The sequence below is a fragment of the Microcaecilia unicolor genome, chromosome 3 (assembly GCF_901765095.1).
Source record: "Microcaecilia unicolor chromosome 3, aMicUni1.1, whole genome shotgun sequence".
NCBI lineage: Eukaryota > Metazoa > Chordata > Amphibia > Gymnophiona > Siphonopidae > Microcaecilia > Microcaecilia unicolor.
In genome coordinates, this window is record NC_044033.1 from 385,034,829 (window position 1) to 385,179,007 (window position 144,179).

General features: G+C 43.6%; 1 protein-coding gene across 1 annotated transcript; it reads left to right on the plus strand.

The window, feature by feature from the left end:
- The first annotated feature begins 17,776 nt into the window (after positions 1 to 17,776).
- Positions 17,777 to 84,377, plus strand: SCARA3 (scavenger receptor class A member 3). The gene is made up of 6 exons (XM_030198669.1): positions 17,777 to 18,256; positions 53,628 to 53,684; positions 54,739 to 54,858; positions 58,949 to 59,047; positions 66,507 to 67,541; positions 82,536 to 84,377. Exons 1-6 carry the CDS (start codon positions 18,250 to 18,252, stop codon positions 82,964 to 82,966), a joined length of 1,749 nt encoding a protein of 582 aa, XP_030054529.1. The 5' UTR covers positions 17,777 to 18,249; the 3' UTR covers positions 82,967 to 84,377.
- The last annotated feature ends 59,802 nt before the right edge of the window (positions 84,378 to 144,179 follow it).

Sequence of the window (144,179 nt, forward strand, 5' to 3'; positions counted from 1 at the left end):
ACATTTTCCCACCTATTTGCAGGCTCAATGTGGCTTACACAGTACCGTCAAAGGCGCTTGCCCAGTCGGTTGATAACAAATACAAGGTTGTATAGTGATCGAATGAGGTATATGTGGAGGATCGGAAGGGATGAAGATTGCATGATGTCCAGTGCGATCATTAGTAATGTTATGTTCCTGGGTGAAGAGGTTTACATTGGGTCGTTGGGGTAGGCCTTTTTGAAAGGTTGGGTTTTAGTGATTTCCTGAAGTTCAGGTGATCATGGATTGTTTTCACCGCTTTTGGGAGGCCATTCCATAGTTGTGCGCTTATGTAGGAGAAGCCGGCCGCGTGAGTTGTTTTGTATTTCAGTCCCTTGCAATTTGGGTAGTGAACATTTAGGTATGATCTTGATGATAAGACTCTTGTTTCTTACTGGTAGATCTATAAGGTCTATCATGTATCCTGGGACTACGCCGTATATAATTTTGTGGACTAGAGTGCAGATTTTGAAGATGATCCATTCTTTGATTGGGAGCCAGTGCAGCTTTTCTCGAAGGGGTTTGGCACTTTTGAATCGTGTTTTGCTGAATATCTATCTGGCTGCTGTATTTTGGGCGGTCTGGAGTTTTTTTGTGAGTTGTTCTTTGCATCCCGCGTAGATTCCGTTGCAATAATCTGCATGACTTAGGACCATTGATTTTATTAGGTTTCGAAAGGTTTCTCTTGGGAAGAAAGGTTTTAGTCATTTGAGCTTCCACATTGAGTAGAACATTTTCTTTATTACAGAGTTTACTTGGCTCTCAAGAGTAATATCTGTGTCAGTTCTAATAGAGGAGGTAGACTGGAAAACCATGTCCAGGGTCACTGTGATTACTGGGGGCTGTATAGAAAGGAGTTATAAGCTCCTTGGGGTTAAATTCAATCTTGCCTTTTTATGCCACTTTGGGCAAAACACATTTTTTTCTTGGTCTATAAGTTTACTGAGTTGTCCTAATCTTTTTCAGGGTTTCTTAACCTAGGGTCCATGGATTGGATTCAGGGGTCCATGAACCAGACATAAACAATTATTTTGAGTTCACAGCTTTATACGTAGTTATTTAAAACCATTAACAACCAGAAATAACAGCCGTACAACAAATCTCAATACAACACCAGATGGTGTAATCCTCCTCTCCTCTCCCACCCCACATCCAACCCCACAAGCATGTACGTACACTGCAATAAAGACACAAGCCAGAGAGCAACATGCTAATCTTGAAGTCCCATATACCGCTGTAGTGGTGCCCAAGCAAAACAAAATTTCTTAAAGCGCCCAGCGTGCTCTGGTGCTATCACTTCATACTTATATATCAAACCAATCGAACTCCACCAGAGAGTCACATTCAAGAATGACAAATTCTTCCATCCTTTCAAAACATCCTGGAAAAACTTTGCATTGATTAAAGAAAACTACCCACTCTGCCATTATGATTATGGATTTCTGACTTTGTTTTCATCAGGTAATGCTGACTTTTAATGTAAAGAAATCAAAGTTGGTATATGACCAGTAGTTGCAGTGCAGCTAAAGCAGCAACAGAAAAGAAAATGGGAGTGGGACCTATTAGCAATCACCAGCTCGCTAAGAAGCCCTTTTACTAAGTGTTTTAAGCCTATAAAGTGTATTGGGTATTTCCTGAACTGTATTTCTCTAGTTGGCCAGCAGGTGGTGCATGTGTATGTTTTGAAGCTGCTGCAGAACCAAAGCAGTTTTCTTTGTTTAAGCCTTTTAGAAAGGCAGTCTGCAGTACAGTTTCAAACTTGTTGTTCTGGGCTCTGATTGGCCCAGGAGCTCAATTTCATTTGGAGTGAACCGGTTTTTAATATACACAGTGGCATTCCTAGGGGGGCTGACACCCGGGGCGGATCGCTGATGCGCCCCACCCCCCGGGTGCAGCGCCCCCCCCCCCCCCGGTGCAGTGCGACCCCCCCCCGGCGAAAGGACACCCCCCCACGGGTGCAAGCCGCTGGGGGGTGCCGCGCGCCGGTCAGCTTCGTTCGTTTCCATGCTCCCTCTGCCCCTGAACAGGTTCTTGTTCCTGGGCAGAGGGAGCATGGAAACGAACGAAGCTGACCGGCGCGCAGCACCCCCCCAGCGGCGTGCACCCGGGGCAGACTGCCCCCACCGCCCCCCCCCCCCTTGGTACTCCACTGAATATACACGCACAAACTGTGCACTAAAAAAATATTTTTAATTTTTCTGCAGAGGAGGCATTTCTGGGGTGGAGAGTCGGCATTTCTATGTTAATCAGTTAGCATATCTACATCACTGCTTGCTAAGTTAGCCTGTGGGCCTTGCTGCCTACAAAATAGGTGGCATTAAGGGCTCACGTGCTAATCTTTTTTAATAGCTGCATGCTAATGGCAACATTAGCACATGGCCATTAACTGAAAGAATGAAAAACGTGTCATTTTTTGGCTGAGATAAAAATGGCCTTAGTGCTCAGGAAAGACTCATGTAAGGGTGCACTAAAGCCACCTTTTACTACAGCTTGGTAAAAGAGCCCCTAAGACCGCCAACATCCTCACACTTGCAATGGTTAACTTGGAGGGGCATAATCGAACGAAAACGTCTATCTCCATGGGCGTTTATCTCCGAGAACGAGTCCGTGAAGGGGCGGACCGAACCGTATTTTGGGAAAAAATAGACGTCCATGTTTTATTCGACAATTTGTGAGCTGGGTGTTTTTGTTTTTCAGCGATAATGAAAAATGAAAGCGCCCAGCTCAAAAACGAATAAATCCAAGGCATTTGTTCGTGGGAGGGGCCAGGAGTCGTAGTGCACTGGTCCCCCTCACATGCCAGGACACCAACCGGGCACCCTAGGGGGCACTTTTACAAAAAAAACCAAAAAGGTAAAAGAGCTCCCAGGTGCATAGCACCCTTCCGTTGGGTGTTGAGCCCCCCAAATCCCCCTCAAAACCCACCACCCACAAGTCTACACCATTACTATAGCCCTAAGGGGTGAAGGGGGGCACCTACATGTGGGTACAGTGGGTTTGGGGGGCGGTGTGGAGGGCTCCCATTTACCAGCACAAGTGTAACAGGTGGGGGGGATGGGCCTGGGTCTACCTGCCTGACGTCCACTGCACCCCCTAATAACTGCTCCAGTGACCTGCATACTGCTGCCAGGGAGGTGGGTATGACATTTGAGGGTGAACATAAAAAGTTGTGAAACGGCATATTTTTGTGGTGGGAGGGGGTTTGTGACCACTGAGGGAGTCAGGGGAGGTCATCCCTGACTCTCTCCAGTGGTCATCTGGTCATTTAGGGCACTTTTTGGGGCCCTATTCGTGGAAAAACAGGGTCCACGAAAAGTGCCCTAAATTCTCGCTAAAAACGCACATTTTTTTCCCATTATCGGCGAAAGGCGCCTATCTCTGATCGGCTGATAACCACGCCCCAGTTCCGCCTTCACCACGCCTTTGACACGCCCCCATCAACTTTGTCCGCATCCACGACGGAGTGCAGTTGAAAACGTCCAAATTCGGCTTTCAATTATACCGCTTTATTCGTTTTTGTGAGATAAACGTCTATCTCCCGATTTGGGTCGCAATATAGGCGTTTTTCTTTTTCAATTATAAGCTGGTTGGTAACAGGAAGACCATACTGAGGAGAGGGAGGGTAGGGGTGGAGGAAGGGCTACTGCAGAGTCTGTGTGAGCTCATACCTGCTAACAGGATACTATCAAAACAGGACATTTAGGGAATCCCAAAGGTGAAAGAAAGCCAGGGGTGTCTAACTGGAGAGCAGAGAAAAGGTTGCAAATTATCCCTGTCAACTTCTAAGCAGCTTGTAGATGCAAGGAGGAATCACAGTTCGAAGTGTTTGTATTCAAACACTGGAAGTCTAAAAAATAAGATGGGAGAGTTAGAGTTTATAGCACTAAATGGAAAGGTAGATATAGAGGGGCATAATCGAACAGAAACGCCTATCTCCATGGGCGTTTATCTCCGAGAACGGGTCCGTGAAGGGGCGGACCCAAGCGTATTTTCGAAAAAATTAGACGTCCATGTTTTATTCGCCAAGTTGTGAGCTGGGCGTTTTTGCTTTTCAGCGATAATGGACAATGAAATCGCCCAGCTCACAAACGAATAAATCCAAGGCATTTGTTCGTGGGAGGGGCCAGGAGTCGTAGTGCACTGGTCCCCCTAACATGCCAGGACACCAACCAGGCACCCTAGGGGGCACTTTTACAAAAACAGAACAAAAGGTAAAAGAGCTCCCAGGTGCATAGCACCCTTCCCTTGTGTGTAGAGCCCCCAAAATCCCCCTCAAAACCCACTGCCCACAAGTCTACACCATTACTATAGCCCTAAGGAGTGAAGGGGGGCACCTACATGTGGGTACAGTGGGTTCGGGGGGGGGGTTGGACGACTAAGCATTAAGCAGCACAATTGTAACATGTAGGGGGGGGATGGGCCTGGGTCCACCTGCCTGAAGTCCACTGCACCCCCTAACAACTGCTCCAGGGACCTGCATACTGCTGCCAGGGAGGTGGGTATGACATTTGAGGGTCAAAATAAAAAGTTGTGAAACATCATTTTTTGTGGTGGGAGGGGGTTTATGACCACTGGGGGAGTCAGGGGAGGTCATCCCCGATTCCCTCCAGTGGTCATCTGGTCATTTAGGGCACTTTTTGGGGCCTTATTCGTGAAAAAACAGGGTCCAGGAAAAGTGTCCTAAATTCTAGCTAAAAACGCATACTTTTTTTCCATTATCGCTGAAATGCGCCCATCTCTGTTCGGCAGATAACCACGCCCCAGTTCCGCCTTCGCCACACCTCTGACACGCCCCCATAAACTTTGTCCGCATCCGCGACGGAGTGCAGTTGAAAACGCCCAAAAATCGGCTTTCGATTATACCGCTTTATTCGTTTTTGTGAGATAAACGTCCATCTCCCGATTTAGGTCGGAACTTGGGCGTTTTTCTCGTTCGATTATAAGCTGGATAGGCATCTCAGACATCTCGTGGAAGGAAGACAACCAATGAGACACTGTGTTAACAGGGTACAAATTATATTGCAATGATAGGGTGGATAAAACTGGAGGGAGGTTACAGGGAATTGAGTCAAACATATAGTGATGTGGAATCCTTATGAATAGAAATTCCATGTGTGAAGAGAAAGAGTATACTAGTAGGGCTCTGCTACTGTCCGCCAGGCCAGAACAAAAGACAGATGAAGAAATGTTAACAGAAATTAGGAAAGCTGGCAAATTGGGCAACAGTATAATAATGGGTGGCTTCAATTACCACAAATACAAAGAATATATAGAATTCAATTATATATACCAAACACTAACTTCTACAATAATGTTCTGTATCAGCAGGGCCGCCGAGAGGGGGAGCGGGGGGGGGGGGGGGCAAAATTCCCCGGGCCCGGGCCACCAAGTAGGGCCCGGCTCCGGAGTCTCTCACCCGCACAGAAGGCGCTTCGCCTGCTGCTTTAGAGATTTTTAAAAAAATTTAAATGAAGGGGGTTGGATGGCAGGCAGAAGGGAGCAGAGGGTAGGTAGGTGGAGACTGGGAACTGCGGCGCGAGCAGCCTGAGAGCAGGAGAGGGAGGTGACAAAAGTAGCGATTGAGAGGTGGGGGGGACGATCCTTGGGAGGCGGGATGGCGGCGATCCTGTGTGTATGTGTGTGGGGGGGGGGGGGGTGCGGCCTTGCCCCGGGCCTGGCTCAGTCTCTCGGCGGCCCTGTGTATCAGAAGAATTGTCAGAGAAATATTCATTACAAAGTAAAAAAAGTGGAGAAAAAATACCTCAGTAAAAAAGGAGGCACACCAATCTTACAATCCTCCAACTTAAGGTAGGGGGTGGGGAAGGGCCACTAGACCACCAGGTAGAGGGGGATCGACCCGCAGCCCACTGGGCCACCAGGGACAGCTGAAGGTTGTTGGGGGGGTGTTGGGGGGGCTGGAGACCCACCAGATCTCCAGCCCCCCCCTTAAACCTGTGTCGGGGGGGGGAGTCGGGTTACTGGGGGCGGGGGGGGGGGCAGGTTCCTGTAGGGGGCTGCTGCATTGGGCAGAATGGGGACCTGCTAGCATGCAAATGCATGCTGGACAGGGTCACTATTCCTCCCCAATGATCTGCAAACCCTAACAACAGCTCTGAGCTGGCATAGGGTTTGCCACGGCCAGTGAGCCAATCTTTGGAACGCTGGTTGCTGATCATTGGGGATAAATAGGTTTAGCCCTGTTTTGTATGCATTTGCATGCTAGTTGTGTTCAGAGCCCGTGAGCGTGTTGTTTCACGCGCTTGGGGGCTCTGATCATGGGGCGGTAACAAACGCAAGCGCTAGTATAGCACTAACAGCCTCTAGCGCCTGAGTTTGCTTCTGATCATCGGCCCACAAGTGTCTCGGCTAATTGTGCATTTCTTTCAACAAGGTGAACTGAAGGTCTATCCATCTACTGGTACTCCAGGAGCACCTACAAACTGAAGGAGAAACTTTGCCATTTGAGGATACAGAGTTCCCGAGGATCCACTAACATCCCAACAGAACCTGTTTGCCAGAACTGCTGTTGAGTCTCATAGCAGCTAACCTCACAACAGAAAGAGATTACTAACAAGAACTGTATTGATTCTCAGACTTTTCCTGAGTTTAGAGTTAAGGGTGTCAAGCATCAGAGACTTTTTACTTAAGTTGCATAGTATTGCCTTTTGCCTTGTATATGTCTCTGCCACAGTGTGTTTATTTGCCTGAAGTGACTTCATGTTGGTTCAGAACACCAACTCTGGAATTTGTTTGTCTCATTGAGCAAGTGAACAGTGTGGAAAATGGAAAAGGTGAAAGTGTGTTAAGCTGCTTATTTGATCTTCTGGAGGATTCTAGTCCCAGCCCTGGTCTTAACAACTAAATTTGCTTATGTGTGCAAGGTCTGAGCATGCATCTTCAGAATTACAGTCAGACAAAAGTAAAAAGGAAATTAAAATTCTTTATTAACAAAAATGCTGAAGCCTGATACTTCACAGGCATAATAAATGAGAAATAAAGTCTCTGGAAAATCTGATGCAGTCTTATATGGGCCTGTTGCTGACAGGTCCCTAAATCATAGTCTGTGCAGCCTTACCGCAGAGTTGCATAAACACTGGTCTACATCCAAGCAGGTTCAAGCACAGCTTTCGTACAATATGCAAGTTAAAGCTTGACCTACCTTAGCCAGGTTCTGGTACATACGCTGTGAAGCTGCTGCAGGATGGCTTCTTCCTTCCTGGGAACTTCCTAACCGTACTATGGCCTCCGGCATATATACTTCCTGGACCATGCCCATCTGTCCTGGCTTCACCTCTCCCATGTCATTTCTACCTTGGTTGGGACTATGGGTTTTAAGGTGGCTCTGACACTATGAGGGAGTGATGTTAAAGGAGAGGGGCAGTATCCTATAGACTCCCTTACAAGGGGTTCCTCTGCTTCTGGGTACATATTATGCAACTGCCTAAGTGAAACACCAACCCTGCATTTTACTTGTCTTTCAAACCAGTTTAAAGCAGTGTGGGGAGCATGCTGTAGGAAGAGACACAATGAAGGCAATTCTATAACAGTATTCATCTAGAAGATGCCTATGTGGTGCCTATTTTACAAAGGAAAATAAATACTTACTTTCCTTTATAGAGTACTAGTATTACAGATGAAATATGCATCACAGCTTCTGCCGTGACTTGCGCCCCAGCTCACCTTCCGACGCTGTGGGGGCGTCAGGCTAGGTCTTCTATTGCTCCTGCCTTGCTCCTTGGGTCCGAGGCATTCCAAGTTCCTGCTAAGCTCCAGTCCTGCCTTGTCTCTGAGTTCCTGCCAAGCTCCAGCCCAGCCTTGTCTCCAAGTTCCTGCCAAGCTCTAGCCCTGCCTTGCCTCCAAGTTCCTGCTAGGCTCCAGCCCTGTCTTGCCTAGTCCTTGCTTCTCTCTGTCCCTAGAGCATTATCCCAGTCTTGTCTGTCTTGCTTGTTGCCTTGCCCTGTCCTGTCTGGATCCAGTTCTTGCCTCGTCCTTGTCTTGCCTAACTGGACCCAGTTTTACCCCAGTTCCTTGCCTTGCCTTGTCTGGGTTTCAGTTCTAGCACTGCTGCCTTGAATTCCTTTGCCCTGTCTGGATCCACTGTCCTGTCTTGCCTTTGTCGTGCCTGTCTGGACCCAGTTGTAGCCCAGTTCCATGTCTTCTTTTGTCCTTTCTCGGTTCCAGTTCTTGCCCCGCGGCCTTGTCATGTCTTGTGTTGCTTCTTATTGTATCCGGATCCAGTTCTTGCCCTGCCTTGCTTTGTCTGAACCCAGTTCTAGCCTTGTTTCCTTGTCTTGCCTTGTTCCTGTCTGTGTTCAGTACTAGCCCTGTTGCCTTGCTTACCTTGCTTCATCTGGATCTGGTTCCTGCCTTGTCTATCCTTGCCTTGTCCTGCCTTACTCAGTCTTACCCTGTCCTGTCTCATCTTGTCTTGCCTTGTCCTGCCCAGTCCTGTCTGCCCTTGTTCTAGTCTTGCCTCATTTTCTGCCTGGTGCCAGCCCAGGGGACTTGTCTGCCGCAGCTCTGGCTGCGGTCCAAGGGCTCACCATCCTGTGATCATGACAATATGTGTCTATAATTTAGGAGTGTACTTTCCAATATAGCATGGAAAAATTCTTTAGAGGTCTTTAAATATGTCAAAACATATGTTTTGATATAATTTAGGAGCGAGCATTTATGCCAGTCATAGAGTTGATGTAAGTGCTCATGCCGAAATAGCTGAAAGATGTGTGTAAATTATACCATTTTAAATTTATGTGTGTAACTGTGCACCCCACCCACCTTCTATCCAAATGCCACCCATGTGTGTGCCTACCTTTCTTTTATGAGCTATTGCATTTAAGTGCCTGTTTATAGAATATAGTGCTTTGATAGAATTATGGTATTTATGTGCGTATATCAGCTAGTGCCAGTGGCATCTGTAGACAGATATATCTGGGTAATTCTATAAAGTGGACACTAACATTTATGCACCAAAAATGTGTGCAAAAGAATTAGAATAATTGCATATATGTGTGTGTATGTATGAACATAGGATTACATTCTGTAAATGGGTGCCAAAAATAATGAGCGCTTTAACTTGATGCTGTTTATAGTGCCAGGATCCCCGCCCAACTTTGGAGTGAGGATTTACACAATGTATGTCACTAACCAGCTGCAGCTTGTGATTTCTCTCTATAAAAAAAGGCTCATATCTGAGGTAAAGGTGGTAGTGTTGACATTCCATCTGAACTGCAGCCCTGCATTGCGTCTGACTGACCATCTGAGGAACACTCTGCCATCTCCTGGACATCTACATCAGGTTGTATACTCGCCATGCATAGATGATTTATAAGTGCTGTGGGTATAGAGTAGCAGACTGAATTATGTCTGTCTAGGATAATGTGCGTTTACTCTGAGCTATTTCTATGATAAGACCTTTATTGTCTTCATTCCTGCAATTTTTGTATTCCTGCAATTGCTGCTATTGTAAATAAATAAGCATTCTATTTTTATATTACCCTTGGTGTGCAGTTAGTTCTGTTTATGAGATTGGATCTATAGATAAAAGGGAGCACATTTTGCTTCTGACATTATATTGTCTAATGCCAGAACATGATCTATATAAAGTGTCACATTCCTTGTAACACTCCAAAAGAATGCTATCTGTGTACTCCCTACACTTAGCAAGATGTGTGGGCAAATCTAAATTGTTGTCAATTAATGCCAATAATTGTTTTCACCCAGTTATTGTTGCTAATTGGCTCATTACCCAATTAAATTACACATGCAAATTGGGCATGTGCCCAAATTTGTTCATACAATTATGAGTGACATATATAGAACCCAGGGGATACTGTATAAATGCCAAAACTCTGCCCAGCTCCATCTTTTTATGAATCATGGAAAAAAATCATGGAAAAACAATAATATAGTAAAAAAATAAGGCATCTTCATGCATTTGGAGCTGTCCTGGGATCATTACTCTGCAAGGGAAATAGTAGTTAAAAACCAATTTACAAGCAAGGACTGGGTTACTAGGAGAGGTCACAGTGCTCCCTGTAAGATGGTGTTAACATGGGCGCGAAGAATGCTTTCTAAGTTATAGGTTTCAGTATGTGCTTTCTGTTTATTTCTTTCTTTATATTTTTACTGCTTTTGGATGCTGTTTTAATTAACAGTAGGCAAAAATAGTTTTCTTGGAATGTGACCTGATCAAGAACTGACTTGAGAAATTTATGGAATGGAACATGGAATTGTGCTCACATGCATTCAATATGTTTTGTTTAGCTGTTGCTGGCATGCAGGATGTATCACACTCCATGTAATATGTCTGTCTTACAACTTTGCGACTGTCAAAAAATTACATATTAAAAAAAGCAGACTCAAACCAGTTCAACTTGACAGAGTCAAATATTCACATATGGTGCCTCCTTGAAGGTGTCACTGGGTCCAAGGCTAGCCTGTTAGTTCCCCTCCAGCAGGCTCCATTGATCCCTGAATTCCTGTTCCCTGGTGCCTCCATCTGAGGAGAAAGGGTGTTAGTGGGTGGGATTTCCCTCCCTTCCCCCTAGGAAAACCCCAAAACAAGTTTGACTGTAAATAAGGTTGGCTGGCAATATTTACAAATTTTATTACCTTTATATGTTTATTGCAAGTACCAAAAGTGCACTTAATCAATTGAAGTATTAAATTCTTTACATAAGCACATAAGTATTGCCATACTGGGACAGACCAATGGTCCATCAAGCCCAGTATCCTGTTTCCAACAGTGGCCAATCCAGGTTACAAATACCTGGCAAAATACCCCAAAAGTACAAATACCTGGCAAAATACCCCAAAAGTACAAAACATTTTATGCTGCTTATCCCAGAAATAAGCTATGGCTTTTCCCCAAGGCCATTTTAATAATGGTCTATGGACTTTTCCTTTAGGAAGTCATCCAAACATTTTTTAAACCCCACTAAGCTAACTGCCTTTACCACATTCTCTGGCAACGAATTCCAGAGTATAATTACACATTGAGTGATGGTGTCTTTGAGGCATAATCACTCAAACAATAGCAAGAGTGTTTCATTCATTCATATAAGCATCAGATAACCATTCAACAGTTTGAGGTCTCTATCCCAGCACAATATTACCAGTTAGCTACAGACCCCTTGTATCTCCTCCATGTTCCTCCTCATTCACTCCTTTCTACCATAGTACAGGAGTACAACTAGATGCTGGAAGTCCCAGGAGGATCTGTGGTGCTTGGCCTGGCCTGTCTCTCCTGCTCTACTTTCTGGTCTTAGAGATCCACCTCTCTGGCTATCTCCACCTCTCCTGGGGCTGTGGCTTTGCTGTCTTTCAAATACTGGACCTTCCATCTGCCTTGAAGGGCCACTGCTTTCCTGCAGGACCTCTGTCTTGCATGGAGAAGTTGCTATTCTGCCACCTCTCAGCTGCTGGACCTACCTCCTACCTAGAGGAGTTGCCACTCTGCCACCTCTGTGCTACTAGACCTCCCTCCCACCTTTTTGAAGGAAATCACTCAAGGCGGTGTACAGCAAGAATAAGTCCAACATAAGCAATAGACAATTACAGCAGCAAAAATATTCAAACAACAATACAAAGTATGGTGTGGAGGGGCATAATCGAAAGGGACGTCCAAGTTTTGATGAGTACATCCTCGCAAAACGTCCCCATACAGGGGCGGGGAAACTCGTATTTTTGAAACAAGATGGACGTCCATCTTTCATTTTGATAATACGGTCAGGGACGCCCAAATCCTGAAATTTGGTCGCACTTAGAGATGGTCATCCTTAGACTTGGTTGTTTCTGATTTTTGGCAATAATGGAAACCAAGGACGTTCATCTCAGAAACGATTCTCTCCAGTGGTAATCTGGTCATTTCGGGCACCTTTTTGTGCCTTGGTCATAAGAAAACATGACCAGGTAAAGTCATCCAAGTGTTCATCAGGGATGTCCTTGTTTCTTTCGATTATTGGTCGAGGACGTCCTAGTATTAGGCACGCCCATGTCCCGCCTTCCCTATGCCTCCGATACACCTCCTTGAACTTTGGCTGTCCCTGCGATGGAAAGCAGTTGAGGACGTCCAAAATCATCTTTTGATTATGTCGATTTGGACGACCCTGTGAGAAGGACGTCCATCTTCCGATTTATGTCGAAAGATGGGCGTCCTTCTCTTTCGAAAATGAGCCCAATAGTATACTACATTACAATAGTATACTACATTACAATGTCAACACAATACACATAAAACATTTTAATAGACAGCATAGGGTATAAGCAAAGATGGAACATATAGATAGATAAAATAGATTAACAGGAGTACAAAAATAAGCGACTAGTTTAAAGAAGGTTGCAAATGAGGTCAGAAAGGTGCTTGAATGTTATCTTAGCTAGGGTAGGAGTGGATAAACACGTCCTGCTATATAGTATGTGCAGCTGGTGTCATTTATTTCTTCTGTTAAAGGCCTGGTAGAAGAGCCAAGCTTTCACCTGCTTCCTGAAGTAGAGGTAGTTTTGTGTTGTGAAGCCTTTCAGGGAGTGCATTCTAGAGCGTGAGGGCTAATCCGGAGAAGGCTCACTTGTGGGTATCACATTGTATGATGTCTTTTGGAGAGGGTATGGTTAGAGATACTCCTTGGGAAGACCTTAGTGACCTTGAAGGGGTGTAGAGGGAGATCCTGTTCTTCAAGTACTCTGGGTCATTTCCTTTAATGGGCTTAAAGATCAAACAGAGTGTTTTAAATTTGGCTCTGTATTGTACTGGTAGCCAGTGAAGTTTATGCAAAAATGGTGTGATGTGGTCACGTCGCTTACAACCTTCTATTAGTCTTACTGCAGCATTCTGAATTAATTGGAGCTGGTGCAATCCCTTTGTAATCAGATCATTGTAGACTGCATTACAATAATCCAGTCTTGATGTTATCATGGCATACCCAACTGAGATAAGGCTTGCCTTCTCAATTTAAAGAGACAGGCAACATATTTGTCACAAGTGATAGAAGCTGCTCTTGAAGGTTGCTTGGATTTGAGGGATTGAGCTGTATTCCAAGGTTCCTGACTTGTGATTTGAGGGGGAGTTCATATTTCCCAAAAGAGATTTTGATGTCACCTACGTTAGGAACCCATAGAAGATCTCTCCCCCTGCCAGCCAGCATCCTATTTTGTCTCTTTGTTTCTTCCCCTGCCAGCTAGCATCCCCTACCTTGTCTCTCTCCCCTCCACCATCCAGTATCCTCTCTGTCTCTTTCCTTTAACCCTCCATCCATCGTGATAGACCATAAGCTTGTACAATGATCTGAAGTAGAGTCATATAACAATAATTATAAATTTGCTTCAGTTTTCATAGGGGCCCTTTTACTAAGGCGCGGGAGGGTAACACGCGGGTAGTGTGTGCCAAAGCGGCACTACTACCAGACTGGCACATACGCCCAAAGGTAATTCTGAGTTTGGCGCATGCTGAATCCCATGGTAGAAAACAATTTTCTACTTTGTACTGTGGGGGGCATTCTCAGTCATAATCAGCAGTTAGCGCATGCTGCATGGTTACCGTGCAGGTAGTGCATGAGCCCTTACCACTAGGTCAATGGGTGCTGGGACAGTGCTATGCGTCGATGGGGCCTTGCTTCCTCTTGGATTGCTGATACAAGTTGTTGGTTCCTGCCTGCATCCCTGTCCAGTTCACAGGATTTGATCACCTGCCTTAATGTGTCAGCGAGTGAAGACCTGATTCTGGACTTTTTTTACATTCAGCGTTCTCTTCTTCTTCATTTTGCTTTCTTTTTCCCTGCCAGCTTGTTTATTTGCTTAACTATTGTATTTACATACCCTTCTCTTCCCTTCTGCCCTCTCAGTCATTGTAATTGTTTTCATTAGGTCATTGTAAGCCGCTTTGGGGCTGCTTTACGTGGCAAAAGGCGGAATATAACTTATCTAAAATAAGTAAATAAATAAATATAATATAATATAATATAATCTATAAAACCACTTTGGTTGTACCACAGAAAGGTGGCATACCAAATGCATTACCTTTACCTTTCCTTATCTATGCATTGAGTAAAAAAATATATTCTCTTGTTTGTTTTAAATGTACTGCTATATAACTTCATGGAGTGTCCTCTAGTATTTGTACATTTTGAAAGAATGAATAATTGATTTGTGTTTACCCATTCCACTCCACTCAGGATTGTATAGACCTCTATTATATCCTCCCCTCATCTGTCTCTTCTCCAGGCTGCAGAGCCCTAACCTCTTTAGCCTTTTTTCATATGAGAGTTGATCCATCCCTTCAATCATTTTGGTCATCACCTCATCAATCGACATTATTTAGAACAGATAAATTAGCATGAGGATCAAGGTAAGCTGGTTTATATTGAGGGGCATAATTGAACGAAAACGTCTATCTCCATGGGCGTTTATCTCTGAGAATGGGTCCATGAAGGGGCGGACCGAACCGTATTTTTGAAAAAAATAGACGTCCATGTTTTATTCGACAATTTGTGAGCTGGGCGTTTTTGTTTTTCAGCGATAATGGAAAATGAAAGCGCCCAGCTCAAAAACGAATAAATCCAAGGCATTTGTTCGTGGGAGGGGCCAGGATTCGTAGTGCACTGTCCCCCCTCACATGCCAGGACATCAACCGGGCACCCTAGGGGGCACTTTTACAAAAACAAAAAAAAAGGTAAAACAGCTCCCAGGTGCATAGCACCCTTCCCTTGTGTGTTGAGCCCCCCAAATCCCCCTCAAAACCCACTGCCCACAAGTCTACACCATTACTATAGCCCTAAGGGGTGAAGGGGGGCACCTACATGTGGGTACAGTGGGTTTGGGGGGTTGGACGACTAATAAGCATTAAGCAGCACAATTGTAAAAGGTAGGGGAGGGATGGGCCTGGGTCCACCTGCCTGAAGTCCACTGCACCCCCTAATAACTGCTCCAGTGACCTGCATACTGCTGCCAGGGAGGTGGGTATGACATTTGAGGGTGAAAATAAACAGTTGTGAAATGGCATATTTTGTGGTGGGAGGGGGTTTGTGACCACTGGGGGAGTCAGGGGAGGTCATCCCCGATTCCCTCCAGTGGTAATCTGGTCATTTAGGGCACTTTTGGGGGCCTTATTCGTGGAAAAACAGGGTCCAGGAAAAGTGCCCTAAATTCTCGCTAAAAACGCATATTTTTTTTCCATTATCGGCGAAAGGCGCCCATCTCTGATCGGCTGATAACCACACCCCAGTTCCGCCTTCACCACGCCTTCTACACGCCCCCGTCAACTTTGTACGCTTCCGCAATGGAGTGCAGTTGAAAACGTCCAAGTTCGGCTTTCGATTATACCGCGTTATTCGTTTTTGGTAGATAAACGCCTATCTCCCGATTTAGGTCGCAATATAGGCGTTTTTGTCTTTCGATTATAAGCTGGATTGTGTACCTGGATTTTCAGAACGCATTTGACAAAGTACCTCATGAACAACTATTGAGGAAATAAAGTCTTGTGATAGGAGGCAGTCTCCTACTGTGGATTAAGAGCTGGTTAAAAGAAAAGTCAAAACTAAGTTTCTATGGATTGACCCTCTGCTAAATGTTATTCCTATTTCAAGTGTTTTAATTGACAACACTATTGTTAAATTTGATTCCTTTTTGAAAATCCTAGGGGTTACATTTGTTCCTTTAACGTCTTTGGATCTTCATATTAATTCTCTAGTTCACAGTCAGGATTACTTTCGAAAGAGAAGGGCGCCTTCTCCTTCTCCTAGGGTCGTCCAAATCGGCATAATCGAAAGCCAATTTTGGGTGTCCTCAACTGCTTTCTGTCACGGGGATGACCAAAGTTCATGGGGGCATGTCGGAAGTGTAGCGAAGGCGGGACTGGGGCATGCTTAACATATGGGTGTCCTCGACCGATAATGGAAAAAAGAAGGGCGTCCCTGATGAGCACTTGGCCGACTTTACTTGGTCCATTTTTTGTTATGACCAAGCCTCAAAAAGTGCTCGAACTGACCAGATGACCAACGGAGAGAATCGGGGATGACCTTCCCTTACTCCCCCAGTGGTCACCAACCCCCTCCCACCCTAAAAAAAATCTTTTTAAATATTTTTTGCCAGCCTCAAATGTCATACCCAGCTCCATGACAGCAGTATGCAGGTCCATGGAGCAGTTTTAGTGGGTGCAGTGCACTTCAGGCAGGCGGACCCTGGACCATCCCCCCCCCCCCACCTGTTACACTTGTGGTGGTAAATGTGATCCCTTCAAAACCCACCAGAAACCCACTGTACCCACATGTAGGTGCCCACCTTCACCCCTTAGGGCTATGGTAGTGGTGTACAGTTGTGAGGAGTGGGTTTTGGGGGGCTCAGCACCCAAGGTAAGGGAGCTATGCACCTAGGAGCAATTTGTGAAGTCCATTGCAGTGCCCCCTAGGGTGCCCGGTTGGTGTCCTGGCATGTGAGGGGGACCAGTACACTACGAATGCTGGCTCCTCCCATGACCAAATGACTTGGATTTGGTCGTTTATGAGATGGGCGTCCTCGGTTTCCATTATTGCCGAAAATCGGGGACGACCATCTCTAAGGTTGAACTAAATTTCGCGATTTGGGATATTTGTCCAGCTTGTTTTGATAATACGGGTTTCCCCGCCCCTTCGCCGGGACGTACTGCGAGGACGTCCTCAGGAAAACTTGGGCGCCCCTTTCGATTATGCCCCTCAGTATCATCTGGAAACTATGGGGTCCTTTTACTAAGCCTCAGCAAAAAGTAGCCTGCAGTAGTACGCATCTTTTAGGCGCGTGCAGGGCCATTTTTTACCACGGATGCGAAAAAGGACTTTTTTTAATGGGCTGAGAAATGGGCGTGTGCCGAAATTAAAACTAACGCACACCTATTTACGGCCTGAGTCCTTACCACCACCCATTGACCAAGCGGTAAGGGCTCACATGATACCCGCATGGTAACCATGCAGCATGCACTAGTTGCTGATTACGACCGGGAATGCCCCCCCCCCCCCATGGTAGAAAATAGAAATTTATTTTCTACTGTGGGATTCGGCACGCGCCAAACTCAGAATTACTAATATGCGCATCTGCTAGCCCAGCGTGTTAACTCTTCTGTGCCTTAGTAAAAGGACCCCTATGAAAACTGGGCAAACTTTGTGCTAGTTAGTGCAGATTAACACTAATTATAGCTAATTATTACTTATTAAAGCCAATTAGCAGTTAATTTAACAATTAAGTTACAGGTGTTCTATAACTTGCACATGTAACGTTTTGTCATAAAATTGTCAAATTGTGTGCATTGGTGTATAGAATTAGGGGGAATGTGCATTGTTTTGCATCCAACACAAAGTAAGAGTAAAAATTAATGGCACTTTAATTAAGGGGCCCCTTAGCTTATTCTGCTTCTTCTCTCGGTATATTTGTTGTCCCTCTTTACTATGAAAAAAATAAAGCAAATCAGTCTGCACGCATAACTTCGAAGACTAGCCCTTGAAATATGCTCTCTGATTCAAAAAGATCACTTGATATACATTAGAGAATTCACACTCTTTGATTTACTAGGGAACCGTGTTGACTGTGCTGTGAAGGGAGATCTGAGCATCTCCCCTTCCCCCCAAAAAAGATCTACAGTCAGCACAAGCCCACACATATGTTAGCGATTAATGTCGGCCAATGTAGGGTAGGGGGGGGGGGCTCTTCCATCTCTCAGCACATATTTCCCTGTGTCATATTTCCCTTAGCTCGCAGGGAAAAGTGGCCAGAGTGTTTTGTATCCTGATCCTTGAACAGAGACGGTGTCTGAAGGAAAAGCCAGTGAGGACATAGGTTGTGCCAGTGCCCCTCCCCCCTTCTGTTTTCAAATATTTTCAAATATCAAGGAAGTTTACTTCGGCTCTAGACTGAAAGGAAGGAGTTTTGAGACTGAGTTGGATGGTCAGTGTTTGGAAGGAGAGAAAGTGAAATAACGGTGAGCTATGTCTGAGAGCTGGGAGAGGACACCTCTGGAACTCACAGGGGGAAGAGTACCCGGTTCTCTATAATCACTCAGCTCCCACCCTCCTTCTTCCATTTATTTTGCATTTGCAATATGCTCACATGTGATAACCGTAGGATACCCACAAGCATTGCTTTACTGGAAGGAAAAAATACATAATCAAAATCCTGCATTTAAATAGAAGTTATTTATTTGGATTAAGAAAACATCACAATTTGGAGACAAGGAAATTGCAAACCTCCCTCTAAGTGTGCGGGACAATGAAAGGTAAGTTTATTGTTATTTTAAAATATTTTTTTTAATGATACTGCTTTTATGATGCTATTACTTTTTACAGCGAGTGGAAGATGGGACTGTCACAGATTGCTAAAGGAACAAAAGTCTTTTGTAAATGTGTTTGGAATGCTTGTCATCTCGTGATAGGGGCCAAGTAAAATTGCATGGCTCCTGGGAGGTGCAGAATAATGATCATCACCTAGGGGGAGAGCCTATCCAGGTCGTGAACCCAAAGGTGGGGTTTTGTGACTCCCAAAGTTTGGGAAGCTCTGGTTTGGGAGCTGGGAGTATAAGATGATAAAACCCAGGCTGGTTAGCAGCAGTTTCTGTCTCATCTCAAATGGAATAACTGAAGTATAGATTGGACTCAAGGGAGGCAGCAGGGCAAGGGCAGGGAGAGCTTTTTGGAACAAATGCTGCTTTGCCTTTAGCAGCCACAGTAGAATCTTCAGATCTTTTTAGCAATACAAAGTCTGGCAGCATAACAGGATGCTCACAGCAGTACAGTCTGAAGCCTGGATCCCATCTCTACTCTTATCACTATCAACTCCTTCCACCAAGGGCTTTAAAGTCAGTTCTGGTTCATTTGGCACAGAGCTTGTGTGAGCTTAGGTATGCTGTAATCCAAGAATGAACAAACAGTCATTTTTTAAACCGATCAACCACTCAAACAAATCTCCTGAACACTGACCTCACCTACTGCATGCAACGTGCCTTCCCTCTGCACATTTCTTGCCATGTTTACGCTCTGTGCTAGTCGAATTAGGAATTTAGGGCACTGCAAAAGTAGACTCAGGTTGGGGTCCGTCTCCTTCCCATATCCCCAGCAGGTCATTTCCAGAACTTTGGAATCTTATGTTCTGTTATTATGAGGGCAATTCTACAATAGGGCACCGGGCAGGACCATATTTTATAAAGGAATGAAGGCCCTTACTTTCCTTTATTGAATACTAGCCATTAAGCCCGTAATAACGGGCTAGTTTTTTGTTTTCCTATGCCCCCCCCCCCCCGTCCACCAACCCTGCTTTCTCCCCTGCCCTCCCCCAGCATCTGTTTCCCTCAGTTCTGCCCCCTCCTTCCCTCCCTGCTCCCTCCTCCTCTGATTTCCACGCCCATGTCCAAGCCCTCCTCCCTATTGGGCTGTACTGCTGGTGGAGGTGGGGCTTGGACTTCTACACTCTCAGCGTTCCGACTCTACTGTGCATTTGCAGGTGAGTCGGTCACTTGTCATTTATGTTTGACTAGCATAACCAGGTCTATACATGCTTAAAAATTAGATGCCAACCCTTGTGTCACTCATAGAGCTGGTATACGTGTTAGAGCCTAAATGCCACAAATATGCACTTAACTTAGGGGCCCTTTTACTAAGCTGCGGTAAGAAGTGGCCTGCGCTAGTGTGGGCTTGTGAAATTGGTGCATGCTGGGCCATTTTATACCGTGGCAGGTAAAAATACCTTTTTTAAATGGGGCAGTAAATGGCTGTGTTCTAATATTAAAAGTAGCATGTGGCTATTTACTGCCTGCAGGGCCGGCGTAACCCGGTAAGCATGGCAGGGGGGCGCCAACTTCTGGAGGGCGCCACAAGCCATGCTTACCGCCGCTGCCGGGAGACTCACAATTCCTGCAGGCAGCTCATGGTCCTCATTTACCCGCCCTCAGCTTCCCACAACAGCCCTCCTTTCCTTCCTGCCACCCTGCATTTAAAACTTTTATTTTACCTCAAGTTGCAGCGACGGCAGTGAAAGTAGCAGGCTCGCCTCCAGCCTTCCCTTCCCTCTCAGTATTCCGCCATCCTCTGACGTAATTTCCTGTTTCCGCAAGGGCTGAAACTGAGAGGGAAGGGAAAGCTGGAGGCGAGCCTGCTGCTTTCACTGCTGCCACTGTGACTTGAGCTAAAATAAAAGTTTTAAATGCAGGGCGGCAGGAAGGAAAGGAGGGTTGTTGTGGGAGGAGGGCAGGCAGATGAGGGCTGGGGTTGGAACTGGAACTCGGGGGCTGAAAAGGGGGGCAGGTGGGGGCTGGGGACAGTTACTGGACATGGATGGGATGGGACGGGAGGACAGGAGAATCGCTGGACATGGATGGGAGGGAAGGGCAGAGGAGAATTGCTGGACATGGATAGGAAGGGAGGGTAGGGGAGAGAGGAGAAATTGCTGGAGATGGAGGGGAGGGCAGGGGAGAGGAGAATTGCTGGATATGGATGGAGGAGAAGGCAGGCAAGAGAGGAGAGTTGCTGGACATGGATGGATGAAGGGGAGGGCAGGAGAAATGCTGGACATGGATGGAGGAGAGGGAAGACAGGAAGGAGATACATATGGATGGAGGGGAGGGGAGAGAGCAGAAATGCTGGACATGGATGGAGTGTAGGGCAGGGAAGAGAGGAGAAATGATGGACAGAGATGGAGGGAAGGAAAGACAGAGAAAGGAGATGCACATGGATGGAGGGAAAGAGGAGAAATGCTGGACATGGATGGAGGAGAGAGAAGACAGAGGAGGAGATGCACATGGATGGAGGGGAGAGAGGAGAAATTTGGACATGGAGGGGAAGGAAGAATGAGGAAGGAGATGTACATGGATGGAGGAGGGGGAAGAAAGAGGAAGGAGATGCATACTGAACAGAGATTAGGGAAAAGGAAAAGAAAAAATACACATGGATGGAGAAAATAGGCAAAAGCTGGGTCCACTCTATACCTCCTCCAGTCAAGTCCGTGGAGGACCCAGCTTTTACCTATGGATGTAGGGCACGAAATGAAGAAGAAAGGAGGAAAGTAAAGAAATAAATGGAATAGAAGCCCTGGAAATGGAGTTAAGAGAGCAGATAGAGAGCAGCAGAATCAGAGACTGGGACCAACATGATCAGAAAAACAAAATCACCAGACAACAAAGGTAGAAAAATCATTTTATTTTAATTTTAGTGTTTGGAATATGTCCAATCTGAGAATTTACATCTGCTGTCTTATTTTGCAATGTATAGCAATGTATTTCTTTCTGTTTTTCTGGTATTGTGCTGCATGCAGAGTCTAGCTTCTTAGGATTTCAAGTTAAAATTTGAAGAGGAGCTTTCTCTGTTCTGCATGTGTGACTGCAAGGCCAAGTGTCTGAATAAGGATCTGTTTGTTAGGTTCTGAGATTTTGAAAACATATTGTTTCAGGTTTGGCAAGACTGTTCTCCTAATTCCTGGTCTGTATGCTAATTTGGTTTGTGTCATTTTCGGTATACTGGAGCTGTAACAGTTTACAGAAATCATTTATAATGAAAAAAAACCAAGTTATTTTTCTTCTCCTATACTGGTGTAAACAGTGATGCCTGTTTATATGCGCCATGGCCGGTAAAAGGGGTATGGCTACTGTAGGGTGTGCTACTGTAGGGGCGGAGCCATAGTGACCCTATCCCTGGATGGGTAGGAGGCGCCGACTAATAGGCTGCAGGAGGGCGCCAGAAACCCTAGCACCATCCCTGACTGCCTGAGCCCTTAATGCCACCTATTTACTTGGTGGTAAGGGCTCGTGCACTACTCATACGGTAATCAGGCAGTTTACGGCAATGTAGCCGCGCTACTGATTACTGCCGGGAGCGCCCCCTGTAGTAGAAAATAGAAATTTATTTTCTACAGTGGGAAACAGCATGTGTAAACTTCAGAATTACCTCAAGGTACCCACACTACCCTGGTGGTAGTGTTGATTTAGCGTACACTACATGCGTGGTAGCCCTACCACGGCTTAGTAAAAGGGCCTCTTATAGCAGTGCTTCCCAAGTCCGGTCCTGGACTACCCCATTGCCAGTCAGGTTTTCAGGATATCCACAATGAACATGCATGAAAGAGATCTGCATATAAGGGAGGCAGTGTATGCAAATCAATTTCATGCATATTCATTGTGGATATCCTGAAAACCTGACTGGCAAGGCGTACTCCAGGACCGGACTTGACTTGGGGAAACACTGCCTTAGAGCATTCTATAAGCTCTGTGCCAAATCTGAGTCCCATCCAAGCTGTGCCCATACTACAACCCCCTTGTAAATACATGATATGTAAGTTATGCAAGGACTTACAGAATAGCACTTAGGTAGAATTCTGGCAGTTATGTACACATATTTATTTATTTGGATTTTGCTTACGTGTTTTACAGTAGTAGCTTTTGGTGAGTTACATTCAGGTACTCTGGGTATTTCCCTGTCCCTGGAAGGCTCACAATCTAACCCCCCCCCCCCCCCCCACCCCCCGTTTACTAAGCTGCCCATTCAAAGTGTACGGGCTGTGTTGGCATTAGAGCAGGCAGCTGCTAGCACAGCTTAGTAAACACGGGGGATAACTTTCTACCTAAGGCAATGGAGGGTTAAGTGATTTCCCAAGAGCACAAGGGAGCAGCAGTGGGATTTGAACTTGGCACCTCTGGATGTCAAGACCAGTGCTCTAACCACAAGGTCACTCCTCCATTATGCACTTAAATGCCATTATTCAAAATATTTATGGAGTGGAGGAGTGGCCTAGTGGTTAGAGCACCAGTCTTGCAATCCAGAGGTGGCCAGTTCAAATCCCACTGCTGCTCCTTGTGACCTTGGGCAAGTCACTTAACCCTCCATTGCCTCAGGTACAAACTTAGACTATGAGCCCTCCTGGGACAGAGAAATATCCAGAGTACCTGAATGTAACTCACCTTGAGCTACTACTGAAAAAGGTGTGAGCAAAAATCTAATTAAATAAAATATACGGGCCCATTTACTAAAGGGCATTAAGCCCGTAGGGCTAAATTCAGTAAATGGTGCTCAAAGATGAGTACCCATTATAGAATAGCATTGCGTGCCAATTTGGGCATCCAAATATGGGGGACTTATGCCTGCTGAAACCAGGTGTAATTCCAGACACCCAATTTGGGTGCACATTCCTGATGTTCATAACACTGCTTGCAAATTTTAGGAATGCTCCTGACTCATCCATGTACCTTCCATGGCCTCACACCCCTTTGGGTTGTGCGCTAGGGGATTTGGGTGCACATTGTTATAGAATAGCATGTTGCAAGAAGTGCACAAAAATTTAAATTGGTGCCAGTTAGTGGAAACTAGCACCCAATTATTGGCACTGTTTGGCTTGTTAGATAATTTAGTTGGGCGCACATCTTGCACTAGCATCCAATTTTGGATGCCATATATAGAATCCGGGGGGGGGGGGGGGGGGGGTCAGTGCACAGGTAGTGCAGGCTAATAGGCTTCCGCAGAACTCTTTATAGCATTTTGTGGTATTTTGCCTGTTTGTGGACTCCTTTTACCAAGCTGCGGCAAAAGGGGGCCGGCTCTGGCGACAGCACGTGTTTTTCATGCACACTGAGGTCCCATTTTTTAGAAGCTGGTCAAAGGGAAGGTCTCACTTTCCTGCAGGAAAGCACTTGCCACGCGGCCATTTTCGGGGGGGGGGGGGGGCAGCCCTTACAGTCACCCATTGAGATGGCGTTAAGGGCTCCCATGCTAACCCGGCAGTAACCGGGCAGCTCGCGGCACTGCCCGATTACCGCCAGGTACAGTCTGGGGCTACAACAGCTCTACAAAATTAAATACATTTTTGTAGCATCAGAGATGATGGCACGTTAGGGGTGGGCAGTACCACCGGGCTGCCTTGGTAACCTGGTGCTACTTCCATTATAGTGAGAAATAAGCCTGCGTTGGTCTTGCTGCCACTTAGCAAAAGGAGCCCTGTGTGTGCCAACCTGTGAGTTACTTATTTTATGAAAAAGAGAAAAAGCACACGTGACCCCCCCCCCCTAACAACAAAATACAAAACGCTAACAAAAAGAGAAGAAGGGGGTATTTCTATTTTTGTTACGTTTGTACCCCATGCTTTCCCACTCATGGCAGGCTCAATGTGGCTTACATATTGTAAACAGGTACTTATTTGTACCTGGGGCAATGGAGGGTTATGTGACTTGCCCAGAGTCACAAGGAGCTGCCTGTGCCTGAAGTAGGAATCAAACTCAATTCCTCAGGACCAGAGTCCACCACCCTAACCACTGGGCCACTCCTCCACTAATGTTGTTTCAAAGCAAGTAGTTTTATTTATAGGTAATGGTTAAAAAATGGCTCAATGCAAACCTGCGTTTTGGTGCCACATGTGCCTGCCTCAGGAGTCAGTTATGTAATTTCTACAAAACAACATAAACAAGAATTCAATTAAAATAAAAAAAACATAAAATGTGTATATAAAAACAATCAAATATCATAGTTAAATAACTATATTTATTAAAAATAAAAAATGAATATTAAAATGTAAAAGTAGACATACAGGGCTAGATGCTATATATGGCAACTGAAAATTACACACAGAAAAAGAATATGCCTAGGCATATTCTCTAAAGTATGCCTATATTTTATAGAAAAGGCATGAATTTCTATACGGTATATAAAATACGCCAAGCACCTTTCCACACGACCAAATCCTGACACTTAAATTAGGCACAGAGCGGGTGTATTCTATAACATCGTATATAGGTTTTAGAAAAGCCCATTCCCGCCCATGGCCATGCCCCCTTCTCAACTATGTGGCTTAGAATTTAAGTACACAAATAATTATAAAATATGCTTAGCAAGTTGTGCACATAAATCTTAATTAATCCAATCAGTGCTGGTAATTGCTTAATATCCAACTGACAGCGCTGATTAGCTAGTTAACTAATTAAGGGCCCCTCTTACAGAGCGGCCGTAAGCTCAATGTGGGCTTACCACTCACTAAACAGGAAGTATTGCCAGGCTACCGCAGCAGCCCGGCGGTACTTTCCACCCCCAGCGTGCCATCATATCTGGCACTACAAAAATATATTTATTTTTGTAATGCCAGGGTGTACCTGGTGGTAATTTGGCAGTGCCGTGAGCTGCCCATTTACTGCCGGGTTAGCATGGGAGCCCTTACTGCCACCTCAATGGTTGGTGGTAAGTGCTCTCCCCCCCCCCCCCCCGAAATGGCCACGCAGCAAGTGTTTTACTTGCTGCACGGTCATTTCCTGTAGAAAAGGGTGTTCCTGGGGGGGCTGGCACCCGGGGCAGATCGCCGATGCGCCCTGCCCCCCGGGTGCAGCGCCCCCCCTGATGCAGCGCGGACCTCCCCGGCGAAAGGACACCCCCGTGAAGGAACCCCCCCACCGGGTGCACGCCGCTGGGGGGGTGCCGCGCGCGCCTGTCCTCCGTTGTTCCATGCTTCTTCTCTGCCACGGAAGTAACCTGTTCCGGGGCAGAGAAGAAGCATGGAACAACGGAGGACAGGCACGCGCGGCATCCCTCCAGCGGCGTGCACCCGGGGCGGACCGCCCCCACCGGCCCCCCTAGGAACGCCACTGGGCGTGCATCAAAAACACGTGCTGACACCAGCGCAGGCCCCCTTTTTCTTCAGCTTGTTAAAAGGGCCCTAAGTTATACGTATTGTTATTTATTTATTTTTATTTATTTATGCATTTTTGTATCCCACTATTATCCAAAAACACATTTCAGTTCAAAGCGTCTTACAATTTACATTTGTTGGAGTTATAATAGTGTTGTGCGGTGTGGAGAGGGCATTCTAATAGTTCGTGTGGTTAAGCATAGCGTTTTGGAGAGATAGATTTGAAAAGGAAATCGTGGCTTTTTGTTCAGTTGTAGAGTTTTGGTGATCTTTATTTGTGTAGTTTTTTGAAGAGGTAGTTTTGAAAGGAAGGTGATAATATCTTTGAGATTAATTGTAGAATTTTTTGAAGAGGTAGGTTTTCATTTCTTTTCTGAATTGAAGGAGATTTCTGATGCTTCTTATGGTTTTAGTTATCGAGTTCTACCATTTTGAACCCTGGAAGCTTAGAATATGCTTCAATTTCTGCACGGAGATTAAGGCAAGGACAGCGGCTGTGCAAGGTATTAGCATTATAATATATAAATAATAAACGTTGTGACAAAAACATAAACATGCATCAATGTGAAAACAATTATAAAATATGCAGTTATTAATCTAAACATTTTTTAGTTATGAATGTATATTTTATAATTGTTTTCAAACTGATGCATATATATCTATGTTTTTGTCACATTTATTATTTATATATTATAATGCTAATACCTTGCACAGCCATTGTATGTCTACTTTTATATTTTAATATTCAATTTTTCTGCAATACATTCATTTGGACATGCCGGGGTGGGGAGTAAATGGCATACAAAAGTTAGCACTCGATTATATCTGCCATCATTTTCTCTATTTCTTTTTCTGCCTTCACCTACTATGTTACCATGTTACTATGCATTAAGTAGACAAGCAGGATGACAGTATTATCCACAGAAGCAAGTTTAGGGGGAAAGATAAGAAGCTTGGTCATGGCCACGTTCAGTTTCAGATGGTGGTAGGACGTCCGGGCAGCAATGCTGGACAAGCATGCTGGCACTTGGGTCTGGATTCTTGGTGAAATGTCTGATGTAGAGAGGTAGATCTCAGACTCTTCATGTAAATGGGAGGAGATCAGAACACCTAGAGAACAAGTAAAGAGAGAGAAGAAGCCCTAAGACAGAGCCTCGAGGTACACTAAGGATCCACCAGAGCATATACTAAAAGTATGAGGGAGCACTAAGAGGAAAACCAAGACAGAACAGAGTCCCGAAATCCAGTCAAGGACAGTGTATCAAGGAGTAGGTGATGATTCATAGTGTCAAAGCAGCAGATAGGTCAAGAAGGTTGAGGACTGAGTAAAGGCTTTTGGATTTGGCCAGGAAAAGGGCACTGGAGACCTTGACAAGGGCTGTTTTGGCAGAATGTAGAGATCAAAAGCCAGATTGAAATGGATCAAAAATAGCTTGAGAGAAATAAAATCAAGACAGCGGTGTTGAATTCATTATAAGGTGTTCAAACAGTCTGAGAATGGGTCACGTTTGTGCTGGTCCCAGCTGTGGGTACTTTCTGTCATATGCTGTTTACATGTTTAAATTTAAAGCAGTTCAAGGGTTCGGTTTGGGAGAGGATTACGAATGTATTAAATATTCAGCTTGAGCTCACTTACAAAACTTATATTAAGGTCAGCTGTTTTAACTTTTTTTTTGCATAAGGATTAGGCTAAGCTGTTTGATTTGTATATGACAATAGCGATTCAATTTATTCTGTCTGAATGGAAAGATAATACTGCATTGTCAAGGAATGCCTGGTGGAATGTTGTTTGTGTTGTGCGGAAGTATGAAGAAATTGCAGCTATTAAGAAACCATATATTCAAAAGTTTAAGACAGATTTGGGCTCTAGTGGAAGCTTTATGTCAATTTGTTAATGTGGGTTGGTGGGGGGTATTTCTGTTTGGGGGTTAAAAAAAACATTAAAAAGGTTAATTAACTAACTACTACTACTACTACTACTATTTAGCATTTCTACAGCGCTACAAGGCGTACGCAGCGCTGCACAAACATAGAAGAAAGACAATCCCTGCTCAAAGAGCTTACAATCTAATAGACAAAAAATAAAGTAAGCAAATCAAATCAATTAATGTGTACAGGACAGAGGAGAGGAGGGTAGGTGGAAGCGAGTGGTTACAAGTGGTTACGAGTCAAAAGCAATGTTAAAGAGGTGGGCTTTCAGTCTAGATTTAAAGGTGGCCAAGGATGGGGCAAGACGTAGGGGCTCAGGAAGTTTATTCCAGGCGTAGGGTGCAGCGAGACAGAAGGCGCGAAGTCTGGAGTTGGCAGTAGTGGAGAAGGGAACAGATAAGAAGGATTTACCCATGGAGCGGAGTGCACGGGAAGGGGTGTAGGGAAGGACGAGTGTGGAGAGATACTGGGGAGCAGCAGAGTGAGCACATTTATAGGTTAGTAGAAGAAGTTTGAACAGGATGCGAAAATGGATAGGGAGCCAGTGAAGCGACTTGAGGAGAGAGGTAGTATGAGTAAAGCGACCCTGGCGGAAGACGAGACGGGCAGCAGAGTTTGAACCAATTGGAGAGGGGAGAGGTGACTAAGTGGGAGGCCAGCAAGAAGCAGATTGCAGTAGTCTAAACGAGAGGTGACAAGGGTGTGGATGAGGGTTTTGGTAGAGTGCTCGGAAAGAAAGGGGTGGATTTTACGGATGTTGTAAAGAAAGAAACGACAGGCCTTGGCGATCTGCTGGATATGAGCAGAGAAGGAGAGAGAAGAGTCAAAGATGACCCCAAGGTTTCGAGCTGAGGAGACAGGGAGAATGAGAGAGCCATCAACAGAAATAGAAAATGGGGGGAGTGGGGAGGTGGGTTTGGGGGGAAAAATGAGAAGCTCGGTTTTGGTCATGTTTAATTTCAGGTGGCGTTGAGACATCCAGACAGCAATGTCAGACAAGCACGCTGAAACTTTGTTTTGGATGCAAGGTGAGATATCAGGGGTAGAAAGGTAGATTTGGGAGTCATCAGCTTAGAGATGGTAGGAAAAGCCATGGGATGAGATTAATGAACCAATGGAAGAAGTGTAGATAGAAAAGAGGAGGGGACCAAGAACAGAATCCTGAGGTACGCCGACAGGCAGAGGGATAGAAGTAGAAGAGGATCCACCAGAGTGAACACTAAAGGTGCGGAGGGAGATGTAGGAAGAGAACCAGGAAAGGACAGAGCCCTGGAATCCAAGTGAGGACAGTGTCAAAAGCAGCGGAAAGATCAAGAAGAATGAGGATGGAATATTGACCTCTGGATTTAGCCAGTAATAGGTCATTGGAGACTTTAGTAAGCGCAGTTTCGGTTGAGTGGGCGAAAACCAGATTGTAGTGGGTCAAGAATAGCATGTGAGGAGAGAAAATCAAGGCAGCGGTGGTGAACAGCACGCTCAAGTAATTTGGAGAGAAAAGGGAGATGGGTCAGTAATTAGAGGGACAAGTAGGGTCCAGTGAAGGCTTCTTAAGGAGAGGTGTGACCACAGCATGTTTAAAGGCAGTAGGGACAGTTGCAGTGGAAAGTGAGAGGTTGAGAATGTGACAGATAAAAGGAATAAGAGCAGGTGAGATGGCATTAAGAAGGTGGGTGGGAATGGGATCAGAGGAACAGGTGGTACATTTTGAGGAAGAAAGGAGAAGTGTAGTTTCCTCTATAGTAACTTCAGGAAAGGAGGAAAAGGAATGAGGGGAAGGAGAAAGAGGGGAACGGACTAGTGGAGGAAGAGGTGGCGAGGTAGAGAATTCAAGGTTTATCTTTTGAACCTTGTCGTGAAAGAATTCAGCAAGGGTCTGAGGAGATAATGAAGGGGGAGTTGGGGGAGGGGGCACCTTGAGGAGAGAGTTCAATGTGGTGAAGAGAAGTCGAGGGTTAGAGCCAAGAGAGTGGGTCAGTTGGATATAATAATCCTGTTTGGCGCGTAAAAGAGCAGATTGGAAGGAGGTCAGCATGAACTTAAAGTGTAAGAAATCAGCAAGGGCCCGAGATTTCTGCCAGAGGCGTTCGGCGGAGCGGGTACAGGAATGTAGGTAGCGGATATTAGAAGTCAGCCAAGGTTGGGGTTTTGTACGCCTTATAGGGCTGGTCATCAAAGGTGCAAGTGTGTCTAAGGCAGAGGATAGAGTATTGTTGTAAGAAGAAACAGCCTCGTTGACAGACGTGGATGGTGCCACAGTAGAGAGGAGGTTTGAGACATGGGAGGATAGAGATGAAGGGTCAATATCGTGAAGATTCCTAGTTAAATTAGATAAGATAGGATGGGACTGGGGGGAGGAGATTTAAGTGTGAAAGTTATAAGATGGTGATCAGAGAGGGGAAGATCAGAGGCAAGGAAACTAGAGGGTGAACAGTTGGAGGAGAAGATGAGATCAAGACAGTGACCATTTTGATGAGTGGGGGAGGTGGAGCATAGTTGGAGATTAAAGGAGGATGTTAAAGCGAGTAACTTGGAAATATAAGAGTTGGAAGGATCATTAGCAGGAATATTAAAGTCACCAAGGATGAGCGAGGGGGAGGAAGGATCATGGAAGAAGGCAAGCCAGGCATCAAAGTCACTGAGAAAGGATGAAAGGGACTTATCAGGGGGACGATAAATGACCGCTATTCGAAGAGGCAGAGGAGAGAAAAAGGCAGATAGAGTGGACTTCAAAGGAAGAAAAACAGTGAGATTGAGGTGGAAGAAGGGGTTGAAATCTGGAGGAGGGAGAGAGAAGTAATCCAACACCGCCCCCGCGACCAGCAGGGCGAGGAGTATGTGAGAAAAGGTAACCGCCATGGCAGAGGGCTGCGACTGAAACAGAGTCATCAGGGCAGAGCCAGGTTTCTGTTATGGTGAGCAGATGGAGGTGACGCGAGATAAAGAGGTCCTGGATATAGGGGAGTTTGTTACATATAGAGCGGGCACTCCATAGGGCGCAAGAGAAGGGCAGAGAAGAGGAGGGGAGTAGAGGAATAGAGATGAGGTTAGAGAGGTCGCGGTGAGATCTGTAGAGTTGAGATAATAGTTGGTGAGGAGGGCCAGGATTGGGATTGATGTCACCGGCTGAGAGTAAGAGAAGGAGTAAAAGAGAGCGGAGGAGAGTAGGAGAGGTGTGGCCACGAAGGCGTCGAAGGTGAGAAGTATTTAGGTTGAATGGGGAAGGCAAAATGGAGGGAAGAAAGAGACGGAGATTAAAAGCCAAGAGGGAGGAAGAGGGTAGGAGAGAAGGTGAGGTGATGAAGTCGATGGATGGGCAGTGAGTTCCTGTAGCGGAGAGAGGTAGGGGGTGAGGGAAAAGATTAGGAAGGGACAAGGCTAGGAAGAGAATGTGAATAGGGGCCATAAATGACTGAGGTACTTTAGCAGTGGCCTAGTGGTTAGGGTGGTGGACTTTGGTCCTGGGGAACTGAGGAACTGAGTTCGATTCCCACTTCAGGCACAGGCAGCTCCTTGTGACTCTGGGCAAGTCACTTAACCCTCCATTGCTCCATGTAAGCCGCATTGAGCCTGCCATGAGTGGGAAAGTGCGGGGTACAAATGTAACAAAAAAAAAACTGGGAAGAAGATTAGATGTAAAGAGAAAAATGCCGGCACCTAGAGCGGAGGCCCTGAGTGGATCGGAGTGGACCTGGGTGTCACCCCTGGAGAAGGCTGTAAGGATATGCAGATGTGCTGCAAGTCCTCCACAGCACCTGAAAGGCAGCCAGTGGTAGAGCTGGGCACCTCTCAGCTGAGGAAAGGCTTACCAGGGGTTAGGCCGAAGCCAGCATTCCTCCCCCTGAGGGTCGCCTGATTCTAGCCAAAAAGCACCTGGAAACAGGGGCGTATCTGCGTGGGGCCTCAGGGGCCTGGGCCCCCGCAGATTTCGCCCTGGACCCCACTACCGCTGCCAACCCTCCCCCTCCGTTGTTGTCGCCTACCTTCGCTGGTGGGGGACCCCAACCCCTGCCAGCCGAGGTCCGCGTCCTCCTGCCGCTGCCGGCTGCCGTTAAAAGAATTCCGTCAGCTGGCGGGGGACCCCCAACCCCCGCCAGCCAAGCCGAGGTCCTTTCATTTCTTCTTCCAGTAAAGCTGGCGCCGAAAGTTTCTTCTGAGTCTGACGTCGCTGCACGTACAACGTGCAGGACTTCAGACTCAGAAACGGAATGAAGCTCATTCTGTTTCTGAGTCTGACGTCCTGCACGTTGTACGTGCAGCGATGTCAGACTAGAAGAAACTTTCGGCGCCAGCTTTACTGGAAGAAGAAATGAAAGGACCTCGGCTTGGCTGGCGGGGGTTGGGGGTCCCCCGCCAGCTGACGGAATTCTTTTAACGGCAGCCGGCAGGAGGACGTGGACCTCGGCTGGCGGGGGTTGGGGTCCCCCGCCAGCGAAGGTAGGCGACAACAACGGAGGGGGGAGATTGGCAATGGCAGCGGCTGGGGGGAGGGGATCGGCAATGGCGGTGGCGGCAGCGGCGGCGGGGGCCATAATGTGCCCCCCCACTCTGGCCCTGGCCCCCCCCTACCGCCGCAGTTCAGATACGCCCCTGCCTGGAAACTCTGTGCACTTGGAGCGAGGGCCCTGGGAAGATCGGGATGGACCTGGAGTCACCCCGGATACAGCTGTGAGGAAGTGCAGAAGGGCTGCAAGTCCTCCACAGCACCTGGTGGGAGCACTGCGTACCAGGGGCGTATCTGCGTGGGGCCACAGGGGCCTGGGCCCCCGCAGATTTCGCCCTGGCCCCCCTCCCCGCCGTCAACCCTCCCCCGCTGCTTACTTTTGCTGGCGGGGTCCGACCCGCAATCTCCATATTTCGGCTTCCTCCGTGGCCATGTGCTTCCAGGAAGTAACGCTGCAGTGCTGATTCGTTGAATCCAGTTCGGCGTCTGACGTCCCAGCACGTCAGACGCCGAACTAGATTCAACGAATCAGCGCTGCAGCGTTACTTCCTGGAAGCACATGGCCACGGAGGAAGCCGAAATATGGAGATTGCGGGTCGGACCCCGCCAGCAAAAGTAAGCAGCGGGGGAGGGTTGACGGCGGGGAGGGGGTGGAGAGAGGCGGCGGCGGCGGCGGGGGGGGGGGAGGCAAAAATGTGCCCCCCCTCTCTGGCTCTGGCCCCCCCTACCGCCGGATTCCAGATACGCCCCTGCTGCGTACCTAGAGCGGAGGCCCTGAGTGGATCGGAGTGGACCTGGGTGTCACCCCGGAGAAGGCTGTAAGGATATGCAGATGAGCTGCAAGTCCTCCACAGCACCTGAAAGGCAGCCGGTGGTAGAGCTGGGCACCTCTCAGCTGAGGAAAGGCTTACCAGGGGTTAGTTTGAAGCCAGCATACCTCCCCCTGAGGGTCGCCTGATCCAAAAAAAAAAGATAGTAGCATTGAAGAGCACATTCAAGTTCAAAAGGGAGATGAGACGATAGTTGGAAGAATGGGTAGGATCCAGTGAAGGTTTTGTGAGGAGTGGTGTAATCACAGTGTTGTTGAAGGCATCAGGTACAGTTGCAGTGGAAAGTGATATGCTGAGGATATGACAAATGGAAGGGATGACAATAGGAGACGTGGAGGGGCCTTTTCAACATGACATTTAAGTCCGACTTTGGACATTTTGCTCAAAACATCCAAAACTCAAGTGAGGAATATAGCCATTTTCAAAATGGCAAAATGGAATGCGCAATGTCAGGGGAAAAGCAGCTGCAGGGCAGGCAATACAGCTTAGAACAACCCTGGAGGAAGGTTTCTGTTAGCGGGGCTTGGGGACCCCTGCCTGCCAAGGTATGTGGAGTTGTTGCGGGAGGGGGCAGGGAGGTGAGGCAAAATGTGCTTCCCACTTTGGGCTCCAGCCACCCCCCCCCCCCCCCCCCCCCACACACACACAATTTTTATAGTCTGGCTACGCAGGGGGGGGGGGAGGTTCTTGGGAGGAGGCGGCAATGGCGGTCCTTGAGGGGTGGCAGCGGCGGTGGCCCTGCCCTGGCTCAGTCTCTCGGCGGTCCTGGTAACCTGCAGTACTGAGCTACCAGAGATTAGTTACGTGTTTCCTGAGCTAAATTAAGCTGCAGTAAAATGCCTTATTTTACTGCAGTTTAGTAACTTCCCCTTTTAATCTAGCTCAATGACTTTCTAGATTGTCCTCATGCTAATCTTTATGTAGTTTATCCATAATCCTCCGGATTCTATATAATGCACTTAGATTTAGGTGCCGAAATCGGTGTGGATTCTATAACACCACACATAACAAGCCAATCAGCACTAATCAGCAATAATGAGCACTAGCACATAAGCACATAAGCACCGACACACTGGGAAAAGACCAAAGGTCCATCAAGCCCACCACTCTGTCTCCGACAGCGGCCAATCCAGGCCCCAAGAACCTAGCAAAAACCCAAAATTTAATCATGATCAATGGACTTTTCCTTCAAGAATCTGTCCAGACCCCCTTTAAACTCAGCAAGGCCAGCTGCCGTCACTACCTTATCTGGCAATGAGTTCCAGAGTCTAACTACACGCTGAGTAAAGAAAAACTTTCTCCGATTTGTTTTAAACCTACCACATTCTAGTTTCATCTTGTGTCCCCTGGTTCTATTATTGTTAGCAAGTGTAAACAAATGCTTCACATCTGTCCGCTCTACCCCACTCATTATTTTGTAGACCTCTATGATATTGCCCCTCAGCCGCCTTTTCTCCAGGCTAAAGAGTCCTAGCCGTCTTAATCTCTCCTCATAGGGTAGTCGTCCCATCCCTTTTATCATTTTTGTCACCCTTTCGATAAAAGGGATGAGACAACTACCCTATGAGGAGAGGTTAAGACAGCTAGGACTCACTAATTGGCACTGATTAGAATTTAGGCGCACAACTCGCTAAGCCTGTAATGATGGGCGCCAAACTTCTAATGTGTGTAGGCAAAAGGGGCGTGGTCATGGGTGGGGAAATGGGCGTTTCTTGAGTGTTCTGAAATTTAGGTACCTAGTTATATAATATGGCCCAGTGCGTCTAAATCCACGCGCCAGGATTTACACCATGTTTTAGTTGGTGTAAATGGATGCATGCAGATTTAGGAGCTGAAATATCAACTAAGTGTATTCTATAATCGGTGCCTAAATCTAGGTGCCAATTATAGAATATGCTTAGTCAGCACTGATTTCAGCGCCGATTTTTTAGGCGCCATATATAGAATCTCCTTGAAAAGGGCTGTACTGTAACAGTGCGTTTAGAGTTACCTGCCACTTGTGCATATAAATATACAGGAAAGTCGGCACCTATGTGTCAATGTGGCTGCAAATTAACTGAGCTCTATTCTGTAAGGGTGTGTGTAAAGTGGTGTACTCACGGATTCTACACAAAAGCATGTGCAAATTGATGCTTAGCGTCCGCGTTTATTTGCACTGTTTTAGAACAAGGTCAACGGCATGTGCAAATTAATATATTGACTGTTAATTGGACTTAGTAGCCAATTATTGGCTATAATTACAGTTTTTGGGTGTCAATTAGCACCAGTTTGCATTTGCGTTGCGCAGATGCCCTTAGTCGCTATTCTATAACCTGGGCACATCTTCAAAGGGGCATGGATGTGGGAGAGATGTAGACTTGCCCAGAATATGTGCACATAGGTCACAGAATACCTTAATTTGCGTGGGCATTTGCCACATTTATGCGTCCGCATGTACACTAGCCTTTGAGCTGGCATAAGTAGGCACAGAGAAATGCTATTCTTTTTTTGTTTTTTATTTTTATTTTATTTATTTACACATCTCCAAATTATTTATTTTTTTATTTATTGCATTTGTATCCCACATTTTCCCACCTCTTTGCAGGCTCAATGTGGCTTATAATATATTGTGAATAGTGGAAACATATAAGAAAGTATACATTTAGTATAATAGAAAATAAGTTGTTACTATATATGACAAAACAATGTCACTCCAAAAATGCACTTTTCATTATAGAATAACCACCCACTTTCCTGGTACCGAAATGTGGGTACCCTATATAGAATCTACCCCATAGCATGAAAATGCAAGGGTTGTTCACATGGTTGGAGCCCAGGAGGGGCATAGATGGGGCTGCCACTTGCAGAATATAGTAAGTTATGTGGAGGAGTAGCCTAATGGTTAGTGTAGCAGGTTGTGGACCCAAGGAACTGGGTTCAATTCCTGCTGCTGCCTGATGGTTAGCAGTGGGTTGAGATCCTGGGGAACTAGGGCAGTCACTTAACCCTCCATTGCCCCAGGCACAACAGCAGTACGATGTACTGCTTACATTATGAGCCCACTAGGGACAGTCTCAGTACCTGTAGAAATGAAACTGCTTAGGTCTAAGCGATGAAGGAATGAATTTTATGCACCCTTGTTCTCTTTGAGCTAAGCGGGAGTCCTCCAACTACATTGCTTCCAGTGGGGGTGGGGGTGGGGGTGGTCAGAGGCAGCCCAACCATTAGGCCACCTGAAGCGGGGGCCTCAGGCAGCACTCTTCAGGGAGCAGCATCTCGTCCTTCCTTCCTCCACCCGGTTTACAGCGTTTACCGGTTTTGTCACATTCCAAATCCGGCAGCAGCGGCGGAAGCGATTCCCATACGTTGGCCTGCCGCTGGCACCCACCTCTTCCCTTTACTGTGGCCACCTCTCTGATGTAACTTCCTGTTTCATCAGATGCTCAGGCAGCCGCACTAAAGGAAAGAGGCGGGTGCTGGCAGCAGGGCAGCATATAGGAATCGCTGCACTGCTGGGTTCGGAACGTGAATGAAACAGATAAATGTCTCAAACGGGCTGAAGGTAGGAAGGGGGGCAGCATCTCGGCCCAGGAGGGGGAGGCATCTTGGCATGGTGTGGGGAGCGGCATCTCGGCCCGGGGGGGGGGGGGGGGACGGCATCTTAACTCTGCCTCAGGCAGCATCTTGCCTTGGGCCGGCACTGGGGCTGGTGCTTCAATATTGTGTCTTCCATCACTAGGGACAGGCAGGTTCTCTGTAGTCTATTCAGATCTTGCCTATCCCTCACTATTGAAAATGTGATAGTGAAACAGCGCCCTCAACTGGCAGGACTATAGGAGGAGGACTCCTGCTCAGCTTAGAGGGACCAGTGATGTAGGAGCTCACAGTTATGGCTGGTGTAACTTCAGGTGGGACTCAGATTTGTGCACATGCCTGAGATGTGCGTACAAACTAATTACTTAATGAGGTCAATGACATCAATAATTGGGTACTAACAACCAATTATTGATGTTAATTGGCACTCATTAATATTTACGCATGCATCTGGCTGGATGTTATCCTATAAAGCAGTGTGCCTAACTCCCATAGCGTGTATTTTAAAAGGGGGTGTGGCCATGGGAGGAGCAATGGCACGTCAGGGGCGATCCAAAAATTTGTGCACATAGTTATAGAATACTAGGTCACTGCACCTTACTTGAGCACCAGCATTTACACCTGGTTTCAGTAGGTGTAAGTCTGATGCCCGGATGGGCCGATGATCAGAAACAAATGCAGGTGCTAGAGGCTCTTAGCGACATACTAGCGCCTGCGTTTGCTACCGCCCCATGATCAGAGCCCCAGAGCGCGTGAAACAACACACCCGCAGGCTCTGAATGCAACTAGCATGCAAATGCATGCAAAACAGGGCTATACATATTAATTCCCAATGATCAGCGACCAGCGCAACAAAGATTGACTCGCTGGCCGCAGCAATCCCTATGCCAGCTCAGAGCTGGCATTAGGGTTTGCGGACCATTGGGGAGGAATGGTGAGCCCTGTCCAGCATGCATTTACATGCTAGCAGGTCCCCCTTCCCCCCAATTCAGCAGCCTCCACAGGAACCCCGAGCCAAGCCGACCTGACCCGACTGACACCCCCCCAAGCAATAGGGGGGGCTGGAGGTCAGGCAGACCTTCGGTCCTCCCGACCGCCCCTGACACAAGTTCAGGGGAGGATGGAGATCCAAGGGTTCTCCAGCCCCCCTAACCCCCCCCCCCCTTAGCATTCCTGAACCTGTGTTGGGGGATCGGGGGGACCAGATGTCCACCAGACCTCTAGCCCCCATTTCACCTGCCTCGAGGCGGGGGTAGTTGGGGTCTGCGTGCTTAAATTTGCATGCAATTATCTCTGATCATAGGTCCAATAATACCCCGTGTTGTTCCAGCGCTATTTTTAGAGCACTGTTTGGAACCACGGGGGACTTTTGATCATCTGCCCATAAGTTAGGCACAAGATCAACACTTGAGAGCTATCCTGTAAAGGGGCATGCACTTAGCACCGATTTTATTTTTTCTGGCGCCTAATTTTGAGCGCCTTTATAGAATTTGACTCAGAATGACAGAAAGTCACTAGATCCATCTGCTTTCTGTAGAAACTCTCCCCCTACTGTGCACTCTCAGAGGTGGTGCCAGAAGGAAAGGAGGGGGAGGACTTGCAGTGGTATAATGGCTGTTTTCCCTGTCCTGAAACTGTCCTGTGTGCTGTCAGTGAAGGGTAACAAGAAGGGGGTGAATACCATAGATATATGTGATCAGGAGGGTGTAAATAAATAAATGCCTAGAAGGAATAAACGCTGGGAGAGTGAGGAGGCCAGAGAGGGGAGCTAGCAAACTGACAAGGGTGAGGAAAGGAGAACAATGCAGTCCTGCGTAATTATTCCAGTCATCCAACCAGCTGAGCACTTTTCATGATGTCTCAAGGGTGGTTTCATGATGGCTTAATAAATTGTGGTAGGTGGATTTTATTCCCTCATAGTTAGCAGCCTTAATTAGATAGGATCCATGTTTTTACAGGCCAGAGAACCTTTTTGCTTCCAAACTGAAACATTGCTAGAGACATTTTAGAATCGCATGTTAGCTGGGCAGTGGAAGAGAAGTTTTCTATAATGCTTAGTGTATCATCCTAGCAGAGGTCACAGCCCTGAGGTAGACAGTCATTTTCTTCCCCCCCATCCCCCCCAATGCCTCATGCGTGATCTCTGCAATGTGTCACATCTTGCTGGTTATGATGGATAGTACTCTTGCATCTCATGTGTGGTAGCATGCAGCTGTAGATTCCCTCCAAGATGAGTTTAGCTGAAGGGTTTAGCCACAAAAGGAGAAGGTAGGAAAAAGGAAAGACAATGACACAGACAAGAAAGAACTTTGTTTTAAAATCTTTCCATCATGGCCACAGGACAGAAGAAATTGTGTTCAAAATAGCCAGGATGGCTGTAGAAGTTAAGAGCATAGAAATAGTGGTACATTCAATCAGTGACAGTGGGAAATCCTGCTGAAACCCCTTCATTCATGACAGATGTTTTCCATTTTCACACCTCACTGTCTCAGCTGCAGAGCCCCATGGCAGAAGCTACTACTACTACTTATCATTTCTATAGCGCTACTAGACGTACGTAGCGCAGTACACTTGAACATGAAGAGACAGTGCTTGCTAGAAAGAACTTACAATCTAATCAGAAATAGTTCTAGATAGTATCAGGGGTCCTGAAGCTCTGTCCTAGTGACATCATTGAAACTTACTATGTGGCACCCTTGTGCTGCAGGGGTGCTGGGCAATTGTCCTGTTTGCCCCTCTGACCTGATAGATCTAATTAACTGCCTTTCGCTTCTTTGATCTGCAAACATTGACTTTTAATATCATACCCTATATCACTCAAAATAATCTATTTTTACGTTTTTTAAAATTTATTAACATGATTAAAGAATCTATTTTTAAAGTTTTTTATTGTTATATTATTAACATGATTAACAGACTAACACGAAAAAAGTGTATGAACTCATGAATAACTTACTAACCACCAAAAATCTACTAGCATCAAACGAAACACCACCAACTGCATACAAGCTCGCAAAACACTTTGAACTCAAAATAACTAATCTACGCTCATATCTAACCAAAACACATACATTTATCATGGACATTCTACATGACTGCAAGTACGAAACCAAAAATGACCATACTGAAGCAGACAAAACATGGACATCATTCATGGTACCTACCAACAAATCAGTTAAAACAGTGCTAACAAAATATGTACATGCTAACTGCCTACTGGACAAGTGCCCAACTACCTGATGAATAACCCACTGGACTGGTTCATCAACTGCCTCACCGAACACATGAACTACATGTTTCTAAATGGTCAATTCTCCATGGACAAGGGCAACATCATATTGACCCCAATTCCCAAAAACACAACGAACAAGAACAATGAACTTTCAAATTATAGACCAGAGGCTTCAATACCACTATTGACCAAAACAATGGAGGGCCTATTAGCTCAACAATTAATGGAATATCTAACAAACTTCTCAGTCCTCCACAAATCACAATCGGGCTTCAGACCACTACACAGCACTGAAACAGTCTTAACTACTCTGATAACAAAATTCAGAAGGCTGATGAGCCAAGGCCAGAGAATACTACTACTACAATTTGACATGTTGACTGCCTTCAATATGGTCAACCATGCAACACTAATGGCACTACTTCACAACATGGGAATCAAGGGGGCAGTTACAACCTAGGTCAACGGATTCTTAAGAACCAGGTCATACCTAGTAAAGATGGTCAACTAACTCTCAGCCTCCTGGATCTCAGAATTATTGGCACTAATTAGATTTAATTGGGACCAACGCATGTAAAGTTAGGCATGGGATCCATGCCTAAAATTTACTCATGTTCAAAAATGGGGCACAGAAATGGGAGGGTCATGGGTGTTTTGGGGGCAGAATGGGGTGTGACTTGAAGTTACACACATAATTACAGAATAATGGTGCTCTGCGTGTAAAGCTAGGTGTGGGCATTTGGACCACTTTTTCATTGCTGCAAATGGCCTTGCCTAAATTTACGTGTGACTCTCGCTTAAGCATATAAACTGCACCAAAGTTTAGGCATGGCTTATCGAATACTGCTTAAGAGGGGGAGTTTTCAGCGCAATTTATAGGATTTTCCCCCATGTCTCTTGGAGAAGTTTTTTATATTTTGAGAAAAGTTTACCAATCTCAAATTAGCACTTCTAAGAGAGTTCTCCACATTCTCCACATTCTCCACATCCTACATAATGGTTGCTTGTACAGTTTGAACTTGGAATAGAGATTGGTTTATGGTTTATTTAATTTTTGCTGTACTGCCTTTGCAGTCACATACAAAGCAGTTTACATTATTAAAAAATAGGTTCACAAAAAGGCACAGGGTTCTAGGAAACAGAACCCCATTGCCCAAGATAGGAAATGGAAGAACAAAGTTTAGGAAAAGGAGCGATCAAAAACAGCCGAGAGACCAATCTTCAGGGACAGTGCCAAAACTGCTCCTCCCAGTGCACGGCTGGTAATCTACAGTAAGCACTAGGGCTAAAAACCAGGGGCAGATTGACAATGATCTGGGCCCCTGGACAATAAGGATCATAGGGCCCTGTAGGAGTATTTACCTGTGATCTCACCTTTGCTGGTCCTGGCCTATACATGCCTGAACCATTCTATTATAACTATATGGATATTTCTGCCTGTGGCCTGCATACATCTATATTCATCAGAAACCAGCTTTTCTACAAAAGGAAAATTACTGCTGAGCATACCATGATGATTTCATTCAAGGTCATATTATTTGTTGCAAACTAGCCCAGTTATCTCCTGTGAAGAATGGAGGAGAGAGACACAGGAGTATGGGATCCGACAGGGAGGTTTGCATGCCATCGATAACAGTTTCATTGCTATAACAAAGGCCTCTCTTCATAGGGTTGCCATATGGCTCCAGAAAAAGGAGGACGGATTGAGCCAGCCGGGTTTTACTTCCATTGCTGTCAATGGAAGTAATTGAGCCAGCCGGGTTTTACTTCCATTGCTTTCAAAGCAATGGAAGTAAAACCCGGCTGGCTCAATCTGTCCTCCTTTTTCTGGAGCCATATGGTAACCCTATCTCTTCATGACCATGAAGCTGGCTGGACATTATTACACCATCTGTGATTTGTCCACAGGTATCATCTGACCCTTGGATGCCAAGGTTAGATGGAAGAAGACCAGAAGACTTGCTAGAGGTTAGAGGGCTCTGAGAGAGAGAGAGAGAGAGAGAGAGAGCGAGCAAGAGACTGATTTCCTACAGCCCCCTCCTTCCCTAGGTCCTTTTACCTCCCTCTCCCTCTGCCTTTAAGCTGCAAGTGCCCAGCTCAGATATTTCTCCCTTTTCTCTTTTCAATTTTTTAACCCCCGCCTCCTCTCAATCCCTCTCAAACATTCCCTTGCACCCACCCATAATCTGGCAGCTCCCCCAATTTACCTTTCAACTTGTTCCTTTTGCACAGTAGCAGCAGCGTTTCAGAGAAAGTTTCCTGTGCCAGCCCCAGAGTCTGATGTCTGCCATACCCCTGTGGAAACAGGAAGTTACATCACAGGTGGGGTGTGGCAGAGAGGAGACTCCAGGGCCAGCACAAGCAAATTTCTCTGAAATGCTGCTGCTGTGTGAAAGAAACAAATTGAAAATTAAACCGGGGGGAGCTGCCACAGCACCTGTGGCTCCCCCCATTCAGACGTCATGGGTGGGAGGGAAGTAGGTAAAAGAGGTACCAACACAAAAAAAACAAAACCCCTGGACACATGGGAGGGAAGTACTGGGCCCTCCACAGCCCTGGGCCCTCGGGCACTGTCTGGTTACCTATATGGTCAATTTGAACCTGCTAAACACCAATTCAAACTGTGCCATAATTGTAAGTTTTTCAACCACAGGTTTAATCTCACTAAAAAGAATCTTTTACTGATTTACCATAGGCTGTATTTGTTCTACAGAACCAAAGCGAGTTATTCATTTGCAGGCCTAGCTGTTTATTTTCACTCACTAGCCAAATTTTGTCTGTAGTATAAGGTGCTGGCATTGCAGAGATTTTAAAATTATGCACTTTTTTGAAGGTGTCCCCCTAGGGCAGAAGAGATGGGTTCATTATTTTTTAAAAGTACCTAAGTAAAAAGTAAATGTACTTGCTTCAAAAGTAGTGAAGTAAAAGTAGAAAGTCTTATCCAAAATGAATACTCAAGTAAAAGTAATAAAGTACAGCTCTTAAGACTACTTTTTTACTACAAAGTTAAAAGTATTCTTAACAAGTTGGACCACAGAATCTAGTATATTTACAAGCAAACTTCCAAGGGGTCACACAAGGTCCTTCCTAGAAAAAAAACATCCTGAACATTGCAGTGGGCAGAAGAATATTAATATACCTATTGGAAAACAAAACAAGCTGGTTCAGTACAGATCAGTCCTACACAGACACTTGATGCCAAAACAATACCCAACCTTTTTCACACTCAATCACAGATAGACCCGCGTGAAGTATAGAATAAGTAACCACAAACGTAAAACAGAAATATGTAGACAAAGAGAAGCCATACTCCCCATCCAACCAGTCTTGCCTAATTTCTCTCTCTCTCTCTCCCCTTCTATCCACTGTGGCCCTGCAGCACAATCTTGCTTGCTCCCTTCCTCCTGTGCAACTCTGCTGGGTCCGCGCTAATAGACTACCATGAGAGACATGTGGGACCTGACTCTCTGCAGCATCGTTAGTGCTTCCTTTGCCAGTCCCAGAAGTTTAAATCAGAGGTGGCAGGCCTAGCAGAGGAAGCACTAGCAGCGCTGCAGAGAGCTGGGTCCCATGCGTCTCCCATGGTAGTTTATTATCGCAAGCCCGGTAGAGGTGCAACGGGAGGAAGGGAGCAAGACTGTGCTGCAGGGCCATGGTCAATGAGAGAGGAGAGGGAGCGGGCTTGCATCTGATTGGGCCCGAACTTCCAATCTCAGCTCAGCTGTTTTTAAGATCGGAAGTTTGGGCCCAATCAGCTGTAAGCCATGTCTGACATGCTTGGAAAGCCTCTAGAGGGGGAGAAGCAGAGGGACAAAAAATACTTTTTTTTTAAACTACTTTCCAAATTTGTACTTTGTTACTATGTACAAAAGTACAGCTTAAATGTAACTCATTACAAGTAAAACTACTTCCAATTGTACTTAAGTACTGTAACGAAGTATAAGTACTTTGTTATTGCCCATCTCTGTAGGGCAGGGGTGGGCAACCTTTATACACAGAGGAATCACATGAATGTCTGTACTACACGTGGCAGGCCGCACATGGAACATTAACAAATGTACCATATAATTCACTGCCAACAAAGCTCAATGTGATGACTGAATGAACATAAATTATTACCATATGGTCTGTTACCTTATACTTCTGTCTTTCCAAACAGTTGCTAATACTGTTAAGTAAGTCTTGTCCTGTTGTTGTATCCTTCAACAGTTCCACTGACAACAAAACTCTGTTTAAGGATATTTGTGGGGGCCATTTTCTGCGTATGCTTGCCATGGTCTTGCAGACCACATAAAATTCAATGGTGGTCACGGGTTGCCCACCCCTGCCCTAGGGGCTAATGTTAGAACAGGGTGCCTATATGAGAAGTGTAAAAACTTAAGGTGTCTATTTTAAAACCTATTTTATAAAGGCAATATAGCTGTCTATGTGCCTTCTTATAGGCACCCAGAAGTAGTTCCTGAAGAGCGCAAATGCTGATGCTCACTTTCATACCTACTCCGAAGAAAGTGAGTGCTCTATGCATGCAGGCATGTCTTTTATAAATTATGCACACACATAACTCCATCCCTGATCTGCTCCTACTGGGCTGATTCTATATATGGTGCCTAAGAAACTGGCTAAAAGAAAGCGCTATTCTGTAAGCAGCGTTTAAAGTTAGGCGTGGTTGATAGAATAGCCCTTATGCCCAGGAGTCTCATTTGCACCAACTGAAATATAGTGCAAATGTATGCACCTAAATTAGGGGTCTATCCCCCATGTTCTATAACAACATGCATACATGCTAGGAATGCCCCGTTCCACCCATGACCCACCCATTTGCACGCCCCTTTTTTATACTCATTTGTAAAATTTAGGCATGGATCCCATGCCTAAATTTATTCGCATGAGTTCCAATTAAATCTAATTAGTGCCAATACTTGCTTGTTAAAAAGCCAATTAGTGGCACTAATTGGCTCATTATTCAATGAAATTGTGCACACAAATTTGCATGTGCATTTTGTGGTGAGTTTTGTAGAATTAGGGGGACTGTGTCTAGATTTTGCATGTATAATATAAAATATAAAAATATAAAAAGGATGGTCACATTCAAAGTGTCTTAAACAATAATAACACTCACAGCATCACAGTGCTGCACGTCTTCAAAGTTCTGCATTCAAAATAGCTAACAGCGATTGAAGACGCTCAGTGCTGTGATGCTGCGAGTGTTATTATTGTTAAAGACACTTTGAAAGAAATCAAGGTCAGGTATACACATAAAGTAGTACATATGAGTTTAAATTGTTGGGTAGACTAGATGGACCGTGAAGGTCTTTTTCTGCTGTCATCTACTATGTTACTCGTATGAATGTGACCATCTTTTTTATATTTGATTTCTGGCTCTAAAGAACCCCTGATGAAGGCTCTGTATGTCAAAACATGACCCATGTTGGGTTGGTGTGTCAGCACATCTTGTTTGAAGAATAAACTTTGGTCTTCTTGGACATGATGGTTGGCTTATTCTACTCTTTTTGCAGCTTCACGAAGAACCATGACCGAGTTGCAGTTATACTGGACTATATTCAGAAAGGACAGGATAGAAAGGGAAGAGGAGTGGCACTGAGATATGTGAACAGTGCAAATTTATGTAATGAAGGCTTGCACTCCTTCATTAGCTCAGTGTTCCTGCCCGTGGAATATGTTCACACTAGTAAAAAAGGCCCGTTTCTGCCTGTGATGAAACGGGCCCTAGCGGGCACGGGACTCCCTTCCCCTCCCCTTACGCTAGTATCCCTGGTGGTGTAGAGGTACCTGTTCGCTCGGGGCAGGAAAGAAAGAGCCCCCTCTTTCCTGGCCGTAGCGCTGCTGCTAGCTGCCCTGCTGCATCCTGTGCGAGTCCAGCTCTCAGCGTTTCGAAATGGCCTCCGAGAGTTGAAGTCTCGCGAGGCTGCTTCAACTCTCGGTGGCCATTTTGAAATGCCGTGAGCCCGACTCACAGAGGATGCATCAGGGCAGCTAGCAGCAGCGCTCCGGGCAGGAAAGCGGGGGCTCTTTCTTTCCTGCCCCGAGCGAACAGGTACCTCTAGACCACCAGGGATAGTAGCGTAAGGGGAGGGGAGGTGACAGGGGGGAGGGAAGGTGATGGGGGGGAAGAGGGGGTGACCGGGGGCAGGGCAATGGCGCGAAAGGGGCGGGGTAATGGGCAAGTCCTCGGCGGCTGCGATTCGTTGGAAGGGGAGGACTCCCCGTTCGTTCATTTGCGTGGTTGTGTACATGTTCCGCCCTCGACTTCATCACGTGTGACGCGAGGGTGGGGCATGGAGACATGATGAGTGTTCTGGCTTCACCACCTTGAACTTACGAACCGGTATCTGAGTGCCTGCAGTGACGTCAGTGTCCTCAGAACGTTGAGGGTGCGTTTTATTATAGTAGATATGGCATAATTCACGGAGATAAAATTCTTTTGACAATAATAGGAATCTACAGAAGTCCTCCCAACAGCTGATGATTCAGGGTGCTCTTTCTATCTGTCTGTCTGACCGTGCCTCTGCTTTCAAATCATCAGTCCAGTGTGACTGATGATTCCAGGTGTTCTCATTTGCTCTCAGGTTTAAACATTTTAAACCATGTAGATCCTTTACAGAATGATTTTAAACATCAAAACATGAAAAGGGGTTTATAAAGATTTTGTTTGCTTAACTTCATTTGAATCCTCTGAAACTACTGATTTACTAGAAATGCTGCTTTAATGGTCCTGACAAAAACCACAGACCCCGCTCAAGAGTTATGGTAAATTCAGGAGACTCACCAGCATGCTATTATATTGCAACAGATGATAATTAGCAGATTTTTTTCCCACATAGTTTTGCACTGTGAAAGCCATACATCAGCAAATCCCAGAGCTTTTCATAAATTACAGTTAAAACTGACAATTAGATTGTAGTTCCAAAAATATCCTATTTTTGTCATTTTCCTAGGGAGGCTTCATCTTGTGACTTAGCTTGAAGCCTTCTGAGTTCAAATTCCTTGCTAAATAACCAGTGCCTTGGACCTCCAAGTTTCCAGGTTTTATTTATATACTAGTTAAAAAGGCCCATTTCTGACACAAATGAAACGGGCACTAGCAAGGTTTTCCTCGGAGTGTGTATGTTTGAGAGAGTGTATGTGAGAGAGAGATAGAGAGAGAGAGAGAGAGAGAGAGTGAATGTGCGAGTGTGTGTGTGTGATAGAGAGAGAGTGAGTCTGGGTGCAAGTGTGTCTGTGAGAAAGAGAGTGTGTGTGTGAGAATGAGAGTGTGTGCAAGTGCGTATGTGAGACACAGTGAGTGTGAGAGAGATTGTGTTTCACACAGATACAGTGTGTGTGAGAGAGAGAGTGTGTGTGAGACACAGACTCTCTGTGAGACCGAGTGTATGAGACCAAGAGAGTGTGTGAGTGACTGTGTGACACATAGAGAGTGAATGTGATACAGTGTGAGACATAGAGTGTGTGAGAGACAGTGTGTGAGAGTGAGAGAGAGAAAGACACTGAATGTGTGTGAGAGTGTGTGTGTGTGTCTGTGTGTGTGTGTGACAGATACCTCCCCCCCTCTCTGGTGTCAGGCCCCCCTCCCTCTCTCCCTCCCTCTCTCTCTCTCCCCCTCCCTCTCTCTCTGGTGTCAGGCCCCTCTCCCTCTCTCTCTCTCTCTCTCTCTCTCTCTCTCTGGTGCCGTGGAGACTGGAGAGTGAATTGCGAAGGTGTACTTGGCTCCGCGCGCGTGCGTTGTTGTGGTGTCTTGCGTGGCGAGAGAATGAGCACTGGACCCGTGGAGAGTGGTGCTGACGGCGGGAAGAGTATGCCTCAGTGCCGCGTTGATCAGCTGATCAGCGCCGTGGAGAGCGAGTTGCAGGTGGGCAGCAAAAAAGGAGACCCCATGGAGAGGCAGCTGAGCGTTACTGTGCAGGACGCTGAGCTCTGGCTGTGCTTCAAAGAACTGACCAATCCTATTTAATAGAAAGCACCTCCAACATTCTGAAGCCGAGAAACCTCGTGTGGTTGGTCACTTCTGCTTGTGACGAACCCGGAAGTACAGATGGATACAGAGAGCACGGATGCTTCAGGCTTCACTTTCTCGGCTTCAGAATGTTGGAGGTGCTTTTTATTATATAGGATGCTATCCTGCCATACAGACAAGCCATCTAGGAGGTTTACAATCTATAAAAAAGGGGTAGAAAAAGGGAATTCACATGAGACAGATAGCAATAGGGAGGAGGAAGCAGAACTCCTTTAATGATAGGAAAGGGGGGAAGGAACGTACAAATCAACTATGCATTTTCTATATCCTGCGCCTAAATCTAGGTGCCGCTTATAGAATACGCTTAGTTGGCACTGTTTTCTGTGCACTCTTTAGCTGCCATATATAGAATCTCCCCCCATAGGCGCACTTCTGTAAAAGGTGTTCAAATTTGTGTGCACAATTTAATTGAGTAATGAGCCAATTAGTTCCAATAATTGGTCACAAACAATCAATTATTGGTGTTAATTGGCAACAATTTGGGTTACACTCACATCTTTCTAAGCGCCATTCTATAAAGATGCGCGTATAAATTTTATAGTGTGCAACTGGAATGGGGATGTGGCCACAGGAGGGCCAGGGACATTCACCAAAGATTTACGCAGTATTAGAGAATACGGCAAATCCGCACCTAATTTACGCCAGGTTTCAGTTAGTGTAAAATCTCGCACCCAGAATTGAGTGTGGATCCCAGTGCAAACGCTATTCGATAAATGGCGCCCAACTTGGAGCACTGTTCATAGAATAGCGCTCAGCGCTCATTTTTTTCTGCACCCAAATTTGGGCACCATTTACTGAATTTTGTCCTTAACATTTAAGCACTGGCACTTACAGCAGCCATAGAACTGGTGTTAGTATATTTATTTATTTTTATTTATTTGTTACATTTGTATAAGTGTAAAAGGGCTTAAGAGCGGCAGATATCTATAAATTATACATGCAATTTCGGGTCCTGCTCATGGCTTGCTCATGCTCTGTACGTTTATTTATTTATTTTTAATTAAGTTTCCATAATTATACAATATAAAATAAAGAGAACAAATGAAATATTCCATGTCATAATTATAAAAATAGATGAAAATACAATTAACTATAGTCCACATCTAGAAAGCTGTAGGAAGCAGAAAAACGAGATAGAAAAACAAAAACAAAAGGAAATAATCATCAAAGCCATCAAACAGAGCAGGCACATAGATCAATAAATTAATTGTACAACAATAAATCTCAAACAGCCATTATGAAAGACTAACTCCCCTGTTTATAAAGTGAATGGGCTGTGTCGGCATTACTGCACCGGCAGCCGCTAGCATGGCTGTGTAAACAAGGGGATAAGAAACTTACTCAGAAAGAACTGGTTTATCTAAAAGAAGAATTCTAAATGTGAAAGATCCATAATGAATTTTTCCCATAATGAATTAGACATTTACAAGGAAATTTATGAAAAAAAGTTGCCTCCATAGCTAAAGCTTTTGGCTTCAGCTGGAGGAATTGCTTTTTATGAAACTGAGCCTGTCTGGCTACATCTGGGAACATATAAACCAACTGGCCATAGAAAGGCACAGATTTCTTAGAGAAATAAATTTTAAATATAGAGGTCTTCTCAATTTCAGAACAAAATTTAACCAAAAGAGTAGCCCTCAGGACTACAGATGAGCTGATGTGGTCCCTCTTCAGAAAAATGGGGACAGGGAAGAAGTGCGAAACTATAGGTAGTAAGCCTCATGTCGGTGGTAGGAAAAATAACGGAGTCACTGCTGAAGGAAAGGATAGTTGACTTTCTAGAAGTCAATGAGTTACGGGATCCGAGGTGACATGGGTTTTCCAAAGGAACATCCTGCCAAAAGAATCTGATTGACTTCTTTGACTGGGTGAACAAAGAACTGGATAAAGGACATGCGCTAGATGTAATCTACTTGGATTTCAGTAAAGCCTTTGATACAGTCCCTCACAGAAGACTCATGAATAAGCTGAAAGGATTTAATTTAGGACCCAAACTGGTGAAATTGATTGGAAACTGGTTGACCGACAGGCGACAGAGGGTGGTGGTGGAATCCGAGCAGAGGAAAAGAAAGTGAGAAGTGGAGTGCCTCAGGGGTCGATGCTGGGGCCGATTCTATTTAATATATTTGTGAGAGACATTGCTGGAGGGTTAGAAGGAAATGTTTTCCTTTTTGCAGATGACATGAAGATAGCCAATAAAGTGCATACCCTGGAGGGTGTAGAAACCATGAGAAGGGAGGAAGTGGCCTAGTGGTTAGGGTGGTGAACTTTGGTCCTGGGGAACTGAGGAACGGAGTTCGATTCCCAGCACAGGCAGCTCTTTGTGACTCTGGGCAAGTCACTTAACCCTCCATTGCCCCATGTAAGCCACATTGAGCCTGCCATGAGTGGGAAAGTGTGGGGTACAAATGTAACAAAAATAAAAATCTCCAAGCGTTGGAAGAATGGTCAAGAGTCTGGCAGTTAAAATTTAATGCAAAGAAGTGCAGAGTGATGCACTTGGGGTGCAAAAATCCAAAAGAAATGTACCAGACAGGAGGGGAGAGATTGGTAAGCTTGACTCAGGAGAGGGAACTTGGGGTGATGGTGTCCGAGGATCTCAAGGCGACGAAACAATGCAACAAGGTGGTGGCCGTGGCCAAAAGGATGCTAAGCTGCATAGAGAGGAGTATAACCAGTAGAAGAAAGGAGGTGTTGATGGCCCTGTACAAGTCATTGGTTTAGGCCCCACTTGGAGTATTGTGTTCAGTTTTGGAGGCCATATCTTGCTAAAGATGTAAGAAGCAGTTCAAAGAAAAGCGACAAAAATGGTGTGTGGTTTGCATAGCAAGACGTATGAGGACAGACTTGATGACCTGAACATGTATACCCTGGAAGAAAAGTGAATCGGGGTGATATAATACAGACATTCAAATATTTGAAAGGTATTATTCCACAAACCTTTTCCAGAAAAGGGAAGGTGATAGAACTAGAGGACATGAATTGAGGTTGAAGGGAGGCCGACTCAGGAATAATGTCAGGAAGTATTTTTTCACCGAGTGTGTGGTGGATACTTGGATTGCCCTCCCGTGGCAGGTGGTGGAGATGAAAACCCTAACGGAATTTAAAAATGCATGGGATAAGCCTATGCTTTCTGTGAAATAATACTTCCTTAGGAGTAACCTAAGGAAGTATTATTTCACAGAAAGGATGGTGGAGGCATGAAATGGCCTCCCGGTGGAGGTGGTGGAGTCGAGGACTGTTCCAGAATTTAAAAGACATGGGACAAGTATGTGGGATCGCTTAGGAACAGGAAGAATTAGGGGTTACAGTGGATGTGCAGACTGGATGGGTCATATGGCCTTTATCTGCTGTCATGTTTCTATGTTTCTATCTATGTTTCTATAAACACATAGGAATCTTGTTTAGAAGGAATCGATCCAAAGAATCTTAGCGGAGACTAGGTGGCAACACTGGCAATTGGGAAGCAAAGCCAATACTGGGTGGACCTTTACGGTCTGTGCTCTGATTGTGTCTGGATAGATTTGGATGGGCTGGAATGGAGCTTTTCAAGGGCTTTGAAAACAACTTCAAAGGTTTTAGAACAAGGACAGTGCCAGGCAGACTTCTACAGTCTGTGCCCTGAAAATAACATGAACAAATCAAGATCAGGTATACATATGTCATATCACCTCATATCTTATGTAATGAGTTTATCTTCTCAGGCAGACTGGATGGACCGTATAGGTCTTTGTCTGCCGTCTACTGTGTTACTATGTTGTTATCAAAACCTGTGAAGATTCCAGAAACTGAGGCAGATCTAAACTATCTACTGGAGTAGAAATAACCTGACCTATTTTACCTTCCTCCCTAACCTGAACTCCTTTCTATATAATATATACTCTGAACCAGTGTGAAAGTGCATGCATTGCTCAATTCCGTGTAGTTCGCTGGCGAGCATGTGCATGGGTTGAATTTGGGCAGAACTTAGGTGGAGCACAGAAGAATGCACATAGATGATAAAATACTGTAATTTCTGTGAGTTCTTGCAGTCATCTAGGTGCAGGCATTTATACCAGCTCTAATCACACCTTAAATTAAAGTATCTTTTTGGCCACTAGTATTTATAAGGAAAAGTAGGTACCTACTTTTCCTGCTAAAATAGGCTTAACATAGGCACCTTAAATAGCACTTTTAGCCCTATTATAAAATTACTCGCCACGTATCTGATAGAATCTGACTGGCAACCAGACAAATAATAATCTGAAATCTAGTGGATTGCATTTTGAGTGGTTAGATTTAGGAGAATTATCAGCTGAAAACTGTTCTGGGTACATTGGGCTTAAAAAGCCATCTATCTTATATATGTGGAGGGGCATTTTTGATAAAATGTCTAAGTCCAGTTTTGGATATTTTGCTAAAAATGACTAAAAATTGAGTGTTGAACATAGCCATTTTTGAACCTAAAAGATGCCTATCTTTTTGGTTCGAAAATTGCCTTTTTCAGTTTTTCTACATGTTTTATGCTCAACACATTTTTCTTTTGGGACCATTTTGAAAAAAAAAAAAGTCCAGGAGAAAAACCACTCCAAAAGCAGCCATTGAGATGTCTGCGGGCCATCATTCTTAGTAGACTGGCCACATATGCATCCCAGCGATGGGGCTGTCTAGGGGGCACTGTAGTGATCTTCATTTAAAAAGACCCAGGTACACATCTCACCATAACCCCATTATATTGTATGATGAGCCAAACAGGAACAGAGAAAAACCTACGGTACCTAACTATATACCACTACAATAGCCCTCACGCCTTCAGGTATCTCCTATATGTAGGTACAGTAGGTATTTAGTGGTTTTTGTAGGGCTCACACTGTCCATCACAAGTGTACCAGTTAGAGTGGGATATGGGCCTGTGTCCCCTTCTCTATAGTTCACTACATGACCATTAGGCTACTCCAGGGCCTGCTTGCTGCTATAATAGGAATGACCATAATATTTGTGAAGCTGTCATAGAGCCTGGTATGTGCTGTCACTGTCACATTTTAAATGGGGGGGGGGGTCTTTGACCACTTGGGGAGGAAGGGGGGGTTATGCCTTAATCCCTCCAGTAGTCAATTAGGGCACCTTTTGGTCACTTATTCTTGATTGAAACAGGTCTAGCCAAAAATGTCTTAATTTTGGCCCTAGATGTTTTCATTTTGTTTCATTATTGCAGAACAAGTCTATCTTTTGGTGCCACCCAAAACACACTCCCAACACACACCCTTGAAATTTGGATGAACCGTAGAGAAAAAAAAGTCTAAAACTGGAGTGTCGAAACTTGCAACTTGAACGTTTTCGAGAGAAAAACGTCCATCTTCCACTTTATGACATTTTTTGGACATTTTTCTGTTTCGAAAACCAGCCTCTTAAATGTCTTTTTCAGATTTGATCCAATACCCTTATCGAATAGCAAAGGCTCCTTCAATGTTGCAGTTGACCACCAAAGAGCTAGAGAAGGTGGCAGCTCATTTGCTTCCTTCTGTTCTGTGGCTGACAGTTGGATCTGAGGATTTGAAAGAGCCCTTCTGTCAGACTGTTCGTCTTACACAATGCACTACAAGTCTGAACAGATATAAGGGCACTTTTACTAAGATGTGTTAGGTTGTAATGAAGTGTACTGCAGGATGCGCTCAGTAACTGCCAAATGTGCGCATGCTAACCCCACACTAAAAAATATTTAATTTTTTTTTTTAGAGAGTATGTCAGGTGGCAGTAATTCCACATATGGTAGTTTGACAAAATGACCAAGTGCTAATGCCAACATTAGTGCATGGCCGTTAATAGAAAAAATAGGAAAAAGCTATTTTTATGGCTGCATTAAAATGGTCTTAGTGTGTGAGAAAAACCTGCATAAGGGCATGCTAAGGCCATGTTTTACCACAGCTTATTAAAAAGACCCCATAGAGAAGATTGTGCATAAAGGTAAATGTTTTTGTATTTCAGAAGAAGAGCTTATTGGAGAGGAGGAAGATATGCCATCCTTCAGAAACTGGCAAAACAGTAAGTCCACATATGTGATTTTATAGACATTTGTGCTCATTGGAGCCGACTCTGTGGGTGCTGTGGGTGCTTGAGCACCCCCAATATTGAGAAAAATCCTTGTATGTGTCCAGGGAGGGGTTATTTCCATTGGGCTTAGCACCCCCAATAATTTTGAAAAGTTGGCTCCTATGCTTGTGCTGATAGTAGAAGTTGTTTGAGAGGAAGGAGAGAGAGAGGAGTTGAGAATGTTAAAGCAATGAAAGTGTATGACAGAGGGCTAGACTTTGTTGAGGTGCATTCCTTCTCGTACAGGAACTTCAGATTGTACAGCTTGTGTTGGAATTTGGTTCCAATTTCAAAATAGCTGCGCAGACCTCCAACAGGAGGTCCTGGCAACCATTTTGACTAGAACCGGCCATGCCTAGGAACAAGTGGGGATGCTCCTGTGCCTACTACCGACCACCAACAAGATAGACCCAGCAGGGAGCCACTGCTGGGGGGGGGGGGAGGGGGTGTTCAGAAGGGTGGCAGCTGGGGATGGGCTTAGGAGGGGGCTTTTCTGGTCAGGTGGGGGTAGGGAATGGGGGCTGTTGGGGGAGGGCAGTTTTGGTTTTTGCTGAAGCAGAGCAGCCACTTTTGGTCACAGATTTTTTTTCTGCAGAAACCGAAGATTCTTGTTTTGCTGGAGTTCTATCTATCTATCTATCTATCTATCTATCTATCTATCTATCTATCTATCTATCTATCTATCTATCTATCTATCTATCTATCTATCTATCTATCTATCTATCTATCTATCTAAAACAGGTACAGAAGAGCAAGGACCTTGCTTTAGCAGCTCATATAACAGATGGCACACTCAGAATCATCGGCTGGGGTCACTAGTGGGAAGCTCCCACTTTGTGCAAACCATTGCAATGATATAAAATTTTGATAAACCTCCTTGTGTCCAGCACGCAGCCTTGGTTTCTCTGTTTTAAAGTTTGTTCCTTCGCCTGCACTCTCCAGTATGCACAGACCTGTGTGCTTCATGTTTTTATCATTTTTCAAGAACAATGTCCCTTCTTTTCAGGCAGGATGAAAACAAACTGCAGAAGATGCCAGAAGAATCTATCACTGCAGACGTCAGTGAAGGCCTTATATATTGTCTTCGTGTTAATGATAATCACTATTGTAGCAGTTGCCTCGATAGGTGAGTCAGTGCTAGGTCAAAAAGGGGACTAGGACACTGATTGAATCTGTGGCCTCTTAAATTAATAAATAGACATGTGGAAAACAATTTTATAAACCATTTTTGGGTTTAGGTGTGTAAATAGCTGTATAAAATTAGATATATCACACAGAAATCTCCCCTTGCCATTATAGACTTAAACCACTGTTAGACTGGAGTGGAGGAGTGACCTAGTGGGTAGAGTGGTGGACTTTGGTCCTGGGGAACTGGGTTCAATTCCCACTGCAGGCACAGGCAGCTCCTTATGACTCTGGGCAAGTCACTTGACTTAACCCTTCATTGCCCCAGGTACAAATAAGTACCTTTATATAATATGTAAGCCACATTGAACCTGCTATGAGTGGGAAAGCACGGGGTACAAATGTAAGAAAAAAAATAAGACCTTAGTGAAAACACAAAATTCCTTCTGGAAAAACACCATCAGTGGTCCTGAAAAAGCTCTACAGAACTGTGTGGGGTAATAGATTTCCTTGTCTTTGAGACCTGAAGGCTGATTACCTGCTATGAGATATTGCAAGTTGATTCTATACTGCAACACTGGAAGTAAAGAAGCTGAACTGAAAACAACTTCTTCCCCTTGAAAATAAGTAACTGGAGTTTTTTTGTGTGTTTTTAGACTAATTTATATGTTTGAATATTTAGATTACATTAATGTCGTGGAGTTTTCTTAGGACCAGTGATGGTGTTGTCCCTTGGATTTTCCAGAAAGGATTTTGTGTTTTCACTTAGGTCCTTTTTCTGCACTTAACAGTAATATTGAAGGGGGCGAACAGTGACTTTAGTCTACAGTGACGGGGAGGATTTCTGTACGACATATATGATTTTCTTTCCTTACTTTGTGATTTTGGTCTTGAATTGGCTATAAAAATAGGTCATGCTTAAAAATACGTATGGTACAAGCTGGCACATACCTTTCTATTGGGCATGCACAGGGGGTGGAGCTTGGAGGAGCATGGGCAGAGTCATAATGGAGGAGATTCTATACATGGCGCCTAAAAAATCAGTGCTGAAATCAATGCCAACTAAGCATATTCTATAATTGGCGCCTAGATTTAGTCGCTGATTATAGAATATGCTTAGTTCATATTTCAGCACCTAAGTCTACGCACATCCATTTACACCAACGAAAACTGGGTGTAAATCCATGCGCGTAGATTTAGGCGCACTAGGCCAGATTCTATAACTAGCAGGGGAGTATCTGGACTTCAGCGGTAGGGGGGGCCAGAGCCGAGGTGAGGGGGCACATTTTAGCCCCCCCGGCGCCGCCGACACCCCCCGCCATTGCCGATATCCCCTGCCGCCGTCAGCACCACCTCCAACAAGTTTGACCCCCCCCCCCTTTCGACCCGCCTGCCATCCGTCGCCATCTGTACCTTTGCTGGCGGGGGACCCAATCCCCCGCCAGCCAAAGTCTTCTTCCTGCGTTTGGTTTCCTCTGAGTCTGACGTCCTGCTGCATGTACAACGTGCAGGACATCAGACTCACAGAAACAGAACGAAGCCCTGCAGATCGCAAGGCTTCGTTCTGTTTCTGTGAGTCTGACGTGCTGCACGTTATACGTGCAGCAGGACGTCAGACTCAGAAGAAACCAAACACAGGAAGAAGACTTCGGCTGGCGGGAGTTGGGGTCCCCCGCCAGCAAAGGTACAGATGGCGACGGCGGGTTGGTGGGGGGGGGGGGTTGAGAGGGGAGTCAGTAGGGAGGTCCAGGGCCAAATTTACGGGGGCCCAGGCCCCCGTGGCCCCATAGCAGCTACGCCCCTGATAACTAGGCACATAAAGTTTGGAATGCCCAAGACATGCCCATTTCCCCGGCCATAACCACGCCCTTTTTTGCCTGCACATGTAAGTTTGTCGCACTTAGTTGCAGAATAAGCTTAGCGAGTTGTGCGTGTGAATTCTAAGCAGTGCCAATTAGTGCTCATTATTGCTTGTTAAGTGCCAATTAGTGCTCATTAGCTAAGCTTGTTAAGTTACGTGCATTGTTATAGAATCTGCGCCGATTTCAGTACAGATCTCTAGGTGCGCTATATAGAATCTGAGGGAATGTGTGTATTTCATAAAATATGCATGTATGCTAATATTTACACCTGCTCTTGAGCAGGCATGGCTATGCCTTGAATGTAGATGCTATAACTGCTAGATTTTGCAAGTATTTTATAAAGCCATAGGTGCCTACTATCCAGCTCATTTTCGAAAGTGATCGCCGGCCATCTTCCGACACAAATCAGAAGATGTCCGGCGATCTCCTGAACCCAGCCAAATCGGTATAATCAAAAGTCGATTTTGGCCGGGTTCAACTGCTTTCCGCCGCGGAGCCGGCGAAATATCAAGGGGGCGTGTCGGTAGGGTAGTGAAGGCGGGACGGGGGAGGGACAGGGGCGTGCTCACAAGATGACCGGCTTTGCCCAATAATGAAAAAAAAAAGCCAGGTTTGTAGAGCATTTCGCCGGCTGTACTTGGTCCCTTTTTTTCACGACCAAGCTTCAAAAAAGAGCCCCAACTCACCAAATGACCACCGGAGGGAATCGGGGATGACCTCCCCTTACTCACCTAGTGGTCACCAACCCCCTCCCACCCAAAAATAAAAATAAAAAACATTTTTTCGCCAGCCTCTATGCCAGCCTGAAATGTCATACCCAGCTCCATGACAGCAGTGTGCAGGTCCCTGGAGCAGTTTTTAGTGGGTGCAGTGCACTTCAGACAGGTGAACCCAGGCCCATCCCCCCCTACCTGTTACACTTGTGCTGGTAAATGGGAGCCCTCCAAAACCCCCCAAAACCCACTGTACCCACATGTAGGGCTATGGTAATGGTGTACAGTTGTGGGGAGTGGGTTTGGGGGGGGGATTTGGGGGGCTCAGCACCCAAGTTAAGGGAGCTATGCACCTGGGAGCTATTTTTATTTTTAATTTTTAGAAGTGCCCCCTAGGGTGCCCGGTTGGTGTCCTGGCATGTTAGGGGGACCAGTGCACTACAAATGCTGGCTCCTCCCATGACCAAATGCCTTGGATTTGGCCGGGTTTGAGATCGCCGGCATTGTTTTCCATTATGGCCGAAAACCGATGCCGGCCATCTCAAACCCGGTGAACTCTGACATTTGCCTGGGCCCAACCGTATTAGCGAAAAAAAGATGGCCGACCATCTTTTTCGAAAATACGGTTGGCTCCGCCCACACATGGCGCCGGCCCCGAAGATGGCCGGCCAGCTATTTGGCCGGCGCCATTTGATTATGCCCCTCCACGTAACTTTGTAAATCTAAGTGCTTTGAAAATGTGCTTCATTTATAAATAATGCCAAAGTAGGCACCTTCTGCTAACTTAGAGGTCCTTTTACTAAGCTGTGGTAAGAAGTGGTCCTAGCATGCCCGTACATGAGTTTTTCTTGTGTGCTAAGGCCGTTTGTACTGCAGATGGAAAACGTCCAATTTTCCATTTTCCAAATTAATGGCCATGCATGAATGTTGCCATTAACCCTTGGCCATTACCAAAAATTAGCATGTGAGCTCTTACCTTCTCCTATTTTGTAGGCGGTAAGGGTTCACTGGCTAATCCTACGCTAATCAGTTAGGGCTCTGTTTACTAAGCCACGCTAGAGGTGCGCTAGTGCTTTTAGCGTGCGCTAACCATTAGCGCGTGCTGTGCAGGCGCCCACAATATTCCTATGGGTGCCTACCCAGTTAGCACGCGCTAATTTTGTGCACATGCTAAAAACGCTAGCGCACCTTAGTAAACAGAGCCCTTAGTGTGGTAATGTGACTGCGCGAACTGATTCACACTGTCATGCCCACTCTCCACTCCCCAGACATGCCTCCTGTGAGAAAAATAATGAAAAAAATTGTAGTGTGTGGTTTGCGAGCACATTGGGATTTTACGGCAGAATGCCTCAACACACCCCACGATAAACCCTTTACATTTTCAGAAGCGCATGCTAGCACTTACCAAAGCTTAATAAAAGGAGCCCTTAATTTAGGTGCCCTTTTATTAAATTACCTCCAAAATGTGCTATATAATTTTCACCCCTTCTCATTCACCCCTATTATGTTTTTACAGTTTTTAAAAAGATTGATTCCATAACTAATGATGTCAGTAAAACTCAGTCTCATTACGAGAAGAAGATCACTTCAGTTCAGGAAAATGTCCAAGAACTTGGTAAGTGTTACTGTTGGAATTCTGTCTTCCAGCAGGCACTGGAGTGATGGTGGATAGACTGTGATGAATGCTGTTTGCTTCTGGGAGATCATCTATTAGAATGGAGCCATCTTCTGTAATCAGCCACTTGGGTGTTACACGTAAAGGCTGGTTTATTCACATAGAGCAAAGGTCCCCAAGCTTTTTGGAATGAGGACCTAATTGGGCTTTTTGGATACTGAAAGGGTCAATGATTTTACTTATCAAAGTGGAGGGAGGGTGGTCACCTTCTTCCCTCCCTCCAAAAGAACCTCTTACTACATCTTGTCCTGCAGCCTGATAGAGCAGATGTTGCTAAGGTTTTGGACCCATAGCTTGAGGACCACTGGTATAAAATGTAGCAGGTAAGGAGCAATTGGTGTTTGTTTCTGCCCAGCCTACCCCTCCCCACTTAATCACTAGGGTCGCTAAGATAGGCACTTGGTGGGGGCCAACTGGGGCATGGGAAAGCTTCATGCAGGGGAAGCATGTGGGGATTTCAGGAGGCTTCTCTTGCAGGGACCCAGGAGGGGGCTTCTCCTGGGTGGGGTGGGGTGGGGAGGTCTGGGAGGGGGCCAGGCTCTTGTTGGGGAGGTCAGGAGGGGAATAAGATCTTGTTGTGGGATCATGAAGGGCCCAGTGCTCTTGTGTGAAGAGCAGGGATCAGATGTGGCAGAGGTGAGAATGCATAGATTCATTTATGCAGCAGGTCCTGGTCAATATTCAGCCATGCTATGCATAAGTGTCTTATCCGGTCATACCCGGCCATTCAGTGCCAGTGCCCAGACATGGCCTGGCATTGAACACCCAGGTCTAATTTAGCTGGTGACAGTGCTTTAAAAAATGCTGAGTGCTGCCAGCTGAATATTGACCAGTTTGTGTGTTAGTGAATCAGCCACAAATGAGGGAATGCTGAGCACTAAGATGAACACCTTGTAACTGCTGAAAATCCACTCCATTATTTAAGCATCTTGCATTCCACACATATCGTGGGACTTTGGCCCCCAACCAATTATCTTTTGAAAATTTTCTTCACTTCATTGATACTTCATCTCCCTGCTGGCCTTATTCATGTGAAACTAGCTCCCTCTTTCCATCTGCTCTGTGCTCTCCTTACCAATCACCAATGCTCTCATTATACAACTGCCTATTTTCCAAAGCAACTCAATTTCCCTTTCCTTGCGTGCTCTCTTCCTGGTTTCTCTCTAGTTTCAAGTGCCTGAATGTTTTTGTACCAAACCTCAATACCAAGAAAAGCATTAGACTCTATCTTTAACACTCCTTCTCCATCAAAACATTTCCAGAGCAGTGGAGATATTACAGAGCTGCTGTATGGATTTAGGATAAACGGGCAAAGTCAAATAAAGCTAATTATTTTTTTCCAGAGCTAACAACTAAACAAGTTGAGATTCAACTGACTTTTGCAAAGACTTCTAATACAATGCTGCCTATCAAACATATAAATGGCAAGTGACCGACTCACCTGCAAATGCGCAGTAGAGACTTCCCTCTCTGTCCCGCCCCCACGTCAAGACGTGATGACGGAACAGAGAGGGAAACTCTGCGCTGAGGAGGAGTCAGTGCAGTCACTGCCACACGGACGTCGACGCTGCCGCTAATGCTACCGCTCCCCCCCCCGGAGGTCGCCGCTGCCGCTCCCCCCCTGCAGGTCGCCGCTGCCGCCCCCCCCCCCAAGGTCGCAGCCAACCCCCTCCACCAGGCCAGGCCCTCTCTTCTACATTTAACTTACAGCGCCGAAACCGCAGGCAGATCAGCTCCTGTCGGCCTTCCTTCCCAGCCTGTGTCCCCCGCCCTCGCTGACGTTACATCACACAAGGGCGGGACACAGGCAGAGAAGGAAGGCCGACGGAGCTGATCTGCCTGCGGTTTCGGCGCTGTAAGTTAAATGTAGAACAGAGGGCCTGGGTGGAGGGGGCCGGTGGCGACCTCGGGGGGGGGGAGCGGTAGCGGCGACCTCGGGGGGAGGGGCGATAGCAGCGACCTCGGGGGGGGGGAGGGGAAGGCAGGAGAAATGCTCAGAAGGAGAAGGGGGGCCTTGGAGCTGCGAGGGAGGGGAGGGACGGAGGGGGGCCTTGGAGCTGGCTTGGACGGGGGGTCTTGGAGCTGGGAGGGGGGGCCTTGGAGCTGGGAGGGGAGGCCATGGAGCTGGGAGGGGAGGGAATGGGGCCTTGAAGCTAGGAGGGAGGGAGAGACAGGGGGCCTTGAAGCTGGCAGGGAAGGAGGGAGGATGCTGGACATGGGAGGTCAGAAGTAGGGGGGCCTTGCAGCTGGCTGGGAGGGCCGGAGGGGGGGCCCATTGAACTGGGAGGGAGGGCCCGGGTGGAGGGGGCCGGTGGCGACCTCGGGGGGGGGGGGAGGGGCGATAGCAGCGACCTCGGGGGGGGAGGGGAAGGCAGGAGAAATGCTCAGAAGGAGGAGGGGGCCTTGGAGCTGCGCGGGAGGGGAGGGACAGAGGGGGGCCTTGGAGCTGGCTTGGACGGGGGGGCCTTGGAGCTGGGAGGGGAGGGAATGGGGCCTTGGAGCTAGGAGGGAGGGAGAGACTGGGGGCCTTGAAGCTGGCAGGGAAGGAGGGAGGATGCTGGACATGGGAGGTCAGAAGTAGGGGGCCTTGGAGCTGGGAGGGATGTACAGAGGGGGTCTTGCAGCTGGCTGGGAGGAACGGAGGGGGGGCCCTTGGAGCTGGGAGGGAATCGGGCCTTGGAGCTGGGTGGAGGGGGCCGGTGGGGACCTCGGGGGGGAGGGGCGATAGCAGCGACCTCGGGGGGAGGGGAAGGCAGGAGAAATGCTCAGAAGGAGGAGGGGGGCCTTGGAGCTGCGAGGGAGGGGAGGGACAGAGGGGGGCCTTGGAGCTGGCTTGGACGGGGGGCCTTGGAGCTGGGAGGGGAGGGAATGGGGACTTGGAGCTAGGAGGGAGGGAGAGACTGGGGGCCTTGAAGCTGGCAGGGAAGGAGGGAGGATGCTGGACATGGGAGGTCAGAAGTAGGGGGGCCTTGGAGCTGGGAGGGATGTACAGAGGGGGGGCCTTGCAGCTGGCTGGGAGGGACGGAGGGGGGGGCCCTTGGAGCTGGGAGGGAATCGGGCCTTGGAGCTGGGAGGGAGGGAAGGAGGAAGGGCGGGGAGCTGAGGGGAGGGAGGGAGGGAGGGAGTTATACATCAAAATAGAGCATACCAATACTTGCCCGTTTTAACGGGCTTAACGGCTAGTAATACTATAAAAGAAAACAGCGGAAACAGACCAACAGCATAGAAAAGCACTGAAAATTGGTTGGTTGATAGGATGCAGAAAATAGTGATATATGGAGCAGGATCCAAAGCATAAACTGTATAAAGTGGAACATAAAGGGATCTGTATTAAAACCTCCCTGCTGTTTCCTATATTTACAGGAAAATGAAAGGTAGCAGCAAATTGTAAATGAGACACTGAGGGGCCCTTTTACTAAGCCGTGTAAGCACTTTAGACTTATGAAGTTCAATAGATTACTATGGAACTTTGTAAATCTAAGTGCTTTGAAAATGAGCCCCAATGTGTGCCAAAATGGAGTTACTGCATGGCTACTGCGTGGCTCTTGTGATAATTTCATTTTTGCCATGCGTCTGATATTGACTACTCCCCAGAAAAAGTCAATTTTTTGGACACCACGGTCTCAATCAGTGATGGCTGTATACAAACATCTATATACAAGAAACCCACAGACAGATGTAGCTACCTCCACAACTCCAGCTTCCATCCTTCACATACAAAAAGATCCATCATTTACAGCCAAGCCACAAGATACCACCGTATCTGCTCTGACCCAGGGGACAGAGACAGACACCTCAAAACCCTGACTGAATCCTTCAAACAGAAGGGCTACAACCCCAAAATAATCTCCAAGAATATTGCCTCCTCCCTCAAAACACCCAGGGAGAATCTGCTACAGTACAAAAAGAAAAAATCCACAGACAGAATCCCGCTTGTAGTGACATACAATCCAGAGCTGGAAAAACTGAGGAAAATCATAAGAGATCTACAACCTATACTCCAGGAGGATGAATTACTGAAAGAGATATTCCCATCCCCACCAGTACTGGCCTTCTGACAGCCACCCAATTTAAAACACAAGCTAATTAGAAGTAAACTTCCTTCACAGACTGAAAAGGAACAGAAGGGCACACTTCCCTGTAATTTATCCAGTTGCAAACTATGCCAAAATATTTCACAGGACCCCAAAGTCATCCACAAAGGAAAGATATTCAACATAAAGGGATCTTTCACTTGCTCATCTTCCAATGTGGTATATATCATTCAGTGTAAAAAATGTAACGAAGGAGAAACAGGCCAGATGCTTAAGACAAGATTCAATTTACATAGACATCATATGAACAATACTGGTGCCAGCAGGGTTCCCACGCCTGTTGGTCAACATTTTACAGGACCAGGACACTGTACCAGTGATTTCACAGTGAGAATCTTCAAAGGTAACTTTAAAACCATACAAGAACGTAAGACCTTTGAAGTCAGAATGATTGAATATTTTAACACCCAACAGAAAGGACTTAACAAGGATCTGGGGTTCCTAGCCCATTATAAACCATAAAGCTGTATGTCTCTGTTGATCACCCTCCCCTCACCTATCCACACCCACCCTGTTAGAATATCAATGATATGCTTTGATGTCCCCATGCATACTTCCTACCCACCCCCCTCCTCCCACCCTGTCAGACTGTCACAGTAATGCTTGAATGTTTTCACTTATAAACACTGTCAGCTAGCACATTTGCTTATTTCCGATCTGAGGAAGAAGGGCAACCTTCGAAAGCTAATCAAGAAATGTATTAAGTTATGTCCAATAAAAAAGGTATCTTATTTTCTTTTCCATGTTTTATTTTGTTTGATTTCTATTGATAATCTGTTAGAGTAGTAATTAGTTCTAAATTGTAAATCCTTGTATTCATTTGGAGGGGCTGGTTATAGGGACTCGCTGTATTTGTGCAGAGATGTTTTTACCTAGTAAAGGGCCACCAAAACAGACATTATATTATAAGTACAATTTTAAAAATCATTAATTAGGTTGAGACCTGGGAGCATTTAACATCTTTTTTTTTCCCTGTGCCTACATCAAGAGAAAAAGATGGCATGTGGGAACTTGCCACTTTTGTTTTGTGGAATGCAGTGGTCTATTATAAAAATGCACTTGTCTTTTTTTATTGCTACTATTTCACAGAGAGGTATTGAATAATGAGGGAAGGGCTTATTTCATGTAGAAATTCTGTCCAGAGTCAGTCTAAATGTGCTAATGCTGTCCAGTTCAGCACACTATTAGCCACCAAGTTCATACAATGTTAATTATGTTCAATGAAATATAAATCTGTTGGCTCAGGCTGCTTGCTATTTGAATATTCCATTACTGTTTCATTATTGCTATCAAGTATTACATATTAAGGGCATCTGCTTTAAACTTTGTTTTAATTCATTTATCCAGTCCTTACAGGCACATGGTTTTGCTTTTTAAACCCAAAGATGAATCCTAAGGGTGGTTGAACAATTAGGTATAAACTGTGTTGTTTCTGACTTTAGTTGTTTTAGACTGGTTTGGGTTCTACTGATCTGACCATCTGCTGTCTAGAATTTTGGAAGATGGAAATGAGAAAATAAAAATTAAGTTTTGCATGTACTCTGTAGAAGTTGTTGTTTACTTTTGCAATGTGTGTATTGATGCCTGTTCTGGTGTGTGCATGTCTATATTTATGGCTACCATTTCTGAGCATGCAGCATCATTATAGGACAGACTTTTAAATGTACAGTTGGGTATATATGCTAATCTCAACTTGTTAAATGTTTCAGACATATTCATCTACTTGCTCCCCATGATATAATTGTATTATTCTGTCTTACTGTATTTTCAGTTGTAAGCCACATTGAACCAGAGTTTGTTTGGGATAATGTGGGATATAAATGTAAAAAAAAATCCTTTATCCTTCACCTTTTATTTTTTTATTTTATTGTATTTTTTAATTATTTATTGATTGATTTCAATTTAAATATCAAGCAACGCTTGTACAGAAAAGTAGTTAAATGGAAGAGTAACAAAGAAAAACATCATTCTTAAAGATCTTAAACTTACTATTAACATATTTGAGTCCACTATTTGATTCAAGATTACAAAAATGGAGTTATAATAAAGTAATTACCCATAATGGGATATAAGCTAAAGGTGATAGAAATAAACCTGTGTAGTTAGAAGAGATTATACATTTCTAAGGCTTTTAATTCCCTCCTTCAGTTCTCTTGGTCACTAAAAACTCAGTGAGCAGTATAGGTTAAAAAAAAACATATTTTGCTGAATGGAATCTAACTATACATTTACATGGATAATGAAGAAAAAATGTAGCTCCCATCTGCAACACTCCTGGCCTACTTAATAAAAATTGACGTCTTCTCTTTTGAGTCTCTTTTGTCAGATCTGGAAAGAGCCTTATTTTTAAACCAAGTACATAAGTAATGCCACACTGGGAAAAGACCAAGGGTCCATCGAGCCCAGCATCCTGTCCACGACAGCGGCCAATCCAGGCCAAGGGCACCTGGCAAACTTCCCAAACGTACAAACATTCTATACATATTATTCCTGGAATTGTGGATTTTTCCCAAGTCCATTTAGTAGCGGTTTATAGACTTGTCCTTTAGGAAACAGTCTAACCCCTTTTTAAACTCTGTCAAGCTAACCGCCTTCACCACGTTCTCCGGCAACAAATTCCAGAGTTTAATTACGCGTTGGGTGAAGAAACATTTTCTCAGATTTGTTTTAAATTTACTACACTGGTGCTTTGAAAAATAGCTTGTGGTAGTGTAGAAACGGGATTTGAGTGCACCCTGATTCATTAGCGCACCTGTAAAAAAGGCCTTTTTTTGCCAAAAATGGACATATGGCAAAATCAAAATTGCCGTGTGTCCATTTTGGGTCTGAGACCTCACCACCATCCATTGACCTAGCGGTAAAGAAACCAGTCGGTAATGACCTACGCATGTCAAATGCCACTTGGCGTGCGTCCGTTACGCGCACCTGAAAAACAAAATATTTTTCAAACGCGCGTATCAGACACATGCGAAAAATGAAATTACCGCAAGAGCCACATGGTAGTCGGGCAGTGACTCCATTTTGGCATGCGTTGGGCGAGCGTAGATGCTTTTTGGCTTAGTAAGAGGACCCCATAATTGCTTAAGTCTAAAAAAAGACTTCCAAACTAATTTTGTATCTGAACTTATTTTTAAATGCCGAATAAATGTTGCCAATTATTGCTTACAGCAAAGATACTAGGAGAATGAAAAGCAGAAATTACAGTTATAATTATGCCGTATAAACTATTTTAAATATTTTAAGCTAGCTACAATTTTCGGCTATAGCCGCTATAACTAATGACTGAAATTATTTTTCTTCTTTAGATCAGAAATCATTGGGAAATTTCTCTTTCTGCTACGAGGCTAGCCACCTGGGACAGGAAATCATGAAACTCCAGGATGAGCTGGAAAAGATTCAGCAGATGCTTTTCATTTCACTGGACCAAAGTTCCCAAACCCACCACATGCTTGCATCCACAGTGAGCAAAATCAACAGTGAGATTGATAGCACCACATTTTCCATCAGACAGGTCAATCAGACACTGGATTACTTTCTAATGCAGGTAAAAGGTTGGCAGACAGCAACAACTGAACTGGCTGCTTCCATGAAGAGCATGGCCCAGGAGCGTTATGATATCAGAACTGCACTGCAACATATTAACTTTACTACTGGGCAGACTTCAGATTGGATGCAGGTTATCCAGAGAAAGACTGATGAGGAGACTTTGACTCTGCAAAAAATTGTGACTGACTGGCAAAATTACACTAGTCTTTTTGGCACTCTAAGAACCACATCATCCAAAACTAGTGAACTTGTCAGAAACCTTCAAACAAGTATCAGTACAGCTACTCAGAGGATGAACCAGAACTCAGAAGCCATACATCATCTGGTCCTGCATTTGATGGGTCTCCATTTGCAGTTAGACAACATCTCCTCTGTCCTTGATGACCAAGAGGAGAACATGCAAGATTTTCAATACCACACCAAGTATACAGCAAATCGGACTACAGAGAGGTTTGAAAGCCTGGAGGGTCGGATGTCATCTCATGAAATAGAAATAAGCACTATCTTCATTAACATCAATGCAACAGACAACCATGTACACAGTATGCTGAAGTACCTTGATGATGTGCGGTTGTCCTGCACATTGGGGTATAATTCTCATGCTGAGGAACTGTATTATTTAAATAAGTCTGTAGCTCTCATGGAGAGCACTACTGATCTGTTACGAGAACGATTTAGCCTTCTGAATGCTCGTTTGGACTCTGACATTCGAAACTTGTCTATGGTCATGGAGGAAATGAAAATAGTTGATGTAAGGCATGGGGAAATCCTCCAAAATGTTACTATTCTAAGAGGTAAGATGGAGTTCTTCAAGGCAGTAAAAAAATATTTAGCATTAAGATTGGACTTAAGTCCATTTTAGACCAAGCATTTTGTTCATCCTGTCACTGGAAAAGTAAATAAGCTAAGGTTAATTCATTTTCCTCAGCTGCATGTGAAGGCTTGCAAAATATTTGTGCATGCACTAACCATCTTCTCAGGCCCCTGTAACATATATGGTAACACCTTCATGCAAAGTTCACTATTTTTAACTTGCAAAAAAGAGCCTTGTGGTGCACATTAAGTTTATTTCACAGGTCCGTAACTACTAAAATGATGCACCAAGCCTTCTTAATAGTTACCAGATGGCTCCAGGTCATCAAATAAAGGCTGATCCAGTCCTGGTTTTGACCGCCTGCATGCTTAGTAAAATCAATGAGAAATCAGAACTACAAGCCCACTCATGCAATGAGAGCAAAACCAGAACTGGATCGAACTCCTCTAGAAGATTTGGATATATCTGGTAATCTTATTTTTTTAAGTGGAAAAAGAAGACTTCAGGATACATTTATTTTTGTAAAACATTGAGATTGATAAGCAATGGCTTACCTTATATATGTCAATAACAAAAAAACGCGACGAAGAGAACTTATATGGAGACGAACCTTGATACAGCGAAACATGAATTCATGTCGGCAGGAAAAGTCTCCTTAATGATTTCGTATTATACCAGTGGAACACTTTGGTTGAAAATGAAAATGAGAATGAAAATTATATGGAGTTAAGTACTTTTTCGTATCTCCATTTAGAAAATTGAGCGTAATATATAAAAATGTATACAAAAAATATTTAAATTGTAAATTTGGATCGATAACAATTACATGACCACCCAGACCAATGTTTTGGCTTAAGTATAATGCCAATGTGGTGGTAGCATGCGGTTCTGACTGATCCAAAAGTAACTTTCTACTACAGACTATGAAAATAAGTGATATTACAGGGAGCTGGGTGTTTTGTTATTGATATATTGTGACCCCCCCTCCTTTAAGAAATAAATAGGATGCTGAAGGTGTTTACATTATATATGGGCATATTAAGATAGCTTATGTGGAGGGGCATAATCGAACGGGGCGCCCAAGTTTTCCTGAGGGCGTCCTCGCAGGACATCCTCGCGAAGGGGTGGGGAAACCCATATTATCGAAAAAAGATAGGTGTCCATCTTTCATTTCGATAACACCTCATCAAAGAAGCAATAGAAGGTATCCTTGGAGGAACCTCACACTCTTTTAGCTTCTCCATCTCACATACATTTAATAGGTGATAGATACAATTCTTTACTCTTTAGGATTAAGTTCCAAGTCTTTTCCAACTATTCTGTATGCTTTCTCTCTTCAGTGTAGATGTTAGAGTGTATTTGTTGAATTACCGAGTCTCTGTTAGAACATAAGAGTAGCTATACTGGGTCAGACCAATAGTCCATCTAGCCCAGTATCCTGCTTTCCAAACAGTGGCCAAGCCAGGTCACAAGTACCTGGCAGAAACCCAAATCGTGGCACTATTCCATGCTACAAATCCCAGGGCAAGCAGTTGTTTCCCGTGTCTGTCTCAATAGCAGACTATGGACTTTCTGTGCTCATATCCCAGTGATGGTGGTAGTTAATTCTTTTTCAGATGTTATATGGTCCCTGAGAGCTGGAAACATGCCTTTGTGAACAGGTTCAGAATAAATCCCTTACTGGGTGAAATATCCTGAGACAGTAGGAAGTTGGCATACACTAATGGCACTATTTGCAGCCTTCAACCCCCTTCCCTGATTGGAGACTACAGATGTTGGCAGCTACAACCTTTGCTGTTATCTTTACTATTTATTTATTTATTTATTTATTTATTTATTACATTTGCATCCTGCACTTTCCAACTAAAAGCAGGCTCAATGCAGCTTACATAGTAATAGGTAACCCAGAATTTTGTTATGTAAAGTAGGAAATTAAGTATAACATAGTAATAGGATGGATGGGTAGGTAGAGACAGGTGATAGAGAGGAAGGTAAGGTGGGAGATACAGTCTGGGTCAATGTAGTTTTCTCTTCGGTATATGTAAGGTAGATGGGTTCATAAGATTAATGTTTAGGATCCAGTTTTCCTGTGATCACACCTTCTGCCTTAGGACACTTTCTTTTCCGGATTCTATATAGCGTACCTAGGGGTCCTTTTACTAAGCCACGTAGGCGCCTACGTGTGCCCAATAGACATCAATTTTGAGTTACTGCCTGGCTACCACATGGCCCGTGCAGTAATTTCATTTTTGATGCGCGTCCACTAGGCACTCTGGAAAATATTTTTATTTTCTGGTGCGCGGGTGGTAATCGGGCGGTAATTGGCATTTTACGCATGTAGACCATTACTGCCCGATTACAGCATGAGACCTTACTGCTAGGTCAAGGGCTGGCGGTAAGATCTCAGACCCAAGATGGATGAGCGGCCATTTTCATTTTGCTGCACGCCCATTTTTGTCAAAAATGTTTAAAAAGGCATTTTTTACAGGTGCGCTGAAAAATAATTCTGCGTGCGCCCAAAACTTGCGTCTACACTACAGCAGGCCATTTTTCAGTTCGCCTTTGTAAATGGGCCCCCTAGTGTTCCCTGCTGAAAGCCAAGCATATTCTATAATAATGTGCATAACTTGATTGGCTTAACAAGCTAATCAGCGTTGATAACAGGTCTTAATGAGCAACAATGAGCACTAATTGGCAATAATTAGAATTTACACATACAACTTGCTAAGCGTATTCAGTATTGGGAGCACTTCAGTCTCTTTCTTCAGGTTCCTAAAGACGGCTGATTGTCAAACTGGCAACCGCTGTATAATTATGCCTCCCACGCAGTGGCGTACCAAGGGTAGGAGCGGTCCGCCCTGGGTGCACGCTGCTGAAGGAGTGCAGAAAGCAGCTGCGCAGCTGCTCCCAGCAGGTAAGAATGAACCGGGGGGGGGGGGGGGGACGCTGCTGCGCCGGGGGATGTCATGTTGTATCCAGGGGGGACGGACGCCGCTGCACCCGGTGGAGGGGGGTGCAGCGATGATCCGCCCCAGGTGGCAGCCGACCAAGGATCGCCACTGCTCCCACTCCTTCCTTAGTCTCTTGAGCATGGAGCTAAGATTCTGGTGGACCCCTGGGTGGAGTTCCTCACACTGTGCCCATTTATATCCATCTTAGTTGGGCTTTTCTATGGACCCCTTGAGGAGGAAGGACATGGCTTCCCCCCCTTGTAACTGGATTTTACACTTTCCTCCTAAACTCCTATTTGAATCCTATTGGCTCAAAGTCTCTGAGTACCTCCTACTGTTACCCTTTGATTGGCATCTGATTCCTGGAGCAGAGGCCAGAATATTCCATCTGCAGCTGCAATGACATAGCATTTTGGCATCCTGCTACATGTTATTTATTCTTTCAAAACCTATTTGGTACCAAATAAGAACTGTGGCTTAGTGTCTTTGTTTGTTTGTTTGCATGATTCTGCCCTCATTGTTTAGTCTTTTGGCAGGGGATGCTGCAGTTTTTGCCCATATCCTTGCCAACAGACTGAGGTAGCTGCAAAATCATCCGCAGACTTTTTTTTTGTTTTTGTTTTTTGTTTTGTTTTTTGAGAAACAGAGCTGGCAATATTCCCCCCTCCACAAAACAGTAACACAGGCCAATGATAAAGAACTGAGACTAGGCTAAATTGTCTTTACTGGTGAGTTTCCAGACCACCCATTGCTGCTAGACTTGAAGCCAAAGTCACTAAAGCTTCTCTCTCATTCTCATTCTGAGTCTATGGGAAAACAAGCTTAATGAATCAAATCCGTGGAGCATTAAATAGCCATAATGATCTTATTTTGCACAATTTTATACGAAGGGGTGACGTTTAAAACTATTCCAGTATTTGTCAAATACACTTTGCCTTTTTCCTTCTTTTTTTTTTTTTAATTTAATGTATAACAGGCTTAGCGGCACACTAGCTTTGTATTAGAGGTAGACAACTCTACATTGCCAACTGTGTGTGCATGAAACGGAGGAGCGTGGAGGAGGTTAGAGGACTTTCCAGAAAAACACCGTGATACAGAGGCTGGTGGGATGTTATAGACATTCATTCATCTGATGAAATGCACACTTGTTTTCAAACCTTTATGCCTCAATACATCTCTTAGGGGTTCTTTTACTAAAGCTTAGCATGGGATAATGGACATAAGCATGCGTTAAGTGCCAGATGGCCTGTAAGTATAAAATAGGGTATGCAGCATTTAGCTGCGCTGAGCTTTAGTAAAAAGGCCTCTTAGTCTATAAGGTGCCACCAGCCTCTCTGTCCTTTTTGTTACCACTGGCCAATATGGCTACCAATCTGTAACTTGGCAAAAAATTTGCTAAAAATTTTAATGGAAGGATTTCTGCATGTGAGGATGAAAATGATAACATTAATCTGTATCGTCAACATTTTTACTAAGGCACATTAGGCACTTACACCCTAATTCTATATGCCATATATTTGCGTGCACACATTTGGGCATGCATCCAACATGTGCATGCAATTTGACGAACAAGCCAATTAGCGCCAATTATTGAGCACTAATCAATTATCAGTGTTAATTGGCATTCATTTAAATGTACACACTTATCTTTAGGCACCGGAATCTGCATGTAAAAATATGGGAGGGGCATGGGCTGATCGGGGCAGTCCTAGAATTTACACGCAGTGTTACAGAATAAGCGAGATCCGTGGCTAATTTAGGTGCAAGAATGTACACCAGGTTTCAGTTGGTGACAATCCTGGGCGTGGATCCCAGTTCTATCAATGGCGTCTAACTCTGAGCACCATTTATAGAATAGCACATAGTGTTATAAATATATATATAATATGTGCTGTTCTATAAACGGTGCTCAGAGTTAGACGCCATTGATAGAACTGGGATCCACGCCCAGGATTGTCACCAACTGGCAGAGGTGGATCGGGGAGAGAGCCTGTTGTTAAACATTTACCAGCACACCACTGACTGAACCGGACAGACTCAGTGTTCAGCGCCATGGTGGAGCAGGCAGAAGGCTGCAGCGCAAATGGTTTCCCTCCGCTGAGTCCCCTCGCGAGTCGCTCCTCCTGTGCGTGTGGGCGGCGTGGCCAGCCTAGGCAGTCCCTACCCTATCTGCTGTTTTCGTGAACATGAAAGCACGAAAAGCTAAGTGGTTGTAAACCCTCTATTTGTTCAGCAATCCCACAAAGATGCACTCCATCTCTTTCAGCTCCTATTTCCTTTGCATCTTGTGCTCCATCTGCCTGCAGTTCTTCAACTTGTTCTTCACCTTTTAAGGCACTGGGCTGAAAAAGGGGGCAGGATGGGAGAAGAGAGAAAGGAGATGCTAGACGGGGGGGGGGGGGGGGGGCGCCAACTGATAGTCTGCAGGGTGGCACCAGACACCCTAGGACCGGCCCTGGAAAGCTCTAATGAATATGCATGAGATAGATTTGTATACAATGGGTATACTGGACATGCAAAACTTTCTCATGCATATTCATTAAAGATATCCTAAAAACCAGGTCTATTTCTGGCCCTCAAGAACTGAACTTGAACAAGCCTGCTCTAAATGCTCATAATATGCTTTCTCCTCAACTGTCCTAGATATGATTGCATTTTTAAAACAAAGGTTATGCTGAAATGCAAAGTGATTCAGGCAGGATCCTAGCTGCTGTCAGCAGCAGAGAGTCTTGAACTCGTGCCCTAGAATTTTTATTGCCTTGAAGGTCAAATATTTAATCACCAGACATTTCCATAATCTACAACAGGGGTTCTCAACCCATTCCTCGGGACACACCTAGCCGGTTAGGGTTTCAGGATACCCACAGTGAATCTGCATGAGATAGATTTGCATGCACTACCTCCATTCTATGCAAATCTATCTCATGCATATTCATTGTAGATATCCTGAAACCTGACTGGCAGTGACGTTCCTAGGGGGGCTGACACCCGGGGCAGATCGCCGATGCGCCCCGCCCCCTGGATGCAGCACGGCCCTCCCCCCCGGATGTAGCACAACCCCCCCGGCAAAAGGACACCCCTCACGAAAGAACCCCCCCGGGTGCATGCCGCCGGAGGGGGTGCCGCACGCGCCTGTCCTTCCTTTGTTCCATGCTCTCTCTGCCCCAGAACAGGAAGTAACCTTTTCCGGGGCAGAGGGAGCATGGAACGAAGGAAGGACAGGCGCGCGCGCGGCACCCCCCCCAGCGGCGTGAACCCAGGGCGGACTGCACCCACTGCCCCCCCCCCCAGGAACGCCACTGCTGACTGGCTAGGTGTGTTCCGAGGACAGGGTTGAGAACCCCCAATTTACAGTGTAAATTTGGTCTCCAATAACCCTTTTGTCACTTGTTATTCCCATTTTACGTCCCACTTTGTGTGTTATGCTCTTGTCTAGGTATTCTTATGATAAGGTTAAGGTGGTGCCACACCATGCTAAACCCTTGTAACACCATGAAGAACATTAAGGAAACTGATTGTCTGTACTTTGCTAGTAAATGTCCTTTTCCCATATTAATGCCCACCCCTGTTGTCATGGAGGCAGGACCAGGGAAAGAGTTGCATTACACTAGAACGAAGACTCTGCAGCATGTTGCTGTTCATTTAATGATGATGAAAGAAACAAGTGGAAAAACAACTTCAAGGGATCAATCCAAGACAAGAGATAAGGTGCTCCAAAAAACTTTATTGAGGACCCAACACGGTCCGTGTTTCGGTTTTAGAAAAAACCTTCATCAGGGGTCTATAACATAACAACAAAGATATATAAAATAAAATAACAAATCACATATATAATAAAAAATATAAAAATATATGTAAAAAAGGAGGAAATTGTGAACAAATCGAATCACATGTCTGACAATCAATTTTTAAAAAAACATAATGATATTAAATATTATGATAAAAAAATATTAGAAATGTTAAAAATATATTAATCATCCCTAATATAAATCAAATATACTTACATATAATCAAATATATTAACAAAATATTATTGTTGTACCCACAGACAAGCGACCAAGTATCATTATTATACCAACAAACAAGCGACCAAATGGGTGCTGAGCAAATCGACTCTGTCAGGTTAAATTGACATTATAGAAATGTATCTATAATAAAACACAGTGACTCAATGCATAATTATATATAATGTTAATAATTTCAAATATTAATAAATAATATTTTTAAAAAATTTTTGTAGTCCATGCATATAAATAAGGATATGATTAGATATTTAATATGAATAGAATTAAAATAAAATTAAACATACCAGTCAGTAGTCGCACAAAAGATATACTGATAGACAATGGAGCTCATAAGTTGTGGTCTCTATTAAAATTTATAAACGAGGAAAATAATTGAATTAAATAAATTATATCAACACTTTGAACGACCAGTTATTGCTCAAAAACTTACTAAATATTGAAACATATCACAATAATATCAAAATGATAAAAATAGCTAAAAGAATTATTAATAAAAGGTACATGATTAAAAATAAATTATGGATCTTATATTTATACAGTATCATAAAAGAAAAGTTAAGAACAATTTCTAGAAAGCTTCATTTATGTGTCCAAATGTCTATAGAAATGTATATAAGTATTATTATTAAAAATTTCTCAAACCGTCAAGAAAAAATAATAGTAATAAGAACCAGCTGTCAAGAAGAGAGAGGAAAATATCTATATTGTAAATAAACGATAAGAGAGTAGGGCTACATCTAAACATGAGTGGTGTTATATCTTATAATACAAGAAAAACTAACGTATCAGGTATAATTAATTTTATATATATACACCTATATGTACATCCTTAAAAATGGGAGTACCTCAGATGCTAACAAAAGGTGTTAACAGGAATTATATAATATATAATGAAATGGTCAAAAAGAATTAAATAAATTGAAAAACCTATGTATATACTGTATTACTGGTGTGATATCAAACCTTCATGACGTTCTAGTAAAAAAGTGGAAAACAAAGGCGTAAAACTAAACCAAATAGTAATGTATATACTATGGATCAGCGTATATCTGTTGAAAACAGAGGCGCATATAAATCTCTAACGAAAAAATTCTGAAAATACTAATAAAAATTGTGATAGCGCATTTAATAATCAAATTGGTCGTAATAGTACATTTAATAATCTAATTGGTCAAAAAATAAGTCAAAAAATACTAAAAATCATATATATATTTATTGCTAATACTATATCAAATAGTCGTGATGGTGGATAAAACCATATATGAAAACTATAAACCCGAAGTCAGCCTAATATTACTATGTATGTTAAATACTGAATATATATATGTGTATATATCTAGCAATAAAGACAAAAATCGCTGAAGGGGCTAGTTAAGCTAAGTGATTAAATAAAAATAAGCTTATGCTAGCAAAGTCTTGTCGGGCAATCGTAGTAAGCTACATAAAATCAAAAAAGAGAGAGAACTGCCTAACCTTAAATATATAAAAAAGTGTAGCCAAGTACCAGCGTATTCAATGTGAGATAATATCAAAAACATCTTGTCGGGCAATCATAATAAGCTGCATAAAATCAAAAAAGAGGAAGAAATGCCTTACCTTGAATGTTTTTCCACTTGTTTCTTTCGTTGTTGGACTTCTGTGGAAATTTTTGGACCTTTTTTGATATTTGCATTTAATGATGATACCACAGCAAATAGGATAGGAAGGAACGCAAGGGGAAGTTTGAGGGAGGGGCAAAACTAGGGGGTGGCAACAAGAGGGGGAGATGCTGAATCACAGGGGGAGAGGCAGACATGGGTAATACTACAACCAGGCTGAACTTCAATATGGCACCTCTGTCTCCATTACTAAAATTGCATACCATACAAATTCTTCAACAACTATTATAGCTTATATATTCAATCTTTATTACTTTTACTTTATAATTTTTCATCACATTGCTGCTCATATCTATTAAAACTTTTAACAAATACCAACAACTATTATACAATCATTCAACCACTCACACCTACTAACAATGTTACCTACAACACTTATTTTAAGATTTCATTAATCTTTAGTAAAGATATCAGTCCATGTTCCTCGAAGTCTCTTCCAGGTGATCAAGTATATAATTACTCCTCTTCAGAGGAATAGTGTATTTGAGATCGTATACCAAGCTAACCTTTTGCTCAACACTCCCATATAGCGGAGCTCATGGAGCTGTTTTTCTCCACAAAATTATCTTAATACTTACTACTACTACTACTACTATTTAGCATTTATATAGCGCTACAAAGCGTACGCAGCGCTGCACAAACATAGAAGAAAGACAGTCCCTCCTCAAAGAGCTTACAATCTAATAGACAAACATTTAAAGCTTCTTCATAGTCCACAAAGAGCAAGAGAACCATTCGACCATTCTTCACCACATTCTATCTGATATCTACTGGCTTCTTGTTGGTTTCTTCTTATTATTGCAGTGTAGCCCGTACACAAGCTGAGACCCTACACGCACATGTTTCACTTATAGAGCATCTTCAGGGGTCAGATATTCTAAATAAAACAGCAATGCGTTTACTCATATTCTAATCTTGTACATTCATTTATCAAACAGGTATACAAAAATGTCATAACACTTATCAGTTACCATAGGTCGTTGAGCACTCGACCAAAGCCATGTTCTCTTGGGTACGTTGAAGAGGACGCCCACGAATGCGCATGGCTTGCAGCAGGAAAACAGTGTTTAAATACCATCACCTATATGTTAAGCCAGTCAATTTCTTTATTAAGGCCATAAGGAATTACCATATTCCACAGAAAAATTAAGCATTGCTCCTTTCTTAATAACATAAGGGGAAACCCCTCCCAGATTTAATTTGGTTCAATATCACAAACCGTAACTCCTGTACTGTGTGATGTTTCTGTTCCCAATGGGACACTAAGGGGGGCTTCTGTGTGACCAGTGCGCAAATTACTCAGGTGTTGGGCTATTCGGATTTTAACTTTCCGTGTGGTTTGGCCAATATACCACAAACCACACGGACACCGAATACCATAAACACAATTCATCGTATTACAATCTGTCCGTCCCTGTAATCTGGAGCTTTTTCCACCAGAATGAGGAATAATAACCTCTTTAACTTGCAGTGCATATTGACAATATAAACAATGATTGCAAATGTATTGACCATTATCCACTAACCTATCTTGCTGTATCTTGTTCCTACTAAGGTTCAGTCGTTCACCCAGGTTCATTCCATGAGAGAAGGCAAACCTTGGAGTGTTTTTAAATGCATCATGTATACCCAATATTGCCCAGTGTTTTCTTATAATTTGTATTATACTACTGGATTACACTGTTTCTGGGATAAGCAGCATAAAATGTTTTGTATGTTTTTGGGGATCTTGCCAGGTATTTGTGACTTGGATTGGCCACTGTTGGAAACAGGATGCTGGGCTTGATGGACCTTTGGTCTGTCCCAGTATGGCAATACTTATGTACTTATGTACTAGGCTACTTCTCAGGCCTGCTTTCTGCCCTCTTAAGAATGCTCATAATACTTGAAGCTGTTATACAGCCTGGTATCCCATTCTGGTTTCATTTTCAGGGAAGAGGGAGCGGGACAACAACCACTGTGGGATTAAGGAGTGTCATGCCTTAATCCCTCTAGTGGACAGCTGCTCAATCAGAGCACCTTTCTGTAACCTGGATGTTCCTGAACTAGGTCTAAATAAGGATGTTCTTCTTTTTAAACATGGATGTTTCTTCACCTTCGGTAATCGCTGTTGGATGTCCAGATTTTTAGGCCTCCCTAATCTCACTCAAAACAGGCCCAGAACATGCCCCCTTTCTATTTGGACACACTACAGTGTTGGACCAGGGCCGCCAAGAGATTGAGCCGGGTCTGGGGCAAGGCCGCCGCTGGGCCCCCCCAGGATCATTGCCGCCGCCAGTCCCCCCAGGATCATCGTTGCCCCCCCCAGGATCATCATTGCCGTTGCCACTGGTGCCCCCAATCACTACTGCTATCGCCGCCCCAGCAACACCATCCCTGATCGCTGCTGCTGCTGCTGACGCTGATGTCTCAACCTCCCTGACCCCGATCGCTGCTGCTGCCTGCTCGCCGTAACTTTTAAGTACCTTGGCTGGCAGGGATCCCAAGGTTCATCCTCCAGTGCTGCTCTTCTTCCTTCTGCCTGTGGCCTTCCCCTGCGGCTGCTTTTTCTCTCAGGTCACGCATGTGCGGCCTAAGGGGAAAAGCAGCCGCAGGGGAAGGCAATATGGCAGATTGTGAAAAAGAGCAGCCTGCTATGTCTGTTCCTCCAGGTCCTCCCCAGCCCCAAAGGTGGGCCCGTTGCTGGAGTTTTCTCTCTCCTGCTCCTGTCGGGACACAGTCACCTGGGTCCCGTCAGGAGCAGGAGAGAGAGAGAGAGACCCTGGCGCCGGGCCCCCCTTGGAGGCCCGGGCCTGGGGAATTTTGCGCCCCTGCCCCCTCCTCTCTGCAGCCCTGTGTTGGACATCCCTATTCTGCCTTTGCAAAATTGGGATTTGGATGTTTCAAGCACATGGACGTCCATTTCAGCCTTTTGAGATGCCCATATGTTTAAAAAATGGGTTTCTTGGTGTCCTGCCACACATATTTTCATTAACAGAAAAGCATTTACTGCAGAAAAGAAGTTCTAAGACTTGGAATTCAAAGTTTGCATAATAGCTCGACCTGTCCGATGAGCTGTCCCACCACAGCTGCAGTCATTGTCTTTCATTTTCAGTCAGCTCAGTTCACATTATGAGAGTACGGAGCCCCCAATCACTACTAGTGATCCAATTAACCAATTAACCTAGATTATTGCAACTTGTTATATGTAGGATGTACGAAAATCTTAGTGAAACAGTTGCAGTTATTACAAAGTACAGCACTGGCTGTCGGAAGAAACACGCTGCCAGTTCAAACTATGTGTGCTAATTTTCAGAACATTTCAAGGTCAGTCTCCAATGTATTTAGTCCCATTGGTAGTTTTTTCATCAGTGGAAAAGTATTTGTATTCCAAGGATAAAGTTTACTTGGCAAAATCTGTCAATGAGGCAAGTGAGGCTTAAGCGATACCATTCTGCTACTTTTGTTTATCAAGCTGCGCATTGTTGGAATTCACTCCCCTTGCGCGTCTGATTTGAGAATTGTTATTTAAAGTTTAGGATATCATTGAAAGCATTCCTCTTTCAAAAATTGTATTCTGTTGCTGGAAGTTAGTTATAAGTTTTTATTTGGGGCTTCTTTTACAAAGCTGCGCTAGCGATTCCCAAGCAGCAAATGAGAGGAAACCCATAGGAATCGAATGGGCTTCCTCTCATTTACTGCGCAGGAATCACTAGCACCTCTTTATAAAAGAAGGCCTACATTTGTTTTGTATTTCACTAGAGAATATCTAGTTGTTTTATATTGTAAACTGCACTGAACTATTTGGAAGGTTTTAGAAAAATATACATTTTAATTGTAATTGTAATCCATGATCAAGTAAAATAAACTTAAGAAGAAGAAGACATCCTGAGGGCTAGAGGCAAATATAGGGGGGGTCTTTTACAAAGGCACAGTAGCGTTTTTAGCGCTTGTTAAACGCTAGAGACGCCCAAAAGGAATATATGGGTGTCACTAGTGTTTAGCACACACTCATTTTTAGCGTGTGCTAAAAATGCTACCACGCCGTTGTAAAAACCCACATAATGATCAGTTGTATTTGATCAAAATAATCATCTAGGTAGCACTATCTCTTCCTGGATAGGTACTAACACTCTGTTCAAATAGGAAAAGAAAGAAGGTGCATGATTACTGCTCAGTGGTATCTCAGGAGAGAATGAGGCTGTTTATAGCTAGTAATTTCTCAATAATAGAAAGAACAATGAGGCAGACCTTGTAGATTAAAAGCTTCCAGATATTTAACATAAAATTTCCGACATGGCCGTGTTTCGCCAGTATGAAAATGGCTGCGTCAGGGGCAATGGGTCACCAGCTGATTTAAAACTCCAAAAATAGTCAGGCTGGTTTGGTTGTTAAAACATAGAAAGCTAGATTCTGGGAAGAGTCTCTCAAAAGAATGCTGTGATTGTAATGAAATTTATTCCTCTTTACTGTATTATATTCCCTCCCAATTTAACTTTATTCCACTGATTGCAGCAACAGCTTTTGGCCTGGGGGTCATACACCAGAGGCCTGCAATCACATGAGTCCTGAATTTGGCCATTATGTATCACCAAGGTTTACATTTTTAAATTAATTTTTGTATATTTACATTCTGCTCATACAATCTAATAATAGTGGACTATATAATCTACTAAAAATACAATACATACAAATGCACACTAATACAAGCAGTAAGCTCCTATTTCAATGCTAGAGAATTGATCCCACTGCAGTCTTTGTCAATCCCACAATACATCTGAGATCCAGCAGTGTTCTCAATATCTACAACAGAAGACCTCAGCCGTGCCACTCAATGGCAAATCTTATCCACCAAGATTTATGCACTATGTTCTTCATCGGTCTTTTAAATATAATTATAATTATTCTTCATGTTCTATTATTTTTGTCTCTAAATAACAACAAACGTTATACTTAGCTTTGTCGGCTCAGGGGTAATTTATCCGACACGGCTCATGTTTCACAGTTAAGCTTTTTCACAGATGTACCCCCTGCTGTTAAGCTAGTCCTATCTTGCCAACCTATGTTCACCCAGTCAAGTTACTCATGTTTTACAGTTAAGGTTTTTTAAGGATCTACCCCCTGCTGTTAAGCCAGTCCAATCTTGCGGACCCAGTCAAGTTACTAATACAAGCAAAGCATAATCCCTTCCCCCAGCTCTGTGAACCCTCCCTCTGTAGCATCTTCCACCCTGGCCAACTGGTGGCACTCTAAGACTCCCGTGGGCCGATGCTCAGAACCCTGGCACTATATTGAACAGCACCCAGGAATAGCACAGGAACAATGCAGAAAAATATCTCCCCAATGCTCAACATTAATTGAATGCCAATAATATGCAAGCTGTGAGACTGAAAGTAAGGGGGAGGAATGTGCCTGGTTTATGCTCACAAGAGTTTTGTGGTAAGTGCAGCTGTTGTGTGCATGTTGCAGGCAAACCCAGAAGTGAAGCATACATTGGAGCTGTTTCTCTGAGCCTTTAAATATAAGCCTTTCAATTTTTTTTTTCACTGAAGGCTTATATTTAAGCGCAAAAAATAGGAGCCAATATGTACTTTCATTTTTGGCTTTGCTCGGACTCGCACACGTGTGCTTCTCACTGTCAGCACATAATCCAAATTCCCTTCCAAATTCAATCAAAATTGGCAGATTTTAAGGAGAAAATCATGAGAAATCCTCTCTTCAAACACCCTAATGCCAGCTCGGAGCTGGCGTTAGGTTTCCACCAGTAAGGGTGGCTTTGTTTTGTGTGCTGTTCTCTGAGCATTGGGGAGGGAATAGGAAATTACCTTATTAACATCCATTTGACTACATTTAAATACTGTTTGTGATAATATTTGACATGCACGTTGTTTCCCACGCTAGAGCCCTCTGAACTTTCTGCTCAGATTAATGCTGGCGCTACTCCAGTGCTAATCGGCTCTAGTGCCAGGGTTAGGTTCTGAGCATCGGCCCACCAGCATATAGCAGTTTGAACACTCAAGCCTGTGTTATGAACCTCATTAGATATAGCCAAACAGGTAAAAGAAACCATTTGTCTTTGTGCAGGCAAGAAACCTAGTTATATTTTATTAAACTTACTACAAATGAATCGCAAAGACTGTTAAAGTGTTGCCTGCTCAATCTACAGAAATCTACTAGTGTGGTAATTTAGGATATGTGAGAGATGTACTGAAAGGCCAACAACTTCCTTTAACATCACAATCACATTTTCAGGATAGAGTACTGTATCTTTCCACTACCACAGATAAAGTACATGGAAAGTGGGAAACTGGGCTTTTTTAAATCACCAATTTAACATATCATGTTTCATTTAAACCAACAGGTGTACCTGGCCTGCCAGGACCAAGAGGAATCAAAGGAGATCTGGGCCCTAAAGGATCAGTAGGGCCTCGGGGCGAGAAGGGTGATATGGGAGTTCTGGGCTCTACAGGTGGAAAGGGACCCAGAGGTTATCCTGGAAATCAGGGCCCTCAAGGTGAAAGAGGTCCAACAGGTTTGCAAGGCTCACCAGGGGTTAAAGGATCTAAAGGTGGACTTGGATTGCCTGGTCCCAAAGGACAAATGGGTCCAAAAGGTGACATGGGAACTAAAGGCCCAGATGGGCCCCCTGGCTCAGAAGGACAAACTGGAGCAAAAGGGGAGCCAGGAAAAGAAGGTATTCCTGGTTTTCCAGGAATACGAGGGCCAAAGGGCATTAAAGGCTTACCTGGACTGCCTGGGCCACCTGGTCCACCTGGCCTACCAGCTATCTGAACCAGAGACTGCAGCAATGGAAGCCTATCATCTGCAGAACTAGAGTAGGATCTTGGGCATACTGTTCTCAGCCGAATGTATCTATGAATAGATGAAGCATTTTTCTACTTCATGAATGAAGACCTTATTGCCTTCTCACTTCCTCCAGGCTTGATGCAGCAAAGATACTTTGAAAAACATATCATCTGGCTTCAAAAATCCAAACAGAGTTAGTGGTGACCTATCTTCCCATACTAGGAATTGACTTTGCGAGATCTCTTCCAGATCTGAAGGAGGACAGGCTATAAAGAGTTCCACATACGCACACTAGGACAGTGCTAGAAATATTTTGACAATGTTGTTGGTGTTCACAGGTTCCCTATATACATCAACAGCAACAGTTCATATACAGTATTTCTTTACGAATTAGCAAGGAGGAAAGACAATGGTGAACTCATCTTGATTTGGATTTGTTGCATTAAGGAGCAAACCAAAGAAATTCTGACAAAAGGCTTTTGTTTGTGTGAATAGAACATTTGTAATGGACTTAAGGGTTTTCTAAGAAAACTTAAGGAAAGAAACAAATGACAATTTTAAATGACTAAACACACAACTGAGAATTCAGCAAGCAGAATGTGTCATGTGTTTATGAAGGTGAATATGTTCCCAGGATGCTTGTAATGTCGTATGTTTGAGACTTTGCATTTCTTTTGCACCTTATGTCATGATTTGTTGTCGTGCAGTCCCCCAGGGCTCAGATGGACCACTGGCCTCTCACAGACTGCACTGTTTTCATGAATATGAATTTTCAGCAGTTTAACTGTTCAGTGAAGCATGCAAGATAACACAAAACTCATTGTAAGCAAGTCTATTTGGAAAGTGTATCATAGTTGGAAAGCCTACAACTATGGAGGTCATTTTAGATGGCATTTACATGTATAAAAAGCCAGTTTACACATGTATATAGGCATACACATGTAAGTAGTGATTTTAGACAAGCCTCTACATACACATATGTATCCATAGCATGCACAGCTTTCAAAGGGGCATGTTCTGGGAAGGGTGTGTGTGGACTTTTAAAGCATACCTGTACCTCCCATTTTACAAGGGAATGCACACACATTTCAAAAACATTCCCTATCAGCATGTACACCTCTTCCAAATCATGCATGAGTGTGAGCGAATGGCTTGTTTGAACCAGGGGTTTTGAGAAGTGAGTGAGGGGGCAGTTGTCCCTTTCCACCTTTCCATTGGTCTTAAAAACCACCACAAAATGCCAAACATGCTAAGGTGTACAACACAGCCCCTTAATTGGCCCTTCTTGTATGTTTAGTTTCACAAAAGCCAGCACTTCCACATATAAGTAACACGAACACATATGCAAGTTGCAAAATCAGAACTTATATATTTATATTCTATATATATATATATATATATAATCACTGCTTACACGTGTAATGCTAGGGGTGGACTGACCATTCGGGTAACTGGGCAGTGTCCGAGGGGCCAGAGGCTCTAGGGGGCCCAGAGGCTCTGCCTGAATGTAATCTAGTGGACTGGGGGAGGGGGGAAATGTTCTTTCCTAACCGGCCTGCTGGGCTGCCACTATTCCCCCTTCCCTCCGTCCGGCACCACCGTATTTTAAAAGTGGCAGCCGAGACTCCTTGTGAAAATCTCGCAAGACTGTCGAGACCCGTGAGACTACCACGGGAAGTCTTGGCCACCATTTTGAAAACATGGCAGTGCCAGCAGGCGGGGGAATAGTGGCAGTGCAGCGGGCAAGAAAGAACATGCTCCCCCCTGCAGAGGCCACCAGACCACCAGGACCCCTCAGGTAGGACCAGGGCAGCAGAGGCGTTTGCTGCGGTGGCAGGGGGTGTTGGACAATGGCTTGGTGGGGGGCCCAGACCACCCTCAGTGCCTGGGGGCCCAGACCACCCTCAGTCCGCCCCTGTGTAATGCACTGATTGAAACTGCTCTTTCTTTGCACTCGCTTTTGATGAAGAATATATGTGCACTCAAGGCTGTACCGAATATTCAGATTCGATAAACTGGATGAATGAGAATATGCTATAGTACTGTATCCTATGGGAACTACTGTATATACTCAAATATAAGCCTATCCGAGTATAAGCCGAGTTAACAGTTTTCTCCTGAAAAAGGGGGGAAAGCTGTTAACTTCATAGCGTTAGGTACTTTGTGAGGACAACATGCTCCCCTCCCCAGCCTTCACCCAGTTTCTCTCATTTCCCCCTCCCCAGCATTCACACAGTTTTCCCTCATTCCCCCTCCCCAGATTCTCCCCGTTTCTCTCATGCCCCCTCCCCAACATCCACCTAGATTTTCTCATGCCCCCTCCCCAGCCTTCACCCAGTTTCTTTCATGCTTCCTTCCCCAGATCCTCCCTCAGTTTCTCTTATTTCCCCCTCCCCAGCCTTCAACCAGTTTCTCTCCCCCTACCCCCTCATTTACATCTACAGCAGAGCTTGGGCGTCAAAGTCCTGCATGGCTGGGCTTTGAAGATACTTGAGCCACATGGTGCAGGAAGTTGGGGAAGTCTTGCAGTTTCAAGTCCCATAAGACTGCCCCAACTTCCTGCACCATGCGGCTCAAGTATCTGCAGAGCCCAGCGTTGCAGGGGAAGACAAGAACTTTGATGCTGTGCCGAAGAAGGAGAAAAAAAATCCAGAGCCCGAGCCCAGCTGTAGAGGTAAACATGGGGGGGGGGGGGGGGGGGGGGAGGGGCGGGTCTGCATTTAACACAATACATTCAGGACCTGATTCACTAAGATATTTTTTTCCCATAGACACTGAAATGGAAAGATGTTTCAATGAATAAGGAATGAATCAGACTGTGGTATAACTACTTTTACATTCTCAACCAAAATTTGATATGAATTTTGGTATTCCTTTGGCAGTGCTATGGATCGAGGGAAAAAAATTCTAGAACAAGAGGTGAAGGTATAAGCCTCAAAGGGTGTAGATTCAGGAGTAACCTGTAGAGGAGCAGAAGCAAGGAACAGCCAGTCTGTGGATAGAATGGGGATTTAGGGAAGCCTGGGACAGGCACAGTCAGTCTTTCACTGCAAAGAAATGAACCTATTGGAAGAGTTCAAAGGGAATTTGCAGTATAAGACAAAGGGTAAAATGGCAGGCTTAATGGATATTGTGACCTCTATTTATCAGTGTAGTCTATGTTTCTATGCATATAGCATACTGAAACGATGCACTCCAGTGGCAAAACTATGAATGTAGCATGCTGTATGAAGCTAAACATTTTTGGTGGAAATTTTTTCTGTTTGCTGCAACAAACAAATACTAATGCTTCTACCCTGTGTTTGAAAAAGGTCCGTGTATCTCAAAGAAGAGGAATTAACTCATTTTCAGGTTCCATCGTCCTCTTTCTTCTTCCTTCTGTCCCTTCCATGGTTCCCTTAATTTTCTTTCTCTCCCACCTCCACAAGTGTCTCCCCATCCACCTTTTGCATATTTTTCTTTCTCTCACCGGGTTCTTCTCTGTTTTACTCTCCTATTTTTCATGTATTTCCTCCATCTCCCCTTAAGAATGTAAGAAAAGCCCTGCTGAGCCACACCAAGGTCCACTGAATCCAGTATCTTATTACCCACAGTGGCCAATTTAGGCCACAAGTATCCAGCAGGTCCCAACAGTATAGATCTGGTTTTCATAGTTCAGTTCCTTAAAGTAATCTGTCGTTGGCTTTAGTTTCTTTCCATTTCCTCTTCTCTCCACCCCAATGTTCTCCTCTGTCATCTTCTCCTCACATGTCCTGCTCTTTGATTCCTCTCTAACTCTCCTGTTCTTCTCTATCTCTTCCATCAGTGTAGTTTGCTTACTTGGTGGGGGTAAAGGAATCATATTGGGAGTGAGGGGAGGTGGTCCTATTCAGCATTAAAGCCTGCAATATATGAGGGTGGATGCCATCCCTCTCATGTCCATCCCAAACTATGCCTATGCTCTTATTCCTTCTTCCTCTCCCCTAGTCCTTTTTTATCTCCCTCTTTCTCCTTAGATTCTTTTTTGCCAGCCCACTTTCAGGTTTATCTCCATCCTCTCTTCTTTGTTAGGTTCCTCTCAGTTTCTTGGACAACTGTACTGTGTGCTGAGTAGTACACATCAGCAATGTGGGGGCGCAGTGGAGGTGTATTCCCTGTTCCCTTGACTGCTCTTCAGCAAAGTTGCATGGGATGATGAAGAGGAATAGCCGCAGAGACTGAAAGTCCATATGTATTCTTCTCATATATGTCTGGCAGATGCACCAGTGTGTAGGCTATGGAATGGGGTGGGCACTGCACTCTGGCTCGACCAGTTTTCAGCAGGCCAAGCATCTATTTATAGTTTTAATAAACTTACTATACCGCTCTGATGAGCAGAGCAGAGAGGTGTACAGACTAAATGTAAAAATAATAAAATGAAAAGAAAGGAACTACAATATCAATAGGATAGTACACCAATCACACAAAGTAGAAGGGAAAGGGGCAGGGGAGGGAAGGTCAAAGAGCATAAAAAGGAGGAAAGCTGGACTGCTATTGCGACCTTAGAGAACCATCCTCATAGGCATGAGTAAAGGATGCATGTATCAAGTAATAAATTACAGACCCCATTCACACTTGGGGGGGGGGGGTGGATGTACTTGGGGGAGGGGCTGACAGCTGCACCAAGGCCAGCACAGAGAGGAGACCCTCTAGGCCGCTGTCAGTTGGAAGGGACAGCATGGGGAGGGTCTTCCCTAGTGCTGACAGAGCAACCTGTTGCGTGTCCTGTGTCAAAATTAAATTCAGCTCATTTCACTCCTTAACTATGACGTCCCCTAACTGCAGGAAAGGGTTTCAGAATCATGAAGTGTTGTTTCCAAGCACAGTTGTTGTGTACAACTTCTCTCCATCTCTTCCTGCTCATTGCGGTTCAGTTGAGAGAAGCTGCATATTGTTGGAAGGCAGCATGCAGTCACAGGAAGGAAAGAAAGCAAGCTGGATTTAATTTCAGTAGAGGACACACCAGGCTACCCCGTCAGCAGTGGAGACCCTCTTTTCGTGCTCTTCCCATAGGTGCCAGCTCTGTGGGTGCAGCAGGTGCTTGGGCACCCCTGATGGTGAGCAAACTCCTTCATATCTTTTCAACAAGGTGTAATTTGTGTCGAATTTAGGACCTCTAATCATTTTGGAAACTTGGTTGCTAGGTGCCCCCTTTGTCAGCGGTGCACTGCATTTAAATCGGGCACATGTTTCAGTGGTATTCACTCCCAGACCTTGAGGGTCAGGTTTTCAGGATATCCCTAATGAATATCATGAGAGATATTTGCATACAATAGAGGGTGTAAGCATGCAAATCTCTCATATGCATATTCATTAGGGATATCCTGAAAACCTTGACCTGTTGCAGCCCTGAAGAAGTGAGAGTGAATACCATGACATTATATTTAAAAATAAATAAGTGACCCTTCATGGTTCCATTTTATGAATGTGTGTGGGTGTGTGTTGATGGGGGAGGGGAGTCTCAAAACAAAAATGTGTACTGCAGCTAAGGTGATCTTTCTTCTGCCACTGCCCCACGGCACCAATTTGTTTACAATGGCTGACGTAGCTGCACAGCAGCAGGTAGAACACAGGCACATGCTATATCCAATAGACCTACTGCTGCTGTTGGACCGTTGGGCTGACATTTTTAAAAATCTGCCACCTCCACCTCCTATCCTCATCACATCTCTTGACTTGATGCCAGGAAATAACTGCAGCACTGCCTGTATTTTCAGCTTCTTTAATTCCTGGGAACCAAGGAGTAGGAGGAGAATGTGGATGTTGCTGGAGAAGACAGTGAAGGTGATATGAGAAGGTAAGGCAGAGAGAAAAGGGTTAAGAACATTTGGGGCAGAAGGAGGAGGGAAGAGAAGGTCATAGGATACTGAGTAAGGAAGGGGAAAAAGATAGGGTCTTGTGAGGCGAGAAGCTGGGGGTGGAGCTTGGTTAAGTTTGTTTGGGCTCCCACAAACCAAAATGGCACTCTGTTGTTCTTGCATCAATGACCATTCTATCACCATCAAAATAATACAGCATTTCACATAAGTAGTAGTAGTAGTAGTAGTAGTAGTAGTAGTAGTAGTATTTCCATTATCAATAGACAACAACAATCATTCATTTTTTGGTATGGTTCTCATAAAAGAAAAAGTGCCTATTGTTGAGGGCCAATCTGTACAGTATGTCTGTCTACTTGCCCTCCATCCATAAGCATTTGTTTGTTTGATCATGCCTGCTCTTCAAGATTTCAAGAGGCTTCAAGCCCTGATGTTCTGCATCCTACATCCAAAAGCAAGAGTGTTGCCGCCCAATCAGTGCTGAAATTCAAAATGGTGCCAGCGAGCGTTAAGAGCTGCAAATGCAGACAAGCAATGTGTCAAGTGATTCTCCTGCCAAACAATCGCTATAGATCTTGTCTAATTCTAAACCTACATTCTTCATGTGAGAGTAACAGACTCATGGTGCAGGCCCTGTTACCGAAACACAGTCTGTGTTGAGACAGATTGAAGAATTGATAATAAAAGATCTCCTAGCCATTTTTATCAACTCTGCTGCTGTTTTTTGCTAGTTCAAAAAGGACCCGACACAGATCCATGTTTCGGTACAAATGCCTGCCTCAGGGGTCAGAAAACCTGGATATAGCAAATAAAAATACCATATGAATAACTGAATATGAACCATAAAATTGTATATATACATATATAAAAGTAACTGAAGTAACTGAAAATAAACTGTGTATAATGACTAACAAAAGCACTGCCTGGTTGCCAGAATGGTCAGTCCACCCCTGCCTCATAGAGCATATAAAGCCAAGCTACGACAAGATGATCTTTTCTTAAAATGATCACGATCCGCAGCAACTTTAGGACATATGTTTTTTTGGCACTGCCCTGTAAGATGCCTGAGCAGCTTTGGATGTGGCTGGGTAAATAATACAGCTCACCAGGAGGTATAACTTCAACATAAAAATATTTTACAATAACAAAGTTTCCGGTCCTGTTAACTCATGGGGCCAAGTCATAGCAAGGTCTTTCTCTGCACACATCCAAAGTTCAAGAACCTTATTATTAGTTTTATATTCATGTTCTCTTGGGCTTGTTTCCTCATAGAGCCCAGGGCATACAGAAGGGCGCCACCCTGGCAGTTCAGCAAGCAGCCGTAAGCCAGTTTGGAGGCTCAAAACACAATCTGTGGCTGTGGGGCTGCCACAAACAAACCACCTTCTCTCACTTCTACTCCGCGGGTCGGGTCTTACCCAAGCCCGGCCTCCAGAACACTTATACAGTTCAGTATAAGCAGTGCCAAACATTCCAGTACTCTTGCACAGTTCAGTAAACAGTACTAATGGTGCAGTACTCGTATACAGTTCAGTTCCTTAACTCTCACATGCACAGCTGTTCAGTAATTACATCTCCTCAGGGCTTTACCCCAGTCATACACTAGTACTTATACTCAAGGCTTATGGTAATTCTCAGCCCGAGTCACAAACAACTCAAAGACACTCAACCAGATCTCATCAAGTCAGTCATCTCAATTCAGCCACTTCTTTCCCTCAGGTTCTCTCTCTCTCTCTAAGGTCTCTGACTGTATCGGGACCTTGCTCCTCCTGGGCTCTCTCCTTTCGGGGCCTCCCCCTTCTGCTCTTAGGGCTTTTGACTTTCTATCTATTGGGAAGCCACGCCCTCCTGGGCAAGCTGCCTCACTGCCCCATAATGCACTGGATCCTGCCATAGTAGTTCTGCAGTTCAGCCAGGGACACAGCAGGTCCAACACCACCTGCTGTAGGATGGCTGAACTGAAACTCCCCAAGCAGAATGGACATTTGCACTAAATCCCTCACTGTCTCACATGCATTTTTAGTTGGATAGCTGTTCTCATGTATCTTCACTATGGAACTCATGTCGGTCACCACGCCCTTCTTCTTCTTATTTTTTTAATCATTCAATGTTTATTGGGTTGAAAGTTGCAACATATTACATCCTATTGAACAGTATAGTAATTCAAAGATGTACAGTCTACCACATTGATTATCAAAAAAAAAGATATGCACATGTGAAAATTAAGAGTTCAGTTTTTCTATGTGAGAACTGTACAAAAACCTACGTGCAAGCAACCAATTTTTACCATTGGTTTTCCCTCACCCTCCCCTTCCTCCCACCCCTACAGCTTGGAAAGGACTAACAATCAAAGTTAAAGTGGAATGCTTGACCATTTATCCTTTGTTGTTGGAAATAATCTGAAAGCTATTGAGAAGTAAAAGTCAACAGACTGTTCCTTAGCCCAGTTTTGTGTCCACAATTTCTTCTGGCCTTTTAATGCAGTTGTTATTTTCTCATTTTTGCACATATCCTGTACCAGAGATCTACAGTTGGGCCTGAAGCAGTCTTCTGAGCAATAAGCCAACTTTGCTGCTAGCAATATATCTAATCCCAAACGTGACTCTACTGATTGATGCCAAATTCCCATAAAGCAGCACCACAAAGGCTCAATTTAGACCAGACCTGTTTCCAAAACTTTTGACTTATGGGGCAACCCCACCACATGTGTTCATATGTACCTTCCATTCCACATCCCTTCCAACAGCTTCCATTGGGTGGCTGCCCTAGTGTGGCACCGTTCACTTTTGATGGGTACCAATAAATTCATGAGATTAACATGAACTGAACGTGTTGGTAATTGGAAACACTTGAGCATCTTCTGATATAATTATAAATGTTTGCCCACTCCCCTGCATCTAATGACCACCCCAACCACCGTTCCCAACTGAGTTCGTGTATTAGGGTGACATCTACAGATAGTGCTCCCAACACCTTATATAATTTCGAAAGAAGTTTCTTTGATGGTCCAGTTTTGGTTGCCTATGACGATGAGGACTCTCCATTGTGTTTTGAAGCAGATCTTGAAGTAATATATACCTAGGGACTCTAATCCCCGCCGTATTGGACCTAAATATCCAGTGTGAAAAGGGAAATAGTGTCTCAACAAGCTGTATGGATGAAAGAAAACCCCTACCCCTTTCTGGGTCTGTTCCTCCTTTCATTGTAGTAATAATGAGTCTAAAAATACATGGGGGAGGCATTTGGTCTGTACCTGCCCCCCCATCTCAATCTTTGGCGCAAATATTTGTAGAAGGAGACACATGGAATGATGTTCGAGTGACATCCACAATTTATCTGGGCCAGGAGTGTGGTGGTCTTTTAGAGTTGCCAGCACCACTGCTCTATAGTACTGCCGTAGGTTAGGGAATCCCATCCCCCCCCCTCTCATTCTGTGACCGCATCAATCTATTAAAGCTAATTTTTGGTATGTGTCCATTCCATATAAAAGATCTAAACATTTTGTACCATCTCTTAAAATGCCTTTAGGTACCATGATAGATAGATTTTGAAAAAACAAAACAGAAAGCGGAGAATAATCATCATTTTAATGACTGTGATTCTCCTCATCCATTTAAGCCATAATCCCTGCCATTCATTTAGCAAAGCTCTCACCCTTTGCTCCAGAGGAAGATAGTTTAGTCTAAATAAATCCTGTGTTAGATTTGAAATTTTAACACCTAAATAACGAAAGCCTTTTGTGTTCTGAAACCCATTCCTGTTTGGTAGTGTTAAATAACGTAGCTTCTGTCTTATCTTTATTAAGCTTATATGCTCAGCAATGGGAATATAGGTCCAGCTCAGCTAGTAATGTGTCCAGAGAGTGTGCTGGATCCCGGACAAAGAAAAGTGTTTCATCAGCATATAATAATATTTTGTGTTCCCGTTGTCCTGCAGTGACTGGCAATATTGAGGGCATGAATTGAAGTTGAAAGGGGGCAAACTCAGGAATAATGTCAGGAAGTATTTTTTCAAGAAGAGGGTGGTAGATACCTGGAATGCCCTTCCGCAGGAGGTGGTGGAAATGAAAATGGTAATGGAATTCAAAAAAGGGGGAAAACGCAAAGAAATCTTGTTTAGAGGGATCGGATCCAAAGAAACTTAGGGGAGATTAGATAGGAAAGCCAATGCTGGGCTGACTTCTACAATCTGTGCCCTGATGGAGGCTGAATTAGATTTGAATGAGCTGGAGTGGAGCTTTTCAGGGTCATTCACAACAATTTCAGAAGTTTTAGAACAAGACCAGTGCTGGGCAGACGTCTACAGTCTATGCCCTAAAAATGCCAAGCATAAGTCAAAAACAGGTATACATACCATACCTAATGAGTTTAACTTTTTGGGCAGACTGGATGGACCGTACAGGTCTTTATCTGCCGACATCTACTATGTTATTATCAAGCTCATTTTTGAAAGAGAAGGACGCCCATCTTTCGACACAAATCGGAAGATGGGCATCCTTCTCACAGGGTCACCCAAATCTGCATAATCGAAAGCCGATTTCGGGCATCCCCAACTGCTTTCTGTCGCAGGGACAACCAAAGTTCATGGGGGTGTGTCGGAGACGTAGCGAGGGCAGGACTGGGGCGTGCCTAACACATGGGTGTCCTCGACCCATAATGGAAATATAAGGGCGTCCCTGATGAGCATTTGGATGACTTTACCTGGTCCTGTTTTTCTTATGACCAAGGCACAAAAAGGTGCCCGAACTGACCAGATGACCACCGGAGAGAATCGGGGATGACTTCCCGTTACTCCCCCAGTGGTCACTAATCCCCTCCCACCCTAAAAAATATCTTTAAAAATATTTTGTGCCAGCCTCTATGCCAGCCTCAAATGTCATACTCAGGTCCATCGCAGCAGTATGCAGGTCCCTGGAGCAGTTTCAGTGTGTGCAGTGCACTTCAGGCAGGCGGACCCAGGTCTATCCCCCCCTACCTGTTACACTTGTGGTGGTAAATGTGAGCCCTCAAAAACCCACCAGAAACCCACTGTACCCACATCTAGGTGCCCCCCTTCACCGTAAGGGCTATGGTAGTGGTGTACAGTTGTGGGTAGTGGGGTTTGGGGGGCTCAGTACACAAGGTAAGGGAGCTATGTACCTGGGAGCAATTTATGAAGTCCACTGCAGTGCCCCCTCGGGTGCCCAGTTGGTGTCCTGGCATGTGAGGGGGACCAGTGCACTACGAATGCTGGCTCCTCCCATGACCAAAGGGCTTGGATTTGGTTTTTTCTGAGATGGGCGTCCTTGGTTTCCATTATCGCTGAAAATCAGAAACAACCAAGTCTAGGGACGACCATCTCTAAGGACGACCTAAATTTCAAGATTTGGGCGCCCCCAACCGTATTATCGAAACGAAAGATGGACGCCCATCTTGTTTCGATAATACAGGTTTCCCCGCCCCTTCGCTGGGACATTTTGCAAGGACATCCTCAGTAAAACTTGGGCATCCCTTTCGATTATGCCCCTCCACATGTAACTTTGTAAGTCTAAGTGTTTTGAAAATACACTTCCACATATATTAACAATCATTAATTGGCTAACAATCAATTATTAATGTTAATGGTTCTAATTTGGATTTGCACGCAGATCTGGCTGTGCATGAATCTAGAAAGATCCACGCCCAAATGCTGTCATGTGTATCCGAAAAATGGGGTGTGGCTATGGGAGGAGCATGGGTGAGTTGGGGCATTCCAAAGTATTATGCACAGTGTTATAGAATGTGGGAGCTGCGTGCTAGAATTTGGGGGTTGCACTCCAGTATTTACACTGGGTTTCAGTTGGCATAAGTCCTCGTGCCCAAAGTTGGCTGCCAAAATATATGCTAAACGCTATTCTATAGAGCGCTCAGTCTGGAGTACCCTTTATAGAATAGCTGTGAGCACAACTTTTTCCTGGTGCTTACTTCTTAATGCTATTTACTGAATCCAGCCTTTAGTGTGTGTGTGTGTGTGTGTGTGTGTGTGTGTGTGTGTGTGTGTGTGTGTGTGTGTGTGATGTTATTTGAGATAGTGTGCACTATTAGTTGTTTTGGGGGGCCTTAAAATCAGCTGGCAATATACATTGAGCCACCCATAGGAATATAATGGGCATCTCAGCGTTTACCGTCAGCTGATTTGTACCACGAGCTAGCTAGCACGGCTTTGTGAAAGGCCCCCTTAGCAAGTAAAGGGTCATTTGCAAACTTTTTGCAAAGAATAACATTTCAAGCAGAGTTTTATGCATGCAAATTTGATTACAATTAATAATTGATGTCATAGCGATCCAAAGTCATGATAAGCAGATCATTAAACACAAATGCATAACAAAACTTTGCTTGAAATTAGCTTTGCAAAATGATACATGCAAAAAAAAACCTATGCCTTCAAAGTGTATTGTTTTTTTCTTTTTTGTAAAACTTTGCATAGTTTTTGGGCTTATTTGCATGAGGCAGAAACAGCACATAACAAGCGTAAAGTTTTATGAAAAATGGCACACTTTATTACACGTATGTCAAAATTTGAATTAAATCAGCCTCCGTCTGATTAGTGGAGAATTTGAATTTAATCTGAACTGATGTGTTCATCTCTAACCTATTACACGCCTCCATGTTTTTCACTGTCCATGTTGATTGTGATCTATTCTCTGTTATAACAAGTAGTACAGACTGCATTCTCAATTCATAGTGGAAGGGTTATATCACAATAGCTTAGAACTGTAATCAGAAGCTGTTATCATTTTTCTCATTCTTCGCTAATATAGACCATATTTTCCCCTCAAAACATGTCTCCATAGTGTGCAGGAAAAGCAGAGGGAGACGAGGAAGCTGCAATATCCCCTTGCTCAGATTTGGGTACGTGGAGATAATCTACCATAGCTCAATAACGTTCTTTAGAGGATTAATAGACATGAGTTTTGCTTACCACCATTTAAGGGAATACATCAGTCTGTACAGTGTAATATATTTATGCCATAATATTCATTTAGAACAGTTTGAATTACTTACTCCCTTTTTTTACTAAGCTGTGCGGCATTGCTGATACAGCCCATTCTAAGGGCCCCTTTTACGACGGCATGCTAGCATTTTAAGCATGGTATAAAGTATCACATACCATGTAAAATGAGTTTATCTTGTTGGGCAGACTGAATGGACCGTATAGGTCTTTATCCGCCGTCATTTACTATGTTATATGCCCATATAGTCCTATGGGCATCTCTGGCATTTAGTGTGCACTAAAAATGCTAATGTGCTTTGTAAAAGACTCCCAAAGTGAATGGGCTGTGTCAGCAGTACCACACTGTCAGCGGCTAGTGTGGCTTAATAAAGGGGGGGGGGGGGTTGGTTTAAAATGAATGTTTATTTTTACAGGCTGTTACTCACTTACAAGCTGCTGCAAAGCACACTTGTGGTGTGAAAAGGGGATCTCCAAGATGCCCATGCTAGTCACTATTTTCCATCGGAATACCTGCAAATAACAGTTTTCAGAACAGTCTTGGAGGAATGGCAGGTCCTTTCCAACCTTCAGATACCATTTGAAATATTGTCATTTGCTATGGATAACATTCATGCTTTTTTTTTCTCCAGATGTATTTTCACTCAGACAATTTCCAAATTAATTTTAACTCTGCAAATTAATATTGACAACATATGAACAAATCAGCTGTCAAATGCTGACTCCATCATTTTTTTAATATATGGAAGCCAGTCCAGTAAAATAAATTGAATCCCTCTAGACTGTGATATATTTCATTGCCTCAGCAAAAGAGAGATTGTAGTGCATGAGCACTCATGATGACATAACCCCCTGCAGTTGCATCTGAAAAAGAAACTTCTGTGCTCTCAAAAGCTCATTTAATTACAGGTTTTTATGGTTGTTTTTTTTTGTCCAGGAACAGGTAACATAACCTGCTAAGGTTTCATTTTCACCAAGACCAATATAGCTACTATAATTCTGCTCTTTCCTACATGCATCACTTTGCACTTGCTTACATTAAATGTGGAGGATTATGGAAACATTGCAAGAGGACCTTATGAGACTGGGAGACTGGGCATCCAAATGGCAGATGATGTTTAATATAAGTGCAAAGTGATGCATGTGAGAATAAAGAACCCAAATTATAGCTATGTGATACGCAGTTCCACATTAAGAATAACCACCCAAGAAAAGGGTGACGATACATTGAAACCCTCTGCTCAGTGTGCAGCAGCAGCAGCAGCTAAAAAAGCAAATAGAATGCTAGGAATTATTAGGAAATGAATGGAGTACAAAACAGAATATTATAGTGTCTTTGTATAGCTCCATGGTGAAACCTCATCTCAAATACTATATGCAATTCTGGTCACCGCATCTCAAAAAAGATATAGCAGAATTAGAAAAGGTACAGAGAAGGGTGACGAAAATCATAAAGGGGATGGGATGACTTCTCTATGAGGAAAGGCTAAAGCGGCTAGTGATCTTCAGTTTGGAGAAGAGATAGCTGTGGGGAGATATGATAGAAGTCTATAAAATACTTAGTGGAGTGGAACAGGTAGACATGAATTGCTTGTTTACTCTTTCCAAAAACACTAGGACTAGGGGGCATGCAATGAAACTACTAATTAGTACATTTAAAACAAATCGAAGAAAATATTTCTTCACTCAATGTGTAATTAAACTCTGGAATATGTTGTCAGATAATGTAGTAAAAGCAGTTAGCTTAGTTTGGATAATTTCCTAAAATAAAACTCCATAAGCCATTATTAAAATGGACTTGGGAAAATATACTGCTTATTTCTAGGATACGCAGCACAAATTCTGTTTTGCTGTTTTAGGATCTTGCCAAGAATTTGTGACCTGGATCCTGGATTGGCCACTGCTGGAAGCAAGATACAGGACTTGATGGACCTTTGGTCTGTCCCAATATGGCAACGCTTATGTTTTCATGTTCTTATAGGTCAACCTGGCACAGTCCAGATTGTGCCAAGAAGGCCAGAGAAAATATTCAACGGCACCATCTGGTTATTGCTGCTAAATATCCCTTTTGCCAGCATTTGTACAGTCAGCATGCCTGTTGACCAATAAGTGCCTTTGAATATTAGCCCCAAAATTTGTATGTAAGGCGATGGGGGATGGGGGGGAGGCAGGGTCACTAAATAACTTGGCCAAGGTCCCTAAGAGCATTAATGAGAAAAACAGACTTTGAAGCCAAGCCTTCCTGGTTCTCGGCCCAGTGCTCTAACCACTAGGCAACTCCTCCATTCCTTGAGTATGATGAGTTCAGACAACCACAATAGAGCTGAGCAACTAACTCATTCAAATCTATTTAACTTTTTCTCTTTTATTATTCAATGAAATGAACAAGGATCCAGCCAATGTGATTGCAGTAATGCATCCTGCTGCATAACTTCTGAATGGAAGAAAAGAACAGAGCCTTAGGCTGATTCAACTATTTTAGGTTTAAAATAGTTGGATCAATTAAAGCATCCTCGGTTTTTCAACGGAAAAATATGGAGCAAAGCTGGAACAATTTTTACTTTGGAAAAAAAAAACCTTTGACAAATTTGCCTTTATGTGGGCACCTAGTGAATAATTTTATAAGCCACTTGAGCATTGTACCAACTCAGTTTGGCTCTTAAAACTGTCCAGCATCATACAGAAATATAACACCTATTTTTACATGGTACATGTAACTATTCCTGGTAACGAAGAGTAGGTGGAGCAGGAAGAGATTGGCAACTATGTACTTTATAAAATATAGGCAGGTTCTTATCTCTACATACATTTTCCACTCTTCCAGATATCCTGGCGTGGCATTGCCTTGTAAGTATACAGCATGTTCATATTGGACTATTGACCCTGATGCAGGTGTTGTGTGCTGAAACATGGCCCATGTTGGGTCATTGATATACAAGATTGAGTCATTGATGTACAAGATTGATGTACATCAATGGAGTAAAAGGACTTGCCCCATTTTTAAAGGACCTTCTTATTTTTTTTGTGGTTGACATCAAGTAAGGATGGTAAGCAATTCCGCCTAGGCATATTCTATAAAAACCACTTGGATTTACGTGCAGTATATAAAATACATTTAGGCGGACTTCACTGTGACTAAAACTACGCACACTCATTTACACCAATAAAAACATGGTGTAAATCCCTACATGTAGCTTTAGTCACACTATGCCATATTCTATAACAACGCACATAAATTTTGGAACACCCACAAAATGCCTACTTCCCCACCCATAACCACACCCCCTTTTTGCTGCGCGTGTTACAATTTAGTCACACTGCATTACAGAATATGCTTAGGGATTTGTGTGCATAAATTCTAATTATTGCCAATCAGTGCTCATTGTTGCTTGTTAAGAACTGTTAACAATGTTAATTACTACTACTACTAATTACCTTGTTAAATCAATTAAGTTATGTGTGTTGTTATGGAATCTGCCTGGATTTCCGAGAAGATCTCTAGGTGAGCTATATAGAATCCGGGGGTTAATGGGCATCTTAGTATTTACTGTGTGCTAATTATTAATGCTCACTAAATCTGTTTGCATGCCTTAGTAAAAAGACCCCTAAGGAAGGTAGGTGCCTACTCTTCTATATCAAATAGGCTTAAAGTAGCAGGCCTATAGCAGGTGCTCTGTTATAGAATTACCCCTCTAGTGTCCCTGGGGGTAATTTTGTAAAAGCACATAGGCGCATATGTTGTATTTATAAATATGCGTGTATGTGCCTTGACAGCCCAGGATCCCTGTTACCAAACTGCCTTCATTGTGTAAATCAACTGTTTTGGGGAAACTGTTTCTCTTTTGTTTCCAGCTTCTGAAAAGACCAAGAAAATAACAATGACACTGTTCTGTTGTGCTGTCAATGCTTTTGGAACGGCCTCACTCAGCATCCCCGCCAGGGCCGCCGAGAGGGGGGGGCAGGGGGGACAAAATTCCCGGGGCCTGGGCCTCCAAGAGGGGCTTGGCACCGCAGTCCCACCCGCCACTGGGCCCCTTCCACCCGAACCCCTGCCAGCAGAAGTGCTGTCTTCTGACTCGTCTCCGGCATGCCTGGAGGACATCAGACGCACAGAAGCCCTGCAGCGTACAGCGAAGATCAGCTGAGAGGAGCGCGTCTGTGTGGGCCGCGCATGCCGGAGTCAGAAGACAGCACTTCTGCTGGCGGGGGTTCGGGTGGAAGGGGCCCGACCCGGTGGCATAGGCGGGTAGGACTGTGCCGCCGGGCCCCCCTCAGGGGGGCGGCGACAACCTGGGGGGTGCAGTGGGGGCGGGGCCCAGGGGCAGGGCCGGGGGCCCAGGGGCAGGGCCGGGGGCCCGGGGCGGCCATGTCCCGGGCCTGGCCCAGTCTCTCGGCGGCCCTGATCCCCACCACCAAGACCCTGAAGCAGCAGTGCGAAACGCTGGCCATCGTCGGCTTGGGGCGAGGGGGCGAGGAAGACGCAGTCCAGCATAGGATCTCCTAGTGCCGTTAACAGTCAGTGCTGATAGAGAAAGATGTTTGCACAGCACTACTAATTTCACTTTAGTCCATAAATGTAGTCCTACTTTGCTTTTTTGTTTTGGTGAACATTTTGAGATGCAGACTAGCATCATAAATGAATTAAGAAAATCTTGAAATAAGCATGTAAAAAAATTGTGTGAAAAAGCACATAAAAAATTGCGTGAAATATTTAACCAGTGGAAGGTTTTTTATGGCCGATGATGAACGGAAGATCGTTGTGACCTGCTTAGCTCAGATAGATTTCTATGATCTAGGAGCTCGATGAGGACTTTTTCCTTCCAGGAAGATTTGGGAGTTTAAGGACTGTTGTCCCATAGTTTATGAACGACGACATTATTGTTTAAGACTTTTTTCATTTGGTGGAAATTTTCTGTGTTTATAATCTAGCAATTTTACATTTCCACACCCTATTAGCTTTGTGATTTAGTAAATAATATCTCAGCTAGGGTAGGAGTGGATAAACATGTCCTACTGCAATATGTGCAATCCGAGTCATTCCTTGTGTGTGTGAGTGAGACTAACACTTTAGTTACTTCTTCCATTAAAGGCCTGGTTGAACAGCCAAGCTTTCACCTGCTTCCTGAAATAGAGATAGACTTGTGTTAAGCCAAGACTTTCGGGCAACACATTCCAGACTGTGGAGGCTACTCCAGAGAAGGTTTGGTTGCGGGTATCACATCGTGTAATGTCTTTTGGAGAGGGTGTGGTTAGTGATAGTCCTTGAGAGGACCTTAGTGTCCTTGGCGGTATGTGGAGGATCATCCTATTCTTCAGGTACTCAGGGCCATTTCCTTTTAGGGCCTTGAAGATCAGACATAGAGTTTTAAATTTAGCCCTGTATTGTACTGGTAGCCAATGAACCTTTTGAAAAAATGGTGAGATGTGGTCATGTTGCTTGCAACCTTCTATGAGTCTTGCTGCTGCATTCTGAATCAACTGGAGCTGGCGCAGGCCCTTTGTAGTCAGACCATTTTATATGCATTGCAGTAATCCATTCTTGATGTTATCATGGCATGCACAACTGGGATAAGATTTCCCTTCTCGATGTAAGGAGAGAGGCAACGTAGCTGTCGCAAATTGTAGAAGCAGCTCTTGAAGGTTGCTTGGATTTGGGGAGTCAGAGTAAGTGTTGAGTTTAACGGTATTCCAAGGTTCCTGACTTATGATTTGAGGGGGAGTTTGTACTTCTCAAAAGGGATTTTGATGTCAAGTATAGAGGTGTGGTAGCCATGTTAGTCCACTCTTAAAGGTTATCAATGTCAAGTATGTAGCCACTTGTTTTAGGTACCCAGGGAAGCTCAGTTTTACTTGGGTTCAGGCAAAGTTTGTTGTGTTTAGCCCATTCTTGTATTGATGCTAGACAGTTATTTAAGGCTGTGGGTGTCAGGTACAATGGGCATGAGTAGCTGCACATCATCTGCACAGATGTAGAGCTGAGTGTCCATTGACCAGATCAGCTCAGCTAGTGGCTTGAGGTAAATGCTGAACAGAATAGGTGACAGTATCGATCCTTGTGGTACCCCGCAGGTCAGTGTCCATGGTGGTGATGAGTTGTTGCCAAACATTATGGACTGTTGCCTGTCTGATAGATAGGATCTGAACCAGGCAAGTACTGTTCCATTGATACCTGTTTCTGTCAGTTGTGCTAGCATGACATAACGAAACCAAAGACCAAAATGGACATTTCTAACTCTTCCTCTTCCTTCTCTAAGTTCCCCCATTGCATTTACCATACATGAACCTTATTCTACCACAATATCACCTTGTATTTGTTCATACCGGAACTGGCAAATGCAGTAACGGTACTATGTAAGCCACATTGAGCCTGCAAATAGGTGGGAAAATGTGGGATACAAATGTAACAAATAAAATAAATAAATAAAAGATATCATGATCCACAGTGTCAAAAGCTGCTGAGAAATCTAGCACTACTAACATCGAGGCAATTCCCTTGTCTCGGTTTCTGTTAGATCATCTAGTAGGGATATGAGGACCATTTCTTTTCCATAACCGGGTCTGAATCCAGATTGACATGGATCTGGCCAGTTTCTCTCTTCTAGCCAATCATTAATTTGAACACAAACTGTTTGTTCTTTGAGTTTCCATAGAAATGGGATGTTGGATACTGGCCTGTAACTTTCAAGTTTGTCTTGGTCAAGGTTTTTGTTCTTTAGTAAAGGGCGAGCCACTACACTTTTTAATGCTGTTGATAGTTGCCCGTTAGAAAGAGAGGTGTTCACAATTTTTGTGCCACCTTCTATAAGGCCCCTACTTGCCTGCTGCACTATCTTTGATGGGCAGGGGTCGAAGGAGCAGGTAGTTGGTTGAAGGTCTCTTAGGATTTTGTCAAGGCTGTCCTCTGTCATTAGGTTAAAGGTGTCCCATCTTTCTGTGTCAGGAGGGGGAGAGTTTGTGCACCCCTTGTTGACTGGTTGGGGACTAGGTGGGATTGCCTGTAAATCCTGGTGGACACTTAATTTTGTTGGCAAAAAATGTAGCAAAATCATTGCAGTTCAGTTTAGACTGGGCAGGCTGATTCTGTTGTGGTGGTTGCAGTAGGCTGTTTACTATACTGAACAACTGCTTGGTTGGATTGGCAGCCTGTGCAATGCATTGAGAGAAATACTGTTTTTTGATTGCTGTTAATGCTTGGCGGTACTTTGCCATGTGCTTCCTACAGTTTAGCCTGTCTTCATCCAGGCGAGATTTAAGCCATCTCCTTTCCAGTCTCCATCCTTCGCGTTTAAGGAACCAAAGTTCTGGAGAAAGCCAAGGTGAGCATTTGTGAGTGGGGCATAAGACCTTTTTTAGTGGTGCTGTTTTCTCTAAGGTCTTGGCTAAGTATGTATTCCAGATGTCAACTTGTTCTGACACTGTAGTTGTCATTTCATCCACACGTGGATAATCCAAGGCCTCTAGGAAATTCTCAGAGGTCAGTTTTTTTTTGTTGTTGTTTCTGAGCTCCTTCCAAACTCTGGGAGGTGCCATTTGTTTCAGGGAAAGTTTAATTAGAAAATGGTCTGACCATGATAGAGGTGTTATTTCAATACTGTTATCCCAGAATTCTGGGATATCTACCCCTTTGTAGAATACCAGATCTAGTACATGACCCTTTTCGTGGGTTGCAGAGTTGATCACCTGTATAAATCCTAGTGCTGTCATCGTGTTCAGAAAGGCAGCTGTGGTGGTATCTGAGGTTTTGATGTGTAGATTGAAGTCTCCCATGATGATGAGGAGTTGATTTGTGCCCAGGAAAATGAGAGTGGCCAAAAACTTAAGCACCTGTGAGATTGCTGCTGAGCTCAGCATCAGCAACAGATCTGTTTGGCGTATCACAAAGGAGGATCTTCATCTAACTGACTTTCATCATGTGCCAGAACAAGTCATCAATGATGCCATGAAACAGAAGTCACCCAAAGTCGCAAACAATCGCCAAGCTCACGGAAGCACTGTAGACGATCTGGGACAGCCTGCCACAGGGACCTAGTGACAAGGCTGTTAAGAACTTCCCAAAGTGACAGAAGGCCTGTGCTAAAGCTAGGGGTGGATGCTTTGAGCGTTCACTGCGCCTGCAAAATTGTGACATATTACAAATTGTATTGTTTGAATTACATTATTTAAACTGTGATTTAGCTTAAACATTTTTAATGCACAAAGGGCCCCTTTTACAAAGCGGTGATAAGCCCAACATGGGCTTACTTCTCGCTAAACAGGAAGTACGGCCGGGCTACTTCCCACCCCCAGTGTGCCATCATATCTAGTACTACAAAAATATATTTATGTTTGTAGTGCCAGAGTATACCCAGTGGTAATCAGGCAGTGTCGCACGCTAACCCAATTGCCACCAGGTTAGTGCAAGAGCCCTTTCTGCCTCCTCCTTTTACTGCAGCTTGGTAAAAGGGGCCCAAAGATTGCTAGGTAGTAAGGCTAAAATGTCAGTAACATCAACATAGCTTAAGATAATTAAGTGTATTAAAAGTAATAACTAAGTATGATGACTAAATAAACATGTCTCAATGAAGTTCAAAGCAGTAGCTGAGAAAACTGCAAAAAAACTGTAGCGGGTTACTTTTTTTTTTTTTTTGCCTCATCCTGTAGGTGTGTCCAACCTCTTGCCACTGTGTATTAACTCAAAGCCATGAATATAACTAGTCAATGATGGGCAGTTTCCACTGCACTCTGAGGTAATGTCTTCCTTGTCAGATGTTTTGATCAAATGAAAATAATTTTCTGTAAACAACTTACAGAAAAGAGTCTAGGGATCTGCACAGTACTATGTATTCATATTTATTTGGTATCCTAAATATATGCCGTCAAGATTGGTAAAACAGGGAACTTAAAAATCCATAACAAACTTAGCTGGAAACATTCTGGTTTCTAGGTCTCAGATATCTCCCAGCTTCCCAGGGCCTGGAAAATATTTTTCAAACACTATCGTACAAAAAGTACTTTACATGAAAGAAAATTCTGTCTTGTGTGTACAGACTGGTTCAGCTCTCAAACACAACACTATCTGTTCAGTATTCAAAAACACTTATGTGGTTAGAGGTGATGCCACCTCTTTCCATGATTTCTTTGCACATACTTGTTTCCTTCTATGTACATTACATTCCTATGGTATTTACCTCCATCGGATATATTATATATCTATTTCCACCTATGTTATCAGATGCTTTATTTCTCTTTTCTTCTTCTTTTCATTTCTTGCCTCATCCATTTTCTCATCTCCACTCACATACGTCTTGTCTTTCACTGTTTCGATTGTTTCTACTTCTCTTTCACATTTTTTCCAGACCACAACATTTCTAGCAAAAGACTTATTCCCAAAGACTTTGTCCACAAGTTCTTTCGGACATTCCCACAAGGTTAGTACTCATATCACTTATCTTATATACATGATGATCCCACTAGCAAAAGCTCTATTCAGACATGGTCTCAACCCTTTCATATATGCTGATGATGTCACCATATTTATTCCCTTCAAATCTAATCTAACTGAAATTTCCGACAAAATATCCTTGGGCATGAACATCTTAACCTCTTGGGCCAATGCCTTTATGATGAAAATGAACAAAGAAAAAACGCAATGCCTAATCCTCTCATCCCAGCACTCCGGCACCACAATCCCCATATCTGACAACTTAAAAATCCTTGGAGTGACATTAGATAACCATCTCTCGCTCGAAGATCACGCAAAATCCACTACAAAGAAAATGTTCAACATGATGTGGATACTGAAACGCGTAAAACCATATATCCCCCTGAAAACATTCCAGAACTTGGTGCAATCCACAGTACTTACCCACGCCGACTATTGTAACAGTATTTTCTTAGACTGCAAGAACCATATCCTGAAAAAACTTCAAACTGCCCAAAATACAGCAGTTAGACTCATTTTTGGCAAACCACGATTTGAAAGTGCAACACCTCTTCGAAAAAAACTTCATTGGCTCCCAATCAAAGAACGAATCAATTTCAAAGTCCACACACTAATCCACAAGATTATCCATGGTGAATCTCCAGGCTATATGCTCAACCTGATTGACCTCCCCACCAGGAACATATCAACAACCTCAAGAACTTACCTCAACCTACATTACCCCAATTGCAAAGGACTCAAGTACAAAACCTATTATGGATCCAACTTCTCCTTCCTAGGCAGCCAACTCTGGAATGCCCTCCCGAGACCTATCCGATCAATTAGTGACCATCTGCCGTTCCGGAAATCACTAAAAACCCATCTGTTCAGGCAAGCCTACCCAAATGACCTAGATTAATTCCTATGCAACCATCTATCCATCACATATCCAGGAGACAATGACAACGACCTAGACTACATCTCCTGCCAAATTTTCCCCTGCTTATCCCTTGTTCTATCCCCTTTCGCTTCATCTACCCCTCCCCCAATGTTCACCTACCATTGCTCTTACCTCTTCTACTCCCTTCACTCTTTCCCATCCCCTTCCGCCTCATCTACCCCTCCATTGCTCACTTACCCTTGCTCATACTTCTCCTACTCCCCTCATCCTTGCATCACTACATTCTTACTTCTTTTATTATTCTGATAATACTCATCTTATTTCTCTTCATCAATACTTTGTAATCCCAATTACTATGTAAGCTGCATTGAACCTGCTTTGAGTGGGAAAGCGCGGGGTACAAATAATGTAATAATAAATAAATAAATACAGCCATATTTTTGAACACATACACCCTTTTTTTTAAACACATACACACCTATGTGTGTATGTATGTATATATATATACAGTGGGGGAAATAAGTATTTGATCCCTTGCTGATTTTGTAAGTTTGCCCACTGACAAAGACATGAGCAGCCCATAATTGAAGGGTAGGTTATTGGTAACAGTGAGAGATAGCACATCACAAATTAAATCCGGAAAATCACATTGTGGAAAGTATATGAATTTATTTGCATTCTGCAGAGGGAAATAAGTATTTGATCCCCCACCAACCAGTAAGAGATCTGGCCCCTACAGACCAGGTAGATGCTCCAAATCAACTCGTTACCTGCATGACAGACAGCTGTCGGCAATGGTCACCTGTATGAAAGACACCTGTCCACAGACTCAGTGAATCAGTCAGACTCTAACCTCTACAAAATGGCCAAGAGCAAGGAGCTGTCTAAGGATGTCAGGGACAAGATCATACACCTGCACAAGGCTGGAATGGGCTACAAAACCATCAGTAAGACGCTGGGTGAGAAGGAGACAACTGTTGGTGCCATAGTAAGAAAATGGAAGAAGTACAAAATGACTGTCAATCGACAAAGATCTGGGGCTCCACGCAAAATCTCACCTCGTGGGGTATCCTTGATCATGAGGAAGGTTAGAAATCAGCCTACAACTACAAGGGGGGAACTTGTCAATGATCTCAAGGCAGCTGGGACCGCTGTCACCACGAAAACCATTGGTAACACATTACGACATAACGGATTGCAATCCTGCAGTGCCCGCAAGGTCCCCCTGCTCCGGAAGGCACATGTGACGGCCCGTCTGAAGTTTGCCAGTGAACACCTGGATGATGCCGAGAGTGATTGGGAGAAGGTGCTGTGGTCAGATGAGACAAAAATTGAGCTCTTTGGCATGAACTCAACTCGCCGTGTTTGGAGGAAGAGAAATGCTGCCTATGACCCAAAGAACACCGTCCCCACTGTCAAGCATGGAGGTGGAAATGTTATGTTTTGGGGGTGTTTCTCTGCTAAGGGCACAGGACTACTTCACCGCATCAATGGGAGAATGGATGGGGCCATGTACCGTACAATTCTGAGTGACAACCTCCTTCCCTCCGCCAGGGCCTTAAAAATGGGTCGTGGCTGGGTCTTCCAGCACGACAATGACCCAAAACATACAGCCAAGGCAACAAAGGAGTGGCTCAGGAAGAAGCACATTAGGGTCATGGAGTGGCCTAGCCAGTCACCAGACCTTAATCCCATTGAAAACTTATGGAGGGAGCTGAAGCTGCGAGTTGCCAAGCGACAGCCCAGAACTCTTAATGATTTAGAGATGATCTGCAAAGAGGAGTGGACCAAAATTCCTCCTGACATGTGTGCAAACCTCATCATCAACTACAGAAAACGTCTGACCGCTGTGCTTGCCAACAAGGGTTTTGCCACCAAGTATTAGGTCTTGTTTGCCAGAGGGATTAAATACTTATTTCCCTCTGCAGAATGCAAATAAATTCATATACTTTCCACAATGTGATTTTCCGGATTTAATTTGTGATGTGCTATCTCTCACTGTTACCAATAACCTACCCTTCAATTATGGGCTGCTCATGTCTTTGTCAGTGGGCAAACTTACAAAATCAGCAAGGGATCAAATACTTATTTCCCCCACTGTATATATATATATATATATATATATATATATATATATATATATATATATATATATATATATATATATACATACATACACACAGGGCTTTTTTTGAGGGGGTACTGCGTATCGGCACCTTTTCCAGTGTCTGCTAAAATTGACCCACGGACCACAAGTTTTAATGAAAAAGAGCTCAAGCTCTACACACCAATTCTGCCTTGTCATAGATTCTGTGACTGGTTGCAGGGGGCCTGGCTATTATGGGGTGAGTCCCTCAGTGATCACCTCACCCCTGAAGGGTGGCCTGGTATTTGAGTACTGGCACCTTTTTTGCTAGAAAAATTGCACTGCATACACACATAAGTATGTATGAGAGTGAGTGTGCAGATTTTATCTATCTATCTATCTATCTATATTAATGAGTAACCCTGTCTATATAATATTATATAATAGTGTATATTTTTAACCACACGTCATTTTTAATATTTTGTCATTTGTTTATATTTCCCATTTTATTTCATTTCTCTCTCATACCACTTATTTTAACACACATAAACCCATATATATACAGTGGTGGAAATAAGTATTTGATCCCTTGCTGATTTTGTAAGTTTGCCCACTGACAAAGACATGAGCAGCCCATAATTGAAGGGTAGGTTATTGGTAACAGTGAGAGATAGCACATCACAAATTAAATCCGGAAAATCACATTGTGGAAAGTATGTGAATTTATTTGCATTCTGCAGAGGGAAATAAGTATTTAATCCCTCTGGCAAACAAGACCTAATACTTGGTGGCAAAACCCTTGTTGGCAAGCACAGCGGTCAGACGTCTTCTGTAGTTGATGATGAGGTTTGCACACATGTCAGGAGGAATTTTGGTCCACTCCTCTTTGCAGATCATCTCTAAATCATTAAGAGTTCTGGGCTGTCGCTTGGCAACTCGCAGCTTCAGCTCCCTCCATAAGTTTTCAATGGGATTAAGGTCTGGTGACTGGCTAGGCCACTCCATGACCCTAATGTGCTTCTTCCTGAGCCACTCCTTTGTTGCCTTGGCTGTATGTTTTGGGTCATTGTCGTGCTGGAAGACCCAGCCACGACCCATTTTTAAGGCCCTGGCGGAGGGAAGGAGGTTGTCACTCAGAATTGTACGGTACATGGCCCCATCCATTCTCCCATTGATGCGGTGAAGTAGTCCTGTGCCCTTAGCAGAGAAACACCCCCAAAACATAACATTTCCACCTCCATGCTTGACAGTGGGGACGGTGTTCTTTGGGTCATAGGCAGCATTTCTCTTCCTCCAAACACGGCGAGTTGAGTTCATGCCAAAGAGCTCAATTTTTGTCTCATCTGACCACAGCACCTTCTCCCAATCACTCTCGGCATCATCCAGGTGTTCACTGGCAAACTTCAGACGGGCCGTCACATGTGCCTTCCGGAGCAGGGGGACCTTGCGGGCACTGCAGGATTGCAATCCGTTATGTCGTAATGTGTTACCAATGGTTTTCGTGGTGACAGTGGTCCCAGCTGCCTTGAGATCATTGACAAGTTCCCCCCTTGTAGTTGTAGGCTGATTTCTAACCTTCCTCATGATCAAGGATACCCCACGAGGTGAGATTTTGCGTGGAGCCCCAGATCTTTGTCGATTGACAGTCATTTTGTACTTCTTCCATTTTCTTACTATGGCACCAACAGTTGTCTCCTTCTCACCCAGCGTCTTACTGATGGTTTTGTAGCCCATTCCAGCCTTGTGCAGGTGTATGATCTTGTCCCTGACATCCTTAGACAGCTCCTTGCTCTTGGCCATTTTGTAGAGGTTAGAGTCTGACTGATTCACTGAGTCTGTGGACAGGTGTCTTTCATACAGGTGACCATTGCCGACAGCTGTCTGTCATGCAGGTAACGAGTTGATTTGGAGCATCTACCTGGTCTGTAGGGGCCAGATCTCTTACTGGTTGGTGGGGGATCAAATACTTATTTCCCTCTGCAGAATGCAAATAAATTCATATACTTTCCACAATGTGATTTTCCGGATTTAATTTGTGATGTGCTATCTCTCACTGTTACCAATAACCTACCCTTCAATTATGGGCTGCTCATGTCTTTGTCAGTGGGCAAACTTACAAAATCAGCAAGGGATCAAATACTTATTTCCACCACTGTATGTGTGTGTGTGTGTGTGTGTGTGTGTGTGTGTGTGTGTGTGTGTGTGTGTGTGTGTGTGTGTGTGTGTATACATCCATATGCTCTCAAAAGTCTGTCTATATAATGTTATACATTAGCAGATGTTTTTCTTCTTTTTTCCATTTTTCAACCAAATGTCATTTTCTGTAGCATTTTGTTCTGTTGAATATTTTTGTTATTTCATTACCTCACTGCAATTTTGTCACATTTGTACGGTTATCATTCACATATCCTTTGTCGATTAATATCTGTTTTTCCAATTTTTTATTTTAATTTTCAATTTTCTGTGTATAATGTTTTTATGTTTAGATGTTTTTATTCTTTCCTGTATTTGTGTAGACTCCTGAAGAAGGCACTCCCAGTGCCGAAACATGGTACTGTGTGGAGTCTTCTCTCAATAAATTTTAACATTGGATGTCCTCGGTCTGTTTCTTGAAGAGCCTGATTCTGTTCCCACTCTTCTCCTGCTCCTAAGATTGTCCATGGGACACTGTTGTTCTTTCCACTTTTATGGTTGTGCTGCTCCCATCAGTTTTCACGTCACACCAGAAGTAATTAAGATGCTATATAAAATTGGCAAGCTCTGAGGCACACCGTATTCTGCAATCCAAGCTGAGGAAAGAGAACCAAACATTTTTACTCAATAAGATCTTCCCTGCAAGAATCCCTGGAACCAACTCTGCAGTCCTACTTATTCCAATAGAATCAAGAGATTTAGCAATATTTTATGAGCAATCATATCAAAAGCCCTTGACATATCAAACTATAGCACAATAACCTTCTTACCAGTACTAACTTTCTTCCTAAGCTCGGGTATAAGTGCAGCAAGAACTGCCTCGGTACTATATTTAGGTATAAACCCTGACTGTGAATCATGAAGAATGTAATACTTTAGATAGAAATTCCATAACTTGGTGTGCTACGATACACTCCGTTACCTTAATCAGCAAGGGTATCAAAGCCACTGGTCTATAATTTGATACATCATTCTTTTTGGCAGTCAGATTTTTTTGGTATGGGAGTAAGCAAAATACCTCCTTTCTTTCTGGGAAATAATCCAAGTGAAAGCATGTTAATCAGGTACTGTGTTAAAATCTCTATAAATTTTAATGAAGCTTTTTTCATAAGACACCTATGACAGTCATCTAATATGCAAGAAGCAGAAGAGTATTTCTGTAAATAAGGCAAAACCATGGAGCTAGCTGGGAACATAAAAAAGGACTAGGACCTATCGATATATTGGTTCTGGGTAAATTATCTACAAAGACCGCACACGTATTCTCTATCACACAAGTAAGTATACCATTATCTCCAAACCAATCAGAAGAGCCCCCCCAGGGACCTCACCCTCATAGAGGAACTCCTATACAAGGGACACACAGGCAGAGGCTTTACTGACCCTCATATATAAAATAATCATAATGAAATGGGCTGGATGGGCTCCAAAATACAGGCAGGCATGGGAACAGGCAGGAAAGAACTGGACAGAGACTCACTGGGAATGAATATGGGAAACAACCCTAAAAATCATCAAGGGCCTCTTTTATCAAGCAGCTCTAGCAGCTCCTGCTGCAGTAATGCAGACAAAGCCTATTCACTTTGAATGGACTCCATCGGCATTGCCTCATGGGAACTGCTAGCATGGCTACATGAAAGAGGCTCCAAATGTCTATCTTACTTGGACACTCAATATAAAATCCTACATAGAACAAATATTGCCCCAGAACAGCTTCACAAAATACAAGGGGGGAGCCGACACCTGCTGGAGAGGATGTACAAAAAATGGTGACTTTGATCACATGCGGTGGAACTGCCCCAAAATCCAAAATTCCTGCAGAAAGTCAGAGATGAAATCCAAGAAATTACTGGGGTGCAACTCCATATGGACAAGACATTGAAGCTATTAGGTACTAACTCAGACTCAAAACCAAATACTTTATCCAAGGGAGACCTGACCTCGCATCTCCTCCTAGCAGCCTGCTTAGTAATAGCAGCACAATGGAAAATCCCGGAAACCCCCACAGTAGAACTAGCTGGGACCTGTTGGCGGCCCAAGGGCTCACCTTCCTGAGTTTGTGACATTTTAATCCACAATAGGATGTTACCTTCTATCCCATGACTTTCTAATTTCTTCAGGAGTCTTTCATGAGCTACTTTATCAAATGTCTTTTTAAAATCCGGATACCAATATCTTTATTCACCCCTTCAAAGAAATTAGGTAGATTGGTGAGGCAAGATTTCCCTTGACTAAATCCATGTTGGCTTTATCTCATTAATCCATGCTTATGTATATGCTCTGTAATTTTGTTCTTTATAATGGTCTGTACCATTTTGCCTGGCACCAACGTCAGGCTCACTGGTCTATAATTTCTCAGATCACCTCTGGAACCCAGAGGCTGCTCTCCAATCTTCCGGTACCATGTTTGATTTTATTCACACCTTCAAAAAATATAGCAATTTGATGAGGCAAGATTTCCCTTAGCTGAATCTATGTTGACTGCCCCTTTAAATTGCGTTTGTCTATTTTTCAGTAATTATGTTCTTTATAACAGTTTCTACAATTTTGCTTGGCATTGATGTCAGGATTACCTATCTGTAATTTCCTGGATGACTCCTAGAACCCTTTTTAAAAATTGGCATTATGTTTGTCACCTTCCAATCTTCAGATACCATGGATGATTTTAATAATAGGTAACAGATCACTAATAGTAGATCAGCAATTTTATTTTTTTAGTTCTTTCAGTACCTTGGGGTATATACCATCTGGTCTAGGTGATTTACTGATCTTTAACTTGTTGATGTGACTTATTGAGTCCAGGTTTACCAAGATTTGTTTCAGTTCCTTTATGTCACCCATAAATACCATTTCTGGCACAAGTAGATCTCTTGCATTCTCCTCAGTAAAGGATGCCAAAGAATTTGGTAAAAGCAGTTAGCTTCGAGGGGTTTAAAAAGGTTTGGATAATTTCCTAAAAGAAAAGTCCATAAGCCATTATTAATATGGACTTGGTCAAATTCCACTGCTTATTTCTAGGATACACAAATATAATGGCTTAAGTTTGTCCAAAAAATACTTGTAAAAATACACAACTGATAATGAACAAAAACCAATATTGCATTCAAGAACTTCTGACTGGTATAGGTGTCTCATAACAACTTGGACGTCTAAATACGTCTACTTGTATTAAACTCACAAGTTTATGTAGATTTGTAATCATCGAACACCTCCAGCCAACCAGTAGTATACCATGACTATCATATATTTAAGCCTGGATAGAGTAATGTTTCTCATTCATTAATAAAAATATCAATTGCCAGGCGTGAAAGACTTTTTAAGTACTACTGATCAAAAAATAAACATCATTGCAATAAATTAGCAAATAATGCACAAAATCAACTTAGCTTGAAGGCTCCAAACGCTAAATGTCATCTTTTAAACTGGAGCTTATCAATGTCATATTAGGCACCTCCGCTATCACTGTGCGCCCGACAGGACCCTGTTTCGCGGTCTACTGCTTTATCAAGGGCATAATTCCTGTAACACGGAGAAACAATGTTATTATATATAATTTAAAGATTTTTAGCTTACTTACTATATAAAACTGGCGTCTGGACTCACAGCAACAGTTACTGCACTCGATGCTGTGCCAATCTAAAATGGCGATGGCGTGCTAGTGCTCTCGATTATAAACTCCACCTCTTGGGATGTGACGTCAGAGCCACCGAATGTTTAAATTATACAGAATTAAAGAGACAAACTACATGGGATAAATGAGTAGACAATAGACATCTACAATGTCTTACCAAAGATTTCTATAAATAGAAAAATATTTCTCTCTCTTTTTCTACTATAACGAAAGACCATAGCGGCATAAACGGCAATGACTCTATTGTGTATCCTTAAAAGAAACAGTTCCATTGCAAGTGGGCATTTAAGCCCTGGGGTTCAACCGTATTTAAACGAAAAATCCATTGAGTTTCTTTTTGAAGCAGTGCTCTGTTAATATTCCCTCCACGAGCATTGGGCTGAATATGATCAATTACCATGCATTTCAATGATTCACTAGGATGTTGTTTTAAAATACAATGTTGGACTAATGGAGCACCAATAATTTGAGCTGAAATTCTAGATCTATGTTCGACCATTCTGGCATTTAATGTTCTATTGGATTTCCCAATATAAATTTTTCCACATGGGCACCTAACATAATAGATAACATGTGTTGTACGGCAGGTAGTTTGATGTCTGAGTTGGATACATTGGCCATTATGCCAAAAATTGTCTGTTTCAATAGTCAAAGGGCATGTTTTACACCCATTTTTATTACATTTTTTATGGCTACCGGAAGTGTTAAACTCTATAGCTACAGGAGCTGACAAATCAGCTGGGCTTAAGATTTCCTTGAGATTGCGTGCACGAGAAAAGGCCATCCTTAAACGACAATTCTCAAAAATAGGATGGGCACGCATAATGTCCCAATGTTGTTTAATAATATATGAAGCAGCTTTCCCACCTTGTATGTATCTCATAATAAAAGTTTCAACAGGATCTTCCTGTGGGGCCGAAGTAATCTGTTGCAGAAGCAGATCTCGATTCACATATTTAGCCCTTGTGTAGGCTTTCTTTAAAACATTTTTCGGGTAACTGCGTTGTAATAATCTAGAGCCAAATGTCTGAGCTTGCTGGCAAAAATCAACTTCTTCGGTGCAAATCCGTTTGAAACGTAGAAATTGAGAAAAGGGTAAACTTTGTCGAAGAGTTTTAGGATGGCAACTGCCATAGTCTAAAATGGTATTTCTATCTGTAGACTTGGTGTACAGTATACCTTGGTTTGAAAACCATTTGCTCTTATAGTAATATCCACATCTAGAAAATGAATATTCTTATCTGAAAAGGATATAGTGAATTGAATGCGAGGATGGCAATGATTGAGCCACAGTTGAAAATTCAATAGTTCTCTGTCAGTACCTTTCCATAGAACAAAAATATCGTCTATATACCTACGCCAGACCACAATGTTCTGAATATAAGGAGAGGTGTATAACCATTTATTCTCAAACGCTGCCATGTATAAATTAGCTAGAGTTGGGGCAAAAGTAGCACCCATGGCCACACCAGAGGTTTGAAGATATAAACTATCACCAAATTTGAAAAAATTCTTACAAAGAGCTACTTTTAACAATGACATCAAAAATTTGGTGGGAACCTCATGTGGTCTATGTCTCCCCTCCAGCAGCAAAAATATCACCTCTATTAATTCATCTTGCGGTATCATCGTATATAACGATTTGATGTCAAAAGTTACCAATGTGTATTTAGCTTGTGGAATACACGTGTCCCTCAAAATCTGTAAGAAGTGATTAGTATCTTTAATATATGAAGGACATTGTGGAACCATATCTCTCAAAAAAGAATCCAAATAGATCGAAAGAGGCTCTAAAAGGGAACCTCTAGAGGATATAATTGGTCTGCCTGGAGGGTTATTAAGATCTTTGTGAATTTTAGGTAATAAATACATGACAGGTATTGTCGGAGTTTTGTTGTTTAGAAATACAAATTCTTTGTGGGTTACAAAACCCATTTCAACACCTTCTTTGGTGATGTCTTGTATCAGGCTTTGTATCTGGGCAGTGCAGTCATGTGGTAGCTCTGTATAGGCCGTACGATCGGAAAGTTGTATGGCTGCTTCAGCTAAATATCGAGTCTTATTTTGTATAACTACTGCTCCTCCTTTATCGGCCCTTTTGATGATGTCAGTATTGTTCTTTAATTCTTTAAGAGCTTTCCGTTCATTTGTAGATAAGTTGTCCTTGGTATAGGTAGATTTCTTATTGAAAAACTTCTGGATGTCTCGTAAAACAAGCTGTTTAAAAGCATTTACTGTTGGGTCAAGTGGGATGGGGGGAGACCATTGTGATTTATTGGCAACACGTGACCGTTGTTCATGGTCTGTGGAACCAGCAAAATAAATTCGTATTTGTAGGTTCCTAATGAACTTTTCCAGGTCTACGCGAAATTGAAAAAGATCAAAATTATTGCAAGGTACAAATGACAAACCTTTAGATAACAATGTCATTTGTGCTGTAGTTAACGGGGTATCAGAAAGATTCACCACATTGTCCAAATTCAAAATTGTGATCGCGTTTGTGGCCTGGACCTGGGTTGCCCTCGGTATCCCCCTCTGCGTCCCCGCCTGCCCCGCGGTCTTATCCCTTGCCTGTTGTCTAAAAAAGTGTCTTGTTCACTACCGCTTGACATACTGTCAGAGAATTCAAAGGTTACTCGTTTAGATGTAAGTCCAGTGCTGCTGGTATTTGATCCAATAGGATCTTGTTCTGTTCGAATTTTAGTCCATGGATACACTGTTTGTTTGACATAATCATTCTTGTCTCTGTTTAATTTTTTGATCTTCGATTTCCTTAGCTGTTCCTTGAGTTGCTCTAACGATTCTTTCAACGAGGAATATTTCTGCTGGAACACTTGTTCCGATATACCCTCTTTTAATCTTGTTAATTCTCTATCGAGCAATTCTTTCTCTTGTTGTAAAGTGATTCTCGATTGTTCTATGATCAATAGCATAAGGTCCAATGAGCACTTATTTAAAATCATGTTCCATTTAGAAATGAAATCATCGTGATCTTTAAAAATTTGTGGTGCCTTGTTCATCCGCAGACCTCGTGGAATCTGTTCAGACTTGCAATACTCTATCAGTGCTGAACTATTCATTTCTAGCCTCATTGAAGATTTGAAATTAGTAAGTAATGTCTCCCATTCTGTGTCTAAAGTGTCATTACCAAGAGTGGTAAACATCGGTGAAGCATGTAGCAAATCAGCAACTGTATCTGCTGTGAAACTAAATCCAGTCCGCCAAGAATTACTAGCCATTTGAATCTCAACAATACAAAAATACACAAATATAATGGCTTAAGTTTGTCCAAAAAATACTTGTAAAAATACACAACTGATAATGAACAAAAACCAATATTGCATTCAAGAACTTCTGACTGGTATAGGTGTCTCATAACAACTTGGACGTCTAAATACGTCTACTTGTATTAAACTCACAAGTTTATGTAGATTTGTAATCATCGAACACCTCCAGCCAACCAGTAGTATACCATGTCTATCATATATTTAAGCCTGGATAGAGTAATGTTTCTCATTCATTAATAAAAATATCAATTGCCAGGCGTGAAAGACTTTTTAAGTACTACTGATCAAAAAATAAACATCATTGCAATAAATTAGCAAATAATGCACAAAATCAACTTAGCTTGAAGGCTCCAAACGCTAAATGTCGTCTTTTAAACAGGAGCTTATCAATGTCATATTAGGCACCTCCGCTATCACTGTGCGCCCGACAGGACCCTGTTTCGCGGTCTACTGCTTTATCAAGGGCATAATTCCTGTAACACGGAGAAACAACGTTATTATATATAATTTAAAGATTTTTAGCTTACTTACTATATAAAACTGGTGTCTGGACTCACAGCAACAGTTACTGCACTCGATGCTGTGCCAATCTAAAATGGCGATGGCGTGCTAGTGCTCTCGATTATAAACTCCACCTCTTGGGATGTGACGTCAGAGCCACCGAATGTTTAAATTATACAGAATTAAAGAGACAAACTACATGGGATAAACGAGTAGACAATAGACATCTACAATGTCTTACCAAAGATTTCTATAAATAGAAAAATATTTCTCTCTCTTTTTCTACTATAACGAAAGACCATAGCGGCATAAACGGCAATGACTCTATTGTGTATCCTTAAAAGAAACAGTTCCATTGCAAGTGGGCATTTAAGCCCTGGGGTTCAACCGTATTTAAACGAAAAGTCCATTGAGTTTCTTTTTGAAGCAGTGCTCTGTTAATATTCCCTCCACGAGCATTGGGCTGAATATGATCAATTACCATGCATTTCAATGATTCACTAGGATGTTGTTTTAAAATACAATGTTGGACTAATGGAGCACCAATAATTTGAGCTGAAATTCTAGATCTATGTTCGACCATTCTGGCATTTAATGTTCTATTGGATTTCCCAATATAAATTTTTCCACATGGGCACCTAACATAATAGATAACATGTGTTGTACGGCAGGGAGTTTGATGTCTGAGTTGGATAGGATAAGCAGCATAAAATGTATTGTACTGTTTTGGGATCTTGCCAGGTACTTGTAACCTGGATTAGCTACTATTGGAAACAGGATGCTGGGCTTGATAGACCTTCGGTCTTTCCCAGTATGGCAGCACTTATATTCTTATGTAAAAGCAATCAAGCTTCTGGGGCTGGCAGGTGGGATAGATTATTGGCCATGTGGCCATCCTCTGCCATCATCTACTAAGTTACCATGTTATTTTATTTATATTTATTTTGTCAGATGCTGTTTAACAGATGTGATATCTTTAATTAAATGACATACATTTTCATGTTTTATTTGGTTATGGTCTGATACATAAGAAATTTACTGTACATAATTTAGAGTTCTATGAATGGAAAATCTGTAAAAACAAACATTGTATTTGTTTTTAAAAGTGCACTCGCAACTCATGTGACAATATTATAATTCAGTTGATGCATTTTTTCAAGCAAAACATTGAAGTTTATAAGAAATGTGGTACCTATACGTGGAGGGGCATAATTGAACGGCACCGGCCATCTCTATGGCCGGTGATCTCCGGGGCCGGCTCCGCAAGTGGGCGGAGCCAACCGTATTTTCGAAAAAGATGGCCGGCCATCTTTTTCTTCGATAATACAGTATGGTTCGGCCCGGCCAAATGTCAGAGCTGGCTGGGTTTGAGATGGCCGGCATCAGTTTTCGCAGATAATGGAAACTAATGCCGGTGATCTCAAACTCGGCCAAATCCAAGGCATTTGGTCATGGGAGGAGCCAGCATTTGTAGTGCACTGGTCTCCCTGACATGCCAGGACACCAACCGGGCACCCTAGGGGGCACTTCTAAAAAAAATACAAATAGATCCCAGGTGCATAGCTCCCTTTCCTTGGGTGCTGAGCCCCCAAAATCCCCCCCCCAAAACACACTCCCCACAACTCTACACCACTACCATAGCCCTAAGGGGTGCAGGGGGGCACCTACATGTGGGTACAGTGTGTTTTGGAGTTTTTGGAGGGCTCAACATATACCACCACAAGTGTAACAGGTAGGGGGAGGATGGGCCTGGGTCCACCTGTCTGAAGTGCACTGCACCCACTAAAAACTGCTTCAGGGACCTGCATACTGCTGTCATGGAGCTGGGTATGACATTTGAGGCTGGCAAAAAAAATGTAAAGTTTTTTTTTAGGGTGGGAGGGGGTTGGTAACCACTGGGGGAATAAGGGGAGGTCATCCCCGATTCCCTGCGGTGGTCATCTGGTCAGTTGGGGCACCTTTTTGAGGCTTGGTCGTGAATAAAAAGGGACCAAGTGAAACCAGCGAAATGCTCGTCATTGCTGGTTTTATTTTTTCCATTATCGTGCGACACCGGCCATCTCTTAAACACGCCCATGTCCCACCTTCGGTGCATTGCCGACATGCCCCCTTGAACTTTCACCGGCTCCGTGATGGGAAAGCGGCGAAGGTGTAAAAAAATCGGCTTTCGATTATACCGATTTGGCCGGGTTCAGGAGATCGCCGGCCATCTCCCGAATTATGTCGGAAGATGGCCGACGATCACTTTCGAAAATAAGCTGAATAGTCACCTCTGGGATGGTAAGAAGGCAACAATTTTACTAGTGCACATCTTAAAGGCAGTGTGGCCAAGGAGAGTTACAGAAGTGAAATTTGGATGTTAGTGTAGAGAAAACTCACCAAGGTTAGGCTTTACATTTTCAGGTCACTTTTGTTAAACTGTGCAGTGAAATAGAAGCAATGTGGCTCAGCTGCAATATACCAGCCAAAAAATGTCCAGAGTATTGCATACTAATTGGGATCCTCCAGAATGTTGGGGTTGACCAGTTTTTGCAGGACAGGTTGAATGCAATGACCCTAGCCTAGTTCAGTCTATTCCAGGGTTCTGTTTGATTCTGGGAATAGGGCTTAGGGGGGAATTCAAGCAATGTTAAGGCCTTAATGCTCCTTAATGCATGTTAAGGGAATTAGTACATGCTAAATGCTAAAAACCCATAGGTATAGAATGGGCTTTATCATTTAGCACACACTAATTCATTTACTGTTCATTAAGGCCATAATGCTGCTTGATGAATTCCCCTCTTAATTGCATACCTATGTCTCTGCTAACATAGAGGCTTTGAATAAGTTTGGTGCAGGAAAGAAAACCTTTAGTTTCTCTTCTCCAAGCAGCATAAATAAAAACAGAAATGTTTTTGAAAGGGGGATAAGACTTGATATACTGTCTTTCTGTGGTTAAAATCAAAATGGTTTACATATTATATACAAGTACTTATTTTGAATCTGGGGCAATGGGAGGTTAAGTGATTGCTCAGAGTCACAAGGAGCAGCAGTTCCCCAGTTTCTCAGCCTAATGCTGCACTAACCACTAGGCTTCTCCTCCACTTAGAACAAGAATGCCTTCATAGGAGAGGACTGGTTGCAGAGTCTTCACCATAGGTGTCACTGGCCAAAAGGGCACAAGTCCATAGACCGCTATTAAATGGACTTGGAAAAATTCCGCATTTTTAGGTATAACTTGTCTGGAATGTTTTTACGTTTGGGGAGCGTGCCAGGTGCCCTTGACCTGGATTGGCCACTGTCGGTGACAGGATGCTGGGCTAGATGGACCTTTGGTCTTTCCCAGTATGGCACTACTTATGTACTTATGTACTTATGGTACTGGCCCAGCACATTGAGAGGTCCTTTTACCAAGCTGCAGTAAAAAGGGCCCTGTGCTAGCGGCAGGGGCTGTTTTTGCTGCGCGATGCAGCCCTTTTTACCACAATGGGTAAAAAAGACTGAAAATAGCCATGGCCATGCGGTTCTTTACTCCTATCTCTAGGAGGCCAAAGGAAAGAAATCCATACACACCACCAATAAATAAATAAATAAATAAATAAATATCAAAGGCTTTTGGGAGAGAGACTGAGGGTCTCACCTATTGTCAGTGAGCTCACCCAGAACTGTCTCAAAGTCCCTCAGGTCCTCTGCTCTTTTATTAAGAATGCATTGTCATGAATTAACTGGACAACAGGTGTACATCACAAATCATGGGACACAAACTTTGAAAAATCATTGACTAGATTATATTCTGCTTACATCTTCAAGTTCGGGGTACCTTCCACAACTGCTAGTGGTTCCAGTAAAAATCTAACATTTATAGGAATGTGGCACTATCATATATTATTCCATACTTCACCTGTATGCTCAGACATCTGCATACATTGCTTACACTTCCCTGTTCTCTTCTAACCATGTTTATGTCTAATAACAGTTTCCTGCATCTGGTAAAGACGGCATTTCGTCATTTTCCATCTTATTTACTATACTAACATCTAACCTCTAATATTCCTCTCTGAATAGTGGGAGGGGACTCCATTATTCTCCAAATATAACCTTAATAACATCAAAACAATCTTTCTTCATTTCCTGCTAAGTTTCTCTGATGGGGAAGATAAACTATATTTCCAGTACTGTAATAAATCAAATAACTACCCCAAGTCTAATCTACAGAAAGAGGAATGAATGTTTTTTTCTTGGATCTATAGGTATCAGCTAATCAGTGAATAGCAGTCTGAGATTGAATCACATGTTTTTTACTGCTGGAGCCACATGTCTCATTGGATTAGTCAACATTGGTTTTGAGGTAGACTTTTGGCTGGAGCCACATGTCTGATTAAATTGACCAACATTGATCTTTGAGGTATCTTTTTGGCATGAGAAATACTTTCTGTGGTCACCAGCAGGGTTCATATGGGCATAGAAAACCTCCCCAGGAAATGCTACCTCAGGAAAGACTTTGCCAGCTAATCTGTTCTTTGTTTCTGTTTTAAGTTTTGTTTGCACTGATGTTTATTAAAGAAGAACTTTGACAAGGGAAAGTAAATAAAACAGTAAGTTCACTGACTTTTGGTTTGCAGACAAAAAAATAAATTCCTTTGATGAGCAGAGTTTATTTTCTTTCCCTGTCCAAGTGCAGAGAAAACTTCTGGGGTCTTTTATTTTCCACTCTTAACTAGGACTCGCCCTGGTTTCTTATATTTTTGTCTCAACACAGGAGCTGAATTCTGTGGTGTTATATTCTCTAACAACGCAACAGCCAGTTGAGGCATGAAAAAGAAATAGCCCTACTTGCAGAAGTGCTAGCATATATCCTTGCTTTTCTTCCACACTTCAGCTAGTTTTTGCAGCCTGCAGGATTGGTTTAAAAACATCATGAGGTTAATTTTGCATATGGAGGGTAATTCTATAAAGGGAGACCTATTTTAGTCATGAAGAATGCATCTATTCAGAGTGCATGCTATGAAGAAAACTAGGCACCTATATTTTGGACATGAGTACTTAAGTGGCGGAGTAGTAATTCTAGACTCTGCCCCTTTTGTCTTGCTGCACCTCACGCCTGGAATAGACTTCCCGAGACTGTGCGTCTAGCCCCGTCTTTGGCCGTTTTGAAGTCCAAACTTAAAGCCCACTTCTTTACCACTGCTTTTGACTCCTAACCACTAGTCACTTGCCCTGTCCTTTACCTCACCTATTTATTCCCCTACCCTATTAGATTGTAAGCTCTTTGAGCAGGGACTGTCTTTCTTCTATGTTTGTACAGCGCTGCGTATGCCTTGTAGCGCTATAGAAATGCTAAATAGTAGTAGTAGTAGTAGTAGTTCTGTCTGTTTACCTGTCTTATCTAGATTGTAAGCTCTTTGAGCAGGGACTGTCTTTTTGTGTATGGTGTACAGCGCTGCGTATGCCTTGTAGCGCTATAGAAATGATAAATAGTAGTAGTAGTAGTCTATGGTTAATGCAGTGGCCTAAGAACCTATGGAAGTGGGTTCGATTCCCACTGCAACTCCATTGCCCCAGGTACAAAATAAGGGGCCCTTTTACTAAGGAGCGCCAAAAAAATGGCCTGCGCTAGTGTAGGCACGTGTATTGGACATGCGCAGGTCTATTTTTCAGTGTGCCTACAAAAATGGATGTCCAGCAAAATAAAAATCAGCATGCCTCCACTTTGGGCCTGAGACCTTACCAGCATCCACTGACTTAGCGGTAAGGTCTCACGCGTTAACCGGGCAGTAATCGTCAGTGCGCATACACTGCTGATGACTGCCCGATTAGCGCCATGTGGTAGAAAATAGAAATTATTTTCTGCCGTGTGTTTTGGACATGCGTCAAAATTAGAATTATCGCCTGGTGCGTGCGGTAGCCGGGCAGTAGTTCTAATTTGACGTGCGATGTATGTGCGTAGGCTTCTATGTGCCTGAATAAAAGGGTCCTTAAGTACCTATATATAATATGTAAACTGCTTTGATTGTACCACAGAAAGGCGGTATATCAAGTCCCATTCCCTTATACCAACCATAAAAGGGGTATAAATGCTCAAACCTAGATTGTTAATGAACACATATAAATCTTAGTGTTCTATCATTTATCCCCACAATATTCAAAAGTATTTAACCAGCCAGGATCGGTACCGAGTAGGTTAAGCCCCATAACTTGCTACCCACGAATGTTCATCAGGATATGGCCAGCCATGATCTGTTGAAAATTTGCAGTTAGCGGCTACAGGATAGCCAGTTATATTATGCAATATAACCAGCTATTTGCCGATTTTCAAAACCATTGCCAGCTAACTTTGGCAGCTATATTTGTTCCCGTGAATACCAGGCCTGTCTTTGGCCGATTCAAACTTAACCAGCCAGTGCTGAATATTGGCTTGGCTGGTTAAGATTCAAACAGCCCAAAATAAACCGGATGTTCAATGCCAGTCACTGGAAATGGCCCGGCATTGAATATGCTACTACTACTATTACTTATCATTTCTATAGCGCTACTAGACGTATGCAGTGCTGTACACTTGAATATCTGGGCTCAGTGCCGACCACGGGAGTTAGCCAGGCTAACTCCCGTGGTCTGAATATCGGGCCCAATGTCTAATTTTGAGCCTTGCCCACATTCCATCCAAACTCTGCCCATTGAATGCCCACCTGCAAAATATGTGCCGTTGAAGAGTGGCACGTACTTACATAATAGTGTGTAAACAGAATTTGGTCATTTATACACATGTTCGTCTACATCAGCATTAAACAGAGAAGACCAGCAGTTTGAAGAGATATATGATTTATTAAAACAAGCACCCGATGTGGCCACGTTTTGCCCAAAGGCTGCATCAGGGGGTTAAAGCTATAGGGGAATGAAAACAAGTTTTCCCCTGATAGACAATATTATCCCAAACAGCAACACAGCACTTTTCCACAACACAGGCAGAAACAAAGATGCTGCTGCTCTGAAAAAAGAATGCTGTATTGCAGTTTGGAATAATTTTAGCTATCAGGGGAAAACTTGTTTTTATTCCCCTATAGCTTTAACCCCTGATGCAGCCTTTGGGTGAAACATGGCCACGTTGGGTGTTTGTTTTAATAAACCGCATAGCTCTTCAAACAGCTGGTCTGCGCCGTTTTTCGCTGCTGTGCTTTTGCAAATCATCACCTCCTATCATTTGTTTTAGGATATCAGCATTTACATGCATTCCTGCCAGCTAAATCTATGCCATTCTTTATAGAATTACCCCCATGCTGTCTGAGTAGAAAAAGGAGCATCCAAGTCAAGGCATTTACAATTAGCAAGGTATTTTACAAAAGGCTCACTGAATGTAAAACCTTTTGTAAAATACCAGAGAAGTAAACACAATCGCCCTCTTGATCACTGGTGCAGAAACCAGGTGTAAATAATCAGTTACCTGGCCCTAAAGCCTGCCTTGGAGTAGGCAGAAATGCCAATGCAAGATTTTTTAAAGTATGCATATATTGTGCTGTACAATTGGAAACTACAAATACACTATTGGGCTCATTTTCGAAAAAGAAGGATGTCCATCTTTCGACGTAAATCGAAAGATGGACGTACTTCTCCCAGGGATGTCCAAATCGGCTTAATCGAAACCCGATTTTGGACATCTCCAACTGCAGTCCATCGCAAGGATGTCCAAAGTTCAAGGGGGTGTGTTGGAGGCGTAGCAAAGGCGGCACTTGGGTGTGCCTAACACTTGGACGTCTTTGAGTCATAATAAAAAAAAAAACAAGGATGTCCCTGACGAACATTTGGACGTTTTCACCAGGACCTGTTTTTCTTATGAATAAGGCACAAAAAGGTGCCTGAAATGACCACATGACCACTGGAGAGAATCGGGGATGATCTCCCATTAATCCCCCAGTGGTCACTAACCCCCTCTCACCCTCAAAAAACATCTTTAAATATATGTCATGCCAGCCTCTATGCCAGCCTCAGATGTCATACTCAGGTCCATGACAGTGCATGCAGGTCCCAGGAGCAGCTTTAGTGGGTGCTGCAGTGCACTTCAGGCAGGCGGACCCAGGCCCATACCTCCCCTACCTGTTATATTTGTTGAGGAAACAGCGAGCCCTCCAAAACTAACCACAAACCCACTGTACCCATATATAGGTGCCCCCCTTCACCTGTAAGGGCTATGGTAGTGGTGCACAGTTGTGGGTAGTGGGTTTTGGGGGACTCGGCACACAAGGTAAGGGAGCTATGTTCCTGGGAGCATTTTATGAAGTCCACTGCAGTGCCCCCTAGGGTGCCTGGTTGGTGTCCTGGCATGTCAGGGGGGCCAGTGCACTACAAATGCTGGCTCCTCCCATGCCCAAATGGCTTGCTTTAGGACGTTTTTGACATGGACATCTTTGGTTTTGAAAATCGCAGAAAGTCAGAAATGTCCATGCCTAGGAACGTCCATGTATAGGGATGTCCAAATTTAAGGATTTGGACGTCTCTGACTGTAATTTTCGAAATGAAAAATGGGCATCCATCTTGTTTCAAAAATACAGGTTTCCCCGCCCCCCAGATTTTGCCGTTTTGCAAGGACGTCCAAATCACAACTTGGATGTCCCTTTCGAAAATGCTTCTCCACATGAGCCTGCCCAAGCCATGCCCACAACACATGTGTGCTGCAGATTTAAATGTGTAACACTGATTTTTTTTAAATTGCTATTCACATTTGCATCGCGTGTGTAAATATCATTTCAGCCTTCACAAATTACCTCCTTGCTATTATGATGTTTGATCTGTGCTTTTGTATCCTTGCTGCCTTCATCACATGCTCATTGATCAGGCAGTAAAGTCATCGACTGTGCCTACAAGCACACAGGAGCAGGTCTAACCATGGGTTTATCAAATGCCCCTTTTTAAACATTTTATTTATGATAATTGTAATGAATTACAAAGAAGAAACACATCTTGAATAATTTTTATGCTTCCAGGGTATGAATTAAAAAAGGAAAACTTTAAGATCAGGTAATAAACCCAATTTTTAACCCCAAAACATAATTGGTAGTCCTCAAGGAGGACAACCACAAGAGGAATATTTGAAAATATATTAGAATAATCCAATAGAATCCAATAACCAGAATGCCTCTTTTTGTTTTTTTTTTTTGGGGGGGGGGGGGGGTCAGAACATCCCATCTTGAGTAATACTCAAGTGTCTTCCAATAGAAAAGCATCCTGCGGTAATCTCTGGAATTAGAAAAAAAAAAGCTTGGTTCCGCCACTGAGACACTGTGCCAAATCAATCAACAGTTTACCCAAGCTCACAAGATACAACATTTAAACACACTTTAAATTGTTCATTGTGAAATTTCCTGGTATAAATTATGTTTATTTGTATTTTAGGGGTCAGCAACTGCCACTGGTTTCACAGTTCAACTCTGGCCACATGGTCCACATCTGTGATCAGTTTAACATGCACGTCAGTTATTACATTCCAGAACAACCAATAATAGTTCTGCATGGATTACAATCAAAAGAAGCTAGAATAGTCATCTAGGAGCTACAATCTTACATTATTACCCAGCACCTTCTCCTTCAAGGCCCATTATAGAGTACATATTTTCGAAATAAAAATGTTTTGACTAATTTTCTAAAAAGCTTATAATCAGAAACTCAATTGAAGCTGTGTCAGTAGAGTTATCCATCCCTTTCCCTTAGGAGACGGAACTGAGAAAATTGTAGTTCCTCGTTACAAATGCTTTCACTTTGTCTATGAGAAACAGAACAAATTATGCATATTCAGTGGTACCTCACCTTGTACTATTTTATGAAGAATACAGTAAATTTTAAACATAATTTTGGACTCAATAGAGAGCCAATATAATTGAATTTAAAAAGTGGATATTCGTTCAGTTCCAGGTAGAGAAAAAAAATAAGTTGAACGGCTGTATTTTGAATCATCTGAATTTTCTTCAACAAATATTTAAGACATTCTAGAAAAATAGCATTACAATAATTGAGTTATGATAATAATAGGGCTCACTATCTAAGTTATATACTGTACCTGGGGTAATGGAGGGCTAAGCGACTTTCCAAGGTTTACATGGAGCTACAGAGGAAATTGAACCCCAGGATTTCAACCCACTGCCAACCATCAGGCAGCAGCAGGAACTGAACCCTGTTTCCCAGGTCTGCAACCTGGTGCACTACAAGAATCGTAGCCAGGTTGAAGGCTCCGGGGGGAGCGGAAAGTGGACTGCTGCAGGCTTGGCGCCTTTTTTAAATGCACCTGCCCCCCCCCCCCCCCGCCAGCTACGCCTCTGGCACTAACCATTAGATCACTCCTCAACACCTAATCCCATTCCAACACATGCCTGACATGCCCCCTTGTGATTTACATGCAGTGCAGATGAACTGTGTAGATAAACATCTGCAAAATAGGTTTTGAAAATAGTGCTTTGAGGGGGTCTTTTACAAAGGTGTGCCAGTGTTTTTTTAGCATGCGCTAAGTTTTAGCGCATGCTAAACGCTACAGACACTCATATTTTCCTATGGGTGTCTCTAGCATTTAAAGTGTGCTTATTTTTAGCACGTACTAAAAATGCTAGTGTGCCTTTGTCAAAGGACCCATTAATGTTTTGGCAAACAAAACATCCACATACTGTTTTATGCCACTTTTTAAACTTTTCTTTTTCGAAAATGAGCCCCACAGTACACACCATAAAATCATGGTATGTGATTTTTCACTATTGTCTATAAGAGGCCACTTATGCGTATAAATGACTAGAATACCACCACTTTTCTCTTCTTACCACTTAAAACTAGGTGGCTCTTTATAGAATTACTAGTGGAACCATGCCCGTTTCCTCCAGTGGCATACCGAGGGCGGGGTGGTGGGGGTGGTCCACCCCGGGTGCACGCTGCTGGAGGGTGCAGAGAACAGCCGCGCACTTGTTGGCTCCACTGGTTCCCTGCTCCCTCTGCCCCGGAACAGGTTACTTCCTGTTCCGGGGCAGAGGGAGCAGGGAGCCAGTGGAGCCGACAGCCATGCGGCTGCTCCCAACAGCTAAGAATGCACCCGAGGGGGGGGGGGGGGTTGATGCACCTGGAGGAGTTTCATTGCGCCGGGGGGGGGGGGGGGTGTGTGTCGTGCTGCACCCTGGGGGGACGGACGCAGCTGCACCCGGGGGGTGCGCAGCGGCAATCCGCCCTTGGTGGCAGCCAACCTAGGATCGCCACTGGTTTCCTCAACAATGAAACGGGCCCTAGGAAGGTTGTCATGTAAGCTTTTTTTTCTTGCTCCCCTGTCCTCCCCTCCATATCCAGCAATTCTTCCCTCCCCTCCCCTCCCCTCCATGTCCAGTGATTCTCCTCTTCCCTGCCCTCCCAACCTTGTCCCACGATTCTCTCCTCTACTGTCCTCCCATCCCATCCATGCCCATCAATTCTCCTCTGCCCTCCCCTCCCCTTCCCTTCCTCCCTCCCTCCCCTCGATGTCCCGCAATTCTCTCCTCCCCTCAATTTGTACCTGAACGTTCTCTGGCTGGCTGGCACTGGTTTCCATTCCGTTCATAACATCCCTCCTGATGTCAGCTCGCCTCCAGCGTTTCCTTCCCTCTCATTATTCTGCCCTCTGATGTCATTACGTCTTGACGCGAGGGCGGGACAGTAAGGGGGGAATGGAACGCTGGAGGCTGGCTGATGTAAGGAGATGTTACGAACCCAGGGGGCCAGACATGGAACATTGCAGGTGCAAATTATTATATAGGATAGTGCCACTACATGTATAAGTTTATGTGCCTATAAGGGAGGTGCTCATGTGGGTCAGGTAGACAGGGCAAGTCTGACATTTATGCACATACTTTTCCTATTTCAAATGCATGTGGATAATATTACTTGGAAAAAGTATTCGCACAAATAACAGGTGCACATTTGTCCATCAAAGTTTCCTGACATAGGGGTCCTTTTACTAAGGTGTGCTGAAAAATGGCCTGTGGTAGTGTAGCCGCGGGTTTTGGGCGTGCATAGAATCATTTTTCAGCGCACTTGTAAAAAAGGCTTTTTAAAAAACTTTTGCCAAAAATGGACGTGGATAGAGTGAGCTCCCAATGAAAGAAGTGCTAAGTCCCACTAGACAGTGGTCTAAACAGACTAATACGTGGGTGTTTGATTGTCTGAGGGAGCTCCTGTCATTTTAATTTAATTTAATTTCTCTTCACAGTTATTTAGTGATCACTATTTTAGTACCTTTTCCTGGTTTTTGGTTGTGTATGTAACAATGAGGCATCAAAAAAAAGTGTGTAAGAAACATAACGTACACAAAGGGGGTCTTTTACTAAAGCTTAGCTCGAGTTATCTGCAGCAGGGCCCAAAGGAATAAAATAGGCCCTGCTGCAGATAACTTGAGGTAAGCTTAAAGACCCCCTAGATATTTGAATGCATGAACAGGAGGGATAGATACACCCAAAAGTGTGGAATAAGCTGTGGTTAAGATAACTCCAGTGATCCGACAGGCAGCCATCTTCTCTGGGTTTAGCGCTAGACCAGATTTTATTTCCACATTATGGGGGCACCATTTTTCTTTTCCATTTGTGATTGTGCAAAACAAGGCTAAGCCAGCACAAGTATGCCTATCTGACCAAGGAACACGCTTAGCCTGAAAAATCAAATGTAAATAAAGTCACATAGCAATTGTAAAATTAAAGTGTTCATTATGTTGCTGGGAATAGACTGCATGGAAAACCACTACTTATAACAAAATAAAATAAATGAAACCCTGCCGGTAGGGATTCTACCAGCTGCTAAGCATCAAATTCTGCTAAAAGGACTTGGTATATTTGGATCTCACGGTATCTTCTTTTTCTTTTCTTTTATGGGATTTGTGGGCTCATTTTTGAAAGAGAAGGGCGCCTATCTTTCAACACAAATGGGGAGATGGGCGTCCTTCTCCAAGGGACGCCCAAATCGGCATAATCGAAAGCTGATTTTGGGCGCACTCAACTGCTTTCTGTCGCGGGGACAACCAAAGCTCCCGGGGCGTGCCGGAAGCATAGCGAAGGCAGGACTGGGGCGTGCTTAACACATGGGCGTCCTCAGCCGATAATGGAAAAAAGAAGGGCGTCCCTGATGAACACTTGGCCAACTTTACTTGGTCCTTTTTTTTTTTTTACAACCAAGCCACAAAAATGTGCCCTAAATGACCAGATGACCACCGGAGGGAATTGGGGATGACCTCCCCCTACTTCCCCAGTGGTCACTACTAACCCCCTCCCACCCTAAAAAAATGTTTAAATATTTTTTCCAGCCTCTATGCCAGCCTCAAATATCATACCCAGCTCCATGACAGCAGTATGCAGGTCCCTGGAGCAGTTTTAGTGGGTACTGCAGTGCACTTCAGGCAGGCGGACCCCCCCCCCCCCACCTGCTAAACTTGTAGTGGTAAATGTGAGCCGTCCAAAACCCACCACAAACCCACTGTACCCACATCTAGGTGCCCCCTTCATCCCTAAGGGCTATGGTAGTGGTGTATAGTTGTGGGGAGTGGGTTTTGGGGGGGGGGGGTTGGGGGGCTCAGCACACAAGGTAAGGGAGTTATGCACCTGGGAGCTTTTTCTGAAATCCACTGGAGTGCCCCCTAGGGTGCCCGGTTGGTGTCCTGACATGTCAGGGGGACCAGTGCACTACGAATGCTGGCTCCTCCCATGACCAAAGGGCTTGGATTTGGTCATTTCTGAGATGGGTGTCCTCGGGTTCCATTATCACCGAAAATCAGAAACGACCATCTCTAGGGACGACCATCTCTAAGGTCAACCTAAATGTTGAGATTTGGGCGTCCTCGATCGTATTATCAAAACGAAAGATGGCCACCCATCGTGTTTCGATAATACGGGTTTCCTTGCCCGTTCGCGGGGACATCCTGCGAGGATGCCCTCAGGAAAACTTGGGCGCCCCGTTCGATTATGCCCCTCTTGATATACCACCTTTTTGTGGTACAATCAAAGCACTTTACTTATATTTATTTTATATTAAACTGGGAGCATTTGTGTCCTGGTAAGACTGCCTCTCCAAAGCTCAGAACTCGTTCTCATCAACAAATATAAGTGCTTATTTTGGACAAAATGAAACCCATGTGTGATGCAATTCCTGTGAGGGAGGCAGACTCTTGCTAAACATTGCTAGTAATGATATTAAAATCTTGGCAGAAATGTCAGAACTAAACATACTTCATCCAGACCTAGGAGGATGCAAACAGAATCTTGCAGGTTTTCACGTGAGAGAGCTAGACCGTAGAATACAAGCAGATTAATGGAACCATGTTTAAGGTCCCTGACAGTGATTTAACTAGGACTGAATGGGCTCTGAGTGGGAAAACAAATTAAGATGGGCCTCCTGTAATATCATCTCTCCCAAGGCAGTAGAGACTGGGGAGGGGGTGGGGAGCGGAGGGAGGAGGAATTCCTTCAGAGCTGCAGTAATCAAATCCTGCATAAAGAAAACATATTCCAGATCTATATAGAAAACCTGTCATACCAATAGAAATAGAAACCAAAATGCAAGATATCAGAGATCCACATTCCCCAAAGCTGACATATTACAATTACAATATTCAGAAGAAAATACTTTTTTCTCCTTTTGTTGTCTGAGTATTGCTATGGTTCTAGTGTCCTCTGCTTTTCTCTGCTTTTTCATAACTCTTTTCAGAGTCTTCTATCCTTTTGCATTTCTTCTTTATGTCTACCATTTCCTTATGTGTCCCTTATTCTGTCCAGCACCTCCCCTCTATGTCTATGTCCATGTCCCTATCCTACCCCCATGTTCAGCATCTCTCCTCTGTGTTCCTGTCCCTTTGCTTCTCAATGCCTAGCATATACCCCTGTCCTGCCCCATATCCAGCTTCTCCCCTCTCTCTTCCCTTACTCTTGCACTCCCCATTCTGGGGCTAGCACCTCTCCCTTTCTCACCCTAATCCCCCTCCCCCTGCGGTCCAGCATTTCTCCCCCTTTCAACCACCTGGTCCACTCTCTCTCTCTCTCTCCCTCTCTTGCTTGTATCACCCCCTCTCTTTTCCCCTCCTTAGTCTATCCTCTCTTCATGCCCCTCCCATGCAGGCCCAGCATCTCTCCATCCCTGCAACACCTTGAACGGGACTGGAATGTCTCCCTTTGCTTCCTGTTGAGCCCAGTGTCTCTTTCTAGAATCCCTGCCTCCTCCCCCCTGCAGTCTTCCAAACTCAAGCTGGCATTGGTAGCGATAGAAACAATTAGCCTCTGGACAGCTCCACTAGGGCCTTTTCTGTGCCGCGTCCTGCCTCCTCTTTGTAGATTTGCCCTCTAAAATTCATTACTGGAGAATGTGGTATCATTAATTAGCATAGCTGGGTTTGAAAAAAGTTTGGGCAAGTTTCTACTACTACTAATCATCGCTATAGTGCTACTAGATGTATGCTGTGCTGTACAATTTTATATGCAGGTACATTCTCTGTTCCTAGAGGGCTCACAATCTATGTTTTTGCACCTGGGGCAATAGAGGGTTAAGTGACTTGCCCAGAGTCACAAAGAGCAGCAGTGGGAATTGAACCCAGTTCCCCAGGCTACTGCACTAACCACTAGGCTACTCCTCCACTCCAAATATACTACTACTGAGGAAAAGTCCATAAAAAATCATTAAGGTGAACTTGGGGAAATCCCCTGCCTATCCCTAAGAGTAATCAGGATGTAATCTGGCTACTTTTTGTGGTCCCGCTGGGTGCTTGTTATCGGGATTGGCCACTGTTGGAAACAGGATACTGTGCTTGATGGACTTTTGTCTAAGACAATGTGGCAGTTCTTATGTTCTTATGTCAATAATATGTTGTTAAAGGAGTTTTTTGAAAGGTCATTGGGACCAGAGGTGTAGTTACAATTGACTGAGCCTGGCAAAAAGCCCAGATCCCCAGGGCCACCCAATGGAGGTGTCTACCTGTTATCTGGCATCTCTCTCTCTCTCTCTCCCTTCCTCCATTCTCCCCCCCCCCCCCCCCCCCACGTAAGTCCGTCTTTTCTCTCTAGCCACCCCTCCCCTCACATGGTCCTCCAAACTTGCAATGGCAGTGATAAAAACAGGGAGCCTCTGGCCAGCCCTGTACCTAGGAAAGGCGCTGGCCTCATTCATATATGCAGAACACAGATAGTTCCACTCCAAATACAGGACAAGTGACCACAAACTACAACAGGGGTTCTCAATGAATGTGCATGAGATACATTTGTATGCATAGCCTGGGATGAAAACTGTCACATGTATAATTATGTCCCAGTTGGTGAGAGGTTATATATGTGTGCTTGATGCAAAGAGCTTCTAGCTCTCAGAGAACGAGTCTGTTCTCTAGAGGCTAGAGTAGCAGACTTGGAGGAGCTGAGAGAGACAGAGAAGTACATAGAGGGGGCCTACAGGGACATTGTAGAGAAGTCCACCTCCAATCTACAGCCTCTATGCTGCCTTGGAGGAGGGAGGACTCCTAAAAGGAGAGCATCACCCTGGAGAAGTTGGAAGTAATCCTGTAGCCAGGACCAGCCCACCAGGGGATGCAATATCCTCTTGCACCGAGGATGTGTCTCCAGGAGCTTCTGCCCAGGACGGAAGGGTTAGGATGGCTGTTGTAATTGGTGATTCGATTATTAGGCATGTAGATAGCTGGGTAGCTGGTGGACTTGAGGATCACCTGGTCACTTGCCTGCCTGGTGCAAAGGTGGCAGACCCACACGTCACCTAGAAAGGGCTTTAGATAGTGCTGGGGAGGAGCCAGCTTTCTTGGTACATGTGAGTACCAATGACATAGGAAAATGTGGGAGGGAGGTTCTGGAAGCCAAATTTAGGCTCCTAGGAAGACAGCTGAAATCGTGATCCCCCAGGATAGCATTTTCAGAAATGCTCCCCATTCCACGCACAGGATCCAAGAAGCATGCAGAGATCTGAATTCTCAATGCATGGTTGAGACAATGGTGCAGAGATGAGAGATTTAGATTTGTTAGGAACTGGGCAACATTCTGGGGTAGGAGGAGCCTGTTCCGAAAGGATGGGCTCCACCTTAACCAGGATGGAACCAGGCTGCTGGCACCGACATTTAAAAAGGAGAAAGAACAGCTTTTAAACTAGAAATTGGGGGAAGGCCAACAGCCACTCAAAAGTGCATGATTCACAATAAGGTATCTTTAAAAGATATCACCAAAAAGGGAAGATAGAGCATTCCGATAGCAAGGTTGCAATTGAAACCATAGTAGATCAGCAGGCTCATTTTCAAAAGAGAAAAACGTCCAAAAAGTGACATAAGTCTGCATTTGGACATTTATCTCACGAAAACGTCCAGTATTTTCTAAACCTCTTTTTAGACGTTTTTCTCTGAAGTCCGTCAGAAGGACGTCTAAATCTCAAGGGGGCGTGCCAGGGGCGTGTTCAAGGTGGGACTTTGGTGTACCTAAGACTTAAATGTCTTTCAGCCATAATGGAACAGAACAAAAAACACGTTTAGAGCTAGACCTGTTTTATATCAAATAACTGCAATGGGAATTAAACCCACTTCCTCAGGATCAAGGTCTGCTGCACTAACCACTAGGCTACTCCTCTACTCCACACAAGAGGTGCCCCAAATGACCAGACGACCACTGGAGGAAATCGGGGATCACCTCCCCTTGCTCCCCAGTGGTCACTATCCCCCTCCCACCCCCAAAAATGTGATTAAAAATATTACTTGCCAGCCTCAGATGTTATACTCTGGAGTAGTCTAGTAGTTGTGCAGTGCACTGCAGACAGGTGGACCCAGGCTTCTACTTTCCCCTACTTGTTACACTTGTGGAGGAAACTATGAGACCTCCAAACCCCACCAGAAACCCACTGTACCCACATATTGGTGCTCCCTTCACCTGTAAGGGCTATGGTAGTGGTGTACAGTTGGGGGTAGTGGGTTTTGGGGGGGTTTGGGGGGGCTCAGCAGACAAGGTAAGGGAGCAATGGTGGAATGTGTACCTGGGAGCACTTTATAAAGTTCACTGCAGTGCCCCCAAGGAGGCCCTATTGCTTTCCTGGGATGTCACTTTTCCACTATTCTACCTGATGCTAAACTTTCTATTTTTTTTTATAACATCTGAGCATTGTGTCTATTGTTTATCAGTAGATTTGGGCTTTTAATTCAGATCTTTAGATGAAAAGGAGGTCTCGTTATATATATCTAAATACCAGAGTGCTATTTTTCCATACTTCATAGCAAGAGTGTACATTCCCTAATTACCTGTCCCAATGCAACTGAAACCTTTACCTTCTCAGTGCATGTAAATGGTTTCATCCCTGTGTGGATTCTCTGATGCCATGTGGGGCTTTCTTTCCAGCCAAAGCTTTAATCACACTCAGGACATGTAAGTGGTTTCACTCCTGTGTGTACTCGCTGGTGCATTGTGGGGTTTACCTTCTGACCAAAGCTTTTACCAGACTCTATACTTGCAAATGGTTTCTCTCCTGTGTGGACTTTCTGATGCGCTTTGAGATTTACATTACAACCAAAGCTTTTACCACACTTAGAACATGTGAATGGTTTCACTTTATTGTGGATTTTCTTGTGTATTTTGTACGTTTTGCATTTGGATGTATTTGTTTGAAAATGGACCAAAAAAATAAAACATCCAAATCATAAAACATTTTCCAAACAGCATTTTCTAAAGGAAAAAGACTTTTTTTTTTGTAGAAAATGACCTCTCCTGTTCTGATTTTGGACGTTTTACAAAAAACGTCCAAATTCAGACTTAGATGTCATATCCAAAAATACCCCTTGTGCATTTGACTTGCCCAAAGTCACAAGCAGCAGTGGGACTTGAACCCATATTGCCAGGATCAACACTCACTTAATTAACCATTAAGCCATGACTCCTCTGATTTGCATTTGGACATTTTTTGGTTGAAAATGGACCAAAAAAAGGGCATCCAAATCACAAAACATCCATAGCATTTTCAAACACATAAGATAGACGTCTATCTTTTTCGAAAATGACCTTCTTTCCTGTTCAGAATTTGACATCAGATCTGGAGTAAGTACACACAGGAAATCCAATACATTAGCATTTAACTTTTAAAAAGGAGGCCACGATAAAATGAGAAGAATGGTAACAAAAAAAAAAAACGTAGAGGAGCAGCTGCAAAGGTCAAAAATTTACATCGGGCATGGATGTTGTTCAAAAATACCATCCTGGAAACCCAGACCAGACATATTCCATGATTTGAAAAAGGAGGAAGGAAGAGCAAACAACAGCCTGCATGATTAAAAAGTGAGGTGAAGGAAGTTATTAGTGCTAAAATAAAATCCTTCAGAAAATGGGAGAAGAATCCGATGGAACTTAATAGGAAACAGCATAAGGAATGACAAGTCAAATGCAAAGCACTGATAAGGAAGGCAAAGAGAGACTTTGAAAAGAAGATTGCCTGACATCGGTGCTGGGCAAAATGGTGGAGACTATTACAAAGAACAAAATTACAGAGCATATACATAAGCATGAATTAATGAGACAAAGCCAACATGGATTTACTCAAGGGAACTCTTGTCTCACCAATCTACTACATTTCTTTGAAGGGGTGAATAAGTACATGGATAAAGTTGAGCCGGTCGATATTGTGTGTCTGGATTTTCAAAAGGGAATTGACAAAGTACCTCATGAAAGATGCCTGAGGAAATTAGAAAGGTAGTATTCTATTGTGGATTAAAAACAGGTTAAAAGATAAAAGAGAGAAAACAGAGAGTAGTGTAAATGGTCAGTATTCTCAACGGAGAAGAGTAGATAGTGGGGTTCCACAGGGGTCTGTGCTGGGACTACTGCTTTTTAACATATTTATAAATGATCTAGAGATGTGAATAACTAGTAAAGTAATTAAATTTGCTGATGACACAAAGTTATTCAAAGTTGCTAAATCGCAAGAGGATTGTGAAAATTTGCAAGAGGACCTTACGAGACTGGGCATCTAAAATGCATTTCACTATTTCTAAAGCTCATTGCTCATGGGTCCTTTTACCAAGTTGTAGTAAAAAGGGCACTAGAGACAGAAGATGTAATGTACACTTTATTCCATAATTCAATGGTATAAAAATGATGACTCAACACCTCAACTTGTTTTGACAAAAGTGCCTGCTTCAGTTGCCAAAACAGAGCTATATTCTGTTTGGGCTCTAAAGATAAAGTCAATTCTAAAACGCCAAAGAAGAGAACAGATGTGAAAATCCCAAATAATAATAATCCATGTCAAAGCATATAAAGATAGTTTCAATCAAAGAACTTATCTCAATGAACAGCAGCTCAGTACTCCACAGCTCGACGAGGCACCTATTTTGTTTGTTCCTCAGGAGCTAACACCTCACTATGTCTGCCTCTTCAAAGTCAATCATTACTAACCATGGGCTGATTCTCACTCCCATGAGACGCCTTCTTGAAGTTTTGCTGCACCCCACACCAACAGACAACAACCACATAATGCATGAGAAGACACAGTGAAAATGTGATGATGTAAAATCCAAGAGTCACACGGTTACTATAAAGCACTAAGCATTAAAGGGAATAGAATTTCATTCTATACGATAATTGAAGCCCCTAAATGAAAAATCCACCATTGTCCTCGCTCCAACAAACGCTGGGCTCTATTATCCATTTAAGCCCATGTTTAGTAATGGTTGACATTCAAATAGCATATAATGATTTCATTAGTCATTATCATGTCATTTATTAAGGCCATGCTAGGCAGTAGCACATTTAATGTAACCTGTGAAATAGCTCCTAAACAGAATAGAGGTATTGCTAAGCAACTCCACTGAGAAAGAGGAAGTTGAGCCATTAAGCACTAAACTCCTCTTGTTGGCTCAGCTGCAGGGTTCCATTGAGGGGTGGGAGTGAGTTGCCCATGAGGTATCCCTGTAAATATACCTGAGAGAAGAAGTGGCTTAGAAGTTCCCCTGAGGAACACCAGAAGGATTGCATCTAAGTTGGAGTTTATATACTGTTTGGTCTCCTTAATGAAGGCTTGAAACACTGCATAAACTCTGACTACAATGTGTCTTTGAGCATGAGGGTACAAGTGGCTCCCAAACCTGCGGATCGCTATTCCGGACCATAGACACACTCCCAAGCTCAAATGCAGGCAAGCTGGAATGGATGAGTGAGGTGAGAGAGGCCCTGAATGTGAAACTGAACTAAATTGACTGAACTCTGCTTTGTGGCCCGGGCTGGAGCTAGCGCACGGGTGAGACGTGGGTTATAGGAGTTTGAACAGTACAGAAACAGCTAGGGAGCCAAAGAAGTGACTTAAGGAGAGGCATTACATGAGTGTAGCAACACTGGCAGAAGTTAAGTCATGTAGAAGAATTTTGAACCACTTTTGTCCACATAAACATTAAATTTGTGGAGGAGTGGCCTAGTGGTTAGGGTGGTGGACTTTGGTCCTGGGGAACTGAGTTCAATTCCCATTTCAGGCACAGGCAGCTCCTTGTGACTCTGGGCAAGTCACTTAACCCTCCATTGCCCCAGGTACAAATAAGTACCTGTATACAATATGTAAGCTGCATTGAGCCTGCCACGAGTGGGAAAGCAAGGGGTACAAATGTAACAAAATAAATAAATTACACTGTTAACTTAAGGGCCCTTTTTTTGAAGTGGCGGTAAGGCCAACATGGGCTTACCACTCACTAAAAGGGAAGTACCACCGGGCTACCACAGCAGCCCGGTGGTAGTTCCCTCCCCCAGTACGCGCCATTTCCGGCGCTGCAAAAATATTTCAATTTTTATAGCGCTGGTGTGTACCTGGCGGTAATTGGGCAGTGCCACATGCTGCCTGGTTACTGCTGGGTTAGCATGGGAGCCCTTACCACTACCTCAATGGGAGGCAGTAAGAGCCCCCCCCCCCCCTCCGGCAAGTACTTCACATTCCACACGGCCATTTCTTGAAAAAAACCCAAAGACCTGCCTTTTACCCGCTGCAGTAAAAGGAGGCCTCGGCGTGCATCAAAAACACACGCAGATGCCAGCACAGGCCCTCTTTTGCTGCAGCTTCATAAAAGGACCCCTTAGTTTGGTGTTCAGAGCTAAAGAGTATTACAGTGACTGAGAGCTGATGCCCAGTGAGATCCATATTTTACAATCATATTTCACTTCATGCTCTGCTGATTTCATAATGCCAGGACCAGTTATGTATTATCTAATTTTCTACATGACTTCATTTTATTACCATTGGCAACATAAAAGCTCTACAGCAATTTTCTGCGTTATTATAGATATTGAGCTGACAGGTTGAGATGTCAGAGGCTTCAGAATGATTTAGGTCTATACCTCCTTTCTGTAATTGCTACATTAATTTTAAGCTGCTAACATCTGTTTCCTCGTTGTCTAACATAATGAAGTGGTTTTTTTGCATCATTTTGCAGTTGTGTCTATTGATATTCTCTTAAGAGATTTATTTTCTTATTTAGGGGTTTGTGCAATTAAACTTGCATAAAACCAATTTCAGAGTGGGCTTGAAGCAAAATCTAAAAGGCTTGTTAAAATGTCATGTGCTAATCCATGCAAAAAGATTTAGGATGCATGAGATTTAAAAAAAAAAAAAAAAGGCCAGAAATAGCTTTGTCAGATTGTTCCTAAACTAAGGGATTTAAAAATGCATTGGACATATAGCCTGAGCATATTAAGGGTCCAATAAATATCACGATTACACTAAACTGGGCATGCTTAGTTCTCTTTTCCTCTCAGTTCCATCATCTGACTACCAAACACAGCTGGATTAAGGCATAGGCAAATTACACGTGTGCCTAAGGCCATAGTTTAGGGGGGACCTATCAGATGTGCTGAGGACTCAGGAGCCTAGGATTGCCAACTGCTTCGTTTTTTTCAGGATTCTATATATTTGTAAGTTATCTGTCTCAAAGCCAGAATAACGGCTAAAACATCAGGATATTTTTCAGAGTTTATTTATTTTATTTATTTATTTGTAGCATTTGTATCCCACATTTTCCCACCAATTTACAGGCTCAATGTGGCTTACATTTGCCGTAATGGCGGTTGCCATTTCCGGTTGACAGAGTTACAAATGGTATTGTGTTTGGTGCAAATATACATGGGAATATACATGGAACATAATATACATGGAACAGATCATAGTATATATATATATATATATATATATATATATATATATATATATATATCTTGTGTATACATATATGGTAAAGGAATACATTATTGTATTGCATGAAGGTTCCTGAGTGTTAAGTTAATTGTAACATACATTAGGTCATAGAGAGACTCTATTCAACATAAGGATTAAGTGGTAATGCTTCATCTCAGAACTCTACAGCTCTCCAATCACATCTCTCAAAGTGGAGAGATTGTGGTAGAACCCAATCAATGGGAAGGCTCTTTTAGTCACAGGAAGGAGGGGCTGAGCTGCAGGAGCTGTGCACAGGGAGGCCTTGGGGAGAGCCAGTGAAATAAGTGAGTGAGGTTGTTGAGAAGGGCTAGAAATGTAAGAAGAATGGGGTGAAATGGAAGGGGGCTGTTGCAAGATGAGAAACAGAACTGGCAGCAAACTTGAAAACTTTACACAATTGTGAGTGGAGCTGGTTAGGGTGGGGTGGGGAGGGGAAACACTGACTGAATGAGCACATGAACAGCAGAAGCAGCACTGCACTAGTAGAGTGTGTATGTAACATAGTAATGTGGAGAGACATTTTGAAAGGGTGTCCAACTCAGAATGTGGACGTCCAAGTCAGAATGTCACAAATGGATGTCCATCAGGGGATCACTAATTAGTTTTTATATAAAATGGCAAAAACTACTACTACTACTATTTAGCATTTCTATAGCGCTACAAGGCATACGCAGCGCTGCACAAACATAGAAGAAAGACAGTCCCTGCTCAAAGAGCTTACAATCTAATAGACAAAAAATAAATAAAGTAAGCAAATCAAGTCAATTAATGTGAACGGGAAGGAAGAGAGGAGGGTAGGTGGAGGCGAGTGGTTACAAGTGGTTACGAGTCAAAAGCAATGTTAAAGAGGTGGGCTTTCAGTCTAGATTTAAAGGTGGCCAAGGATGGGGCAAGACGTAGGGGCTCAGGAAGTTTATTCCAGGCGTAGGGTACAGCGAGACAGAAGGCGCGAAGTCTGGAGTTGGCAGTAGTGGAGAAGGGAACAGATAAGAAAGATTTATCCATGGAGCGGAGTGCACGGGAAGGGGTGTAGGGAAGGACGAGTGTGGAGAGATACTGGGGAGCAGCAGAGTGAGTACATTTATAGGTTAGTAGAAGAAGTTTGAACAGGATGCGAAAACGGATAGGGAGCCAGTGAAGGGTCTTGAGGAGAGGGGTAGTATGAGTAAAGCGACCCTGGCGGAAGATGAGACTACTAGGCTACTATAACCTCTCTAGATAATGAACTTAAGAATATTGAGATTCAATATGCTATGAAAGCCAATTACAATATTTTTCAACAATTATGCAATTTCTGCGGACAATATAATTCTATTTGTGCAAAACAAGCTCACAATCTAACTGCTATGACTGGTGCTCGATACTACGCCAAACAAAATAAAGCAGGCTGTCTTTTAGCTTTATTCCAAAAGGGAAAGCATAAAAAATATAGGGTATCTATTCTAAATGACCCCACTGAGGGTATAATTACTAAAGACTCAGAAATGGCAAAGTTTTTCCAAAACTTCTATAAAGCTCTCTACTCATCAGAAACTTCCACCACAGACACTGATATAGATACCTTTTTTCTCCAAACTTAAGCATCCTACTCTAATGGAATCTTAAGTTAAAACTCTCGATTCCTCCATCACATTATCAGAAATTCAAGAGGCCATAAAATCCTTCCCTTTAAACAAAGCACCTGGCCCTGACAGCTTCTCTGTCAAATTTTATGCATCTTCCCCTATGACCTTGTGACCCTTCTTCAATCCCTTTATAATCATATCATTGCAGATCAAAAAATTATTGGCATTTTTGTGGAAACTAAAATAGTTGTTATACCCAAACCCGACAAAGATACCTCTAATATAGCAAACTACAGACCTAACTCCCTAATTAACCTAGATAGCAAAATCCATGCAAAAATAATCACCTTAAGGTTATCTGCAATTCTGCCCTCATTAATCCATCCTGATCAAAACAACTTTATGTCTAACAGATCCACTACTGACAATTCAAGACTTTTCTACAATATACTCTCAATGGTGGCACTCTCCTTAGATGCAGAGAAGGCATTTGACAGAGTCAAATGGCCATATTTGTTTAAAGTTTTATCTTGGTTTGGTTTTGGCCAGCAGTTTATCAATATAGTGAAAATACTATACCTAAATCCAAAGGCAAGGACCTTTGTCAATGACATTCTTTCGGATACCTTCTCTGCTTCCAGGGGCACAAAACAAGGATGTCCCCTCTCCCCACTAATCTAGCGATCAAACCCTTAGTTATTGCTCTATATTTACCCCCCCCCCCCCAAATAATTGGCTTAAAATTAACCCATTTTGAAGTTAAGATATCAATAAATGTTGATGATCTATTACTTTAAACTAATGTTAATTTCTTTTCTGTTATCTCAGGGTACAAAGTGAATTGGAATAAAACTGAATGTCTTTTTTTTTAATCATTTTTAATATTACATACCAAGCAATACACGCTTGTCCAGAAAGTGGTTAATTAAAGAAAAGAGTTAACAAAAAAAGAAAGAATAAGAAAGAAGAGGGAATGGACCGTAGTCCTTCCCTCAGTATATATTTAAACCACTAAAGTCCACAAATACGATTCAAGATTTACGACTTGGAGGAATAGTCCAAATAATAATATTAACAAAGAAAAAAGAGCAAACACTGTAGAGCAGCAAGGAGTATTTCTCTCTCAGGACACTTGAGTCTCTCTTTCAATTCTCTTGGTTGCTAAGAATTCAATGAGATGTTTAGGTTCGAAGAAAACATATTTAATAGATTGATATCTAACTATGCATTTGCATGGGTAATGCAAAAAAAAGGATGCACAAAACTGAATGTCTACCTCTTAACAATCTAGTTTATTTACAAGACCTATCTACCTTCCCCTTAAAGTGCAATCTACGTACATTAAATATTTAGATATTCATTTCAGCCGCTCCTTGAATGAGTCAATTGATAAAAATATTGAACTTCTTCTCTAATTTTTAAAAAAACCTAACATAAAACTGGTCTCACGTTTTTTCTCAGTTGGTGGGATAGATTAGAAACCATTAAAATGACCCTGGCACCCAAAATAAACTACATTCTTACCCCCCTTTTTACAAAGCCGCACTAGCAGATGGCGGTGTGGTACTGCTGACACATCCCATTCACTTTGAATGGGCTGTGTTGGCAATGCCGCATGGCTTTTTAAACAGGGGGGTCCGTATGTTACCAATTTAGGACCTCTTTTATGAA

Coding starts and splice junctions, on each gene's coding strand:
- SCARA3 (XM_030198669.1), top strand. Junction 59,048..66,506: donor GGAAAATGTCCAAGAACTTG/GTAAGTGTTACT, acceptor TTTCTTCTTTAG/ATCAGAAATCATTGGGAAAT. Junction 67,542..82,535: donor AAATGTTACTATTCTAAGAG/GTAAGATGGAGT, acceptor TTAAACCAACAG/GTGTACCTGGCCTGCCAGGA.